The 137,298-nt window shown below is 50.1% G+C and overlaps 1 protein-coding gene and 1 long non-coding RNA gene across 4 annotated transcripts; one reads left to right on the forward strand and one right to left on the reverse strand.

Moving 5' to 3' along the window:
• The first annotated feature begins 2,430 nt into the window (after window positions 1-2,430).
• On the forward strand, window positions 2,431-99,190 carry ITPKB (inositol-trisphosphate 3-kinase B). Of its 3 annotated transcripts, none has more exons than XM_059997356.1 (8): window positions 2,431-2,633; window positions 4,010-6,132; window positions 84,396-84,495; window positions 85,842-86,055; window positions 90,386-90,590; window positions 92,707-92,808; window positions 94,468-94,539; window positions 95,921-99,190. In XM_059997356.1, exons 2-8 carry the CDS (start codon window positions 4,222-4,224, stop codon window positions 96,134-96,136), a joined length of 2,820 nt encoding a protein of 939 aa, XP_059853339.1. In that variant the 5' UTR covers window positions 2,431-2,633; window positions 4,010-4,221; the 3' UTR covers window positions 96,137-99,190. The 3 variants fall into 3 exon arrangements, with proteins under 3 accessions (XP_059853339.1, XP_059853357.1, XP_059853346.1); XM_059997363.1 differs by lacking the exon at window positions 2,431-2,633 and adding an exon at window positions 3,287-3,411; XM_059997374.1 differs by lacking the exons at window positions 84,396-84,495; window positions 85,842-86,055; window positions 90,386-90,590; ... (1 more) ...; window positions 94,468-94,539; window positions 95,921-99,190 and adding an exon at window positions 10,049-10,276.
• On the reverse strand, window positions 28,015-28,811 carry LOC132424782 (uncharacterized). Its single transcript, XR_009519268.1, has 3 exons — window positions 28,454-28,811; window positions 28,301-28,332; window positions 28,015-28,174 (listed from the first exon to the last, which is right to left on the reverse strand). It is a non-coding gene; the product is annotated as an uncharacterized lncRNA (long non-coding RNA).
• Window positions 99,191-137,298: the final 38,108 nt, after the last annotated feature.

Genomic DNA, 137,298 nt, shown 5'->3' on the forward strand with positions numbered 1-137,298 from the left:
GTTCTTACAAGAGGAGGAAACTAGAACACAGACACACAGAGAGAAGACCATGTGAAGACATAGGGGGAAGATGGCCATCTAAAAGCCAAGGAGAGAGGCCTTATAAGAAGCCAAACCGACCAACACCTTGATCTCAGACTTCTTGCCGCCAGAATTGTGAGAAAATAAATTTCTATTGTCTAAGCCACTCAGTCTATGGTACTTTGTTACAGCAGCCCTTGCAACTAATACACTTGTTAAACTCACTTATTAGTTCTAGTAGCTTCTTCGTAGACTCCATAGGATAGTCTATATAGGCAATCATATTATCAATAAATACACTTTTACTTCTTCCTGTCCAATCTGGTTGCCTTTTATTTCTTTTTCTCGTCTAGTTGCTCTGACTAGGACTTCCAGTACAATATTGAATAGATGTGGCAAATGGCTTACCACTTTGTGCTTTCATTTCTTCACCTATAAAATGGGGGTAATAACAGTATGTATCTCATACGGTCGTTATAAGGATTGAAATGTGTAAATATTTATAATGTGCTTAGAACAGTGCCTGGATAATAAGTGCTATATAACTTTTTTTCTTTGTTCATTTAAAATCATGGAAGGCTACCAGATTCTGCTTCAAGATGCAAGCCAACCATGCTGGCTTCCAGATATGGCTTTTGCTCCATCTTTTCCCTAATCCCTGCCGTCCTTGGTAGCACAGTTAGAACTTCAGACTGGTAGAACTATCATTTAGTTCTACCGCCAGCCCAAGGCAGGAATCCCTTCAGCATGCCACACCTGACCAGTTGCTGGCTGCGTTCTGAGCAAGAACTCTTCATTCAGGAAGCCTGAATTTCTCAATTCTTCGGAATGCCAATGATGTCTGAGGTGACAGTGAGAGTTCCCAGAGGCTGGAAAGCTAAGATTCTGTGTTCATTGTATGCACTGCTAGGTCCTCCAGTTGTTTCCACCATGACACCTGGCATGGGTGTTTGCATCTCCTATGATAGAAATAAGCTCCATGGAGTGGGTCTCCTGGGAACTGGCAGCTCCTGTTTCTTGTCACTGGGGAAGCGAATTAGGGGCAAGGGTAGAGCTGGCTTCTCTGCCTTAGCAACTGCCCAGATCCTGAGTCAACACCTGAATAAACTCTGGGCTCTTTTTATTTAGCCCCATTGGGGATGGGAGAGGATCCAGGCTCAGTCTTTTCAACATGGCACGTTAAAAAAACAAGTAGGACTCAAAAGTGTCTCATTCCTGGGAATTCTTAGCTAGAAGATCTCACTTTCAGATTTAACATGAGTCTTTTTTCTGATGCAGCAGCAGGCAGCTTTTCTCACAGAGTATTGTTACATAAACAAGCAAGAGATGGGTTTGCCACAAGCAAAGTCAAAATTTCCATCTAAATTTTAGCTAATAAGACTATTAGGACTGATTCAGGCTTTAGAGTTTTACATTTCCTGAGCCTGGCAGCTGTGTTTTCCCTGTTTCCACTAAATTCTGTAGTGTAGAATTTAGGGAATTATGGAAAACACACTTGCAGCACCAGAGCTTAAATGGGGTAAGATCCCTGCCCAGTAGTAATTGCTGATGTTGGGGGAAAAAGTCTCTTGAAAATCATCCAGCTGCAGGAGACTGAGCAAGGGGTCTCAGGCCTTCTCAGTTCCAGGACTATCCTTTTTCTTAAAATACCCTTGAGAACTGAGTGCAAAAATATGCCAATGTCACATTTGCTGTGTGCATTTAGTAACAGAAAACTGTGCAGTGCGAAGGCGTGTTTATACAACTAGCAATTGTACTGCAAAACCATCAACAGCTCACAGCCCAACCAGTCTTCCAAAATACAAGTGTGAAGCATTTAAAATCTGCAACTCTGCAACGAGGTGCCCACAAAGTACCTTCTTCGAATTTGCATATTTGTGTACAAGAACACAAACCGTTTATATAAGGCTTTAGCCCGTTTTAAATGTTAAAAAAGTCCCCATGATTTGCTTTGCTTAAAATGCACGCTCAAACTTTATTAAAAACATTTTTCAAAAAATGTTTCATAAAGCTAGCCGTCAGCGAGGCTCACTGGAGGGTGTGGAAAATGGATCGTATATCTTTAACCCGCAGAAGTTAAAAGGTTTTTTTTTTTTTTTTTTGGTTGTTAGCTAACAATGGAAACTTTTTTTTTTAAGTGTTTCCCTCCCTCGGTCTTGCCAAGCAATAGAAAAAAAAGAAGAAAAGAAAAACTTGTTCCGCTGAGTTCAACCCCAGACAGGCTCACAACTTCCTTCCTGCTTTCCTCCCCCAAGCCCCCGCCTTTCTCCCTCCTCCCTCCTCCACCCCAAACCCCCCCGCCCCAACTTTTTTTTTTTAATCGCACATTGAACAAACACTGAAGTAGCAGGGAGCAGACACTGACAGGGGTAGTATCTCAACAGCCCACAAGGGCGTGCAGGGCCGGCCGGCGTCGCCACCGCCCGGATCTCCCGCCCCGGCCAAGGAGCTTTCCCTCTTTTTTCCCATTCCCCCCTTTTTTTTTGTCTTCCAAAAGAAGTGAGGAAACCATTTACGAGCTTTTTTACTTTTAAAGCCATCTTTCTCCTTCGAGGTCTGCTTCCCCGGGCCATGTAGTCTGCACAGGACGCGGGAATCTTGAGCAATTGTAGGTAAGTTTGGCGGCTTTTTAATGGTTCTCGCCTCCGAACCCTCTTTCCCCTCTCTCTCTGCTCTGGAGCGAATCTGAGGGTTCCGGGTTCTGAAAAGGCGCAGAGAGGTGGGCCAGGGAGACGGGCAAGGGGGTTTGATTGGGGAGGGTGGCGTGGAGAGGAGGGAGAAGCGAGTTTTCGGCGTTTCCCGTGCTCGCCTTCCGGGCCGCTGACTCCCCGCCGCCTACCTCGGCGCGCTGCAGGCGTCCACGGGCTCCGGCCGCCGGGCAGCCGGCTTGGCGCCGGGCGAGGCTGCCCAGGATGCGGAGAAGCCCTGCACTCGGCCGCGCCGCCTCCGGGCTTAGAGCGGGGCCCCGGGAGGTTTGCAGAGCCCGGGCTTCCGCCTGGCTGCAGCCATGCACACCCTGGAGTCCTTCCGAGTGGGCAAGGGTCCCGGAGCCCGCAGAGGCAGCCGCGTCCTCCGGCACAGGGTGTGCGGAGTGCGGACTCGCTGTCCGCGCGCGTACACACACACACACACACACACACACACACACACACACACACACCCCTACGCGGGGGGCGACAGCGTGCGGGGGGGCGGCGTGTATTGGTTCCGGTACAGGGGACGAGCAGCGCCTCGGCCCCGGGCGCGCGCAGACGCACCCACACTCACAATACACACTTGTTTGGGGACTGGCGACAAAGCCAGTGCTGAAAAATGCCTAGGCTGCGGCCCCGCCGCGCGCCCAGGCCGTCGTAGGCCGAGGGACACAGCACCAAGGCCAGGGTCAGGAAGGTAAAAGGCAGGCACGCAGGGGGTCTTCCTAGATCCGGGCTCAGGCAGCGACCGGGGAAGGCAGGTCCAGCTCAGGTTCCCTCCGAGTCGGTCCCTGATGGCCAGAGAGGGTGGAGCGAGGAGATCCTGAAGCCCAAGGCGGGTGGGGGGAGCTGCCCCGTTATACCCGATGCAACCAGTGTTTGCAAAGCCGAGGGGACCCAGAGACGGTGGAGGGGGTGTCCTCACTCTCGGAGAGCTCGGAATCTGCCGCGCCCCGCACATAGCCCGCTTAGCAATCAAGTGGTTGTACAGTCCCCCGCCCGTCCGCGCGGCTCTGGAGGCAACTCTTAGAATTTGGAATTTGAAGGGACCTTCAAGCGCATCACAGTCTGGGGCGAAGGGTGGGAGCGCACTCGGAAAACGCACCCACAACCTAGCTGGCGACCGAGGGCCCCCGGGGTTTGTGTCCTCGCCGTGCCGCACAGCCCCTGTAGATAAGATGTCCAGTGGCACCGATCCCCGACAGATTGGGGAATCCCAATCCCAGTCCTAGTCCCCTAGCCGTCCCCCGCACCCGCCCTCTAGGGTCCTGACTTTTCTCCTTGTGTCTCCACAGCGGCGCTGTTGTTTACGGAACTCGGCGGGGGCTGAGCCCGCGGTCTTGCCCCCCGCCCAACGCCCAGGCCATGCCACCCCATCCGCGCGCGGAGCCGCGGCCGCCGGGCCTCTGGGGCTGAGCCGGGAGCCGAGAGCCTCGGGAGGAGGAGGCGCCGGCGGCGGAGCCGGAACAGGAGCGGCGGCGGCGGGCAGCGCGGCGGACCCAGTACTATGGCTATGTACTGCTATGCACTCAACAGCCTGGTGATCATGAATAGCGCCAACCAGGTGAAGAGCGGCGGCGGCCCTCGGCCCAGCAGCAGCGAGACGCCCCCGCCGCCGAGGAGGGCCGTGTTGAGCCCCGGCAGCGTTTTCAGCCCCGGGAGTGGCTCCTCTTTCCTCTTCCCCGCAGCCGAGTCGTCGCCGGAGGAGCCCGGGAGCCCCCTGGGCTGGCGGAGTGGCCGGCGCAGGCTGAATAGTAGCAGCGGCAGCGGCAGCAGCGTGGGCAGCCCGAGTTGGGCGGGTCGCCTAAGAGGCGACGGGCAGCAGGTGGTGACCACCGGTACCCTCTCCCCTCCGGGGCCGGAGGAGGCCAAAAGGAAGCTTCGAATCCTACAGCGCGAGCTGCAGAACGTGCAGGTGAACCAGAAAGTGGGCATGTTCGAGGCACACATCCAGGCGCAGAGCTCCGCCGCTCAAGCGCCCCGCAGCCCGCGTTTGGGCAGGGCTCGATCGCCCTCCCCGTGCCCCTTCCGCAGCATCAGTCAGCCCCGAGGAAGGGTCCTGGCTCCGAGTGAGGGGCGGAGGACAAAGTCCTGGGGGGAACAATGTCCGGAGACTTCAGAGGCCGACTCCCGGAGAAGAGGAGGGACGCCCAGCCAACGCCTCTCGAAAGACAAAGAGGGAGTAGCACCTTTCCCCGGCCCTGCTGCCCCGGCAGGATCAGCGGCTCAGGGTCCAGGCGCTTCGGTGAAAATGAGAAAGCCGGTCCCGGCCGGACGCCACTGTGGCTCACCCATTGCTATGGAAGTTGACAAGAGGGTTTCTCCTCCTTTGGGAACTCAGAATTACCAAGCTCCCCCGTTGGGGCTGGTCGGAGTGAACATAACGATGGCCGCAGAAGTGGCAGCGAGAGCCACATCCACTGGGCCACACCATCCACAGGACCCAGCCCTCACTGAGCTGTCTGAGAGGGCCCGCGAGCTTGGGGGTGTGTACCCTCGAGAGGCCCTGTCCAAGAGTCAGGGGCAGTCTTTGGGCAGTGAGACAAGTCCGGCCCCAGAGAGGGGCGGGCCCCGCAGTGGAGAGCCCCCTGGGAAGGTGGGGAGAGGAAATCTGCCCGGTGGCATGCCGGGCTCCGGGATGCCTGAAGCGGACAAAAGGCCAGAGGAGAGGACTGTGAACGCGCAGAGTCCAGCGGACTCCTCTGAGGCCCCGGGCTGGTTCAGGCAGCCCAGAGACTGGGGCTCAGTAGGCTCCGAGGGGACCCAGAGTGGGGCCCTAGTGGCCAGGGAGGCACGGCCGCGCTCCAACAGAGTGGATGAAGGGTCTGCGTCGCTGGGCTTGCTTGGGGGCAGCAGCTCAGCACAGCCAGGCCCGGGGGAGTTGGAGGCGGGGATTCCCTCTGGCGGAATGCTGGAGCCTTTGCCCTGTTGGGAAGCAAAAGATCTGAAAGAACCTCAGTGCCTTCCTGGGGACAGGGTGGGTGTGCAGCCTGGGAGCTCCAGGGTTTGGCTGGGCTCCATGGAAGAAGCGGGTCTGGCCTGGACGTGTGTCACAGGGGTACAATCCGAGGGGACTTGGGGAAGCCAGCCTCAGGGCAGAGATGCTCACCCCAGCCCAGAGCAGCTCTCCCCAGATCAGAAGGACAAGCCTTCCGGGGGAGAGGCCTGCAGCCGAAGCAATATCCCCGCCGTCATCATTACAGACATGGGTGCCCAGGAGGATGGTGCCTTGGAGGAGGTGCAGGGAAGCCCTCTGGGTGGCCTGCCGCTGAGGAAACTGTCCTCTTCCTCTGCGTCTTCCACTGGCTTCTCCTCCTCCTATGAGGACTCGGAGGAGGACATCTCCAGTGACCCCGAGCGCTGCCTGGACCCCAACTCTGCCTTCCTGCATACCCTGGACCAGCAGAAGCCCAGAGTGGTAGGTCTTGCCCTGAGATTTTTCTAGAACTTGTGCTGCTTTCATGCCCACGTGTCCCTTTTTCTTACCTTCTACTGAGTCAGAAAGACTCTGACCAGGGCCCTGGGGCAGTCACAACTTATAATCCTCTCCAGGTGTGTTTGCTGGGGAGGTACCTAGGCACTGGCCATGCACTTTGTAGCTTGGACAGTGAACCGGAGTCATTTCTGTTGTTATTTCCATGTACATCTTAAAAGACATTTTTTAAGGTATCTCTGGTAGGTCACCACTCATTTTTGGGGAAGATAATATTCATGAGTGTTACCATAAAGCTTCCTGGTGAATCTCCAAAGATAGTGAACAGAGCTGCTGAGTGTAGCTTTTGTCTGATCAGGTGAAACACTTAATTCTGTGATTCATTTAGGCAGAGGAGAACTGACAAGGATGTCATCGAATTAACTCAGACTCTACTAATAGGCTAGGAAAATGAGTGACGTGATTCTGGAACAGGGCCCTGAAACCTGCAGATGCGGCATTGGCCGGTCTTTTGGGTGAACAATCACCTAGCCTCAGGAAATTGTCAGGACATTGCAATATTTGTGGGGCCAGCAGAAGATACAGTTTGATGTATGAATTAAAATGAAAACTAGGCTTTGAGCTAATCAGATAGTTTCTTTAATAACAGGATATTACATTACATTAGGTTGAATTGCATCTGGGTGATATCCCTAGGGTAGATATGTCCTCATGGATATGCTCATTGGCTGGTACAGGTACATTTCAAGTACGTTTTCAAGTGCATCTGTTGTGATTCAGCACACTGACATCTTGTTCTGGCTATGGCGGTAGACGGGTTTATTTCTGTACACAGTTCATCTCAGTCCTAGGCTGTTTTCACTCTTAGGAGGATCAGAGCATCGTATGAAAGATGTAAGAGTTGAAGCTAGCACTTCTGAAAAGGTCTGGACTTTCTCTTAGCTTTTCCAGAGTCTGGGGAATTTCCTAGTTCGGCGTGTAAGGGGTTCTTGTGCTACCTTGGGCGAAAGTCTGCATTTTATTGTAGTAGGTAGTCTTCCGATTTAATCTTGAATATCAAGTACTATTCGCTGTACCTCAATAACTTAAACCACAGCAACTGAGAACTTTATATTTCTACTCTACATGCTGCTCTAAGTTATTCTGGACTCCAAAGCATGTGTCTGTCATACTCCCACTTCAGAAATCACAGTCTGAATCTTTGTAGACCAGGCATTTCTTTTCATGAGACTCTGCCTTCTGCTGATGATGGGGAGGCAAATATGTACGCAGAATCTGGCCCCAATCAGCCTGGCATTTTGTGGCCAGCACAGGGCATCTGGCACGGGCACACCACCTTTAGAGGAGGGATGGTCCACCTGGAAGGGGACGGATGGTGGTGAAGGGCAGGTGGAAAATGCTTCTCACTGAAGGAATGGCTCAGGTTTCTCGGCCTTCTTGCCCACAATTAAAGGTCTATGAGATGGTCCTCTGTTCCAGTCCTCCCTTTGGCTTTTTATACCCTGGAGCGTAGCCAGCATAGCCAAGTTGTTTTAACTTGTTCTCCAACTTTCCATTTGCCCTTTCTAGTGGTGGATTAGCAGCTCCTACTGGCTGGCTCTCAAAGTATTTTGTGTGTCCCGATGTTTGAAAAGGGCTCTTGTCTGGAAGTGAGTTAAAGGGGAGATAAATAATGATAGATGACAATTTTCTTTTTTTCATTTGCCAGAGGGATGCCAGCTGAGAAACCAGAGGGTTGAGAGGTGTCAAGGTAGCGAACAGGTCCAGAGGTGGCAACGAGGCCTGCCTGTGGTCCAGCCTACCTCCCTTCTTTAAACAAGGTTTCAGACACCCACAGAGAAGGGCCAGGGAAAAAGTCCCTGCCAGCCTCGCTCTCTGGTCATGTTCGGCTGATAGGGAGTGTCTGTGGGGGAAGGGTGGGTAACCAACTGGAAATTATGGGATCCTAGGGACTTTTGAGCTTTTGGTTGATTGCTTGCACGATACGCTCAGTTTTCTTTTTCACATACAGATTGTTGCGGCGGAGCCTTATCTGTGACACCAAAACATCTGCTCCTTGAGTCAAAAATCACTTGAGTACCTGAGATTGATATTTTGTCTACAGAAGGCCAGACAACTTGATTGACGGGGCCTTTTGGCTTGGCTGTTCAGTGTTTTATAGATAAAACCCCAGCCGGCGCTGTTTGAGGCTCTACAGTATCGATACTCGGTCCTCTCCTCGGACTGTGCTGCTTCTGTCTACGCTGCAGCACCGCACTCAGGGGACCCCGTCCTCACCCGTACGCACCCTCACACATACACTCCCAGCAGCCCGTTCACACACACAGGTTGGAAATTGCATGTTCAGCCTCCGGTCACACAACCAACCCCTGACCTTCAGACCCATACTGAGAACACTTTTTTAGTGTGCTGCTGTGTCTTTGAGCAGAGTTAGACCTTTCATGCCTCGTGTGCGCGGGCGGTTCTTTGCTTCTGCGGAGGCATGACTGTGTGACGAGGTGCGCGGCAGAGGTGACAGCCCCGCAAAGCCTGGAGCCTGGCTGCTGGGTTAGCTCTCCTGCTGTGTGGCCTCCCTGCCAGCTCATCACTGTGAGAAGTCCCAGCGCCAGTGTAGGGGAATTCGAAGATGTCCCTGTAGTTAAAAAACAAAGTGCAAAGCAGGTTGTTTGGAAATGCACTCTGAAACTTATTTAGCCATTTAGATTATGCAAATTCGCAGAAGCCTTTTTACTGAAAGGGAATGTGTTGAGAAGCGCCTCTGCTCATTTGCTTCCATGGGTAGGAGCTGTATGCAAAGTGCTTCAGGCCTTTCCTACAGCTCAGGCTTCAGATGTGCCTGTCTCTGAAATAGTGTTCCAGAGTTTTTGCTCCTCTGTGTCTGTTTGTAAAGGGGCAGGCGCTTGAAATTTGCTCACAAGTAGTTGTATCACGTGCTTTGTGTTCAATGGCTTAAATTCAGGCGTGTTCACATTTACGGTTTTCTGAGATCTGAACAGAAGCGAATTGCACTGAGGAAGAAGGGTGTTCTCTCCTGTTCTTTAAGACAACTAGAAATTAATCAACAGTTCTTGACCTCCCTGTGTTATGCCATTTAAAAGTAACTGGGCCATTGAAACACCAGGTTTAAAGTGCTAAATTAAAATAAGCATGCATCTTCCAAAAATAGGTTTTCTTGATTTAGTCCAAAGTTGTACTATCAATCGTGTACAAAAACCAAAACAAAACGCTGGTCTAGTTACCTGGGGGACATTTAAGGAATTATAATACAAAATCCTTGCCTTCTTGGTGCTCACTATTTTTTCAGGGCCATTGGAATTTTGTTTCCTTTAGTTTTTTGTGTGTTGACTAGTTTTGTTGCCTTTTTTAAAGTAAAAAACTAACTAATATATATGGTAAAAAAATTCGAGCAGTTTAAAATGGTTTTATGTGGTTTTTAAAAGTGTGAAATTTTTATCTGAGGGTAAACCCAATTAAAATTTAAAAGCCTTAGAGGGATACTTACTTAAAAAACAAAAAGAAGAATATGGTGGTAAGTACTTTTAAGTGGGAAATTCTTATCTGGAAGAGAATATGGAAGGTCCAGATTTATCGGGTCACGAGTTCGGGTTGCATATGCTGTTTTCTTAAGATGGGGCACCCTTCCCCCTCAGGTGTGCAGCCAGGATCTTTCTGGAAAGGCTTCAGGACTTTTCAGATCTGGGAGGACCCCTAGTCATTTATGTGAGGTTCTGGGTGTTACCCTGATCTGTTTAAGAAGGAGGAAACCAAGACTCAGAGGGGCAAAGGGACCCAAGGGCTGCAGCTCTGGCTCAGATTCCTCCTTTTAAAATATGCATTCTGCATGAGGGCGAGCTCATGGGGGCCTGTAGAGTTCTAACTCTCTGTGACTATGTAATTCCAGACATTTGATTCAAAACCTGCTGTATGTGAAGTACGTATCATGGTGTCTGGAAATGTGACAAGATTTCTTTGGTGTGGACCTTGGGCAGTCGAGGCCGAAACTGGGCACATTTAATTGTGTGCTTTTCCTTGAGATCCATTAATTATCTGCCTCTCATCTCTCTTAACTGGAAGAATGGTTCTTTGTAATTTCACATTGAAAAAGTATCATCAAAATAAATGAGTACAATACCCAAGATTCTCGTTAATGGTTAGACTGATTGATATTAGAGGCTGTGCTGGTAGGATGCCAGCACATTAACCCGACAAGTGAAAAATGCATTGTTCTCTGAGGGCTTCGGCCTCCTCAGATAGTTCAGTTTGGAAACTGAGGCTTTGCCTCTGCAGAGCCAAAACGTCACTTCAAAGACCTCGTTTTATCAAAGATAAAAGTAATTCATCCAGCTTGAATCCTTTCAAATAAAGGTGGGGCATAGAGAGAAAGAGAGATTGGTGTTGAGGCATCACAAAAACACAGCTCAAGATTTACCAGGCTTTTAGGTTTAACAAGAAAAAACATATTAAACTGGACGGCTTCTGCTTTTAGAGAAATGTATTTCAGGGGTTACAGAAAGCATTTTCAGAACTTTGCTTTTTAGCGCCAAATTGCTACCGAGCTACTTTTCTGATTTTGGTGGCACATGCCAGTTAAATGTAGTTACAGATTAGATGAGTTCTCTGTAGTTTATTTATATTCCTGGGAGCACTGATAACATTGTTTAGGCTTATTTTATTTTGTCGGGTTTCAATGTAGTTGTCTAAAGGCAGAATTTTAAAATATTTAATGGTAAGAGTTTTATATCTTGATTGAAAAAACTTGTAGACTTCAGGTCATCAGTGATTCAGGATTAACTCACGAACTCTTCTAAATTGTGTTGTGGACACACTGTCAGCATGGAAGGATCTATATATATATATTTTTTTAATTTATTTAGGTTGCACCAGGTCTTAGTTGCGGCACTCGGGATCTTCAGTTGTGGCATGACAACTCTTAGTTGCAGCATGCATGCTGGATCTAGTTCCACGACCAGGAATCGAACCTGGGGCCCCTGCATTGGGAGCGTGGAGTCTTATTCACTGGACCACCAGGGAAGTCCTGGTCTATGGGTTTTGATAAGAGACGAGATCTTGGCATTGTAAGCTATACACATTGTTCCCTCCAGTCCGTGACAAATGTGCCTTGCAATGATTTTTTCCTGACTGGGTGGAATTGACGTTGTGAATGATGTATTTTTCATGAATTGGGAGCTCATTGTTTACAAATCGCAACAAACCCAACTGTGAACTCTCTTGTAACGTGAAAAGCCAGTTAGAGTGCCAACCTCCATTGTCTCATTGGAATATTTGGGATTTTGTATGTCCGGTTCTCTTGAGACTGTGTGCCCTCCTGTGGTTGCATACTGTTATCTTAGTTAACTAAGGAGTGTGGTACTACAGGTGGCCCCAACAACATGGAAACACTCAGCATTGTAGCATTCCCTCAGACCGATGGGTCCAGTCTGCTAGACTGTGGAGGCCACCCTGGGGGTCTGGAAGAATCTGGTCCAACCTGGTCCCATGATCCTGTAGTCAGACATGACTTACTGTAGTTCTGCCATCAACTATCTCGTTGTGGTTCCCCCAAGACACCTGGTCGTTCATTTTTCCAGGGATGTATTATTATTTTAAAGACAATTCAGGTCTCCTGGGCTAAAAGACACTATAGATATAAATATGATCTCATTAGGGAATTAGGCCTCTGTTCTTAGAATTTAAAAAATAACAATTTCTTTTCTGTAACCTACATAAGTATCATAATATAAATCTGAGTCTGGGAGAGGTTTTAGAACTCATTTTCTCCAATACCCACATTTTACAGGTGAGGAAAGCGAGGCCAGAGCGTATTCAATACAGTCATGTTTACATTTTTCTTTTCCCTTAAAAAACTTCATTAGTGGATAAAGTCCTTACTCACCTGGGGCGATCCACCTTGGCTTTAAACATAGGACGTGTTTTTAAAATGTTTGTTAAAGGAATGGATGAATGAATGAATGATAGACAGTAGCTCTGCGGCATTATCTACCCATAAAAGAACTGTCGAGTCATCCGGGAGAGGAGGAACAGAAAAAGGGAAAAAAGAACAATTAAGGCAGGCTCATTGCTTATTCCTGTGACCTTCCTGCCATAGGAGTAGGGGTGCCAGACTGGGGTTTAGGAGACCTGGGTGAAATCCCAGTCTGCACGTGGCCTGCAAGCCCTCTGAAAAATGGAGAGAGGAGGCATGACCTCACGGGGTGGGGGATGAGAGTTCAGGGACGCAGTGTTCTAAACGTGCCTCGGATGGCTCCTGGCACATGGCACAGGCTCAATCAATGTTAGTGGAGGTGGAATTAGGAGACATCTTAAGTACTGGTGAGGCAGTGTCTGTCTGGAAAATTCACGGGGTCCCTGGGAAGGAATGCTTGGTAGCAACTCCAGGATTTTGTTGAGGTGCCACTTTCACCCAGTACCATCCTGGAAGATGATTCTGCCTCACCCAATAAGGCTGCAATGAAATGGATTTCTCAAAGACCGGTATTCACAGGCTACCCGTGAATTCACACGCTATTGTGGGACCACAACAGCTTCCTGAAGTGTATTTCATGGAACATTGAGAAGAAGGCTGGTCTTACCCTCTGTCTCTGTTTCCTAGTGTAGTTTCCTTTGGTTCAGTTATGGGGCTGGGGCTCAAAGACCAATACAAGCCTCAGGGAACAAGGTCAGTGACGATACCTTCTCACAGTGTGTGTGCAGGGAAGACCGCTCTGCATGGGAAGGCAGGGCCCTCCAGGCTTTCTCTGATGAGGAATGATTTATGATCATCATTTCCCTGGTAAGCCAAGACGCGCAGGCTTTTGACTAACTTGTCTGGTGTGTTTCTCAGCAGTTCCATTAAGAATTCACTCCTAGGGCTTCCCTGGTGGCGCAGTGGTTGAGAGTCCGCCTGCCGATGCAGGGGACGCGGGTTCGCGACCCGGTCTGGGAAGAGCCCACATGCCGTGGAGCGGCTGGGCCCGTGAGCCATGGCCGCTGAGCCTGTGTGTCCGGAGCCTGTGCTCCACAGCGTGAGAGGCCACAACAGCGAGAGGCCTGCGTACCGCAAAAAAAAAAAAAAAAAAAAAACGCAAAAAAAAAGAATTCACTCCTAGAGATCTGATCTTTCCCCTCCATTGAGCTTTACTTGGGCATTTTATTTACTTGATATCACTTTATGGAAACCCATTCAACAAAAGGTATCTCTTCAGGCCGCTAGTCAATACTACATGTTTTATTTCCTGAAATGTGTATTTCTATTTTGCTCCAAACCAGCTGATAAGTTTTATAAGTAACCAAAAGTAGGAGCTGCAGACAGTAAAAGTGGTGAAAGTGGCACCTCAACAAAATCCTAGAGTTGCTACCAAGAATTTCTTCCAAGGGACCCAACGAATTTTCCAGACAGTAAGCAAAAGCGGGATGAACCTCTGCAGTTCATATGTATGTATGATTTGATGGGGTGGGGGGAGCGTGGAGGGGGAGTATACTTGTTGTATACTCTAAGTATACTTGTTGTTTTTTATGTTTTTATTTTCCCATCTCAGAATGAGTAGGAAAAAACTTCTCATTCGACCTGGTGGTAACCAGTATTCAACTGAAGAGACTCCACCCTCTTGAAGGTCACTGTTATCCTGTGAATCTAGCATTTTACTTTTGTGGTAAGATTCTGGGTGGAAAGGGAAAATAAAATGATACAGCATCTCAGACAAAGGCATTGAGATCATTTCCATTGACCTGGTGACTAAGATTAGGGTTCGCCTAACCCAGAGATGATGCATGTATTGTGAGGCCCGGTAAGACTCTGTCCTTGGAGAGCTTGCCGAAAGGGTGGTCTGGTCCATTCGCTCATGTTTATAAAATTGGTCTTAATGCATCCGGAGGGCAGGAATGAGGTACTTTGGCCTTGGGCTTTGGGGGCTGTGACAGTTGTTTTCTTTCTTTACCCTTCTTAATGGGTCCTCTGCATCCTGCCCCCCCATTCCATTTAATCAGGAGAAATAAACTGATTGTTTATTGTTCTTCCAAGAAGAAGCTGTAATACATTTTATATTAGCAGTGCTTAATATTTTCATTCACTATGGGGAGTCTTCCGTGTGCCCCGGGACGGAGGGATTTGCCGTCCACCGGCTCACCTGGCAACTTCTCTTGGTATGCTGAGAGTTGGTGGGACCCCGGCAGTTACCGGGGAGGTCCCTGCACCCCCAGGCGGTTCCCAGCGAGTGTTTTTCCAATTACACTGACATTCTTTCCAGGCTCAGCTCAATTTGTTTTCTTCTTCTCTATGGTAATTGATGACTGAGTCGTAAAATGTATAATTCAGCAGGATCTTGTGTTAAGTGCTTCTTCCACAGTCGTGCAGGAGCTGGTGTTTGGCTAATCCTCTGCTATACATGGGTGTGTAAGATTTTCTTTTTGCAAGTTAGCTATCTGGAGAGTAGGTTTAATACAATACATCTCATAACTATGGGGAAAGGAGACCGGCTGGGGTATGGAGAGGAACTCAGGGAGTATCACTTCTGTAATCCTTATCTAACCTGAATCTATTAGCAGGAAACTGAAAAGGCCTGTGTATGACAATGAGATAAACAGTTTAATCTATTAACAATGTCAAGTGGAAAATCCAGCCGCAGCCAGTAACTTAAGAAATGGCTAGGAGGTTTTGTTGGAACAGCAGATCCTGAGACCCAGGTTGCTGAGCCAAGGGTAGGAAAATTGGTTGCTGTATGTTCAAACTGGGAGGTTGGGAAGACACTGGTTTGAGAAACTACTGAAAAATCCTTACGGATACAAAAATATGCTAACGTAGGGGACATTTTGAATGCGTTATAATTGATATTTTAGTCTGTATGAGGCCATTGAAACCTTTTCCTCCTCTTCACCATTGTCATCATCATTATCACAGCATTTAAGTACTCATTAGTATTCAGCATCTTGCTAATTCCAAGTAATTTAGGACATGTAAGACCGTCTCTGAGAACTTTCCTGGGCATACTCTAGGAGTGCAGTGTGCTGGAAAGACTAGGACTCTCAGATTCGGTGCTTGGCCTCTTTGGGCTTTGGTGTCCTCATCTGTAAAATGGGTGCATCGATAATCTTCCTACATCATGTGGACTTTGTGAGTCTTAAATGAGATCGTGTTTGTAGAGTCATTTTGAGAGTGTATTCTTTCCCGCTTAAATTTTTTTTTCTCGAGTACTATGATGTTGCCTTTTTCCCCCAGATTTTCTCTTGATTTCTACAGTACTCATCTGTTTATTTCTGTCATGCACACTCTAAGTATACTTGTTGTTTTTTAATAAACAGTGATCTATTTTATTTTTGTAATTGACGTGTAATATTGCCTTATAATATTATATTAGTTTCAGGTGTACAACTGTGACGTTGTTTTTAAAGCTTTCCCAGAAGAGGATGGACCAGGGCAATCACTGCACCAGTGCAAGATAGTCCCACATCTGTGTTGCTGAAAGAGAAATTGCTAAGGACTCTGTCAGAAACAACCTCTATGTCCACAGCAGAGCCAGTTCTGACGTGGGCGTGGCAGTGGGCCCGGGGAGCAGGGATGAGTAGACGTTCGGAATTACATCCTATTTCCACACGGCAGCTGCTCAGTAGCGCCGCCTCCTGCCCAAGGGACCATCGAAGCCAGCGCTGACTGTGGACAAAGCTTCATGCCCCTGTGGTTTGCTAACTGGTCCATGGAGATGCGAATGGGATGGACCTGAGGAAAGGCTGGAGGGAGCGAGGAGGGGCCACAGAGCAGGGGTCTGGTGTTCCTGGAGCAGGTCTGTCAGCTCCTGAATAATTGAGAGCAGACTCCGCTCCATCCAGAGTCCGAGGGAGCATTGATTTTTCCAATACCGAGTTGTGGTTTTCCCTTCCGTGTCCTGGAAAGTGAAAGGGAGGAATTCGGCAGTCTTGGGTTTTTTTAAAGCAGACATTACATTCAGCAGCTGTTTCCTGGGCACTTCCTAAGTATGGCCGGGCCCTGGGCTAGATCCCGAAACCCTTTCACAGGGCTGGACCTCCCTTCTGGTGGCTGCCCACGTTGAGAGGCGGACGTGGCACCCCCGTGGCTGCCAAGCAGCAGGCATTTATCCACCGCCTCTGTCTGCAGATACCTGTGCTTCGGAGAATGGCTTAATTGGTGCTATCCCTGTCCTTGGGGATGTACCCTCTAAGGCAGAGTGGATGCCAACAGACAGACTTGAGATTTGTGAAACTCAAGAACAAGTTGTCTGGCCATTAAACGAGCACATTCATTAAATATGAGTTGATAAATAATGAACAGTGTTGGCGTGGGAAATGCAGGAGGCTTCAGTGCGTGTCGTGGAACAGGGAGTAGAGGAATTGAATTTGGGCGACAGCCACTGAAGACAGTCAAGGCCTTGAGGGGTTTGCTGCCTCTGTTAGAAGTGGTCAAGCAAAGGGACTATTCTGGATCCAAAGACTCTGCGAGGTTGGAAGGGAAGAGGGCACGCCCCTCCCTCCGCAAGCCTTAACGCCCTGCGTTGAACACCACACAAAATGACGCTCAGCAGATAAAGGATGTAGTGCTTGGACGGCTAAAATGGGGCCTCGGGAGAACCCCCATCCCCACCCCAATCGACCAGAGGGACATGGTCAGGAAAACTTGGGAAGGACTTCTGCTCAGTGAGTGTCTGCTCAGTCTGAAGCTTTGGAAGAGCCCTGGGGGTGGCTGGGCTGGGGGTTGTGTAGACCCTTCCAGGGAGAGAGCCCTGGTGTGGCGTCAGGACAGTCCTGGGTTTGAGTCTAAGCTCTGCCACTTCCTGACTGTGTGACCCTAGAGAAAGGTTTTACCTTTCTGTCCCTCAGTTTCACCATCCGTGCAGTGGGGCTAATACCAGCCGTAAGGTTGTGAGCCTTAAACGAGGTCATGTGTGAAGTGCCTAGCACAGCGACTGGACATACTATAAATGCTCAATAAACAGCAACTACGAGGACTTAGAGGCAGCCGTGCTCTCGTTGCTGAGCGTATTATGCTGAACCTGCAATGTCCACCATTCTCTTTGTTTAGGTGAAAGTGACGAGGGTAACCAAGGGAGTATTGCTTGCTGGTACCCTTCTTCCCCTAGCAGAAAAAATGGGGCCTGGGGGGCTCTTTGATGCTGAGGTTAGTAGGAGGTCTGTGCTAGAGTGGGGAGGAAGTGAGAGGGTCTGCTGGAGAGGGGACTCCGGCCAGCCACACCTGAAGCCACGCCCTCACTCCGTCCCAGACCTCGGCAGGCAGGGACTTCACTTCTTTGAGCCTTGGTTTCTTCATTTCGCATGTGAGGGTGACAACCCTCTGTCATGCGCTGTTGTGAAGATGAACTGAGACCGTGCGGCCCGAGGACCTGGCACAGAACAGGCAGGGATAGAGGCAGCCCCTCTTCTGCACCTGCACCCCCCAGTTGTGACGCTAACTTGCCTTCACTGAGTGGCCTCAGCCACCTCATCCCAAAGTGCAGTTACTTGTCAAGGATGATGACAAAATAGGCAGCAGGACTTATTTTTCCAAGAAGGTTTCTCAGTTGCAGGAGAGGCCTCACTTTGTCACCAGGGCTCAGAGCTTCAAGTTTAAAAAACAATCCATTTTATTCAGTAGCTTGGCAAGAGGTGTCAGGTTACTCACCGGGGACCAGCCTCTTTTTATGCTGTTTTGGAGGTGGAAACTGGCTGAGGTCACCCAGGCCCGGGAGGCCCAGCCTTTGCAGGTGAGGAAGCCTCCATCTATTCTCTCCCCTCCCCTCACGCCTCTGCTTTCTCGGTGTGTCTTTTAGAGTCACCATTGCTCTTAAGAGAGAGAATGAAATAGACATACATGTGTATGAGAAACATCACCGCTTTGTGTAGCTGTGGCTCTTCCTGCCAGGGAGGTCTTTGAACTTGTACGTGATTTCACTGGCCTTCATTGCTTTCCTGTGCTGTGTCTGGTGGCGGGCTGGACACATGCTTATGAAGATGTTTCTTATTCTCTTAGAATAAGGAGTTGCTTTCTTCCACTGCAGACCCAGTTGAGGTCTTGAGGCTGGTGGTCTCCGCAGCACGCTTTGCACAGCCCAAAGGAGAGTGAGCAAAGGAGAGCCTGCCCAACGCTTCCTAGCCACACGGCTGCTTTTTGCCTTTGTTCTGGCTGAGCAGACCCGGCCTGCTGGCCTGTTCTCAGGGCTGGGAGGGTGGACGGTGGTACGGAGGGAGAACGCAGTCAGGCAGCCGGGCTCAGCTGGACTGACCTGGGCATACCAGCATGCTTCGGAGTTCCAGGAGGGCCTGTGGGAGTCTGTGCAGACCCTGGCGGGAGCTGGGGCTCTGTGGCCACAAGTCCCCGCCGAGCAGCACAGACTGTTCCGGGGCCAGACATCACCATAGCCTTGGGCGCCCTGCCTGCTAAACACGGGCTTCTACTTTGCTGCACACTCGATGTGTGATGTGGAAATCCCTCTTTCCTTCTTGGCTGTAATATGGGGTGGCAGCCTGTGGTGTGCACCCTTGGGGTTCGCATCCTTCCTGTCTGCCCCTGGTCCACGCTCACCTTCCCACCCCAAGACGGCCACTAGGCATCTGGGCAGAGTTTCCAGGCCCTAAACTGTTGGGTCCTTCACGTGACGTTACTGGGCCACGCACCTTTCTGGAGAGATGGGTCTCAGGGCTGGCCTGTGCTAACATCCCTCCTCCCCCGAGCCCCAGTCTCTTCCTGTCCTTTGCAGGGATGGAGGGGCTGATGTCTGGAAGGAATGAAACCACGAAAGGAACTTGTTAGTATGTGGCAGCCTTGACCTCAGAGGTGGTCTGGAGACTGAGTGCACAGGACAGTAACTCCCTATTGCCCGGACCTGGAAATATACACAGGACGGTAATTAGTTTCCATCCCAGGCTAAAGCCATATGGTATCAGACTGCACATCAAAAATCAGCCCGCTCCCTCCGGAGAGCCGCCTGCCCCCTCACTGTGGGCCGGCTGCTGGTTCACGCTGAGAAGCCGAACAGTCTTGCAGGTCAGAGGTTCTTCCTGGCATCCTTTCTTTGGCATTCTGCACTGGCCTAGATTTTCTGATCTGTCACCATTGGCCTCAAGTACCACATCCCCAGGGGAAGGCAGGAGTGTCTCACCAGGAGCTGCAGAGGAAGGGAGCTGGCCCTAAGGGTCGAGGCGGGTGAGCCTGGCGGGAAGTGCCCTGAATGTCCCAGGTGGCACACTGCTGGGGATCATTAGCTTGACCTCCGACCGTGGTTTGCAGACCTGTTACGCTGACTTTGGAAATAAGATTTCAGGAATTTCAGAAAATAGTTCAGTATGACTCCATGACCAGGTATTGTAAAAGAGGATGTAAGTCCCGAGTAGAGGTTTTGCAAAGTCAGCTGCACGAAGGATGGGATGGAGGGGATCCAGCTCAGCAACATTTCTTATGAAATTCGCCGGGAGTTATAATGTTAACAAAAATTCAGCGTGCATTAGCTGGCGGTGCAGCTGTTACAAACGCCCAGCAGTCTCAGGCCGCACAACAATAATCAAATAACAGTGGCTAGGATTTCAGAAGTATCTGTTCTGTGCCAGGCACGTTCCATAAGTTACGTCATTCAATTTCTGTAAGGTGTATATTACCTTCCTCCTTTCACAGCGAGCAGACTAGGGATCAGGCAGATGAGGTTGCCAGTCCCAGGGGCACAGCTGGGCATCGGCAGGGCTGCGATCTGAGCTCATGGGTATCTCCCAGCTCCCTGCTCCTTCCGTTGTCTGTCACCTGGAGGAGAGAGGAAGGGGATGGAGCTCTGTGCAGAGGGATGCTGAGTGTAGTTCTGGGCTCCGTGCTTTAGGAATATGGGGACTAATTGTACTGAGTGCAGAGGAAGATGCTGGGCTGACGAGCGGTCTGCACCACAGGCCTTGGAGATGGTTGAGGGAACTAGAGTTGCTTGTTGCCGCGGACATATTACATCTGGAGGGGGGCAGGAGAGTTGCCTTCACATGGTTGCCTTGGAGTAGCATTTTAGTCTGGTGCAAGATCAGTTTTCTGTTCACAGGGGTGGAACTGAGAGGGGATTCTTTTCCTTCTAAATCAATGGGCCTTTGTACGGAAACACAGATCGGCAGATGGAACCGCAGCAGAAGCGAGCTTCTGGAGCTGCCTCTCGGCCCCCGGCCTGGTGGAGTGGAAAAGTGGAGAACTCCTAACCCAAAAGGGCAGTGAAAAGTGAAAGCTCCTCACTGCTCGGACAGAGCTGGGCTGTGAGCCCCTCACCGTGGCGGGAGGGGAGGGCATCAGGCATTCGTCCTGCAGCCCCCAGGGGCCCTGGGGACTCACCTGCCCCCTCCCATAGGAGAGAGAGGGCAGTGCTGCCCGAGGACAGGGGTCCCCGCAGAGCAATGATGTATACGTGTCCCGTTTCCTCAGGCCACCCAGAGGGGCGTCACAGGTCTCTTCGTTTCATGGGTCCCTGGATTCAGTTATACGGCACAGCCCCAGGCATTCTGGCTCCTTTCAAATGGCACAGGTGAAAGCCTGTCCTGGGTTTATATTTCAGACACAGTATTAGCACCTCACTTGGAAGTGGGTGCATCAGGTTGCATCACCTGCCTACAGACTTCAGATAAATTAGGAGACACTGGATGAGCTAAGGGAGGAAGTTTATTCCAAAGGGGCAGGTAGCCGGGAGGCCCAGGCTTCCCATAGGATGGTTGCCTCGGGGCTCCTGATCTACAAGAAGAGACTTTTCTGTGCATAGCCTCAGTGGGCAGAGCTGAGACCTGAGGGTGTGAGCTCCGAGGATGCCGTGCGTCTCCTTAGAGAGGAGCACAGCACCGTCACCACGTGAAGGTGACCTCCGCTGAGCACCATGTAGGGGCCACGTGGGGCAGCGAGCAGTGCCACAGGGCAAAGGCAGGCTGGGGCGGAGGGACCGCCAGCCTCTCACGGGGTCCCTCAGCTTGTCAGTTGGGATTCTCAGCCTCGGCGTGGCCTTCTGAGACTCTGAAGAAAGTCTCACTTTTAGGAGGGGACATCTAGGTGGTTTCCAGTTTTTGGTTCTTTAGATAGAGCTGCTGCGAACCTTCACGTACAGGTGTTTGTGAGACCATAAGCTCTCATTTCTCTGAGCTGAATGTCCAGGAATGCAGGCGCTGGGCCATAGGCTGTTGCATATTTATTACGTTTTTAAAAGAAACTGCAAAGCTGTTTCCAGAGTGCCCACACCCTTGTACGTTCCCACCAGCAGTGATGCCGTTTCCCCGCATCCTCGCCAGCACGTGGTGGTGGTACTAGTTTTTATTCTAGCCACTCTGATAGCTATGCAGGGCTGTCTCTTTGTGGCCTGATGGTGTTCAACATCTTCCCATGTGCTTATTTGCCATCTGTATACCCTCTTCGGTGAAATCACCTGACTTAGAAAAATAAAAAAATTCCACAGAGCTGCTGTGAAACCATGGGCAGGGGTCAAAAGCCTTGGGCATTGGTACCCCGCCCCCGCATGAGCTTCCCCTCTCAGGGCTTCAGGTTGGGGGTGATTGGTCGTCTCTGAGGTCCCTTCATGCCCCCAAGCTTCTCTGACTCCAAAATAGCGTGGTGACCTAGAGCAGCGCCTCCTTGGCGGGACCGCGGTGTGCAGGAGGGAGGTCCCGGGCGTCCGCACCCACACACCGTCAGCTCTTGTGTCCTCAGGATCCCGCCCAGGCTGACTCATGGGTGCTATATTTAAGGAAAGGTGTCGTTGGGCCTGGAAATAAAAGGAAAAACAAAGGAAGAACTGTCGAGTGTCTCCGTGCCCCCTCTGGGCCTCCTGGAAGGCTGCGGCCCAGCAGGCCCCCGGCCCCCAGATGCTCCTTTCCTCTGCGTCTCCTCAGCGGGGCCTGTGCTGTGCGGTTTAGTTTTGCAACAGGGTCATGCTGAAGGTCCCAGCAGTGCTTCCCTTTTTATGTTAATTAAACAAAAAATGTGTCTGTGTCATTTAAAACGGCTAAGGACAGTGGTGGCTGAAGTCACTTGTCAGGGTGCACTGAAGTCACTTTTCAGGGTGCACTGACTCGCACCCTCTCAGCCTCCGCTGCTTGGCAGTGTTGTTGATTTTTCTCCTCTTGCCTCCTGTGTCAGGAGTAGGGGCAGCCGGAAGTGGTCTTGAGTGTTAATGGAATTGCTACCAGTTTGAGGGCCTGCTGGAGGGTTTGGTCTCCACTGGGAAGCAGGGTAGATGACATCTGCTTAAGAATGTATTTATTTTTGTTCTTCTGCCTAATGATGTATATGGGACTTTACAGCGCGTGAAATAAGCATCCTTGATCTTAGCGTCAGTGAGTCATAAATGAAAAGACATGGTTGTTTCTCCCTCGGTATAATGAAGTATAATATTTGCAAAATCTCCTTTGGTGAAATTGTACAAACAATCTATCATAAAGAACGACTTGTTTTCTGTGTGGGCTTAGAGGAGTTTCGGAAAAAGAGCAGAGGAGTGTCCCTTGAGCCCGGCCCGGGCGGTGGAGATAGTCTCCTGAACGTAGATGGTCACGGGCTTTTCCCCGTGGCCCGTTAGAATATTCCAACACATTGTAGTGGTCATTTGATTGGGTCCAAGACCAAAGATAGAGCTGAATCACATGATGGTTTGGTTCAGAATACTTTTCTGGTTTGGTACTTTTTGAAAATCTAGGTTTATTTCTGGTTTGAACTTGTTCAATAGAGTTAAGAAAGAAAAAAAAACTCTCTTGTTACGTTCCTCGTTCAAATTAAAATTTTATATTTGCACTTGGTTTGAGGTTGAATAAATCAAACGTATTATGGCTATTGGTGAGAAGTTCATTTTGATTCAAGTCACTTCTCCAGATAGCATCACTGTTATAAAACTCATTTCCCATGAACTTGCATTCTTCCAGGATGGTGTGTGTGTTGACCTCATTTCTTAAATATTCTGGATAATGAGAGTTACTATACTTGCATTAGTACTTTGCAATGAACTAGAAGTAATGAAATACTTAACATTAAAACCAGCAGAGGTTTTGCTAAATGCAGAGACTTGGTTTTCTTGGGACCGGGCGGAGGGTTTTATCTACTGTTTGCAACTAGCTAACTTTCAGGGAAGGGTGAACTAACTCTTTATTCCTACGGCCCACAAACATTTATTGTGTGCTGACTGCATCCAAGTTGTGCTGACAGGTAGGGATCTGTATATTAGTGAAGCTTAGTTCCTACCCTCTAGGAATTTTCAGTTCAATCGAGGAGGCAAATGACAGTACCTAACATCTGTCATGCGTTTATTTATTTCATTTTTTTGTTTTGTTTTGTCTTTTGGTTTTTATGGCCATGCCACGCAACATGTGGGAACTTAGTCCCCTGACCAGGGATCGAACCCGTGCTCCCTGCAGTGGAAGCTCGGAGTCTTAACCACTGGACCGCCAGGGAAGTCCCTATTACGCATTTATTATGTGGTGGGCATTGAATGAGGAGTTAAGTGACCTGCCTAAAATCACAGTAGTAGAAGAGTCAGAGTATGAATCCAGACATTCTTATTCTAGAATAAGTTTTCTCAACTTTGGCACTATTGACATTTTGGGCCAGATATATATATATAGTTTGGGGGACTGTTCTGTGCACTGTAGGGTGTTTAACAGTATCCCTGACCAATAGCACTCCCTCAGGTTGTGTCAACCCAAAATATCTTCAGCCATTGCCAGATGTCCCCCGAGGGGCCAATCACCTCTGGTTGAGCCACTGCTCTAGAGCTTGTCCTAGTAACCATGGCTCTATATTGCCTACCCAGGTAATAAGTGCTTAGCACAGTATCCATGTGTTTAGAACGATAAGTCCATGCAGAGTCCTGTCGGAAGCAGAGGACAGATGCCACTCTATCTGGGGGTCATTGGGAAGAGAAGTCTCCAAGATAGTGCTGTTTGAGTTCAATTTTGGAGGAATTCACTTAGGTGGAGAAAGGGGAAGGATATTCGTAGTAGAAGGACCCACAGGCACAAAAGCATGAAAGCGTGAGAAGACAAGGCGGGTTTAAGGGATGACCGTTCACTCTAGACCCTTCACTTCCCTCTCTTGATGTTGTCTTGTTTCCTTAGCATCAGGCTGTGTTCACAGCAGCCGTATAATTCTTACTTTCAATCAAAGGTGTTGTATCAGTCAGGATGAGCTAGGTTTTGTTGCATAACAACCTCGCAGTCAGCGGTGTAAAACATCAAACGTTTGTTTCTTGCTCATGCCTCCTGCCTGATCTGGGTCAGCTGTGGGCTCTACTGCTTGTCGTCTTCACTCTGTGACCCAGGCTGGTGGTGCAGCCACTGTCTGGAACACTGCTGGGCACCAGGGCAGAGGGAACGAGAATGTGGCATATCCCATCCTGGCTCGAAAAACTTCAGCCCAGAAGTAGCATCTATCACTTCTGCTCATATTTAATTGGCCGAGCGAGTCTCATGTCCTCAACTTTAAGGCGACAGGGGATTCGAGTCCTACCACGTGCCCGGGGAAAGAACCGGAAGTGTGCTGGAGACAGCACTCACGTCTACCACAGGTGTCAAAGGTCTTCACCTGGGATGCGCGACCACGGACACCTCATCCTCTCTTTGAGGGCCTCCTAGCTTGGCTTTCAGTGATGGCCTATTGCCAAAGCCAGTGTGAAATCGCTGAGCAAAAAGAGAAAATTAAACTATTAAGATTCCAAAAAATTTTAATACTCTGAATAAGCCAGAGAGGTCCTTGTGGGTTAGGACCAAGTCACAGGCCCTCATTTTAGAGTTTGGACGTTGGGGGTGGGAGTGGGAGGAAGGAGTGGAGAAAATAAGACCTGGATGCCGTAGGTTGTTTTATGGAAGTGGGTGTAGTTGTTCAGGACACTGGTAGTTATCTCAACACCCACCCAGGAGGCTTTCCCTGGCTGGTCCTGTAGTAAGTAGAACAGCTTTCAAGCCCGAGCCAAGTAGCAAGATGGTGTCCTTTGTGGACTGTAAATTTATGGGGCTGTTCTGAGACAGAAGGAAGCCCTGGACGAGAGCAGGAGCCACCGAGAGCATTTGGGATGATTTTAGAAAGTCTCAACCGTTGCCTTATAAATAACCCAGGAGCATTTTCCTTGCTGGAAACTCGCTCAGACCGCGCCTCTGTCCCAGGCCCTGGGGTGAGGAGATAGAGACAGAGGCTGGCTGCAGTGGATCTAAAATGGGAAAAAACCGGAAACCTGTGGGGAGGATGCAGTCCTTGTCACCCCTAGGCAGAGGGGGCACAGAGGTCTTAGAAAAATAGAAATAAAGATAGCAATCGTTGGCCACTTCCCTCCCCAATGAAGTGCTCTCTCCAAACCTGGTTTCCACTCTGTTTCCAAACTGTTTCTCCCCGTGGTGTGTAGGGAGACAGGGCAAGTGAGGTGGACAGAAATGGGGAGGGCGGGGGCGACACACAGGCATCGACCCACAGGGAGACAGGATGAGTCACAATCTGGGAACTTGGAGGTAGGGACTCCAGGCACCAGAAGAGCTGAGAACAGCAAGCTAGGTCCAGAGTCTCCTTACCTCTGGGGTCTTGCTGGAGCGTGTGTGAGTGTGAGCGTGAGTGTGAGTGTGTGTGCACGCGTGTGTGCAGCTGTAGGGACGCGTGGGCTGCCTGTACCCAAGGGAGGGCTGCGATGCCAGGTGTGCAGTGGGGTAGCGTTCCTGACCGTCCTGCGGTTTGCTGACAGCTGCCTAACCTGGGTTGCACGGGCTTCCTCCCTCTGCTGTCGGATACCCCAGGGTGCTCCGTGATGCACGGTGGCTCCCTTCCATTTTTCACACCCCCAGCCTGTCCTGTGCTTTCTCCCTCTGAGAGCATCAAAGCCGATGGTGCCCCTCAGCAGGTTATGCAGGACCAGACGGGAACAGACAGGTGGGCCTGTGGGGTGCAGGGCCAGGGCCAGGCCAGCTCCCCCTCCGCCCAGGCCAGGCCTCCCCAGTCAGGACCAGCGTCCCTTCAACACCTTTTTCTCGGCTGTAAAGTGGGCATGCTGCAGGTAGCCGAGCAGGAGCTGTTTGCAAGTGCACGGGCTCTGGGGACCTGTTTGGGCAGAGGAGGCCTGTAGCCCAGCTGCCTTTGCCGTCTTTCTCAGTTGCCCACTTAGTGTGGGGAAGCTGTGAACTCTTGCTAACCCTTCACTCATCCTCGGATTGGCACTGTGCCCACAGAGATCAAGAGTGCAGGGGACCCAGACTGCTGTGGCCCCCACAAGGGCCCAACCCCTCCCAGCAGGGCTCCGAGAAGGGCTGCTTCCTGGTGAGCCCTACCCACCCCTGGGGAGGTGGAAGGTGGTTAAACCTGTCCTTCCCCGCTCTGAGGTCTCCGGAAGACACAGGTGCTATATATAAAACTCAGCGATTATCTCACTCTTGCTAAGTTTCCACCCTGGCTTGGCTCACTGTAGCCACCGCAGGGAGATTTCCTGAAGCCCTCCTCCCAGTCCCAGGGGCTGGGGGACTCTCCCCGCGAGGGCATTGCAGGGTTTGCTTGGGAGGAGAGTGGAAGGGAACGAAGGGCGTCTAGAAGAATGATTAACCTCACGCTCAAGCTCCTGCTAACTGACTTGGGGCCCCACATGGCTCCAGCCTGCTGTGAAACCCCTCTTTCTCGCCCTTCACGTGGGGCCTTGGGGCCAGGGACCGGCGTGGTGTGTGAGGGATGCTAAGTACTGGCAGACACCCCAGCAGTTCAGCTCAAACCTGGAAGAGACAACGGACTCCTGAGCTATTTCTGTTGTCGCCTCCATGACAAGGGAGAGGAGGTCCGGAAGGGCAGGTTTCCACTGAAGCTTCGGTGACTCGAAATTCCCCTGCGTGGTTTTTCTTTCTGGGGCGTTGCTGGCATATGCTGGGTAGGACCCGTCTCATAGTTTGGGACTGCCAGCACACTGCTGGCCATCTAGTATTTTCCACCACTGGGCAGTATTTGCCAGTAGTAACTCCCCTGTCCACTGTGCACCCCCCCTTCCAGACACCCCCTGGGGCCAGGCCACATACTGTGTCTGGTTAGGAACCACTGCAAGGAATTAGTTACTTGGGCAGCATCTCAGAAGGACACCAGTCACAGCCAAAGGATTTTGGAGAGGTGGGGAGGAGACAGGGGTGGGATATTAGGCAAACACCTTGCTAGCTTGAGCCGGCTATGGGCCTCATATATATATTTTTTGGTTTTGGTCATTTATTTATTTTTTAACATCTTTATTGGAGTATAATTGCTTTACAATGTTGTGTTAGTTTCCGCTGTATAACAAAGTGAATCAGCTATACATATACATATATCCCCATATCCCCTCCCTCTTGCATCTCCCTCCCACCCTCCCTATCCCACCCCTCTAGGTGGTCACAAAGCACCGCGCTGATCTCCCTGTGCTATGCGGCTGCTTCCCACTAGCTATCTATTTTACATTTTCATTCCATCTTCTCTGAATCAGCACTGTTACCTCAGGGCCGGCTTCATGGGTGCGTGAGCGGTGCAGTCACACAGGGCCCCGTGGTCCCTGCAAAGTCCCCACCCTTGGGCTTAATGCTCTGCAGTCACCATCCTGAAATTCTTAATAATTCTGTCTTTGAGTTGTGTTTTGTAAATGAAGTCCTGTGAGACAATGGAGCCTGGGTCCCCTGGGCTGGGGCACCACCTGCCTCCTTTCCCCACCCCCCAGCAATTGCTGACGTCGCAGCAGGGGTCTGGGGGAGGGGTCGGGGAGGGCCAGGGTCTATGCCACTGGTGTCGCAAGGTGGGGCGTGGTGGCCATCCCCACCCCAGGCTGGCAACGCCGCAAAGCGACAACTTATTGGGTCGAGCCTCACTCTCCCTCCCCATCCAGGTACCAAGAGTGTCCCACACGGAGGTTGTGATCCTTTGGGTGCTCCCATCCTGGGGCAGGCGAGCCTGTGGGGAGAGGAGACCTCTCTGCCCCTGACCTGGCGGCTGGTGGGAGGGGACCCAGCAGCCCCCTTGAGTGGCCAGAGTCATGGGGTGAGACGCCTGGGTCCCGTGAGGGTCTGCATTAGCCCAGAGATGTTAAACAGCAGAGAATCAACACTACCTCCGGTAGAGAGAGAGACACTGTGGAAGAAAGAAAAAAAGTTTTATATTTTACTACCTTTCCTGGCCCTTTTCCCTGCATTTTGAACAACAGGTGCTACTGTTTTCACTTTGCCCTGGGCCCTGCAAATTATATAGCATTCTTACCTGCCATTTCTGTTTAGCTCTCCTTCCCGTTTCTGGAAGGAAAAAAGACAAGTAATTAAAAGGGATCACTGTGAATGTAGGAGATTCCATGTGTTTTCTCCCTCTGTCCTTCTGAAGGTCATGGTCACCAGCCTCAAGCTTTTCTAACAATACCTGTTGGCACAGCAGCTTCTACAGGAAGCAGCAAACGGGGAAGAGAAGAGAGAGGGGAGGGGAAGGGAGATCTGTCTGTCGCTGGAACGTGGCTGGAGTTTTCAATCAGTCAGTCAGATCTTCCTTAGTCGGTGAGCTGTTTCTTCACAGGCTCTTACTGTGTGCCAGTTCTGGGCCAGTACTGGCCTGGGCAGGACACTGGAGGGATACCAGACAGGAACCATAAAGCCAGGTTCCAGGAAATGAGGCTCCCCTCTCATCGGCAAGCTGTATTAAGGGATTGTTTGTGAGCAGGTGTAGATAGTGTCGCACCAAGCAAATTACACACACCTCGTGCTCGGCCTGGGGGACTGTGCTGTAAGACATGGCCTGCTGGAGAGAGACCATGCGGCCGACGTGACCACAGATGAGGTGAGTCTATAGACAGTGTACCGGCGCTGCCCAGAGGCAGGGGAGTCATATTCAGACAGGGCAGGCTCAGGGAAGTTTCTGCTTCATCAGTGAAGCTCTTCTGGGGGAAGTTGGAGGTCAGGAGCCTCTGTGTTTCTCCAGGTCCTCTACCGCCTGCTGCATAGCTGCCAGACCTCCCAGGACCATAGCAACGCCTGCCCCATCCCTGCATTTGAAGCTCAGCCGCTTCTTGTCTGTTACTATATCATGCTCATCAGACCTTCCTAGACTCATCGGAGACCTCGTGAGGCCAGACGCAGGCCATCCTCCTACCCATGGGCCAGACACACCCAGGGCAGCCCAGATGACGACCGGGGGTCAGGGGGGCCATCTCCATGTCCAGTGTGCAGACGAAGGCCTTTGTTCCTAATCTGATGCCTGGAAGAGGGGGGAGAGCTGGAGCAGAGGCATGGAAGCCTCACATATGGGATATACTTATACTAAAAAGTTACCGTTCTTTATCTGACTCAAACTTAGCTGGATGTCCTGTACTTTTCCTGGCAGCCCTACTCCAGAGGGCAGTTTTGTCCTAGGCTTTGTGAAATGTGTGAATCCAGAAATGAGCGTTGGAGGCCAGGAGGCCTCTGGAGGTCCCCTCTTAAGGGGCCAGACGTCTGGGGCTCTGCTGCCCAGTGCTGTCACCTGCTTACTGTGCCACCTGGAGTTGTCCTTAGGCCTCTTTTGTAAGATGGGGATAGAAAAGCCAGTGTCTTCTCTTCTTCCACCTCCCCTGACCTCTCTCCCGGGATGGGCTACAATGAGGCCTCCTGGCAGAATCCGCAGGGCCCGGGGCTTCGAGGGGGCTGCACAGGCTCCCTGCCTCATTAGTTAAGATGCTCTCGCTGCAAGTATCAGAAAACTGCAATTCTGCGGGCTTGAACAGTAAGGAAAATACAACGTTTCACCTTAATTAATTAGCTCCAGCATAGGCAGCTGCAGTGCTGGGTAATTCACTAGAGCAGCAGAGTCACTCATGTCCTTTGCATCGATCTGCTCCGTCCCCACAGCACGGTGATGCCCCTCTTCTCTGGGTGGCAGGACGGCTGGTGCAGGTCCAAGTGTCCTGTGTGGAGGGAAAAGGGGGATGACTCTTCCTTGTGTCTGAGGCATCTTTCTCAGAAGATGGCTGGCAGATAGCCCCGTCTCGCTGAACAGAATGTGTCACAAGCTTGTGCCCAAGTCCGCCTGTGGCCTGGAAGTGACTTAAAACCATTAGTACGTGTTTACTCCTGGAAAGCTTCACCCAGCACACGTTTTGCTGGGTTCCTTCAGGGCGGATGTAGACACCCAAACAATATCAGGTCCCTTGCTCTGTTCCCTGCCTCATCCTGCAAAGCGTTTGAGGCAGTGTTGATTATTTCCTTTGTTCTTTTTTATTTTTAACATAAACATTAGGGAGAAAGACTCTTAACGATAACCATGATCAAACGAGTGATTTCACTCATTCTGAGTGTACTTCGATAAGCTGCATGGTTTTGTTTTACATACGTGTAATCTGATTGTAGTATTGATAGTTTTATCTTTCGATTTTATCATTTTAATGTCATCTCACATTTTCATTTTCATGAATTGACATGGGGTCATCTGCTTGTCATTTTAAGTGAATATAATAGTGATAGCACCTAACTTTTATCAAGTACTTACTGTAGAGCAGGCACTGTTCTAAGTGTTTTCTATGGATTATTTTACTTAATCCTCATAGCAGCCTATTTTCAGATGAGGAAACTGAGGCACACAGTATCTAGAAAGGTACTGCAGCCTGATTCCTGAGTCTCAGCTTTGAACCGCTATGTAATTTACACGGTCATGCCTTTACTGTAGCAGCAATGAGCATTTTCGTAAAAATTACCCTCTGTCTACTCCCTTTAGTAACTAATTTGGAAAATGTTCCTCTTAGTGGTATTGTCGGTCAGAGCCCAAGAACATATGGCTGTGTCATCTTTCCACCTTACCCTCTGGAAAAACTGAACCAATTCAGGGTCATCTGCAAGGTCTAAATGCTCTGGCTTCCCTGTCACCAGTGGGTTTTCTTTCTAGTTTGGTATTGTCTAATTGTCCCTTAAAATTTTTTTTCCCCTAAAATTTTAATTTGTAATTCTTTAGTTAAAGTGAGACCCTACATGTTTCCTTGTGATGATGCCTTTAATTATGCAAACTGGCTGCTTGTCCCCATTGAGCAACCATGTAATTGAATTGCGGTATTAATGGCCCGTGTTGATAGCATTTTTCTATAGTAAGTGATCAGTATATTATTTACAAATGTCTTTCTATTCTGTGGTTTTCTCTGAAAAGCATACTTTATTTTGCAACAGTGTTTCATTCCGATTTATTCTAATCTATCTCTTTTTTTTCCCCCGTGTGAAACTGTTCTTAATTGTCCTGGTCTGGAAATAGGGACCATGTGGTACTTGAGGGCAATGATTTTTACTGATTTTTCTTATGCAACCAACCTTGGTGATGGGTCCTTGGAGGACTGAACTGTGTCTCACCCTGTTTTTTGAAAACCCCCTTTTGAACTCCCAGGAGGCATTTTGGTGGAGAGCTGGTGCCTGGGTGCTGGCTAGCTGGCGGCTGGCCATATCCAGCCATCCCCAGCCCCTGGGCCATCTGTACACTGTGGCAACCGAGTGGCGACCGACACACCCAGGCCCAGAAAGCCAGACAGAGTGGCGGCTGGAGACTTCACGGAATCCTTGTAATTAGAAAGGGAAAGAGCCTGTTAGCGCATGCGGTGTCCTCCCCTCCCACAGGCCCAACCAGCTTTAGAAGGTGGCTTGTAATTTGCTCTGTCACCTGGAGCACTCAGTTGAGTTTCTGGGTCTTTGAAGTCCAGGAGTTGGACTAAACCGGTGGTTTTTAACCCCTTTTTGCGTCTTGTGCTTTTGGAAAGTGGTTGAAAGCAGTGCACCCTTTCCCTGGAAAAATGCACATTTCAAAAACCATTTTGCATGCTCTTTCAGGACGTGTGCAGCTAGAAGCCCATCTCAACTTCATTCCACAGTCTGCAGGTTTAGAACCCAAAGACTTGTTGATCTCTGAGGTCCCTTTTTAGCTCAGAAAGTCCAAGTTCCAGAAAGTTTCCGGTCAAGGAACCTGGGATTAGAAGTGGGCAAAGGAGAGCCTCTTGTATGTACTTGGAGGAAGCAACTGTCCAGCCCGAAGTGTTTTACTATCTGGTTTGTTTGTTTGTTTGTTTTGTGTTTGTTATTTTCCAGGGTTGAGTTCAACTTTGTGATACCATGTTCTTTTATCTTATTCTTTCAAAATTTTGTAGTGCCTCTGAAACTATTGAAATCTTTTAGGGTTTTGGGGGTGGAGATGGGTTCCGAATGCTTTTTGACATTCCTGTCACAGGAAGGGGGAGGGGAACATCTGCCCAGATGTTCCTGGCAACTCCCAGCAGCTATTAGCCTTTGCCTGCTGACCCTTCGCCTTTAGCAGCTTGGGACATGAGAGAACGGGCTGGTTGCATTGATGTTTTTGTGAGCAGATGGGTCCTTGGGAGTTGGAAGAGGGGGAGGAAAATTTCTTCGGGTTCATCAGAGTGCTTTCCCAGCACCTCTGGGCCTGCTTGGTTAAGAGGCTTTGCTTCAGTTCCCAGGGACTTTTCTAATTCCTCAAATGACCTGCCTGAGAGGGAGCTGAAAGGAATGACTCGGGTCTCAGAGATCTGTTCTCAGGGGTCAGGAGAAAAGTCCTAGTGTAATTTGGTGTTAGCTGGAGGGGAGATGCCCACAGTCACCAGCTGGGCCTCCAACTGTCCAGGCCAGCCCAGCCTCCTGCAATGGGACGGAGACAGTCACAGATACAAGTCTTTCTGGTTGGAGGTTGAAGGTATGTGTGCATACGTGCGCACACAGCTGCTTCTCAACATTTGGATTCGACCCAGGAAATTGACAGGACTTGGGGCAGGAGGGAGAGAATCAGAATCTTCAACCCCGATTTTATGTTTCTGGGATCTCTTCCCTCCCACTGGCCGTCAGAATGTTTACGTAAAATGTGGGGCAAGTGATAAAGGAATCAGCCCCTAAATATTTTACAAAATTTTAGGATGATTTTGCTGTGTGGGAGAGTGGCCTGAGTGTGGGGAACCTATGGACCTGGTTCTACCATAGTTACTGGTACTTTTTTTGTTTCCTGCGTATTCTGGAACTCACCTCTGAACATTTAGCACTTTTAACCAAGCAGGAGCAATGCTGTGATTCTTCTAAAAAGCACACACACGATTTTGCCGGTAGTTCTCCCTTCCAGTTCTAAGTTTTGAGGAGTTTTTTCACAGTGCAAGAGAGCCTACAACTTTAAGAAAGTTCATTCCAGCACAAGATTTCAAATGAAGCTGAAATTGTGTGAAGTCACAGTTTTTCCCGTATCAGCTGAGGAGGCGAAAGCCTCTTACTCCTAGACTGGGCACTGCATTGTTGAACGTCCATCACTTACTGTTTAAGTAGCCAGTGATCCCTGAAAAAAGCCTTCCTGTAAAGTTGCCAAAATGATGCACTGCTTTGTTTCAAGCCACTGTAAACTCTCTTTCCCCGTGTCATTTTTATCTCCAGTGCTTTGGTCAAGGTCTTTTTCTGTTTGTTTCTGCAGAGTGAGAAAATGTTGCATTCCCCAAGAAAATCTCCCAGAAAGACAGTTTTCATTGTTGCCTGCTCAGTTCCGTTCTTCATAGTGACCCAGGAAAGAAACTAGCTGGGTTTTTCTCCAGTCTCATACATTTTCATCAGCACACACCAGTTTTATACAGGAAATTCTCACAACTTTGACCAGTTATGTTGGCTGTTGTGGGGTGGGTGTGTGGCTAGCCTGGATCATATAACAATTTTTAAAAAGATAAGTCATTTTTATTACTTTCTTAGTCATGTACAATTACATCGGGGACCTAATTTTGTAACAGTTAATAATTTGTAAATGATATTTTATGGCATGCTAAATAGATTTTTCTTAAGTGCTTGTACTGTTAATGTTTATTCTGCTCTAAACTTATTTTAGCAGCCCCCTTTTTTCACACATATTGAATTCAGCCTAAGACTGAATTATCCCAGGTTCTCTGGGCTGTGAATAAATAGTATTAGAGCCTGACCCTCTCAGTGTTTGAGGTCTAGGGAAATACAAGCTTAAGTCTGTCGGTTTCGTTTGCGGAACTGGTTAGTACCCTTCGCAACCGGTCAGTACCCTTCGCAAGCTGTCCGTGGCGTTGGGCACAGTGTTTTCTGAATAAATGAAGGGTTTTGTTTCTTTGTGGGTTTGGGGGTATCAGCCCTTACACAAAAGTTAACCAACAGTGAGACCAGAAGTTGTTGCTCCTGGGGTGTGAGAGGGATGGGGAAGACATAAGAGCCGGTAAGTTCGGTAATTCAGTGTGGGCTGAATTCAACATACTTGGCGGTATGAAAAACGGGGACTGCTCAACTAATGAGTCATATAAATAGTAACAGTACAAACACTTTAGAAAAACCTGTTTAGCGTGCCATAAAATACCAATTACAAGTTATTGCTAACTCAGTAAATTAGGTCAGCAGACCTAGATTGTCCCTTTCGGTTCTCACAAAATCCCTACAAAAGAGCTATTCTACCCATTTTACAAATGCGGAAACCGAGACTTCGATAAATCCTCCCAAGACCACGGAGCTGGCAGATAGCGGCACTGAGATTCCTTCCCAAACGGTGCAGTGGCGGACCCCAGACTTTCCCACCGCCAGGGCACCAAGCAAACGCCCAGGAGAGCCTGTTAGGTCCCCTTAACCCGGCTGCGGGCAGAAGCGCGGACCCGCCCCTGCCGTCACGTGACCGCCGCGGGCGCGCGCCCCGCCGCCGAGCATGCCGGGAGACGGTGGCCCCTTCCAGGCCGCGGGCTTCCGCGAGTGGGCGGCGGGCGGCGCGCCCCGGAGGAGCGCGCGCTCGGTGGTTGGGGCCGGGCGCGAGGAGGAGCCGCAGGGCGGCCAAGCCCCTCCGAGTGCCGGCTCTCTTCCGACCTCCCTGGCAGGGCGAACCAGAGCGGAGGGCGGAAGGCCCGGCGCTCCGTCGCTTAATTGTAAACAGCTCGAGTGGGAAATGAAGTCAGGCTTGGCCCCCTGGGTCCCTGGTGCAGGCTTCGCTGGTTTCAAGGGAAGCTCAGACCTTCACACCCAGGGGCGCTGCCCCTCGCTTTTTCTCATGCTTAGACGATAGGACTTTGTGTGCAATCTCATTTTTCTAGAGATGTCTGCACCTCTTTTCCCCTTCACCTACTCAGACATTCCCGTGTTTCTTCATAATCACTTTCTCCTACTTAAACATACACACTTAGCCCTTGGCAAGCGAAGTGGAATCTTGGGTCCTTGTCAGACCTCAATGTTTAAGCTGCTGAAACGCAGGGCATATTTGGTTTAGATATTTTACTGTTGTGAAAATAAACCACCTCCTGCAGTCTCACCAGCTCAGATTTTTCCTCGTTAGGGTCAATGTAGATTATCTACTGGAGGAAAAAATGTTTAATTAGAAAGGAATGAAATTATTCTAACTCCTGGTTCCTTGAGACTGGGGGGAGCTAAGGCAAGGAGCAGTTACACAGATGAGTACAAAACATACCAGGGACTAAAGAAACCCCTGTTGAAATGCAACGTCTGTTGGCTCCTGGTGATGGACTCGCCTTAACTTTGCTTTCTGGCTCACAGCACGTGGCCCCAGGTTCCCTGGCTCTGGGTTTCCCTGTTCTTACTCCGCTCGAGTCTTAGAGAGTTCTAGACCGATGAAGTGGGAAGGTGCCCTGTTAATGGGTCTGCATTACCACCTGCCCAGTAAAGAGACTGAGCAGTTGTTCCATGGGTTTCTTAGAGCCAAATGATGGGAATTAAATCTATGCTCTTATCTATGTGTAAGTGTAGTCGCTGCCTCAGCTCTTCTCTCTCTAGGCATAGTGCCTGTTGTTTCCTGCCTTTTTAACAGAGATACAGTGAGGCCCCAGGAAGATGACAGGCAGCACGGCAGAAGGTAACTCGTGGTACCTCACTGTCATGAGATAGAGGGGGAGTCTCAAGTTGATCTTTCTGTTAGGGAACTAGTTGCCCTGCTCAACAAATACCTGGTGCAGTTTTCTTGTCTCTTTCTGTTCTCTGGTATTTTCTCTGGCCTTAGGCAAGCATTTCCTGCTTTTTCTGATCCTCTCAGTGTGTGTGCAGGGGTGTTAGAGGAGGAAGGAGGAGGAAGATTTCTGATAAGGGAGCAGCTGGTGAGCAGGAAATGGCTATTTGGTACTGGGTGTTCTGCAGAAGTAGGGAGCGTCTATGGTGCTGATGCTGTGAGGTCAGTGAGAAGCATTCAGTTCATGACCAGGAGCCTTCTCATCACAAGCGGGTACGTTAGTGAGGGTGTCTGAAGTGTGCTCATTTCAGGCCCAGTCAGCAGTGGGCGGAATCCCCACCTCTTCTACTCCCTGCCGTGCTGACAGTTCACTGAGCAGGTCTCCCATGTTTCCGTGGCGCTTAAAAGATGAGGTCCTTAGAGGAGATGGGGAAAGTCAAGTTTTCGAAGTAGGGCTCTTGTTAGAAGACGTTAGTGTCCTCAGAGCCTTACAGGAATTCTCCTGTTGGGATTGTACTTTCTGTTCTGTAGAAATGGTACTTCCAAAAGCAGGAAGTTCCCGGCTAATATAGCAGCGAGCCTCACCTGGAGCTCACACTGACCCTGCATGGCTGGCTTCTGATCAGAGTGCCAAGAGTATCTGAAACTCTTGGAAGTGTGTTCACACGAAGAATGGAAGGCACTGCGTACTGCCGTGCAATGCCCTGTGCGATCTGAAATCCAGAGTCCAAGGGAAAGCTCAAATGATGACAAACCTAGGTCCAGAGAAAGACACAGACCTTTACGAGACAGTGAATTTCTTCTGAGGTCCACAGCATCTCTTTTTATATTCTCTTGCTAGACTTCTGTTTGGGCTTCCGTTCCCGTCTTGCTCTGTGCTGAGCAGGTGGTGGTTAGCAGTCAGGCAGTGTAGCCTGTGGGAAGAAGAAGCAGGCTCTGTAGTCAGAGGCTGAGTTTCAATCCCAGCCTGGACAGTCACTGGTTTCATCTTAGGCAAGATATTTACCTTCTGTGAAAATACTTCCTGCATTGGGCTTATGTGGGGAGTGAGTGATGTAAGTCTCCATGGTGCATACGTGGTAAATGGTACTAATTGTTTTTGTTTTACATTGATGAGGCCGTGCTACACTGGGCACTGCGGAGACTATCTGAGTGAGGACTGTTCTCAGAAAGCTGACGGTAAAGATGATAATAGTTAACTACTGTGGGTTTACTATGGGCCAGGCGTTGTTCTCGGCGTTTTCAGTCTCTTGGCTTATTTAATCCTCATGATGGCCCTGGGAGGTAAGGCTGTTAATATATCTGTTTTGCAGATGATGAAACTGAGACACAGGTTAAGTAACTTCCCAAGTCTCAGAGAAAGTTCTAGTATGTGAAAATAGGCAGCCTGGCTCTGGGGTCTGGGCTCTGAACCACTCTGCTCTCCCCTGCCTCTCAGTATAGGCTGTTAGACTAGGGAACCAGTGTGGTCAGCAGCCAGTGGGTGCCTGGTGGTGCTGAGACCCTCAGAGATCATCCTCCAGGCATCCTGCCCTTGAACCTTTCCTTACTCTGTCCCAGTGCCACTGTGACTGGGAGGCCGCCTACTCAGCTTTCCTACTAAACAAATGGCCCACTGAATGCTTCCCTTTTGGCTGAGACCTTTCCCTCTCTCTTGGCCTGATAGACCCTTATTATCAATGTGTTAGAAAGTCAAGCCTGTTCTTTATGGAAGATGGTTGGGGGGAGAGGAGGCCACGGGGGGAGAGGAGGCCACAGGGCCATGGAGAGTTCAAGAAACCCGAGGGAAACTTAAAGCATTGTTCCTTGGCCATCAGCTGCTCCCTGGGTCCTCCCCAGCAGTTTGTTGGAGTTTCCAGATGACCCTGGTTTGATATGAGTTTTCCAGCTCTTTCTTGAGCTGCCAGGCTTCAATCTTCTTCATTTTAAGCAAGTAAGTGCAGCAGGTTGGAGAGGCCTGAGCTGTGACCAGCATAGCAGAGCGAGTGGTGCCCAGGGCTCTTCCTGGAGCTCATCAGCAGATCTGTGAGTGCTGAGTCAGCAGCAGGGGAGGAGAAGCCAGGTGCAGGGCTGCACTCGAGCTCAGTGGCCTGGCGGGGAGAGGGTTGCCCCATCCAGGATGCAGCCTTCCAGAACCTCCTGCAGATGATGCCTCTCCTCTGCCTGATGCTCTGGCCTCAGTCAGCAGCTCCCGAGCTTCGGGATCAGCCACGTGCAGGAGGAGTCTGTCTTTTCTGTTTGTCTCCAGCTGCTGGAGTTATGGAGTTATGACCCATTCAAACGTGAGTGAACACTACCTGTCCCCGAGCCTCTGTCTTTCCAGGTGTGGTTTGGTTGGGCCCTGCTCTGAGCTTGGGGAGAGGCAAAATGAAGTGAAAAGACACGCACTTTCCAGCCTTATGATTCTGAAAGGCGCTCCTCCTCTAATTAGCTCAGAGCGTCCACATTCTCAGTTAAGCGAGGTTTCTCGTCACCCATGCATTCAGCATCCCGAGCCCTGCCCCTCTGCCCTGAGGCCAGCCGTGTGCAGTCCAGAAATGAGCTGTAACCGCTGCTTTAGAAGCCTTAAGGAGTCAGTGACCTTTCTCATCTTTCACATCAACAGAGATTTCCTGAACATCCACGCCATGCCAGACACCATGCTAGGTGCTGCAGAAGCAGAAAGTCAACAGATCTTCTGCCCTTAGGAAACTGTCCAGTATGAGTGATTCCTCTTGGCCCCTTGACAGTCACATCCATGACATTTAGGGAACAGAAAACAAGGTTTGAACGGGTTGGGCAGAGAAACCCAAAGCTGCCCTTCAGCCTGTGGTGCTGTCCTGCCGCGGGACAGTGCCACACCATCTGTCTGGAGGGGGCAGTGTGACACATGTGCCTCTGGGCCTGGTAGCTTTGACCAGCACTGTCCCAAGAGGCTGTTTGCTCCTCTCTGGGGCCCTTTGTGTTGCTGGCTGTCCTTGCCCACTCTGACAGGGCCCTTCCCTGGAATGATCTCTGAGGAGCTGCTTCAGCCTTCATGCACGTGGAAAGGCACTTTTGGGGGATAACGTGTAGAAGAGGACCGGCCACATCACCAAATTCTGCCCTCCTTTTAGGGTTCGGCTTTGGAAGTTACTTTTCCCTTTGAGGGCTTGGCTTGGGAAAGGAAGGCTCGAGAGCCCGTTGCCCCTCAGTCCTAACCCCTCAGGCCCTCACCCACCTCTGTGTGGTCTCCCAGGAGACACCACCAATCCTAGCTAAGGGCCCTGGCCTGGGGCGTGGCTGGGGCCCAATGTGCCAGGCGAGGCCGGAGACCCGTGGCCTCGCTGGGGCAGCCCTTGCTGGGAGAGCTCAGGGTTCTGGGCAAAGATGCTGAGAGTTCTGTCTCTCTCACTCATGCCACCCGGAGCGGGGTGCCGGCGTCTTCCCCTGTAATCACCCACCCTCCAGCCCCGGCAGTTGTGCTGAGAAGTGACTGAGCCCTGATTAGAGTGCTGGGAACCACGTGCAGCCCGTCTTCATGTGAGATGTGCTCCATTTCAGCTTCCCCCTCAGCGTGGAAGTGGCTAGATGTCAACTGCAGAGTTGGAGAACCGGAGCAAAGGGATCCCGGACCCGATGTCCGAGCAGGGAGGGTGCCAAGAAGAGGAACCGGTGCCTTCACTGGCTCGTGCCAGAGCTCTGTCTCCTGTGCTCGCTCATCTCCAAGGCGGGGATTCTGTTTCTCGTGTTCGCTGTACTGTGTGTTCGTGATCTTTTCAGATTTGCTTACTGGTGGAGAAAAGGGAAAGAAAGTTCACCTCTGTTGAATATTCGCCAAACACTGCACCGTGCCCTTAAATGCGTTAATCCTTCATCACACCCCACAGTGATTATTTCCGCCATCTCTCAGCCAAAGAAACAGATGCAGAAAGGTTAACCACCTTGCGACAGGCACGTAGCCTGAATCAGTGGATTTCCTCCTGGACCTACCAACTTGTAGTCGACGCTTGCCCATGTTTTCTGGTTCAGTGAACTATATGGTTATTATTCTCAGATGATTACCACTCCAAATTCAAGCGAACCAGTTTGTTTAGTGGTTCCTGGTATGGTTTGTTCCCAAGAAGCCTGGATGAATGAACGTCAGGGTGTGTCCTCTTTTTAATTAGGGACACTCCACCTGTCCTTATGTAGGAAGCTGGCGTCCCTGAGTGTGATCCGTGCTGGGGATGTTTCCTGGGAGTGGGGAAGGGTTGTGCCGAGCTTCCTGCAATCCCTACGGGGGACTCAAGCCTAAGGGGGAGGCTGGGACCGTGTCACCTCTGCAGTGTCTCAGCTCTGAGATTCTGTGACCTTACTAAGTGTGATGAAGCGCTTAGAAACTATTCAGAGCCCTCACTGGATGTCAAGGCGTTGCGTGTTGTTTTTCTCACTGCAAATGCCAGCAGTGACTTCTCCGGAGAAAATCGGTCATCTTAGTGGTCACTTTGTCTCTGAAGGGACCCTGAGAAACAGGAGCAGCTAATGCTCCAACTGGAAGACGATGTCCTCAGGAAACGGAGGAGAAGGTGCAGGGCCTGGCCCACCACCGTTTCCTCTCTCAGCTGTGGCCTCGTCAGAGGTGGGAGCTGGCATTTGGGGTAGTAGAATAAGGTTACTATCTACCTGCCAGGGTTGTCCATTACATCTAATTCTAGGTACCAGGAGCACTTTTTGTGGGCCAACCTAATTCTCATTTAATCCCATAGCAAAACTATGAGCAAAACTATTATCCCCATTTCACAGATAAGGCAACTGAGGCTTAGAGAGATTAAATAATTGGACCAAATCATACAGCTAGTAATTGGTAAAGCCAGGATTTTAACCAATTATATTGAATTCCAAAGACTCTCAGGTAGGGCATTAGTGAGTGGGTAGTGGGCGAAGCTGGGTGTCCTAGGTGAGGGGCAGGCAGGAGCTGGAGGGACGAGGGAAAATGAAAGTGGGAATGACAGTTGGAGGGCTGGGGAGGAGGCCTGGGGACCATGAGTCTTTTCCCCTGCTCCGCCTTTTTCTCTTTTCTTCTTGGTCCTGGGCCTAGGGCCCTTCTGCCCTCTCCCTGCCCGCATCCTCCTGCAATGCCCCCGCACTGGGGGTTCCATTGGTGGTGTGGGCCTTGCCATATTTTCTCCATTGCCCTCCTCCACTTCTAGCCATTTCCCCCACCTCCCTTCCTTCTTGCTGTCTGTCTGCCAGTTTTACGGCACGCCGGACTCCTCGGAAGGGCAGGGTGAGGATGGGGTGGAGGCAAGTTCTCCAGGGGCAGCGGGGGCTCTGCAGTGTCTCAGGGTCCTCTGCCATGGGTGGGGAGGGGAGACAGGACCACGGGGCGGTGCTGGGGCAGCGGAGCTGGACTGAAGGGCGGGAGACACCTGCACTTCACGAGCTCGGCCCCCGCCCCTGGTCTGCCGCATATAACTGCTGTTAAACCGGCATCAGCCTTACTGCACAATGGGTATTTTTAACACCAAAATACGGACTCCATTCTCTTTTATTATTGATTTTGGCCTAACATTTCACTCAAGGTAATTCTGACTCCTGTGAATTTCTGTGATTTATCCTATTCACTGTCCCGCCCAACTTTTTGCAAGGGTAGGAAGAATAAGGAGACTTGAATGCAAATACAGCCCTGGCAACTTTTTAACTCTGGACCTAGAGACATTTTTTGTCTGTCACAACTACAAGGGAGGGGGTGCTACTGGTATTTTATGGGTAGAGGTCATGAACGCTGCTCAACAACCTACACGCACAGCAGAACAAAGAATTACTCCATCTGAACTGTCAGTATGGTAGAGGTTGAGAAACCCTGATGACTGAGTCTGAGTTTCTTCAGCTGCAAAATGAGTGTCCTGATCCCAGTCTCCCTCACTTGGGAGGCTCAAATGAGATAAGATACGTGAAAGTACTTGATAAAACTGTGATATGCAATATGGGCGTCCAGTTCATCTGGTCAGTTATGATGGAAGGCATTCCAGACCAGTTAGTCCTGCTGTATTCACCAGTTATAAAAAGTCATTGATATCAGTGAAAAGGTCGTCTAGGGTTAGACTCAGGAAAGAACACTGTGGGGTCCTAACAGAAGCATCCCTGAAGGTTCTTAAAGGTCTGTTGTCAATAGTCCCCAGGATGTAGTTCAAACAGCTTCAAAACTATTCAACCACGCTCTCGTGCAGATTTTATTTCTCTGCTTCTTCATGCAACTTGGTGAGATATAAACACATTCTCTGTGGCATTCTTCCTGGTTTTGTAGCCTGCATCCAAAGAAGAAATGAGAGTGGTTTGTTGAGATTTTTTTCTTACTGAATGCATTAGACTGTTAGCAATGTCTACTTTTCTCTGTTTGTTCACAAATCACTTGTTCTATAATCCAGCCCTTTGTTTGCCAGTTGGCAGCTTCCAGAATCCAGGTTGGCAGAACATTAGGCAAATACATATTGACCTGTCTGTAGTCCTCTGAGCCTTCTCATACTCTCTGTGCTATCTTAAGGGTTACTGGTAGCGGTTCTGTGAACACGCAGTGGAGTTCTTTTGGGCTGTCCCTGAAGACAAGTATAGTAAGCAAAGTGCGCTGGGAGATCCCCTGTGGCTGGGGCCCTTGGATAACTTGAGTTCTCTTAAAAGAACCACATGAGGCTTTGTGGGGAAATTGGGGTCATCCAGGAAAGGGGAATAAGATACACATCAGCCCCCGACGTAGCCCTTCCGTCTGACCCATGGCGTCAGCACGTGATGTGAACTCAGAATGGGAGGACTGCCTGCTATGGACATAGAAAGTGGTTCTAAAGTCTAGAAATTAAGTTCTTAAAACCATGACTCTTAGACAAGCGTTTCCCTAATCTCTGTGTGTAAAGAGGTTCTCAGCATTGCTTGATGGTATTCGGTTTAGACCAGCCAGGAGAAGGCAGGAGAGGTGGAAGGGGGTGATGGAGGGCCCTGACTCCTTCCGGAAGCCCGAGGCAAACTTAGCTCAGTGTCTTCCGCGCTCTGCTTTTGGGCTCCTGGGCCTCCCATTCCACGCAGTAACTTTAATCCAGCTTCTGGAAAAGCTCTGTGCTGTCTGCTCCCAGCAGTTGACCAGAAGGTCTGTTGTAACGGTGTGGCCTTGAAGGGCTCTTTGGTCCTCGGACAAAAGCAGAACTGGACCGAAATGCCTGCTTTGTTCCCTGACCAGCGAGCTCTGTTCCAGTCGGGTCCGAAGTAGCCGGGCCAGGAGACCAAAGCCGTGGACTTAGGGCCAGATGTTGAGATTTTATTGTCTGCTGGTTGTTGGTACGTGTTAGGAAAAGAGGAGGAGGAGAAATGAGAGACAGCGTTCGCATTGGCAAAAATACTTCCACAAGGTGCTGTTGCATGGTGAGTTGGCCTGTCTCTTTCGTTCTTTCCATCTCTTAAGAAGTTGGCGTGTTCCTCAAACTTCAGTATTTATATTCTGGACATTAATAGTTATGCAGGTGGAGCTAAGTCTCTGGAACACCATATGCCCTCCAGCTCTTTCTTTGGGGTTCAGCCGGGTGGTGGTGTGATGTGACTTTTCCTTAAAGCGGTGGCTCAGAACTAGCCAGCGTGGCCCAGACCCCCAGGCTCTCTAGAGGCCAAGTTCAGCCTCAGCTCCTTTGGGGCCGGGTAGAGTGGAGATCGGCCCTGGTTTCTGTGGAGGATTTCAGGGCTGCAGAATGAGGGTGCTTTCTTTAGAAGCTTACCCCTTTAAAAATAAGTTCCAGTTTCCTATTTATTTGAAGAGGCTTTTGGACTTGGGTTTTTGAAACCTCTTCCCGCCATTTCACGTGACTTGGGACACAGCAGCTGGGAAGATGTTCTTTTAACTCAAATGGAAAGTTGGACTGGGCTGGGGCCTACAGAAAACTTGGGAAAGCTTAGAATACAGACAAGTGAGATTTAAAAAAATATATAAAAGGCATTGTGAGAGGCAGCTGAGCGTAATGGAAAGAGTGTAAACTGCGGAGTCAGATGACTTGGAGTTGAATTCTAGCCCTTCTTTTTGGGCAGATTGCTGAATTTCTTCTCCTTCATTAAACTGGACAACTATACGGTTGTGAAGGCTCATGAAAAATTAAGGTCTAGCATCGTGCTCATAGTAGGCCCTTGATAAATACTGACCCCACCCCCCCATCTCCCCACCCCAGGCCTTTTATCCTTGTTTTCCCAGAGCTGTTATGTTTCATTACTGGCCCTTCATAAGTCACCGTGTGGACTCCAGCCGGTACCTGGGAGCCCAGGACAAAGAGTAGCCGCTATGGACTCTGGGTGGGTCGTGGTTGGGCCTCCCGGGACCCACTGCAACTTGCCTTGGGGATTAGGGCTGATACAATCTAGAGCTGCTCCCAGAGCTCTTCTGTGTTTATTTTTAGTTTGGGGTCATTTAAAATTGAACTCATCACGTACAAAGACTCCATGGGGAGAGATGGAAGCAACACAGAAGAAATATTTGGAAGCAGAGTACACAGCTGTTGAGGTGACAGGACAGACTTCTGGGCATTACAACATTATTATTTATCAGGGAAAGTTGAAATTGGTCAGAGAACAAAGTTTTCCATAACACATCAGTCTTAGTACCAGAAGTCTCTTTTTATTGTTCCTGCATCAAAATTATTTGCTGTGCTCTGTATTGGGCCAACCACACGAGCCAAAATACTGTTTTGCAAATTGGGAGGGGGCATGTGTCCGTGAATTCTAGGTCCTCCGTTTCCTCCTGTTGATTCAGGCTCGAGCTAAGGCATTTATATACATTTGGGGGCTTTTTCTGGGGCTCATTCTAGAACGTCTGCTTACTGTGTGTGCAGTGGCATTCGGCCCCTGCCTGCTGCTGACACTGGAAGCCTTACGGCCTGAGGTTGGGAAGAGAATAGAAGAAACTGATCTTATGAATGTGTCTGTGGTTAATTTGAGGAAAAGAATATGCATCTTACTCCCAAGGAGAATAAACAAATTTTTTTTTAAGTGTGGAAAATTTACTTTTTAAAAAAAGAAAATTGAAGTATAGCTGATTTACAATGTTGTGTTAGATTCCGGTATACAGCACAGTGATTCAGATATATATATATCCTTTTCTTGGCTATTGTAAATAGTGCTGCTATGAACATTGGTGTGCATGTATCTTTTCGAATTAGAGTTTTCTCCGGATATATGCCCAGGAGTGGGATTGCTGGATCATATGGTAACTCTATTTTTAGTTTTTTGAGGAACTTCCATACTGTTTGCCATAGAGACTGCATCAGTTTACATTACCACCAAAAGTGTAGGAGGGTTCCCTTTTCTCCACATCCTCTCCAGCATAAAATTTACCATTTTAACCGTTTTTAAGTGTGCATTTCTGTGGCACTAAGTACATTCACATTGTTGTGTAACCAACACCAGAGCCTTCCATCTCCAGAACCTTTTCACCTTCCCGAACTGAAACTCCATACCCATTAAACACTAACTCCCCATCCCTCCCTCCCAGCCCCCGGCAGCCACCATCCCACTTTCTGTCTCTAGGAATTGGACCACTCTAGGTCCCTCATATCAGTGGAGACATGTAGTATTTGTCTTTTTGTGACTGACTTATTTCACTTAGCATAATATCTTCAAGGTTCATCCACGAGTCAGAATTTCCTTCCTGTTCAGGGCTGAATAACATTCCATTGTGAGTGTAGCGCACGTTTCGTTCATGCATTCATCCATTGATGGATACTTGGGTGGTTTCCACCTTTTGGCTATTGTGAGAAACTAGTTTTGACATGTTGGGACGAAGGCCTGCTTTCCCTGCCTCCCTGTGAGGTTGACAAGTTGCGTGGATGGTACTCTGTGTGAGTGAGTGAGGCACATCTGGATGTGCCTGAGTGTCCGTCTGTCTGTCTACGTGTACATACATTATTAGGGTATAAGAGTCCTGTTTAATATCTGGAGAAACTCTCCCTGCCCACCTGGCTTGTCACAGAGTCCTGACGAGAGGATAAACAGTAGGCGCGTGCAAGGCAAGCTCTCGACACAAGAGGAGACACGCGTGGCAAGCTCCTCCCCTGGGCCCAGGTGGAGTTTCCCTGCTCTGAGCAGCCTCTTCTGACCAGCCCCACCTCACCTCCTGTACTAGGATGGCCTGTTTACTGCCGGGTGCTGCAGTGGTGGGAGATGCAGCTGGGAGCCTGGCAGCCTGGGGCCAGCACCGGTCCTGTAAGTCCCGGGTTGTGTGACTTTGGCTAAGTCACTGAACCTCACTCAGTCTCAGTCTTTGCATTTAAGAGGACCTTTTTTTTGGTGTGCGTGTATTAAAGGCAATGTAGCAAAAGCTGTTAGCCCAGTACCTGGCTTATGGCATGCATTCCCCACAAAATCTTTGTTCCCTTTCTCCTCCCTTCTCCACCAGGTAGTGAGCACCTTGCTGGGACGGGCCTTGTTTTATTTACCTGGATGGCCTCGGGGCCTAAACAGTGCCTGGCTCACAGTAGCAGCGGCTAGTTCAGTGCTTGTAACATTATGCTGGACTATATGCAAAACAGAGGCTCTGCTACGACAGGACTTCCCAAAAGTGTTCTGAACAAACAAAGCACCAGTGCGGTGAGGGCAGGGCCCCCTAAGGAGACCCCTTTGAAGAAAATATTGTTTATTTGGTTGGGCAGATTCTGGCTTGATTGAAAAACAAAAACCTAATACTGGTCTCATTACTTTTTTGCTCATCGCCTCCTTGTCTGTGTGTAGGGTGCCTCTCAAAGATTATTGGTTGGGACTTTAAAAATAGGCCAGTTGTCAGATATCTTGGCAAGAAAACATACCCCAGTAGCTTTAGGTATTTTCGTAAAGCTAAACATCTCTCCTTGGAGAGAGCTCTTTGGATGAAGGGTCACTGAATACCCTGAGGAAGTCGGAGAACAAACTCCGTCTGTCCCAAGCTAGTGGCGTGGAATCTGGATATCAGTAAAGTGGGGAGGGCTTGTGTGTTGCCGTTGGGGGCCGAAGGATGGGTGACTGGAGGATAAAGGGTCCAAATCCGACCCCCACCCTCCCCTCCCCCCCACCAAGGGTGTGTGTCTTTGGTTTGACCAGTGAATCATACCAGCCTCCGTGGGTAGTTGGCGACTTGGGCAGAGAGGAGGATGCAGGGATTGTTGGTGGTGTTCCAGACGCCAGGTGGAAGGCAGAGGAGAAACTTCTGGCATAAAAGCTCTGTCCTGGGCTGGATGGGCTCCTCCCACACATGGGAATGTTGCACTGGCTCTGAGATCCCGTGGCTCTGAGCCTCCCCCTAATTGCCATGGGCCTCGTTAGCATCGGGCCATGGGCCCAGCAGTGTGTCTGCCGTCAGGGTTGCTTTGGTGACGAGGCCTCCCTTCCTCCTTTCTCCTCGTGACCTTCATGATTACCTAATGCCAAATATAGCGGGATGGGGGTGGCTCTTCTCTTTGTCTTACAGGAGACGCTAAACAGATGGGGCCGTCCTGGCAGAGCCGGGGGTTTACATTCTGGGTCTCCAGGAACAGCTCTGCCCAACATGGCAGCTGTCACATAGAGGGCTGCGGTGATCAAGGGAGCACTCTTCTCTTCTGAGCCCTTCAGGGCTGCAGGGATCTTCTTTACAGTAATATCACTAGTCTAGTTTGTCATTTCAGAGGGACTTGCAATCGGTGCTTAGCTCTATAAGACGGGTTAGGCCCAGGGTTTTTTTCCCTTGCCTTGGATTTGGGCCAGACTTGGTATATAAGCTTCCACTTTTCCTTATCCTAAGGAAAATTTAGGAAGATTGGGTGCTTTCTCCTGTTTCTTGTTTAAAAAAAAAAAAAACAGGGGGAAAAGGTTGTTGCAGACACCCTTGGCTGGTCCTGGTTCCCAGGGGCAGCTCTACCCTCTCCCCAGATGCCTGCAGGAGCTGGTGAGCTCCCTGAGGAGGTGTGGGATGCTGTCTTTTGACCTCAGCCTCTGTTGCCTCGCAGAGGGCCACGTGTAAGGGGCCCTTGAAGGTGCGGATCGATCACGGAGCTGCCCTGGCCCTCAGCGGCATCTGCTTGGCTGTCTCTGCTCCATGCAGGGCCGAAGGAGGGCAGGAGGCACTGCGCCTCCAGGGGAGTGGAGCTGCTAGGACCAGGATTTCAGGGAACTCCTCGGTTTCACTGGCTTCAAGTCTGCAGGCTCAGAAGCAGACTTTGTGTCAGAGCTCGCTCACGTTCCTTTATGCTGGAGGAAGCAGTTTACAGGGACAAAAGGCAGAGGCTCTTTTCCAGGCTGACCCCTGGGCTGGAGAACAGAAACCAGGGAGCTTTGGGGGACATGGAACGCAGCAGACGGCAGCTGAAACCCTCCGGTGGCCCCTAAAAAGGCCCACTTTTGGCGGCTCTGTGTGGGCAGTGGGTGAGGTTTTTGTTTCCATCCAAGGATGAGAGCCGTGGACCCATGACCCTGAAAGAGCTCTCTTCACGAATAATTTATGGTTCCGTCCCTCATGGGCTAGATATTCGGCAGCATTCCTATTTCCTATCCCTATGCTCTGTTTCTGCTTTCTCCTCTTAACCGGAGTTTACTTTGCTCCACCCTGAACTTAACTTCAGCCCACGTGTAAATGACGCTATAGAAAGATTCCTTTTTTAGGTATTCCTTTTTGCTCACCAACTACAGAACTCGAAACTCAAGGCAGCAGATGACTTGTACCACATCAGTGAGGCAGGGGTTGGTCCAGGGCCGCAGCACTCCCTGGAGGTTCGGGCCGTGCACCCAGCCAGGCGAGCCCTCTGGGGGCTTTTGTTGTCACAGTCAGATCCTCCCCAGCGGCACCTTTCCTCTCCCCACGCGTCCTCCTGCACCTCATGTTCTGCTCCAGCCCCGTCCATCGCCATAAACCAGCCCCAAGTAGCCCCCAGGCACATACGCCCAAACCCTTTGGGTGCCCTTTTCCAACACTGTGCGTAGCTAATGCTACAGAAGGGAATCCTAGGTGGGCAGGAGGCACTTTTAGCGCTGGGTTGGTCTGTGCTGGGTGGAGGGCGCTCACAGCTCAGGCTGGAGGAGGCGGGGCCTCTCAGAGGCTGGGGAGGGGCGGTGCAGGAGCTTCGTGTTTTCCCACTGGGTGTGTTTTCCCAAGGAGCCTTGCTTGAATGGTCCGATCCTTCTGAATTTATCCCATTTTCCCAAAGCCCAAGGTGGATTCCCAGCTCTGGACTGCAAAATGCTGGAGGGGACCCGAGTCCAGTAATGGTATCTGTGTGAACCCGAGGGAATTTTTCCATGGCCTTTGGTAACTAACCATGCCCTCCTTTTCAGTCAATACCAGGCATGCCCAGAAGTGGAATTAGGCTCACTGGGCGGCTAAGGGATTGGAGACGTTCTCCAGCCAATCAGAGCCTCGCTGCTGATCTAAGGGCAAATGTTTCTGTGACCTGCCCCCAGCTTACTCACCTCCACTGCTTCCTTGCAGCAGACAAAACCAGTTGGGAAGCCTGCTAGCCCACATGGCTTTCCACTGGGTTCTCCTGAAGTTCCCTGGGAGTCCTGTGGGCATGGACCTTATCTACCATGCTGGACGAGCTATTCACTTTCCTGTGGCAACTTGTCCCGTTAATCGGGGGTGGGTATCGTCATCCTCCCCCGACTCTTCACTCAGCTGCTTACACCCATCAGCAGCTCCTGTGTTGCTCCACGTTTATCTGCTCAGGGAAGGCCTCTTCCCAAAGACTGCCCATCAGTCAGTCCCCTGCCCTCCTGGCACTCAGAAGCCACTTCACTTCCCCAGATCAAGAGCTTTGTAATCAAGAAAGGGGATTTTTCTTTTTCCTTCTGCAGTGTGTTTGGACTTTTCATTAGTTCATTTTATAAACACTGAACTAAACACTTGTTACATGCTAAGCATTCCAGCTGAGCGAGACCCAGTGCCTGCCCTGGAGGAGCTGGAGGTGTAGCTGGTCACAGGGGTGCAATCAGATCCAGAGCCTGGGAGGGGCAGGGCAGGGCCGTGGGGCACACTGGGAAGCCTCCAGCCCAGAGCCATCCGTGAAGGCTTCCCGGACGCGGGGTCAGTGGAGCCACGTCTTCACTGGTGAGCTGGACATCGGTGGCTGGACAGGGAGGGAAGAGTCCATGTCAAAAGAGCCAGCAACCAAGAGACTTGAGAGAGTGTGGTGGGACCGGGAAATGGTGAGTGAGCGGCATCCCAGGACTGTGGGGCGGGGGTGGGGAAGTGCTGGAGTGTCTGTACCGAGGGTACTGAACATTGAGCTCAACGGAGGCTGAATTTTGACGGGCATCACTCTCAGCAGATTCAGATATCCTGTGAGTGACAAGAGGACATGTCGAGGTTTGAAAACGGCAACAACACATCTAGGTGTGGAGAGGCAACTCCGACGACAGGGACTTTGGGATGACTCTCCGACCATGTTGTTCCCGTTGATGGACTGTTTCCCTCCTGGTGCATGGAAGGCTACCTCCTTCATTCCCCACCTTGGTTTCTTTCGATAGACCGGTCGATCAGTCTGATCCTGAGTTCTATATTCTGCTGCCCCGGGAATGCTGAACCCTGAGCATGAGTGGCGGAGGGCAGGAGGCAGGGTGCCAGGATGGAGAGGACAGCACAGTGGCCTCTGAACCCCCCTGTGTCCCTCTGGGCGAGTCATTTAGGCCCCTGTGCCTGGGTTTTCTTATCTGTAGATGTGAATGACTGCACACTTTCTGGATTCTCCCTGAATGGCAGACGATAACCCTGCATGCGTGCATTTGTAGTTCTGTACCTGGCCCCCGCAAGGGCTTTCACTGGCTTCCTCCATTGTGGAAACGACTTTCTGCCTGAGGAGAAGGGCTCTTAGAGACCCCAGTTCTGGGTCACGTGTGATTTCGGGTTTGTAGGGACTGTACCTGTGCATGTCCCTTTTTGGTTTTAAAAAAAAAAGAGCTACCTTTCGTCCACCCCTCCCCGCTCACCGACAAAAGGGCTGCTCCGTGAATCCAAGTGTAGGCATTCCGCACAGGCTTTTGAAGGAGGTTGGTGGGGTCTAAGGGCTGGCTGCTCTGCTGCCTGGGTGGTGCTCATTTCCTACTGGAAGCCTTGTGCCAGGCGGGCCGGTTGGAGAGGGCCTGGTAACAGGTGAGCAGGAGTTTCTCCTGCCCTGAGTCCTTTGGGGATGAGTCTGTACTTCTCCCACATTCCCTTCTGGTAACGCTTGTGCGGGTTCCATCTCATTCCCCTCGGTTTTGTTCCTAATAGCGCCACATCACTACTTCACGCTAAGGGCAGGAGAGAATTCTGTTGGTGAGAATTGGGTGCTGTACAGGGGCTATTTTTCTACTGTTTCAAGTTCATTTACTGTTTGTATTGGACATTTCCCTGAGACCCATCAAGCCAGATGGTTTGTCAGTATGGAGCACGCCTTGGGGAATTAGCAGGATATCTGTGCCTTCTTTGGCTGGAACTTAACATTTCCCACTTGGGATCAGCAACTAATAAACTCTCTTTGCAAAATACCTTGCACTATCCTTATTTCCTTAATTTTTTAAAATGAAGTTTGGTAAGATTAAAGCTCTGCTCTGGGGCATAGATCTTGTAAGGGGCTTGGTGACTGGTTTTTTAGTCCTCCTATAACCTGGCCTTGGGTAGGTGGCTTGGCCATTTGTCAGCTGAAGATAGGAGACAGGCATAGAAAACAAGGAATGATGTGTTGCCCACATTTACAGTTTTGGAATTGAAAATCAAGCCTGCCACCTCTCCTTATCCCCTGCCCCCCATATTTCACAATTGACTTACACTACACAGCTAGCGGGAGGGATTTTGAAATGGGTAGGGGCAAGGGGACATAGCGTGGTGGAGAGAAATGGGTTCTCAGTACACAGACATGGACTCAAGTCCTGGTTATGCCCCCTGATGAGTTCTGTGACCTTGAGCAAATCATGGGATCTGCTGAGCTTCTGTTTTCTTATTGATGAACAAGGGTAATTTAGTCCCTGCGTTGCCTGCCTCACAGGTCTGTTTTGAGCATCAAGTGACATAGTATATGCAGAAGAGCTCCATCAACTCTGCGGATGTGGAGGAAGGAGAGGAGAGGAAAAGGAGACATCACCATGTTGGCAGCAGGGTCTTTTATGCTGGGCTGCTCAGAGCATGAATGGGGAACTGTTGTTCCGGAGTGGGATTCCCCCCTTCCTCTCTGCCTTCGGACACCTGTCACAGATTCCCAAGCTCTGTCTCTTCCACCCAGGTCTGCACACGTCTGTACAGGAGAGGTGACAGTTTGCTGTGGTGTGGCCGCCCCCCTGGGGCCTGGCTCCCCTCGGAGCGTCATGACGTCATGGCATCAAGTAGGAGGGAGGGAGCAGGCGTGGGTCCCTGGGCGGACAGACTTGTCCTGGGCAGAGCTGCCTCGGGTGACATAACCCAGGGTGACACAATCCAGTCTGATGGCCACGCACTTTGGGAGGTAGAGCTGTAGCCAGATGCATTTGGATTCTCCCCTGAGTACACACCTCCTCCTGAGGCTGAATTTGGAAGTGAAAAGGGGACTGGAGGTGGGGAACCGAAGTGGGAGGTGTCCTGGAGGCTTGGAGGGCTGCCCTGCCTGTCTCCCATGCCACTTCAGAGCTTCATGGATCTCCTCCCCAAAGAGGTATGAATCTCACTCACTCAAGGGGGCTCCGCTGAAGACTGCCGTCAGCCCACAGCATCCCTTCTCTTCATACCAAGTGCGAGTTAATCCTAGGTGGTTTGTTAACAGGGCATCACCTACCGAGGACCTAATACGTGCCAGGCAATGTCCTAGTACAGCTAGTCCTTAAAACAGCCCCGTGAGGGAAGTATTATTATTAACACCTCCACTTTACAGACCAGGAAACTAAGGCTCAGAACCATTCAGTGGCTTGGCCTGGGTCACACAGTGGGCAACATGCTGGAGCTAGGGTTCTGATTTCGGCTTGCTTGGCTCTGAAACCTATGCTCTACCTTGCCAACTCACCTTCACTGCTGGTCAACAGAAGTCCTCAGGAACCCCGAATGGCTTGCTGAATGTTACTTCTGTTTTCCCAGCTCTTTGGGGCCACTATGACCAAACACTAGCCCAATGGTTCTTCCCTAGGCTGCACACTGGAAACGTGGGAGCGTTAAGCAATCCCGATGCCAGACTGCTGTCCAAACCAAATAAGTCAGACTCTCTGGGAGTGGGACCCAGGCAACAATGGCTGTAATGCTCCCAGGTGGTGCTGTGCAGCCAGGAGTAAGGACCACTGCACTCGCCCACCAGGCCTCTAGCCGGCGGTGCTCCTCTGAGTAACGGAAGTTAGGTGGTGGCAGCTGCCTGGGATCCTTCAGGAGGCCAAGAAGTTCTTCAGCCCGCCCTTTAGGTGGCCCACCTCCACGGCTGCTACACTCTTTCCAGATAGCTCTGCCACTGACTTTTCATTTAATGGTGTCAGACAGCCTGTAAGCTTTTTTTTTTTTAATTTATTTATTTTTGGCTGCGTTGGGTCTTCGTTGCGCTGCACGCGGACGTCTCATTGCGGTGGCTTCTCTTGTTGCGGACCACAGGCTCTAGGTGCACAGGCTTCAGTGGTTGTGGCATGCGGGCTTCAGTAGTTGTGGCTCGCGGGCTCTAGAGCGCAGGCTCAGTAGTTGTGGTGCACAGGCTTAGTTGCTCCGCGGCATGTGGGATCTTCCCGGACCAGGGCTCAAACCTGTGTACCCTGCACTGGCAGGCTGATTCTTAACCACTGAGCTGCCAGGGAAGTCCCAGCCTATAAGCTTTATAAGCAGCATGAAAACTCCCAGTCTGGGTTTCTCAAGACAGATGTGGGAATGAAGGTATTTGTTTTGAAGAGGGAGGTGAGGTATTGTCAGGAGAACTGTGTCCTGCAGGGATGCCAAAAAGATGGCCAGCTAGTAGACCTGCATTCACTCCCTTTTTCAGCACTCCGGTTGAGGCATGTAAATGTTGCAGGTGGGAAACGCTAAGCACAGATCCAAATCTGTACAATGCAAAAATATGCAAATTGGGTTTTAAAATAAAATACTATATTTAATTTTTAAATCAAATCTTCTACCTTGATGTAGGTGCCCCCAGGCAATTGCAGGAAGGCAGCCTGACATCTAGCAGACCTGGGTTAGATCTGGGCTCTGGATTTATCAAAATTTCTACACTTACCCACTCTGTGCCCTTGCCAGGGTGGCGGATAAGCCTGAGAGAACGGACACAGTCTCTCTCACACAGTGCCAGGCATGGAACGCACACCCGATGCATATGAATCCTTTCCCCTTCCTTCTCTGCCCCATTTTAAAGACGGGGATATCTGCTGCTCTGCAGTAGTGAACCTGCCGGTCAACCCAATGTTAAGTGAAGTAAAACCCCTCAAGAGCCGAAGGCCTGGTCTAGGCAGGATCCACAGGCTGGGAAGAAAGGAGCTATTTGGCTTCTCCGTGGGAACTGGCAACAGCCCACCACACAGTGTTAGATCTTCTCTCAAGACCACCCGGTCTGACATGGTAGAAGAAAGCGGATGGTTAACTTTCTGACCAAGGTGCTCAGCTGAAAGGCCACCGGAGGTGGCACTAATGATTCTGCCTTCCCTGGTGAATTTTGGTTTCAGAGGACAGTACCTCTCAAAGGCACTGTCAGGCACAAGGACTTCACCTCACAGGCTGACCATTTCCGGTTTGGGGACATTTTCTCAGCATATGAAGAAACACACCCACCTAGCCATCACAAGGCGTGTGTGTGTGTGTGTGTGTGTGTGTGTGTGTGTGTGTGTGTGTGAGAGAGAGAGTGTGTGTGTGTGTGTGTGTGTGTGTGTGTTGGACTGTGGTGTGGCCTCACATTCACCCAGCATGAGGTGGAACATTCTTCCCTGTTTATCGCAGGGACAGGCTAGCGCTCTTATGTCCAGTGGGCTTCAAGGCAAGAGGGTAGCATAAATCCCTGTGATGACAGAAGGCATTTAAAATGTCTCCTGGACAACAGTTCTTGGCTTAAGTTCCCTTGATCTGACTTTTCTTTGGCTTGAGTTGCATCCCAGCTAAGCTGAAAAGCCAGGGTCCCCTTGCTTCCTCCCCAGACTGTGAGACTTTGCTTTCCTTTTTAATACAAATCGTGGCTAACTTAATACAATTAATCACGGTAAAGTCAACTGTCCAGTAAGTAACTCGTCCACCCGCTGTTCTTAGACAAGGACCCTGAAACGTTCAGCCTTATCTCTTTAGGGGAAGAGTTTCCGTTCCTCCTGTCGGTACTCAGCTGCCCTCGCGCTTTCCTGCCTTCCACCTCGCGGCCAAAAGGGATTTAGAACCTCAAATCTCAAAGGAATGCGAATTAAATTTCCAAAAGCGTGGCGCTCTTTCCGGGTCGCGCTGATTTGGGCGGCTCGTGAGCCCAGTGCGCCGGTCCCTGCGCTCCGGCCCCGCCCTCCAGCGCCGCGACTCTTCAAGGCAGGGGCGGGGCCGCGGTCACGTGGTCGGCGTGAGGCTGGGAGGCTCGGCCTTCTGACTTTTGGGTTAAGTTTCAACCCCCTGCTGGGGCCGGGGCGTCCCGGGAAATTCACTACCCGCCCAGAGATGTGTTTTAGGCTTGGAGGTGGTCTCCGTAAGCAGGTTAGAGGCGTAGACGCGGGGCCAAGGTGCCCACATCAGTAGGAAAACAACAGGTTGTCAGGGGCTTTTCGCATTTCACTTTCTCCCACGCCTGGCATCGCGTTAACTCTTGTCAGGTTTCTGCCTGGTTGGGAGCGAGGGCAGTTCACAGTGGTGAAGAGGGATATTTCTGAAGTCAGATTCTTTCTTAACCCTGTCTCAGGAAATATAATATGGAACAGGAACGTTTAAGTTTCTTGAAAACGTTATACGTCCGTTGTAGACAATTGGATAAATCCAGAAAACTATAAAGAAATGAAAATCACCTATATTTATCGTGTTAGACATTTCTAAGCATTTTTTTAAAAAATTGCTTTCATACTGTCAAAATGCAATTTTAAGTATACTCTTTTGGGTTACTCTGATAAAGTACAAATTTTCCATTCTCTTATCTGCTTTCTCTCTTAAAAATCACTTCAAAAGGGAAGCAGAATATTAATGCAGGTCAGTAACCACAATTTGGCCTTTTTTGAGATTATCCCAAGACCACGGAATTTCAGAGCCAGCTATTGTTTTTCAGTTTATGTGGTTAACCCTTCCGTTTTGTGGACTGAGACTCAGAAGTGACATGACAAGCTTGGGGTTGCCGATTTAGCTGCAGATCTCCCCAAACTCCAAGAACACAGAATATGGCAACTCATTTTCAGGTTGGAAATCTAAACTAAGAACGGCAGAGAAGGGTACAGGGGAAGTAGGCAGTCAAGTTAGAGAGAGACAATTTTCTTTGGAATTTTGATACATTCTAATTTCTTTTCACAAATGGAAATAAAATGACGTTTTCTAAAATTCTAAATAGATGCTGTCCCCATTGGAAGAAAACACCAGCAAGGAGATGGATACATAGAGAGGCAGAGGTCTCTGTCTTAGAGAGGCACCCATTTCTTTGGGATATGTGGCCGTATCTATGAAGAAGTCAGCCCCCAAATCCTCCAGCCAAAATCCTGGAGGCTGTGTGCTTTCTCCTGCTGGTCTGTCCTCTGGGCTGCCACCATTCTCCATTCGCCCATTACTAGCACCTTCTCTGGGGCCTGCCCCTTGGGGATGCTCCACTTCCTGGCATCTGCTCTGTGCCTGCCCTGTTTCTCTTCCTGGGAGAATTCATTGACACTCCTTGTCACTTCCTGGGAGGCCTCTCTCTTCACACAGGAAACCTCTTTCCTGAGAGCAGCCTAGAGTAAGCCTCTTATGAACAGGGTTGTCAAGACCATGTAAAATCCCAACCAAAGCCTTAGCGCAGCTTGGCTCTTTTTGGAATAGATAATTCACTCTTTTTCTCTCTGACTGGGACGGTAATGATAATAAAAATGGACACCTATGAGACAGGAAGGAAGGGGGCAGGGCACAATCATTAAAAGAATGACACAACCATTAAAAAGAACAGGATACCACAAAAACTGGTTAGAACCTACTAGGCCCAAAATGGCAGAAGACTTGACTTCCAGTAGACCTTGAGCCTCATTATACACTCATTGTAATACATCAGCATATGCTAAATGACACACCCACAGGTGCCTTGACAGTTCCAAGGCCGACCATAAAAGGCCAAAAAGTGGGTGGTGCCCAATTCCTAGAAATTCCCACCCCTTCTCCAGTATAGTTAGAATATTCCTCCCCCTCATTAGCCTATGAAATTACCCCACCCGTGAAAACTAACCACCCCACACCTCGGGGCCTTTTGAGATAGACCAGAATGCATTCTGTCTGTGGAATGTGTTTCTCCCAGTGCCCTTTCCAACCCCATGCCCTGGGACGGCCTGCACTCTGTCTGTGGAGTAGGTATCTCTCTAAATAAACCTGTTTTCACTTAACTATGGCTTGCTCTTGAATTCTTTCCTGCACGAAGCCAAGGACCCTCACTTGGCGGCCCATCCCGGGGACTCAGGCGATACCTGGGACATGACCATCCTCTCGCACCCCATTTTTTCCTACAACACCTAGAGAGCATTTAATGCTATCTCACTGTGTCCCATGCTCATTTCACAGATGAGGAAACGGATGGGGCACAGACAAGCTTACCGGGAGTCATAGGGCTAGTAGATGGCAGAGCCAGAATTCACACTTGGCCTGGCTCCAGAGATCATGTTTCTAACCACTAGACTAGACTAATTGGTTTCCTACAGGGGCTCAGCCCTTTGCCTGTGTGACAGCATACTATAAGAGGTCTGCAGCCAGCTACGCAGGGATTTTATTTTCTTCTCTCCTGAGCCAGAGTCTGAGGTCTTGAACACTAGGTAGAAGCCTTGGTTCCTATGCTCTGTCCTAAGTTTGCATGGCAACCAGTTTTCATTTTGTGTCATTTTCTTTTCTTTCCACCAGGCCATTTTTGTCATGTTTAATAACAAATTGTCATTTAGTAACTGGTTCTTTTGTAAAATTTTTCATAGCAATAATGTTAGAAAAATAATCTTGGTCAGCTTCCATGTCCTGGTTTGGGTTTGGACAAGTGTAGATGTGTGACCAGAGATCATATTCTGGAATTGGACAAATCTGTTTAAATATAGATCACCACTGACTGGCAACATATCTTTTAAAAAAAAATCCTTCATTTGATGTTCAAGTAATGCCTATACAAGCTTGATACAGCAAGTGAAATAATATAAGTGAAATACCCGTACAGGCGGGATAATACATTACAAGATGTATAGAAGTGAAGTTAGTCATCTCCCCCTTCAACGCTGTCCGTCTTCATCAGTGTTAGACACTTTCTTCTCCTGGGCAATTTACTTAGCCTCTCCAAGCTTGTTTTCTTGTCTATAATGTGAGCATGATGCCCCACTTTGTGAAGGACTGAGCGTGATTTATGTAGAAGGTCCTCTTTATTTATTTAAGATTTTTTTGATGTGGACCATTTTTCCAAGTCTGTATTGAATTTGTTATGATATTGCTTCTGTTTTACGTTTTGATTTTTTGGCTGTGAGGCGTGTGGGATCTTAGCTCCCCGACCAGGGATTGAACCCACACCCCTGCATTGGAAGGTGAAGTCTTAACCGCTGGACTGCCAGGGAAGTCCCTAGAAGGTTCTCTTCAAATGGTAGTTGTTTGTGGAACCCCCAAAAAAAAGATATGAAGGAATTTATTTACAAAACAGAAACAGATTCACAGGCACAGAAAACAAACTTATGGTTACCACAGGGGAAAGCGGGGGTGGGAAGGGGGATAAATTAGGAGTTTGGGATTAACAGATAGACACTACTGTATATAAAATAGGTAAACAACAAGGGCCTACTGTAGAGCACAGGGAACTATATTCACTATCTTGTAATAACCTATAATGGAAAAGAGTCTGAAAAAGAATAGATATATATATGTATAACTGAATCACTTTTCTATACACCTGAAACATTGTAAGCAACTATACTTCAATAAAAATAAATAAATAAAATGGTAGTTGTTACGCAGTGGGAACATATGTCCGTTAGGGCTGCAGTAAGTTGCGTTTTTGCCGTGGAAAGAGGGGCTCGCTAGCTTTCCCACTCGCTCTGTTTTTCCAGGCTCCTCCGTCTCGCAGCCTCTGGCACAGCCCGGAGCTCGGGGGGAGTGGGCAGCGGCGGCTGGTGACTCCCAGCGAGGCCCAGAAGGCGGGTGGGAGCTCACCTCTCCACTCCAGCCAGAGTGGGTCTGGGTCTGGGTCTGAGTTCCAGGCCTTCTGATCCTGGGCCTGGGCTTGTCTGAGGTTCAGATGAGGTTAGAGAACTGAGGAGGAAGGAGAGACAGCCTTAATGCCCCCTCCCTCCCCCTCAAACCTCAAGCAGCTCTTCATGCTACTCCCCTGCACACACACCTCTTCCTGCCTTCTCCACCTTGACACACAGGTCTCTCCCCAGCCCGGTGGCATCTTGCCTGGTGCTAATAATAGAGAGGGGTATCTTGCCAGGCAGTGTATTCAGGAGGCTGTCCCAGCTCTGCTCTGGCAAACTTGCTGGGCTGACTTGGTAAATAGCCTTTGTGAGCAGAATAAGCCTTTGTGTGTCCTGGAAACTCGTGCTGTCCCTCCCTGAGGGCAACACCCTCCTGGAAGTGTGATGGGGATGCCTTTGGCCTGGAGATCTTAGGGAAACCTAGTTTCAAATAGCCCTAGACTTCCAACCCAGCTGGGGTCTGGGAAGGGAGGGCTTGCAGGTTTGGCCAAATTGCTGCCCCAGGTGCTGGGGGAAGAAGTGGGAAGGCGGTGTGTGTGTGTGTGTGTGTGTGTGTGTGTGTGCGTGCGTGCGTGTGTGTGTGTGTGTGTGTGTGTGTAAATGTGAGGAGGCTACGCTGCATAGTTCTACCTAAAAGGCAACACAATATGCTTATGGTAGTCCTTTTCAAGGCTCTAAAGCAGAAATCAGAGTGAAAGAAGAAAAGTAAAAGATTTCCAGTTTTCCTATTAAAAAAAATCCCCGAAGCCTACTGTCCAGTTCATGTGGTGGTTTTTGTAACTTGCTTGTATGAACTCCTTTAGAAATTGTTTAAGCATCCCTCCGGGCAACTACCTTAAATTCTTGTTAAATGAATGCAGGATATATGTCCATTAATGGATTCAATAAAACACTTCCAGATTTGGGGGTTATTCTCCAGGCACTTCTGCTAGGTAATACCTCGCACTTGGATGATGTTTTGTGGTTTGCAAAGCACTTTCACATCTGTTTTCTCACTTAGTTGTCACAATAACCTTGGGAGCCAGGCAGGGCATGTCTTGTTATTATCCCTGATTCACAGATAAGGAAGCCAAGGTTTTGGAGGGTTCAGTGGCCTGCTCAAGGTCACACGGGGAGCGGAGAGGGCCCTGGAGCTCAGGCTTTCCTTAACTGGCCTGCCTCCCACTGAGATGAAACAGCAGGATGGTTCCTGGGACCCAAGATCTGGGGGTGGGGTGGGGGTGTTCTTGGATTAAATTAATTCACAGTTCTTTCAAAAATAAATTTATTTTTGGCTGCATTGGGTCTTTGTTAATGTGCGCGGGCTTTCTTTGGTTGCCGCGAGCGGGGGCTACTCTTCGTTGTGGTGCGCAGGCTTCTCACTGCGGTGGCTTCTCTTGTTGCGGAGCACGGGCTCTAGGCGCACGGGCTTCAGTAGTTGTGGCTCGCGGGCTCTAGAGCGCAGGCTCAGTAGTTGTGGTGCACGGGCTTAGTTGCTCCGCCGCATGCGGGATCTTCCCGTACCAGGGCTTGAACCCTTGTCCCCTGTATTGGCAGGCGGATTCTTAACCACTGCGCCACCAGAGAAGTCCCCACAGTTCTTTATGAGTGTGTGGACCTGCTGGTTGTGGCTTTTCTTCATTAGAATTTGCACGTAAACAAAGATGGCTGACTTCTGTGCCAGACCCAGCCTGGTTTCGCACCATGCACAGTGGTGTGGATTAGCAAGGGGGTGTCCATGATTCTTTTCTCTGCATTGCTTTACACATCAGAATTGCTCTGCAGGTAATCGTGAGTTAAAAGGCCATACACAAAGGCATCAGGCAGCAGCCAGATGTTCATTTTAATAAATGGAAAATATGACTCTGAACTGGGGCCACCCTGACCCACCAAGCAGGCAAATTAGCCATTGAGGATGAAGTCTTTGCCTTTGGATTGATTGTAGAAGATGTGGGAGCAGGGGCCCAGAGTTAGGTAGTTTTGTTTCTTTCTCCCCACTTTTTCTGTTTGGTCTTGCTTAGATCCCCTGACGAGACTCTATAGGGTATTCTACCAAAACTGTAAAGAACTGTGGGCAGAATATTAAACAAGGCTCAAAAGGATGAGTTGGGCAGGTACTCAAGTGGAAATGTAGCTGAGGGGATGGACTGGAGGAGCTGGAGCTCAGCACTCAGGAAAGCTTTGTAAAGGCTTGAATCTTGTTGATGGTAACAGCCTGCATGGGCATAGCACGTTGGAGCGTCCTTTATGCCTTCACCTTTATGCCTTATTCCATATCCATCTCACAACAGCCAAGGATGTGAGCAGAGCAGTTAATAATATCCCCGTTTTATAGAGGAAGTAGAAACCGAGAAGCAGGGAGGTTGAGTAACTTGCCGAAGGTTCCACAGCTAGTAAATGGCAGAGCTGGGACTAAACCCGGGTCTTCCGACCCTTGCTTACTTGAGTGTTCTTTCCAATCCGCTTTCCAGGCTTCTTCCCCTTCTCCTCCCCTCAGCTGCCCAGGGGGTCCTGGCCATCCCTCTGCTTAGAGGTAAGGGAAGTGATCGTGAGAATTTTTCCAGTGCTGAGATGTTTCTGGAAAAAAGTGGAGCTGTATCTGTGTCCTGATCTGTGCTTTTTAAGGTTTAGGGTAATAGGACTGAGTCTTAGACACTCAGCGCTGGAGAGTGCTGTGCAAGCGTTTCCAGGTGTGGCCGGTTTCTTGCACGCTGCTAGTGGAAAGTAGTAAGAGTTCCATTTTCCTGTTTCAAGCGAGCATTTCCCCCTTGGGGTTATAGTAACCACTTCCTCCTCAGCACCCAGTGGAACATGGTAAACACCAGTTACAGAAGAGTATTCCCTTCTGAGAGCCTCATCGGGTTCCTTTTTTTCCTTTTGTCTTTAAGTACACACACAGGGCTGTGAAGGATAGGTCCCTTTCCCCTCTGGTGTAGGGTTTTCGGAACACAGAAAACCCACACACAAGTCAGGTGCAGGTCTGCCGAGGTGCTTTGTCATCCTGCTTCATGTTGGAGGGAACTGGGTTGGAGGCAACTTAGTAGGAATACGGAGCCGTTAATTATCGGGGGTGGAGGGGGACACACTGCATCACATTGCAGACTCGATGGTCAGGTTGTTAGAGGAACAGACCCTGCAGTGGTTCTTTTGAAATTGGCAAGGGGAGCAGAGCAGGACTTGGTGGTTAGGTAATGATGAAAAGGAAGCAAATAGGGATTCTAGAGAAATTAAAAGGGTGTGGGGAATATAAGGAAAGTGTCAGTAAAGGATGAGTAAAATGTCTGAAGATACTGTTGATTTTAGATATTTTTCAAGTACTTTAATAATGAAAAAAAAATTGTAATTGCTGGTTTGGGGTTACAAGAACTTCTGAACCCACCCCAGTCTTTCTTAGAGCCTTGAAGACCGTGAAATCCCATCACCAGAAAATGCTTATGATGTAGATCACCCTGGTCACCCCTGACTTTGGAGGGTGGCCACTGAGATCGACGAGGAAGTGGAGGAGTTTGAGGCATGTATGGGCTGTAAAACCTCCTGACTCTGTCCTCCAGTTATGCGGTCACTGAGCCAAAGGAGGGGGAAAACAAGTAAAGCCACTCTTTGTGTAGTTTGTGCTTAATCTTTATGCGTTATTAAATGGAACAGTACAAGAGCAGATCTAGAGATCTCTCGACAGAACAAGAATGAGCTTCCTGCAACTCTGGCAGGGTCGCAGGGCAGTCCAGATATAGAAACTTAAATTGCACACAGGCTTGTAACGTTTCTCACTTCGCGCAGATAGATAATAAGGCTGAAAGGCCAAGAAACAAAAATATATGACGTATATCTAATGTATATGATGTATTATGTATCCATCTATAGCTACGCTATACTCTGTACTCTACAGGCTCCAGAAGACCTATCAAATATTTCCGTATGTCTAGAGAATTTAGGAGGACCCCTGATAGGTAGGAGTTGAGACTGGCTACGGGTTGGGTGTCGGCTGAACTGGTTACTAGTACCGCCCCTGGTTGCTGTGCTTGTGTTTAGACGGACCGAGACGTCTGTGTTGGCCCTCTTCACATCATCTCCGCTCCTGAGCAGAACTGAACCTGTTTCCACAATTTCTCCCATGCATCCCTTTTTTTAAAAATGGGAATATCTAGAAGAAGATTCTTGTTGTTACCCTTGGTACAGTTTAAAGCATGTTCTCCACTTGTCAGAAGCAGGATTCTGGTTAGGAAGGGCCAGTGTTCTGAACGTGGTGGGGATTTCTCATCCCTGGAATTGGGGGACAGAAACCAAGTGCAGGTTCTGTACCTGGGACCTACTTCCTGTTTGTCTGCCCAAGTTCACACCTCTCTTAGGAGCTGAAGTCTGGAGTGAGATTATTGCGCCCCTAATCAAACATGAATTCTTTCCAGGCTTCACCTCCCACCGATGCCCACCGAGGGCAGCACCCCTCACCTGCCCACAGACAGGCTCATATCTCTGGCACAGGATTCCTTCCCACTTCCCTGTTGTCAGGATCCCAAGGTCTTTGGAAGCACCTACTTTGAACAGGGATCTCGCCTCCAGGCTAGAGTGGGCATGTGAAGGAGCTGTGCTCTCACACCCAGAGACCAACAGTCATGGTCCAAAGCAGAGAGCTGTTGGTTTCCTTAAACGTCTGTCTTCCTCTCTTACCTGGACGATTACAGCAGCCTCAAAACTGATCTCTCTTCTCTGCCCTTCTTTCTATTCCCCAGGTCTGCTCTTCACAGGCTGAGTGAGCCTGATTTTTTTTTTTTTGCGGTACGCGGGCCTCTCACTGTTGCGGCCTCTCCCGTTGCGGAACACAGGCTCTGGACGCGCAGGCTCAGCGGCCATGGCTCACGGGCCCAGCCGCTCCGCGGCATGTGGGATCTTCCCGGACCGGGGCACGAACCCGCGTCCCCTGCATCGGCAGGCGGACTCTCAACCACTGCGCCACCAGGGAAGACCGTGAGCCTGATTTTGACACTCCTCTCCCAAAACCCTCCAGTGCCTTCCTGTCTCACTCACATAAAATCCAAGATCCTCAGTGCAGCCTGAAGAGCTCTGCCTGAGTGGACCTGGTTTCATTCCACACCCCCCTTTGCTCACTCCATTCGGCCACTCTGTTGCTCTTGCTGGCCTTTGAACCTGCCCAGCACGCCCTGTCCCAGGCCTCTGTACTTGGCTGTTCCCTTGGCCAGGACCAGGAGGTGTGCAGGGTTCAGCCCCTCACTTCCTGCAGGAAGGGCTTCCCTCAGCGCCCAGCCCAGATGGCACACTCTCCCCCTGCCCTCGGCCATACCCTTTCCTCCACCTCCCGTTCTCTTTCTTCAAAACACTTGCTGCCATCCAAGGTACTGTGTATGTATTTACATGATGTACTATTTATGTATTTATGCCTTTTTCTACTTGGAAGGGAGGGGCTTTGCTGTGTCCACTGCTGCGTCCCCCATGCCTAGGACCCTGCATGTGGTAGGTACTCTATAAATATTTGTCCAAAGGCCAGCAAAGAAATGCACCCACAAGCTGTAGCATTTATGGAGCTCTTGCTTGGGCGTCGTGTTTGTAGCAAGGGGCACAAGGATGAATCTCATAGCCCTGCTCGTTGCACAACCTTGATCTCTTCTCTGTGGGAGGGTTTCACACATAATTCTGTTCCCCATTCCTGTTCTTGCCTGTGCTTTTTGAATATTGGGAAGGCCACTCACCATGTGCTTCTAGCTGTTTGTTATCCTCTGCTAATGTTCCTGGGCTTCCAGAGTTCCACGGGGTCCCATTCAGGGAACCGTGTTCAGTCTCGACCTTGAGGAGCCTACCCAGAGGGGAAGGAAGGCTGCTTCTCGCTCAGATGAAGAGGCGTTTTGGAGGGGGCTGTGTTCTCAGATCAAATGCAGGGAGAAGCACTGAAGGTGCTGGAGGAGATATAGCAGCAGCGTATTCATGTCGCCTGTTTAGTGCGTGTGTGTGTGTGTGTGTGTGTGTGTGTGTGTGTGTGTGTGTGTGTATGTGTGTCTGTTTGATCTGTACACTTTTTTAAATTATAAAAGCAGACTAACCACACGCAGACATTTAAAAAATAAAGCAAAAGGGCCTATAACCATACTATCATCATAACCCTAAAATCTTAACTAAATCTATTGATTCTGTTGATTATTAATTGGTTACTTTATATTCCATCTTAATTCAAAAAGGTTTGAGGATGCTTACAAACATATGTAGTGCAATAGAATATAATAAATAGCTAAGAAATCAAAGGGTTAAATACGTTTATAGAAGTCAGTATAAATTTAATATGCAGAAATGCGTACTAATGCAACTATTCATATAAATTGGTATAGTTCTTCCTGGCCTTTTTTGTTTGTTTGTTTGGTTTTTTTGGCGCACCACACGGCTTGCGGGATCTTAGTTCCCCAACCGAGATCGAACCCGTGCCCTCAGCAGTGAGAGCGCAGAGTCCTAACCACTGGACCGCCAGGAAATTTCCCCCTCCTGGCCTTTTGAATATGCACATTCTTCACAGTCTCTTCTGCTTTCGCCCCCGCTTAACATTTTACCAAATTTTCCATGTTTCCTTCTAAGTCTTATTGTTCAGGACTGAATGATAACTCCCAAGGACAGACCCCTAATTTATTTAATCATTCCTCTATTGTTGGATCTTGGGTTATTTTCAATGCTATTGTTAAATAACAATGGCCTAATTAAGATCTTTGTGCTTGTAAGTTTTTCCATATTTTAGAGTATTTCCTTAAGGAGATTTCCAGAGGTAAAATAATTAATGCAAAGTTCAGACATTTCTATTGCCTTTGAAACATATTCGAGGGTTGCTTTCCCCGAGGGTCCTGTGCACTTGGGATGTCTCCAGCAGACTTCTATGGTGTCCTGGTCTTCACAATCACTCGTATTGATTATTTTTCTGTTTTTTTGCTCATTTCATAGGGAAATCGTATATTGTTCTTTTCATTATGTGTTTGTTGAATTTTGTGTATGTTGCCAAGTTATCTGTTGGCATCTAAGAGGGTTTTTTTCACCCATTTCTTTAAGTTCTTTATGGACAAAATGTGTTAACCCTTCCACCATAATGTATTTTGTAAAATATTTTTTCCAGTTGATTTGACTTTTATTTTGATTTGGGGGTTTCTTTGCCCTTGATACTTAGAAGTCTTACAGTTTGGATAGTCAAAGCTCTTGTTAATTTCCTCCATCGGTTCTACCTATTTCCCTAGAGACTGTCGTCCAAGTTCGTTAGCCTGGCAGTCCAGGCCTTGGTGATCTTGGCTTCGTTCTCCTTTGCCAAAGCCTCACCTTCTGCTCTCTTCTTGACACCTTCTTGTCAGGAAGCTGAATCAGTCGCATATCTAGCATATTTGGCACCTGGCGTGGATGATTTTTTTTAACACTCCTCTCTTCTGTATGACAGAGTTATTTTCAGTGATAATTAAGAGAGAAAACAAATAATGAAAATGGCTAGAAAAGAATTGCAGACAGTGAAACTTTTCTCTTACTGAATTTTGTGTATATGATCATGGCAGTAAATAAAAGCTGTGTGTTTGGTGGGGGGCTGGGGATTAGTAGTGGAGGGAGCACAGCTGGACTGTTTGCTCTCAGTAAGGATAGACCCTTCTGGAGAGGAGGGCTGACAAAGAGAGGTGACAGACATACTTGTGGAACCAGCTTTGGCCTGGGTACGGAGAGACCTGGATTCTTCTCTGCTGAGCTTGTGATCTGGGCAGGTCCCTTCCCTCTGGGCATCCTCTGCGTGATGGACCTGCACAGGGTGGCCTGAACGGTGGCTGCTTCTTGCTCCAGTGGTCAGAGCATCACACAAGGTGCCTTTGGGGGATCTGCTTTCCTTGTGTGTCCTAGTCCCCAGGCGGCCCTGCCCTAGGTCTGCGGGAGGAAGCCGACCACAGTGTGTTGTGTGCAGGCCAGGACCAGCCTCTGACAGCGGGGAGGCCTGGGGGCCCACCCAGGGATACCTGCCTGGTTCCGGGGTCTGGGGCTCTCCCTGAGGGGCTGGCCCTGGTGGCGGGACCTCATGCAGGCCTCAGAGGCTGCTGCCTCTAGTTCTTGACCTCTGCGTGAGTGTCAGGCGCCCCTTCCTGGTTTAGGAACCTCCAGCCTTCAGCCAGACTCCTTAGTGAGGGCTGGGGATTCCGGGCACATCTCCCTCCTGCCTTCCCACCCAGGCTCTGAGTCTAGGGGGCTCCCAGCAGTTTAGTGTTACAGGCACGTACTGCTTCCTGACCCTGGGAAAGTAGTGTGCTAGGGCCTAGGGGTTCAGCTGTTCGCTGCCCTCAAGGATGGCTCTCTGTAGTGGGGGTGAGAGCCGGGGTACAATCAGGTGAGTTGAATACACTCTAAGAGGAGCAGTGAATGCATGTACAAGGTACGGAGTAGCAGGTCTGCAGAGGAGGAAGCAGTGAACTTTTTCATGCGCTGGGCAAGGGGAAGTGGGGTCTGGGGAAGGGCAAGGAGCAGGTGATAAGTGAGCATGGTTTGAGAGAATGGAGGAGAACTCTCTGGGCAGGTTAGGGGAGGGCTCTCCAGCCAGAGGGAACCGCACAAAAGGCTCAGAAGCGTGAAGCAGCAGGATGTGTCTTGGAGGATCGGTCAGTTTTTCTTCAGCATAGCGGGTAAAGGGGCCTGGCTGGGCAGGAGCGCTTGAGAGTCCATCTGAAGGAGTTTGGTCTTTGTCCTGAAGGCTTTGGGGAAGCTATTGAATGAAGGTTTAAAGCAGGGACGGGTGGGCTTCCCTGGTGGCGCAGTGGTTAAGAGTCCGCCTGCCGATGCAGGGGATACGGGTTCGTGCCCCGGTCCGGGAAGATCCCACATGCCGCGGAGCGGCTGGGCCCGTGGGCCATGGCCGCTGAGCCTGCGCGTCCGGAGCCTGTGCTCCGCGGTGGGAGGGGCCACAACGGTGAAAGGCCCGCGTACTGCAAAAAAAAAACAAACAAACCAGCAGGGAGGGGTCTGCTGGAATTGGTGTGATGAGCTTTACATTTTAGAAAGATCTCCAAGGCAGAGGTGTGGAGAGGGGCCTGCAGGAGGGCACACCTGGAGAACGAACGGGAAGGCTGTCAGATCCAGGAGAGATGGGAGGAGCAAAGGGGTGGCACAGGTAGGGACGGGAGAGGTGTCAGTGTGGTAGAATCGGGGGCCTTTGGCCATCTCCTGGATGTCCTGGAAACACAGTACCAGGGTCTCCTTAGCTCCCCTGAGGGGAGATTCCAGGGTCCCCCACGTAAGTTGTGATTCTCATAGTTGCATCAGGCCTGCTGGGCGGGAGCGACAAGGCCGGGCATTGGAGCAGGAGCCCCTGGAGCCCCCAGAGCCCTTAGAGCCCCCAGTCACCAGGAAACCGGTTGGGGGTGAGGACAAGCAGTGGGGCTCCTCCCCTCTGGATGCTCTGGGAAGGAGCTGGTAATGCCAGGAGCAGTGAGCACTTGGGCCCCGCCCTCTGAGCGCCTCTGGCTTTTGGGGAGGCGCCCTGATTGGGTGGCCCATCGCCGAGTCCCCAGCCCCTAGCCACAGGCACGCAAGCCATGGGATCCCATCCCGTGCTCCCTGCTCTTCTCGTTTCACAGTCGCTCTCTCCCCAGCCTTCCCTCGTGCGTTGCCTTCGGGAGGACTAAAGGATGGAGGTGGGACCAGGGCATTTACCACTGAGAGCTCTCCTCGCCTGGGAGAAGCCCTTTGGCGGCTAGCCCTCTACCTTCGAGTCTGTCATTTCGTTCTTATTTTCGGCAGGTTTGGGGGAAGAGAGAGGATGGGGCAGGGGCTCTGGCTCTGGCGTGGCGACTGTCCTGTGAAATACTCAGAGGCCGTGGGACCCTCTGGTTTTCCCCTAGCATTTGAGTGTTAAGTTTCATAGCCAGGATGTGAGGGTTCCTCCTGACCCGCTTCAGATGCCATGGTGCGTGTCACCTCTCCAAGGCTGGGCCACAGCTGCCAATCCCAAGGGCCAGGCACCCCCAGTTCTAAATTCTGCTCTAACTGACTCGAGGCCCATCAGAGCCTGTTCTGTTCGGCCGTGACCGCGCGATGTCCCACCTCTCTGGTGAGCAGGCAGGGGTTCAGAAGCCCCCGGTTCTATTTCAGCTCCTGTAAGCGACCACTGAGTCACCTGTTGTCTCCCCCTCCCCGGCTACTAATCCATTCATAGAGGCCAACTTTCTCTGAGTGTTTTATTTTATCCTTTAGACCTAAATGGCCATCTCACCTTGCCTGTGGGGTGGGCAAGTGTTCAAAGCACTCCTTTTGTTTCCCCACGTCATCCTCCCTACGGTCTGAGAGGTGGGGGGAGGTTCTGAGCACTGTCTGCAGATGGAGAAACAGAAGCTCAGGGAAGGAGGCGACTTGTCCATGTTACATGGCAGTGAGTAGCCTGCTTACGACCAGTTGGGGTCCTAAGGCTGTCCTTGGCACTCCGTCCCCTTCATCTGTCCTCGAATGCCGTCGGGGGCCGGGCAGGTGACGCACATGAACAGGGCCTGGTGACAGGGGGCGAAAGGCATGTCTCAAGGTGTGCAGTTTAGCTCCAGCCCACAGACGGTCGCTACCGGGAATGTGGGCCCAGCATTTCAAAGAACTCTGGAGATGTGGATGTTTCTGTGAAATGTCCCGATTTTTAAGTGTTGGCAACTAATTTAGAACAACAAAAAAAAATTGTTGCCAAAGAAAATAAGTCTGCTGGCCACTGGCCGGAGACTCAGCCCTGCATCATTGGTCACTAAGTGGCTTTCCTCTGGGTCTGATTCAGGGTTGAGGGGGAACTCCACTGACTGACTTCCCTGGTGAAGGGCAGGGGAGAACTGAGCTTGGGAAATAAGGGAAGAGGAAACGGTCCCAGGAGCTGCCGGTGCCTTCGCGTCATGCTGTCCAAGCACCGTGTAAACAGCTCAGCCGCCTGCGTTCGCAGGGCAAATACTTTCCATTTTCCTCTTGGGTCACCCTGAATTCTGGGGTTCTTTGGAGGTTTATCGCCTCACTTCCTTTTCCAAAGATTGAAATGACGATGGCTTGAAAATATTTTCTTCATTTGGGTTTTTCCTTGGTGACCTCATTCAGAGACAGATGTGCCCTAATAATAGCATTGAAAGTTGAAGGGAATAAATCAGCCAGCTGGTTCTGTTCCCTAGAAGTGATCTTACAGTTCCTAAATGTGGGCCGTCCCCAGAGACCCAGGGGTGCGGGCGGAGCCTGCGACAGGGCCACGGTCATTGTGAGACTCCGGAGTGTCCCTCCTTCTGGGACAGAGTCCCTGCGGCTCTGTTCACCCAGGAGGGCAGCGCTCACGTCTCGTCCGGGCTTCCAGCTTAGCTCCCGGTCTGCCGGCACACAGCAGGTGGACATCGCAAAGGTGGTTTGCACTTGTCACAGATTGGCAGACAAAGCTCTCACTCAGCTCCTGCCTTTTCTCTGTGCCCAGAGGCCCGGAGCTTGGTGACACCTAAACCCAGTCTGTCTCGAGCAGTCCAGTCCTCCAAAGGGTCTCTCCAGTTCCTTTGGTTCAGGGCCACTGGCCGGAAGGACCCTCAGTCATTAAGCCCCTACCTCAGCCCCTCCCATTCCAGAATACATTTTCCAGACAACCCACTCGCATCTCTCAATAATGTTTCACTTCCTCTAACTCAGTAGGAAGGGCATGAAACACGTCTAAGAGAAGCAGAAGCATTCCATAAGCTGCACAGGCAAGAGGGGGACTTCTGTGGGTCAAGCTGTGAGGTAGAGGGTGGTGTGTACCTTAGATAGAAAAGGTACCACCCATACGCAGGTGCTGATGCTGGGTTGTGGGTTAGCTTCTCTTTAAATCCGAGGGAGAGGACAGGAGGGACTGCAGCGGAAGCCGGCTTTGCCCATCTCTAACACAGGAGATCCCCACCACAGTGCTGTGAAGGTCCGTCCCCCATGTAATTACCCCAGGAGCTGCTGTAGAACACCTCAATATGAATTAGATGTTAATGCATTGTAGCCTAAAGCCAAAAGGTGATGGAAACAGGGATGGGGTGTCCTTGCTTCCAGGGTGCCAGGGTGTGGGAGACCCCCTTGCAGTTGGGCATGCAGGCTGCCAGGGATAGGGGTTGGGGCGGGAGCCCCAGGTCTGTCCCCTGATTGGGACCCAAGCCTGGCTGAGCCCCTTGGCCCCTGCTGCTCAGGGAATGAGAGGTGAGTCCGCTGCCTGTTTCTCAGGGCCCCGGGAGGCTCCTGCTACACAGGAAAGTGCTAAGTAAGCACTCAGGGCCCCAGTTGACAGAAATGCACGGGGACGGGCGATGAGTCAATCTGTTTATGAAAATCACACATTTTGACACAGACGTCAGGATGACCACCCCCGCCCCCGGGGTCATCTCACAGCTGTGCTCTGAGAGCTGACAAGTCTTGCTTATACTTGGGGGTGCACTGGTGTGTCTTTTTGGCCTCCAGCAGTCTACACATGAACAGATGCATGACCGCCTCGCTGAAACAGACCTGTGCCCTGAACAGCCCTGGTCGGGAGAGGGAGGCCGGGTGACTCAGAGCCGGCATTAGAGTTGTTCCTCAGCCTCTGGTGGGCAGGGCTGCAGCAGCTGGGTTTCTGAGCCTCTGCGAGTCTGCCTTCCCATTTGCTGAGCGCCGTTTAGCCACAGGCAAATCAGTGTAATCTGTCAGAAATATGAATTGCACCAGTATGTCTTGCTGGGAAATATTTTCTAAATATAGTTAAATATTTGATACTGCACATGATTTGTTCTCATGTGGTATTCATGCTCTTCCTGAAAAGTTTCCTTGTTAGAAATTCCTTTGGTGGGAGTTCCCCCCAAATCTGACTTTGGAGTTAGTCCAGAGTAAGCCCCTTACCGAATCCCTTACCAGTGCTTTCTGGGTTCTCCGAAACTACTTAAAAGGTAGTATTTTGTCTGTGAATGTTCTTGGCCTGGAGAAGTAAACTTTCAGCAAACTGGAGATTGAGGAAATCTTGTCCCTTCTACTATGTACACAGTAGGATCCTTAGGTTCTCAAATTTACAACCAGAAGATTTTCGATCTCAGAGAATCTCGGAGAAAATACAGGAGCTGCTAACACAGGAGAAGCTTGTTTCCGTAAGCAGGGCTGTGCTTGTAAGAGCTGGGGGCAGAGAAGAGGACTTTTCTGATTCTGCCTCATTTTGCAGAAAACTTCATTTCAGATTGCTGGCTTAATTTAAATGTCATCTTCCAGCATGGGATGAAGCAGTCTGTTTCCACATGGGCCACCTGTCAGAGCCCATGAGCCCTGTTGCTGGGTTGAGCCTCCCTGGGAACAGGCAGAGTTACTTCCTTCAGACTTTGGGTCCGTGGTGGGGACTGGGGCGGTGGGAGGGAAGGGTCTGCAGGAAACAGAAGGACCGCTGGTGGCTTCCGTGCGAGGCCGCCTCCTTATGTGCCGCCTCTCACACCCATCCTAGAAGGGCTCCTGGGCATTCTGGACTTCCAGAAAGTCTCTGTTTAAGGCCAGCCCCCAGCTCCTCCAGGGTTCATTTCATGGCAAGGAATCGGCTAGTTCCTGGGGACCCACTGCCTGCCGTCTGTGGCCTTCACCCTCTGCCCTTTCCTCTTGGAAAAGCGGCCCCTGAAGAGGGCTGGGATAGAGGAGGAGGTGATCAGACCCTGCTGCTAATTCTGCTGAGCCAAGGCAGAGTCTCCTCCTGTGTGTTTCATCCCACAGACAGTCTCATGCCCTCAGGGGGCTTACAGACCAGACTGGACACATGAGAGGTTTGTAGGGTAGGTGGTATTCCCATTTTACAGATAAGGAGGAAACTGAAACTCAGAGAGGTTTGGTAACTTGCCTGATACCACCAGCCAAGAATAACAGGATCTAAACCTAGGTTTATCCGGCTATAAGTTTACATGTTACAAATGACCAATGAGGCAGCCTAGCAGAGTGATGGAGAGCTTGGACCCTGGAGCCAGACTGCCTGGGTTCAAACCTTGGCTTTGCCACTTATCATGTGTAGAACCTTGGGCAAGTTGCTTAATGTCTCTGTGCCTCAGTGTCCCCATCTGTAAAATGGGCTAATGAGATGACCTGTGTGACAGGTTGAGATATTTGTATCATGCATACATAATACTTATCAAGCACTTGGCATCGTGTCTGGCTGTAGAAAACAGTCGAGACATATCACCTATTTATTACTAGAACAGCCCACAGTGCTATTGGCTCCACCGTACTGCCCGTCTGGCCTTACGTCTTGCGAGCTGAGAAGGAGGGATTGAGCTGCAGGAGCTGTGTTGGGGCTGGGGGTGTCATGACCGGCCCCTGTGAGGAAGTCGCCCAGGAGGGGCACTGGGGGTGCTCAGCCGTCCCAGGCCTTCGGTGCCAATTGTCTGTTGACCAGTGAAGACCTTCAGTAAATTTCCACCCTCTGTAACTCGGCCTTGTTTTTTGCATTTTAACCAAAGTAAAAATAAAATCTCTGGGGAGGGGTGGACGAAGCGGAGGGAGGAAAGGGACCTGGTGTGTGTCGCAGGGGCCGCCTCCACCAGCTGGGCAGGGCTCTAGATGCCCTTTCCCAGAGGAAAGGCTGAGCCTTTCTGTCCTGTGAGCTTTGTCCGTTAGGAAGTCAGCTGCTAGAGGCTGCCATTCCCCATCCCCCAGGGCTCTTCCTCAGCCCCCTGGCCACTCCCTGTTTCCTGCAATTGTTGCCTCCCCCCCAGCCTTGGCTCCAGCGGCCCCGGCAGGCTCCTGGTGTGAGAGGTAGGCTAGGCCCCTGCGCACCAAAGCATTTCCTTTGCTTTCAGCTGCTTCCCCTCTCTGGCCTCTTTCTTCTAGCACTCCATTATTTTTAGTTCTTAAGAAGATGAAGTCCAGGAGGGAGGAGGAAGGAGAAGCCAAGCCTGTGACCTTCTAGATCAGAGATGGAGCATTTGCCGGGCCTTCCTGGTAGGGAGTATTTGGAGCATTTCCATTTTGGGTGAAGGATACCTCCATTCCTTGGTAACCAGAAAAAAAGGCTGGTTTGGCAAGACTGTGAGCCCCTTTGTTGCCAGCTCCTGTAAAGTTAGGAAGAGGGAAGGAGGGTGGATCTGGAACAGTCATTGGGAGAAGTGCTTTCTTTGCTGGGTTGACTAACCAGAGTGAACGAGTGTCCTCCAGACCCTCATGTGTGCATGTGAAAAGGCCCTGGGGCCGGGGCCCACTGTCCTGGAGGCTGGTGGTGTGTAGTGAGCCCCAGGCAGATTGGACAGGAAATCCCCCCAAGTCTTCCCCCTGGAGATGTCTCTGGAAAGCTCCAAGCTTGAGCATGCCAGCATAAAGAGGTACGAGCTGGTGGAGATTCCAGGAGATGGAATCAATTCCCAGGAGATGGCACGCAGCAGGGCCTGAGCCCCGGCCGTGTGACGGACCTGTAAAATTTTCTCGTCGGTCACGCAGCTGGTAGTATTGTGCTCCCACTATGTGTCCAGCCTGGAGGGGAGTCCAGAACAAATTCTGGACAAATTCCGGTTCTCCAGAAGCTTACCCTCTGATGGGAGACACAGCACAGGACACAGGGATCACGAAGTTCTCAAAGCCTCTCCTGCCAGCGGGGAGGGTTCTTGGAATGGCCTGTAGCTGGTCTGAGAAGCTTTATGGAGACGGTAGGGCCAGTTCACGGACTCCAGCACCATCAGCTGTGGGGACAGGTGGGGTGTGGATAAAGAAAAGGAGGGGGGAGAACACTGCAGGTAGAACACCTGCGGGAGCGGGGACCTAGAGGTGGGGTGGGCATGGGACAAGAAGGTGGCCAGCCCTGCAGGATCAGAGAGGGCGTCCGAGAGCGTGAGCGTAGGAGAGGAGGGTGGGCAGGTGTCTGGGGCGGCCCTCTGTCCCTGGTGGGGGCCTTGATCCCGCCTGTAGGTGGTCAGGGAACTCTTGGTGGCCAGTCGGGCCAGCTGGGCCTGGGTGGACTCCCCAGGCAGGGATTCTGGAGGATGGTAGGGGAGGGAGAATGGCAATGAGGGATGGACCCATGTGTGCCAATCTGGGTGCTACCCTTGTCCCAGAAACTGGGCCTCTGGTTGCGACAGGAAGAAGGCAGCTGCTCAGGGTTTTCCTGGCCCTCAGGAAGGGCCAGCCCGAGCCGAACACTTGCATCAGGAGCTCCCATTTTTCAACAGGCGCTCTGGGCCCTGCCCGGGTCCTACGCTCCAGACCCGGAGCAGAGCAGCCCTCTGATGCGACCAGCAGTGGAGAGGACAGAGCACCCACCCTGAGACCGCAGAGCTGGTCCCTGCCTCTCAGGCCCTCAGTAGCCAAGGGGTCCGGGCCTGCAGGGGCTGGTGAGGGCCCGGCCGTCCTCATCCTCCTGCCCTAGAGCAGCCGCTGATGCTGTGGGAGGTACGTCGCCCACCCCACTGCCCTCAGCGTGATCTGTGGGTGGGTTCCGTGCAGGACAGGTGAGGAAACGCTGTGCCAGCCGTAGACCCTGAACCGCTCATCTTGTGGGAGCACCGTGTGGGGCGGGGAGAGACGTAGGGATGAAATTCAACGTTACTCAGGTCTTTCTCAAAGAGTGTTTCTGCATTCGGTTTTTAGGGGAGTTTCCTTGTCTGTTAAAGGGGAAAAACGGTTAGTCTTAAAATCCAGATGCTTATTTTTAGCCAGAGCTACCTGCCCTGCCAAGTCCTTGGGCTTTGTTTCTCCTACCCTTGGTGTCTTGGTTTTGAAAGGCCTTCCCTCCTCCGCTCCAGGCTCCCAGCTCACTTTGGCAGGGGTGGGTTTGGCCCCAGCCAGGTTTCTAACCAGGCCTCCAGGACGGAGCTATTGAGCCAGGGGCCCCTACCTGCCTGGGCTTGCACCCAGCTGCCGTCACAGGAGGGCCCTGCCAGGGCGAATACAATGAACAAAGTTGTCTTGCCCTGGCTCTGCCTCCTGGGAGAAGCACAGCCTTTTCCCCAGCGAAGGAAAGAACGATCACTAGGGAAACCCAAACTGCTTTTTTAGAAAGACCAAAAGAAGAAAAGAAGGAAGAAAAAAGCATTTTTTCCAAACATGGACAACTCAGTGCCTTTTGCTCAGACTTCTGCAAGGCCAGAACAAAGGCACTGACACAGAATGAACCTTCCCGGGCACGGGCGTCTTCACCCACTTTCAGCGCTTTGTTAATGTGTCTTCCCAAAGTGGGTGTCAGTGAGGCTGTTCTGGGAACCACTTGGAAAGGAGGGCAAGGCGGGTCATTATTCAAGCCTGCCCCATCTGAAAGGTCACTCTTTTGACAAAGCACTTGCTGTTTATCTGAGGCTATTTTTTAACTGGAGGAGAGACGATGGGGGCCCAGTTACCCTGTTGGCTGAAACAAAACAAAATCCTCGGAGCAAACCAGGAAGCTGTGTGACCTTGAGCAAGTTACTTAACCTCTCTGAACATGTTTCATCATTTGCAGAATGTAGATAAGCATCAGTGCTGTGAGTGAGGATTACATGAAATATTAGCATAGTACCTAGCAACATGTTAGGCATTTAATATGTGATTTCTCTGCCTCTTTCCCTGGACAAGCCAGGTTATCACCACTAACCAGCACATATGCACAGGCATCATAGACACATGCACACATGTGCAGCAAGGCAAAGGATTCTGGCAATATTGCTTGGAAGAGTCATAGGGTCCAGAGATAATTTCCCTTTTCTGATATTTTAGAGATTTCCCTTCATCTCTTCCACTCAAAAAAAAAAAAAAAGGATACTCTTTATAATTATCTAAAAATAAAAGTTTGGCAAGTGCTCTAACTATTTACATAAAAAGGGAAGTACTGGAGGAAAGAGCAGAATATTAGGGGAACAGCTCAGATGGGAAAGGGGTTAAGAAGAGTGTGTAAACCCTCTGTATAAAATGAAATCCGTTCAGCAGTCTCACTGTTTATTATGTACTTCGCTGGTGCCTAGCAGAGTTCCACACGTGTGAAGTGGCGTTCTTTGGGGAACTCTTCTTTATCCTTTTAGCAACTTTACTGACCTTCTGAACCAGAAACTGGTGTCGAGGCACCTGGACGCCGGCCGGCTCTGCTCTCCCTGAGTCACAGAGCTCGAGGCCCCAGGAGCTGCCCTGTGTGTTCGCAGTTGCCATGAACATCCAAAGGGAAGTTTTGTAAGCAATTAACCACACAATTAGCTCATCTTCTTGCCACCAGCAATGACTGACCCTATGGAAGTGCCCAGCGGATTTTTGCCAGTCTCCTATGCCTTGGAGGAGAAAACTGTTTCAATTAAAACAAAACAAAACAAAATAGACACAGAAGTACAAACAAAGTGAACATCTAAGGTTCACCTGTCCAATGACGGTATACAGAGCACCCGTGTACATGTGTACCACCTCATCAGTTCTCTCAGAACTGATCAGGTAGAGTGTGCCTCAGGGCAAGTGTGATGTTATCGTGCCCAGTTTACAGGTGAGAACGCTGAGGTCGGAGAGGTTCAAAGGCTTGCTCACAGCTGCAGCCGGGAGGTGGCAGAGCCAGGGATCGTTCTAGCTCCAAAGCCTGGGTCGTGTGCTGTCTTCTGGAAACAAAATCCAACACTGTGGCCTGCCTCAGAGGCAGAGGATTTTAAACACACTCGAGACGGAGGGGAAGAGTGCGTCGCTTCAGCCTGAGTTTGCAGGGCGGAAACAGCGGCAAGCCTGGCAAAGCCAGCGGGAAGGGAAGCTGCAGGAAGGGCCGGCTGCCTTGGGTAAAGAGGCTTTGTCAGGAGCTGTCTTCAGGAGGCCTGCTTCTCCGGACAGGAGACAGTGCAGGCACTGCTGGGGCCGACAAGAGGGCAGCAGAGCCCGCAGGACCCTGGAAACTTCAGCTTACTTCCAGAGGCTCTGACCAGGTTCCCGCCTGCAGGCCTAGCTGACTGGCCCTGGTGGCCTCTCCTGGACCTGCGGCAGGGGGTTGCCAAGTATCTGGCGGAGCCAGCTGCTGGGGATCCTGGCTGTCGGGAGGGTACACTCGCCCAGAGGAGAGCTGGGGTGCAGGCGTGCCCCGGGCACTGTGGGAGCACCCAGGAGGGACAGCTCGAGCAGAGGAAGGGCCTCCGGTGTCTCTGAGCTGCCTGGGGGTTAGCGGAGTCCTTTGCCTCCACTCCATTGCTTGCAAAAAATTCCTGGTGGCGGAAGGTGTCACCCTTGCGGTGTCTGAGGGTGGGTGAGCAGGGGTACATGCGGCGAGCCAGGGGTCGCCTGCAGAATCTCCTGGGCCTGAGAGAACATGTGTTTCCTGAACTGCAGATACCTCCGTGTGTGGATGGGGGAGGAGAGCTAGGCCTGCAGACATCCTAGGGCATGTGAGGCAGTCCTCCAGCAAAGGAACAGCTGGCCCCCACGTCACCACCCCTTCTGGGCCGTGCATATCATGAAGCTGATCCTGATGACAGCTAAAGTGTCCTGTGAGTGGGGTGCCTAGAGGCCCCCTCAGCCCCCAGCCTTGGCTCTGGGTCCCTGCTTCCCCGCCTTCCTCTCCTCATCTCCACCAGTCCTTTTGGCCTGTTTGATGGAAGTCAAAGAAAGGCCTGCCTCTGAGGTCATCCACTTAGCCTTTTTATTTAAGGCAGTGTTCCCTGCAGCACGAGGCGGATGACTGGCTGGGCGAACCAGCCAGAGGGTGGCGTTTACCCAGGAGCCATTAGCATCCCTGGGAGGCTTGGAGTCCGGTTTAGATAAACACAGAGTCCGAGACGCTGCCCAGGCTTCCTCCCTTGGGCCCCACTGGCCAGTGGACCGTTTCCACGCTGGGCTCTCAAGGGCTCTGGGTGAGTCCAGGCCAGAGGGATGAGAAGCTGCCCTTCCTCGCCAGGGCTGCCCCGGGCGCCCTGAGGCTCTGCGTGCTGAGGGGAGAGGTCGCCACACGGGGGTATGGGCCGTTAGGGAGTAGATGCATGTCTGCTGTGAGACCAGAAGTCTTCGGGCAAAGAGGAGGAGGGAAAAGTGAGAGCCCCCGAGCCTTCCAAGGGCACCAGTGGCTGCAGAGGGCTCAGCTGGGGTTCTGAAACTCCCTTTCCAGGTGACTTCTGTCACCTCAAGCTTAAAGAGGGGTGGGGTTTTGTTGTTACTAGGCTTTTTCTCCTGCTACAAATGCCTCTCCACATTCTCTGAATATTTCAGCTCCTGTCAAGTCAGGTATGAAGGGAGGGAACTGCCCAGAGCGGCTTCAGAGCCCCAGGCAGTCTCCAGCCGCTCTGAGTCGTAAAGGACCAGCCTCCACTCCCCAGGCCTGGCTCTTTTCTGATCCTTTTGAGCTCCTCTGTGTGAATGAGGGCCCTACCTTTTCCTGTGCAGCCGAAGCAGAGAACATGACCCCACCTCTTACAGAGCGAGGTCAGGGCTGTAACAAAAAGGCCCTGCCTTCACTCAAGTAGAAAACAGCGGAACAAAACCAGTGCTTATTTCACCCAGGAGTGCAGGCGTCTAGGGATTTGTGGAGCTGGGCCATCCAAGCCCAGGAGCCCGAGGTGTCACCTGAAAAACCTCACTTCTGGTCTGCAGTTGGCTTACACCCAGCACAGAATCAAGGTGAGGGCTGTGTGTCGTCAGCCCGCCCTGTGGCTCCTTCCCTGCACAGGAGGCAATCGGCTGTGTGGGGCTTGCCTTTCCCTTGAAGTGCTGCCCGAGAACATCCCAAGTGTAACATTCCAGTCACAGTCTAGGGGCGATTAGCTGGTCTGATCTGACTCATGGGAGAGCCTTGTGTCACCTGGTAGCTAAGCTGGAAGTGGCACCTGCCCAGCCCTGGAATGAGACCTATCTGGGGTTTTGATGGCCAGCTGTGGAGCCTCTCCCGAAGGCTCTGGGCTCCTCTGCTGAAGAAGCAGCCGGAAGACCCCCTGCCCCGGAGCACTGTCCTGCCGGCCCAGCGGCCTGGCTGCCCAGGGGAACCTCCTTGAAGGAATCTCCTGGTCCTTCCTGCCCGATCTTCTGTCCCCATCCCCTTGCCCAGCGTGCTCTGGGCTGGAAGGACCCCTGCTTGTTGATAGGCACAGCAGTTGGTGAATCGCTTTGAGGCTCCCAGGGTGATGTGGCAACCTACTGGCGGGGAGGAGAATGGAATGACTTTGGGGAAGCAACTCAGCTTGTAAGATTCTTCATCTTACAGAGAAAAGAATCCTATCTACCACCAGGTTGTTTGAAGATGAGAAACGAGGCCATAAGGAGCCCGGTCCAGCTCCTGTCACACAGTGAGAGCCCATAGTGATGAGTCGTGAACGCTCACGCCAGGCCCAGTGCTGGGGGAGGCTGGCCATCCGTCCGTCCTGTTGCACATCTAGGGAAAAGAGCCCTGCCGGTGAGATGACCACTGATGCCAGCTTGCAGGGAGTTTCTAAGAGCCATTCCCTTTGCTCTGTCATGCCCAGTGGACTTAGGAAGAACACCCCAGCTTATCCATTAGGTGGGCCATCTTATCCATTAGGTGGGCCATCCACGTGTAAGGAGCGTGCCAGGGTAGAGCTTGGCGGAGTCAGCTGGCCGACTCGTCAGACTTACACAGGAGGACCCCGCCACCCAGAGAGGCCAGGGGGCCTGGCAGGCATGTGGAGCTCTGGGGGGCGTTCCAGGAAGGGTCAGCAGAGGGTGTCCAGACGACCCTGGTGATTGGGAGGTGACGGAGGGACGGGGCCAGTGAAATCATCCGGCAGCCAGCGCTGCCGCAGGGGAGGGACCAGGTGCCCTTTGCCACACCGTGTTCACGGCATTTGAGAGCTGCCTGTGTGTCTGACACAGCTCAGCTTGAGAAATTCGAGACCTGGGACTGTAGTCTGATTGCAGAGAAGTGACTGAGGCTAATTGAGACTCTCCCAGGAGAGAAAAGGGGATCAATTCCTCTGGATGGGATTCTTCCAGGTTGTTGGGCTGCCCTCCTTTCTTGCCTCGTCGGCTGTCTTTGGTGGGGAAGAGGCCTGGTATCCATTCCTGAGGACTGCGTCCTCCTCCAGCGAGGGGCTTGCAGGGAGACTGTTAGCCCAACTGACCCTCTGGGACCCACCACCTGGAAGCGGCTTCTGCCTAGAGTTGGTGGTCCTTAAATGGGTGCTGTGGTCTCCCGGGCATCGTAAGGGAATCGATTCTCTGTCATCTCCTGCCCTTCTGTTTCTCTCCACTCCCGTGGGCCGGGGGTAGGGGCGGTGGTCACCCTGCCGCCGTCTTTCCTGGGCCTTTCCTGGACCTGCGTTTCTGTTTAATGTTTGGCAGCGACTCTAGGCACTGCCTGGGTGCCGCTATTTAAAAACCACAGGAAAACCCCCTGCTTGCTGCTGCCAGCACAGTCGAGAAACCCCGCCCCAGTGGAATATTCCACCTTGGAAGCAGGGGGACTCTCTGGCCTTGGCCATGTGGGGCCCAATTTTCATGTTGAAGAAATGCTCCCTTGTGGAGGAGGTGTGGGAAAGAGGAAGCTACGCGGGAAAATGCCCCATTTACTCAGAGCTCAGCCGTGTTGGGAGGCTCTCGGGTCCCGCGAGCCATCAGAGGACCCCGCCCTGGAGCACCCCTCTCCTTTCTGGACCCCTGAAGAGCGGTCCGGGAACTAGAGTTTTCGCAGCTCAGATGCCCTTGCTGGACTCGAACCTGGCTGTTCTCGCCCAGCTCTTTTCCCTCCTGCCTCCCGGGTCCCAGGCCCACTGCCCAGTGTGTCCCCGTGGATCCGCAGAGAGCTGCATCCTGACAGGGTGGGTTTGGTCCAGCCCCAGGCTCCGTGACCTTTATTCCTGAGTAACTATGGCAACACCGCCACTTGGCTCCGGACTGACTGTTCCTGGGATGACTTCAGGGGCACCCCTCCTTGAACTCAGACCACTAAGACTCTTCCACAAACACCCCTGTGCCCATGAACTTCTAATGGCTTTACCTCTGGGGCTCGCAGACGCAGCCAGGACTCAGGCCCAGGGCAGCCTGCCTCCCCAACACCACACTCCCCAGAGTCCCAGCGTCTCGGCCCCGCGTGCAGAGCTGGCCTCGCCCTCTAACCCTTATCAGCCACTGCTTCCGGCTCCCATTCCCAGCACATCCGGCCCAACTGCTCCAAAGCCCAGTCCCGGACCTCTGTTCCCACAGGCCCCGCTGCCTGCAGTAGTCTTCTTCTGCTCCGTCGATTGTGCCCCCAGCCTGCGTCTGTGGGGTCAGCCTCTGTGATGACCTTCCTCCCCGGCAGGCATCCAACTTTGCAGACCCCCGACCCCGGCAGCGGGACACATCCTCCCCGGGTCCTCTGCTGGCATCGCATCTGCAAGTGCAGTAGGAGGTGACACGCTGCAGCTGGGTGATCGTGGCCTCTCTGGTCTTCCTCTGAGGGGCCCTTGCTCTTGGGATGCGAGAGGTCATTTTTCAGAGTCCTAGAGTGTCCACTGATCCAGAGAGCGTGGGGGGGACCAGTTGTCCATCCCTCACTAGACAGATGAGGAAGCTGAGGCCCTGAGAAGGGGGCATGGAGAAGGGCATTGTGGGTTTAGTGGTCCCCTGATGGGGGAGTGGCGTGGGATGGGGTCCGCCCGGGATGGAGAACGCTCTGCCCTCCCCCTCCTCCCACCCCACTCTGAACCCGTCGGAGCCTCGTCCCCTCTGAGCTCTGTTGCAGGGGTATGACCAGCAGGTGGTGAGAGCTGTGCGCTTCTCTTCTGGACAAACCATCACTTGGTTGGTCATCTCATGTAATTAGGTTTTCCCATTGCTGCCCTCGTGCATTGTCTGTCCTGAGTGTTTGTGCAGCCTTCTGGGTGCTTAGATAAGAAAAGCTGGCTTTCCTTAGCCTTCTTCGGAGATCTCCATCAGAAGGATCTAGGAAAAACACCCTTGTCGGTGAGGCCGGTCCTTTGTCACGTGGCCTGGCAGAGCGCTGCCCTCGCTTTAGACTAGGTCTTGGCAGTGGAGTGAGGGTTTCTGGGGTGGGGTAAACATTGCCAGGCTCGGTAGGGAAGAATTCTTCTCCTTAAACAGATTTTAACTTGAAACCTTGATGACAGAAGCAGCTGAGTCTCACCAGAGAGAAAACAACAAAGGAGACTGATTTAACCTCGGGCTCCAGCAGCTGGAGTCAGTCCAGCAACCTCAGCGTGGCTGCTAGCGGACGCTGCAGGACAGAGAATGAGGACCCGCCTCTCCTGGGGTCCACTGTCCAGGCAGGACCACTCCTCACCTCCCTCTTCTGTAGAATTCCCAGCTTCTCCTTCCCAGCGCAGAGCCTTGGGCGTTTACTGTCTGGTTTTGCTGGTCAGAGATCCGCTTCTCAGGAGCTTGAAATGCTTCACTTCTCATCACTCCCTTCAGGGGCTCATGTCTGGGGACACTTGATCTTCATGTCTACAGCCCGTTCTTATTAAAGTAACTTAGGGATATTTTTATAGAGAGAAATGTTTATAGCTGGGGATAAAAAGGATTTTCTTTAAAGTAGTCATATAGGTGAAGGTTTAAACGCGGCTTTATCACTTGCTTGTCTGAGGCTTGGGTTCTGCAAATGGAAATAATGATTACCTTGCATCCTTGCTGTGAAAATAAAATAAGAAGGTGCTCAATAAATGTTAGTTCTCCTTTCTGTCCAAGGAGCCCCTCCTACACACACACACACACACACACACACACACACACGAGTTTTTACTTAAGAAATGTCTTGAGAAGGAGAAGTGCAGTGGAGAGAGAGCCCTGCGGGCTGGCTCACCCCTGTGTGCACCAAAGCCTTGGAGGCTCTGCTGTCCCCGGGGAGTTCCCTTTAAAGTCTCCTCAAACCTCTCACAGGCAAGAGGTGCCTCTGCTGGCATCGCATCTGCAAGTGCAGTAGGAGGTGACACGCTGCAGCTGGGTGATCGTGGCCTCTCTGGTCTTCCTCTGAGGGGCCCTTGCTGTTGGGATGCAAGAGGTCATTTTCCAGAGTCCTAGAGTGTCCGCTGATCCAAAGAGCATGGGGGACCAGCTGTCCATCCCTCACTAGACAGATGAGGAAACTGAGAGGGGACACAAAGAAAGGCAGTGCGGGTTTAGCTGTCCCCTGATGGGGAAGTGGCGTGGGATGGGGTCAGCCCTGGATGGAGAACGCTCTGTCCTTCCCTTCCTCTGTTCCCAGAGCCTGTCAGATCCTTGTCCCTTTGATTCTGGGTGTTTTGCTCAGCCTGTTTGTAGCATGGGACAAAGCCCATAGATGCATGCCACGTAGTTGATGGAGGTGAAGTCCTCAGACTCACCTCTTGTCCTGTGCCACAGGCAGGGGGTTCCCTGGTTTTGAATTCATCCTAACCAGAAAGTAGTAGTTGTGTTTCTAATGGAGAGCTTTTCGTTTGCTTGTTTCTAGAGCAAATCATGGAGGAAAATAAAAAACATGGTGCATTGGTCTCCCTTTGTCATGTCCTTCAAGAAGAAGTACCCCTGGATCCAGCTGGCAGGACACGCAGGTAGCCACAGCTCTCCCGGACTTTCTGACAGGATGTCCGGCTCTCTGGGGAGGCGTCCAGCGCGTGTGGGGGACGGGCCTGGCCCTGGATGCTCCCGGGGATGAAGCATCTGAACAGGTGCTCCCCGAGAGACTTCGTGGTCTGCAGTCGCAGGCGTACTTGAGAGACGGGCCTTAACACTGCCTCAAAAATGCACGTGGACACCCGCCCTCTCCACGGTCTGTGCCACCTCTCCACAAATCACACACATTCCCCCCTCAGTCTCTCTGTCTCTTTCAATCTCTTTCTTTCAATCTCTCTTCCATTTTAACTCAATAAAACAGTTGAAGTCATCAGTCTTTATAGCGTGCCTGCCATTTGTCACCTGGGACAAAGAGACAAAGCTAAGTGCTTCCCTGAGTGCCTGTTGTATCCCCTCATCAAGGTGCTCCTCTGGGTGACAATACGTATGTAGATATAGTGTCAGCCCCGAAGGAGCTCGTAGCTGGTGGGAGAGGCAGGCAGGTCGCCCCAAGAGTGTTAAGACGTAGTGGAGTACCGGCTGCAGTGGCCGTGCCCTGGGCTAGCCGTGAGGTCTCCAGGTGGCCCCTCAGTGACAGGGGAGGATGTCTAGAGCTGTCTAGCCCACTCATGGTGGTCCTTTGGTGGGCATCGTCCCCAGGGGACAATTCAGTGGCCGCCCGTGGATTTCAGGCCAGCACAGGGTCTGACATGTTTTTTTACACCCTTAACCACGTTGGCCCAGACCCCAAGGCAGGTGGATGGACACCCTTCCTCAATACTTACCTGAGGGTGTGGCGCAGAAGGAACACCACCCAGCCCTGCAGAGCCTTGGACCGCTGCTTCTCAGCCGGTCTCCCTCTCCTGGCGCTAAATCCGGTTCTATCAAGGCTTCTCCTCCACTGAGACCGGAGACACTTTCGTGGCTGGGAAGCAAGGTCGATGGTGGGGTTGGGAGGTGGTAGTCGCACAGAGAGGGGTGAATAGGTCCTGGCACAGACCTCTCACTTCGTCTTGCTCACCCTCCAGTGGTGAGCACTGGTGTACTTCCATCTTCAGAGGAGGAGCCTGGGGTCTGGGAAGTCCGGGAGCCAGCCCAGAGTTGCCGTCAGGGCACGGGGTGTGGCCGGGGCGGGGCGGGGACTGGGACTTGCACCCACTCCGCTTAAAGGGCTCGGTCCACCGGTGGAGACCTGGGCACACCTTCAGCCCCGTGCTTGGCGAGCTCCACAGCATCCCTGAGCGGCCCGGGCCCTGTGACGGAGGGCGTGTCTGGCAGGGGCGGGGGTCGGAGCGGGGAGGGCTCAGGCTGGGGACCCAGGGCCTCCTCCCACCTTGCTGTGCAGGGAGCTTCAAGGCGGCTGCCAATGGCAGGATTCTGAAGAAGCACTGTGAGTCGGAGCAGCGCTGCCTGGACCGGCTGATGGCCGACGTGCTGAGACCCTACGTGCCTGCCTACCACGGGGACGTGGTGAAGGACGGGGAGCGCTACAACCAGATGGACGACCTGCTGGCCGACTTCGACTCGCCGTGCGTGATGGACTGCAAGATGGGCGTCAGGTGAGCCAGGCTCCTCAGATGGGGCACACCCGCCCCTCCGCCCCCAGCTGGCCGGGCGGCAGATACCAGGCACGGCATTCCAGGCTTCCAGGAGGCCGGGCTTTCCGGGCTGTCCCTGAGGCCTCATGTGGACGAGGCCGGGCCAGGGGTCTGGTTGGACCCCGCTCTGGTCATCTCACATATGTGCTGGCTTTGCTCAGGACGGCCCCTTCCCTTCTCTGGTGAGCCAGGGGCCGGCGGGGGAGGGGCCGGTAGCCGGTAGCCGGTGGGACCGGAAAGGGGACCTGGTGGATGCGGAGCCTCCCCAGGGAGAGGGCAGAGGGAGCTGCCCATCTGGTCAGGTGGGATTGCTGGGGAGAGCAGGGGGCGGCTTCCCGTTAATGTGGGCTGCGAGGGGGAGACTGGAGTAGAGGCTGTTCTCATCCCACCCTCCCCCGCCCCCCGCCCCCCAACACCGGGCCAAAGAGGCAGCCGGTTAGCAGATTGTGTTGATTTGCCAGAAGAGACTTGCGCCTGTCCTAAGGGTGCGGTGGAGGAGAGAGGAGTGCAAGAGGCCCTGACAAGTCACCAGCTTGCCGCCTTCTGGACTGGGGCTGGCGGTGACCCCAGCCCAGTGGCTGCGTGGTCCAGGGCACAGGGCCAGATGGGTATGTGGGCATGTGTGTGGAAATGGGTGTGTTCCCCGCCCCCCACCAGGCTCCGCCCAGAGAAGACCCAGGAGGGAAGGAGGCGGGAGGAGTGGGCTGGAGAAGACAGGATAGGGGGCAGAGCCAGGAGGACCCAAGCCCCGGGCGCCTGTGCTCTGGGCCCTGCTTTGGCAGCAGGGTTTTCTCATCTCCTCTCAGACTCTGACCATTCCGTCTCAGGAGTCGTGGAGTAGGTCCTCCCCGGCGGGTCAGCGGGTGGTGAAGTCCTCTGAAGCCTCAGAGAGCCGCCGACTGCAGGTGCCCAGACGGGACGGCCAGGCGCGGGCCTCCTCCATCCGGCCCGCCGCTCTCCGGGGAGACCAGGCTCCCAGACGCAGAGCTCACAGCTGGAGCCTGCGTTTACCTTGGATGGTTTAAGCGGTTTTATTTCTTATAAGAGGAGTTTGAGAAAGGGGTGTGTGTGTGTGTGTGTGTGTGTGTGTGTGTGTGTGTGTGTGTGCGCGCGCGTGCGCGCGCCCGCAGGAAAGAAGCCAAGCCAGTCAGTTTTCCTTCCTTCCTCATTCCTCCTGGGAATTGTGTCGTAAATTCAGACCCTGACCCTGCAGGCGGACCCGCTGTGTTCCCTTGGCTTGGCCCTGAGGGCAGGGACGAAGGGGTGGGGAAGTAGAGACCCCACTCTCTGCGCTGTCCCCAGCCTCTCCCTCCCTCCATCCAGGGGTCTCACCATCTCCAGCCCACAGGGAGAAGACAGAATGTCCCTCCAGCCACCCCTCGGCCACTGCTCTCCCCAGAGTCTTATTTCTGTCCCTGGAAGGCCTTCCCGTGGTGCACCAGGATGTGCCCTCTCAGGGGGAGACACATAAATATTCTGATCGGTATTCACTCAGACCAGGGCCAGAAAAAGTGCACCCTGTGGGTAGCACGTGTGGCCAGTCCTAAAAGGCTGCCGGGGTGCCCGTCTGTTCCCTGGGAGGCTGCTGGGGACAGGAGCCCCCTCTCTTACCAAGGCTGCCCCATCGCCCTGCCGCCTGGAGCTTCTGTCCCACTGCACCCAGGGCTCTCAGGAGAGACCCAGAGTGACCAGCAAGGCTGGGACGTGTTTAACCCAGTCCTGGGCAGGGCCGCCTGGAGGCTGAGGGAGGAGGTGTGTGAGGATCCCCTATGGAGGGGAGGAGGTAGGTCTCCCCAGGACCAGTCCCACTCCAGCACCCCCTTCCCTGTCTCACGGGTCCTGAGGACGGGGTGGAGGCCCTTCTGTGCTCCGAGCGCTGGGTGTTCCTTACAGCCGCCCTGGCAGATGGGCCACCATCCGGTCTGAGCAGTCCCTTTGACACCAGAGGCTAAGGGACTCCCCAGGGCCACGCAGCCACACAGCCTGCCTCTACACCAGGCCTCTGACTACCAGGTCGAGCCTGGGCTGCAGCTCGGCGCTCCCCAAGGGTTCTGTGCTTGCCAGAGGGAGGAGGCCACAGCCCAGGACCACCACCAGCCCTGAGTCCGGGGCATGAGAGGTTGAGGCTTGTCACAGACTTGTCACAGTGGTGGAAGGGCTGGCTGGTCAGCAGACCCAGCCATGGTGAGGCCTGAGGGAAAGGTGATGCAGCCACCCGTAGTGTCCTAACGAGGGGTGTCTGGGGACCCCGGTTCCACATGGACATGAGCTCACGTTGCTCTAGGGCGTTTTCTTAGGTTTGACCCCGTATCTCTTGTGTGTCACGTAGCCTGCCGTGGAGAATCAGGAGTGTCTTCCCGACCTCTGGACCAGGGCGGCAGGTGGAGACCAGAGCTGTCTGTAGCACCTGTGCCCTGGTGGGAAGCAGGTTGGAGAGAGCGTGGTGGGAGGTGGATGGCTTTGGTGTGTCACCTGTTGGCTCCCCGTGGGCTGGCCGACCTTCCTGCTGGGGTGGGCAAGGTGGGCCGGGCCAGTGTCGGGACACCAGGGTTGGGGAGGCTTTGCAGCTCACCTCCCAGTGGATCCCTGACCCCACCACCAGGCTCGTGACCCCTGTGGGCATCTCTGCCCGGCCCTCTTCCTCTCCCAGAGAGCGAGCAACTCTGCCCAGACTGCGCCGCACGGGCCCTTTCTGGAGCAAGCCCCGTGTGGAAAGGGATTTGACGGTGAGGGCTGCCTCCTGCTTACGGAACTACTGAGAAGTCTCTGCAGAAGTGCAGCACCCATCCACCCGCAGGCCCTGCAGCATGCTCAGGAGCACTGGGGATGGCAAACCCTTTGCCCACCACACAGCACACACACACAAATACACACACGGGCCAGCATGACACAAGTCCATGCGAAAGCAGCCTGCCTCGCAGCTCTGCACTGTCGCGCTATCGGCACTGACCGGGCTCTGCACGCGGTCGTGTTCGTACATGCGCGTGGGCGTGCGTGGGCGTGCCTACAGTAGTGCGTGCATGCGTGCATGTGTGTGTGTGTGTGTGTGTGCGTGTGTGCGTGTGCAGGGGCGCAACCAAGGACAGAACCTCCGTATGGTCTGCATCACCCGCTGGAAGGTCCTAAACGACCAGACCCAAGTTCACCACCAAGGATTTGCTTTTTTCTTGAAAGAGTTGCTACAGTGGTTCTGGAAACTTATCTTTTAAAGGATTTGACCAGTCTGTCCTGGGTCCCAAGCCGGCAGGTTAGAGGTATGGTGGGAAGTGGTAGAGCAAGGCCCCGGGGACAGATGGAGAGTGGAGGCTGGGCCTGCTGTCACAGGCCGCCGTGTGGGCAACGCCCACGCACACAGGCCCAGGGAGAAGACTTCCCTCCACTCAACTGACGTTGCGGATTCCTGTTTCAGGAAGGGTCACGGGCAGCCGCTGAGCCCACTGTGGGGGAGAAGGGGAGCTTCAAATAGAAGCAGGGAGGAGGGTGGGCGTCTGTGATGTGCAGCAGGGGTGACTCACCCCGTTGGCGAAGGGGGCCAGGGAGGCAGCCTGGGGCCGGGAAGCCGGTCTCGGGCTGCCCAGATCCTGTACTGTCCCCAGTCCTGTTACCTCTGCCAGTTCCTAGGGGACCCTACCAGCCCGTGTGGAGGCCAGGGCGGTGAACAGTTTACTTGGCCACGTTGTCTTGAGGCCTGGGGTCCGAGGGGCAGGAAGAGCCCAGCACGTCTCTGTGGTAGAAGAAGAGCCCCGAGGCTTTGCCTCGCATCACGGGCTTCTCCCTCCAGCACTGGGGCCCCTTCAGAGGCCGCCTTCTGGCCTGAAGGTGCCCCCTCTTCGGAGAGAGCCCTTAGGCTGCCGGGGCACCAGGGAGATGTGGACGAAACGCACTCCGCGACTCACACAGGTGCTGGCTTACGAAGCCCTCGCCTCGTGGAAGGCAGCCGGGGGGACAGCTGGATCCTGGGGGGACCCGCCCTCAGCCCCCTGCGCCACCCTCACGCCAGCAGGACGAGCCGCCAAGCTGCCCCTCTTCCTCGCTCCTCTGCTGGTCCTGTGAGGTGCCCAGAAGGAAGAGCTCCTTGGGCTTTGTCGGGCCTTCCCAGCGCCCTTGGAACGAAGCTGCTCGCGTTAGGCAAGGCTGGCCCGTGCTCGGTCGACAGCCAGGCCCAGCGCAAGCAGATGTGCGCCTGTCCGGGACGAGGCTGACTTGGCTAAGCTGACTGCAGCCCTCGGGCAAGGCACCAGTGGGCCGCGCTCCGGCCACTGGCCCTCACGTGGCTTCCCCTCCCTCCCAGGACCTACCTGGAGGAGGAACTCACCAAGGCCCGGAAGAAGCCCAGCCTCCGGAAGGACATGTACCAGAAGATGATAGAGGTGGACCCAGAGGCCCCTACCGAGGAGGAGAAAGCCCAGCGGGCTGTGACCAAGCCGCGGTACATGCAGTGGAGGGAGACCATCAGCTCCACGGCCACCCTCGGGTTCAGGATCGAGGGCATCAAGGTGAGGACAGCCTGCGGTGGCCTGAGGCTGCCTGAGCCGCCCCGCTCCTGGGTGGGGAAGCGACTGGGTCCTGGGGCTCCAGCAGCGTTCACCCAGCGGTCCTGGATGCTCTCAAGACCCTACGGAGGCTGTAAGATTCCTCCCCATATGGGCCCAGGGCATGGGCAGCCGGCCCCAGGGACAGACATCTGGGGAAACTGGCCTGCTCCTTGGTCTGGGTCCGGGTGGGATGGCCACGTAGGGGGCTGGGGCCTCGGAGCAGGGCTGGCTTCTAGCCCCACCCAGCGTTGAGCCCTCCACCGAGGGCCCTACATCTAGCCCAGACCATGCCCAGCACAGAACCCCACCCACCCAGGAGGCGGCTTGCCGCGTGCCAGTGCCGGGAGCTGGCTCCTTCTGCCCAGGGCCCGAAAATCGGGACTGGCAGTGAGATACAGCCAAGGGAGGGAGCGCGCCGGCTGCCTCTGACGTCCGAGCCATCTGCCTGGGAGGCAGAACGAGGCGCTGCTCCTCCGGTCACCAAGCCCCTCTGGGGAGGCTGTACCGAGGCCAGCCCCAGGGTCGGGGCCGCCTCAGTGTCTTTTCTTTCCTCTCACTCTCCCGGGAAGGGCCTGAGAACGCTCTCCCTAGACCCAGGCTCCCACACGCCTCCTTTGCTGCTAGATGTGAGAGCCTCTGCTCAGACACACGCTTCACCCCAAGGAGCGGGGCTGTGAGGCGCTGGCCCCTCGGTCTCGGGCAGCCGTCCCTCTCAAGCAGAGGACAGTCCGAGCATACTCGGGTTTCTGTTCTCTGCCCATTCTTGGCCCACGTTGGCCAGCCCTCGAGTCAGAGTAGGGCAGCGGGGAGCCCTGATTCACGAGCGAGAGAAGCCAGGACAGCCTCCTTGCCGATGGCATTGGCTGGAAGTTCCTGCGGGGCAGTGCCTGGCTGCCGATGGTTTCGAGTGGGGCAAAGTTTTCGCCTTCTCCTGTGACAGCTGCTTTACGACCTCCAGGCTGAGAAAGCCATCTGCCCCTCCCCTGTCTTCTGAAATCAGCTTTTGCTGTATTTTTGGATCCAGTGGGAGAGTAAATTATATGCTCATCCTCTTCCTCTTAAGGCTCCTTTCCTTTCTGTATCTGTTTGAAACAGTCTGCTTTCCCCTTGACCTCTCTCTCCGTCTCTCGCTGGATCTCCTGGTCTCTGTCCACTGTCCAGCTGCAGGAACGGCCGACAGCCCATCTTCTCGGGCTGCGGGCCACCAGCTCCGAAAGAAGCCAGCTGCCTTCACCAGCACACCCCCGCCTCCCCCGTCCCTGGTCCAGGAAAGGCCCTGCAGAGACCCCTGTGGGGAAGGCCCAGCCCTCGGCTCTCTCCCTCTGCCCAGGGTCCTGCCTGTTCTTGCAGAGGCAGCGATAGCGCGCAGCGACGGCGCTCAGCGCCACCCTGGTGGTGCACAGATGCACGTCTGGGGGCCTAGTAGAGCCAGCCTTTCTCACCCTTTGATCTTAAAGAACAGCTTTCCTCGTAGAGATGCTGAGCCCCACGTGCTGCCTGAACAGCCTGGAACAGACGTAGTACTGGGCTCAGGAAATGGAGCCATTCCGTGCGCTGGGTGGGGAAGGGAGCGGGATGGGCTGTGTTTTATCCTCGCTTTCAGGGAGCCTAAGTAAGAGACCTTCCATTACAAGGGAATCGAGCTGAGCTTGGGGCGAGGAACGCCTCTCTCCTGTGGTGAGGGAGGGTGTCCCTGGGCAGCAGGGACCTTCAGGCACCCCGGTTCCAGGGACGTGGCCCCTCGTGGAAGCAGAGGCCCATGCATCTCCCTCAGCCCCCAGTTGCTCACACTCAGGACCCCCAGGCTGGACGTGCGGGCCCCGCAGCCTCGCTCCTCCAGTCTTGCTCCAAGCGCCCCTCGGGCCTCCGGGCCTCCCTAATGCCGTTTACTCTGCCTGGGATGCTGGTGCCACCTGCTTTGTTCTCCTCAGCGAGGGCGCAGGACAGGCTCCCCCGTGCCGTGCGGTCGGATTGACCACGCGGCGCCTGCCTCCTTGTGCCCCGTGTAGGCACCTGGCTGCCCGGGGGTCAGCCTGGGGCTCGTGGCTCTGAGGCACTGTGTCATTCTCCTTCTCAGAAAGAAGATGGCTCCGTGAACCGGGACTTCAAGAAGACCAAAACGAGGGAGCAGGTGATTGAGGCCTTCAGAGAATTCACTAAAGGAAACCGGAACATCCTGGTGAGTTGGGTGCCCCCTGTGAAGGGGTCGGGCCGTGTGGTCTCCGGGCAGGGGTAGCTGCATCCCCTCTGGAGGTTCTTGCCCAGCCCGAGACGGAACCGAGGTTCCCACACAGAAAACCCTGGCCCCAAGCTTCTGCTTGGAAGGTGAAGAGGGAGGTGGTGTGGTTGTCAGCCCGTCCAGCGGGTGAACACGCGCTCACTCTTTCCCTTAGCCAGCAGCTCAGCTCCCAAAAACGTCTCCATCCCCTTCAGAGCAACCCTTTCCGATGCCCGTATTCCTCTAAGGCCAAGTATTGTGCCAAGTGCTCATCAAACCCTCGTAGCAGCCCTCTGCTGCGGGTTGGCATCCTTGTCCCCATTTTACAGATGAGGAGACTGAGAGGTCAAGGGCACACAGCTAGGAAAGGGGGAGCTGGAGCTCACACCCAGGTGGGCCGGCAGCCTGCTGGTCCCTGCGCTTCTAGGCCTGGCTGGGCCTCCGCCAGGCTGAGACTGAGTGAGGGAGGTGTGTGGGCATTGCGGGGTGAGGTGCCACGTCACCCTCCCCAGCCAGAACTGATGGGCTCTCTGAGCCTGGAGGTGTGGGTGGCAGAAGTTCACGACAAAGTGACTTCATTCGCCGCAGGCAGGCTGCTGGACAGAGGCTCTGAGCACTGAGATCAGCTGAGGTAGGGTGTATTGAGTCCCCACACCCCAAGGACAGGGCGCCCTGTGACAATCAGAGACCTGGGTACCCCAGGGACCTGAGCCCTGGAGCCCCTGTGAGAGGCACCTTCCCCTGCACAGGCTCCCGGGATGCTGAGTGGGGAGGGCTGGACCCAGACAGCCTTTCTCCAAGGAGACTCAGCACTGGCTGGAACTGGGGAGTTTCCCTACCCCCCTTTTCCAGCTGGGAGACTTCGCTTGGCCCATGGCAAGAGCTGAGGCTTCAGTCACGGGGCAGGCACCCCAACTCTTCCATAGCTGGAGCCTCTGGACGCCGGGTCAGCGGCCGGGGAGGATTCCGGCTCCTCAGCAGAGTTTGCCACAGAACGCGCGCTGCCTGCGCCCGGACGAGAGGGGTTATTCCTGGTCCTGAGCCCCAGGCTGGCGCTGCTTCAAATGGGCATCAAGGGACCCTATGAGCCTGTGTGCGACAGGCTTCCCTCGCAGCCCCTGGGGAGGGCGGGCACCCCCAGGGCCAGCGCAGCTCTGTGGAGAGGCCACTGGCAGAGATATTTGTGGCTCTGGCTCTCGTATTCTGTCCTTTTCAGGAGTTCAGGGCACTGAAGTTTGTATCAGGAAGACAAGCACCATGGCAACCGGGCTCTCTGGGTGCTGCCTCCACACTGCTGGCGTTCCAGGATAGACTTAACCCCCGTGCGAGGGGCTCCTGGAGGCCTCCGGGCTGTTCGGGAACTGTCCCCCGCTCCCCCGTCCCCAAACCGCGCCTCCTGTCACAAAGCAGTGTGTAGTGGAGGGAGTGTGGGACCAGGGCCCCAGCTGCTCCGCCTTCTTTGGGCCTCAGTTTCTTCATTTCTAGATGAGGAGGTTGGAATAAGCAGGGTGTAAGGCCCTCTCACGCTGACGCTCAGAGACTCTAATGGGCCAATTAGCACCTAAAATCCACCTCCCACGCCCACGTGTTTAAAAATCTGGTCATCTTTTCTGTTCCCAGATCGCCTACCGGGACCGGCTGAAGGACATTCGGGCCACCCTGGAAGTCTCTCCCTTCTTCATGTGCCATGAGGTAGGTGTGGGGCTTTGTCCTCGGGGACAGAGAGCCGTGTTCCGTGTGGCTGGCCACGACCCCTGGGCACGCCCGCCTGAGCTGTGCGCCTGACCCCCGTGCTAGCAGACCTGCTTGCTCCTAGACGGGCCGCCCATAAGGAAGGAGTGGGGCATACGGAGGGCCGGCTCGGCCTGGCTCTGCCCTGTGTAGCTGCACTGGGTCCGGCCATCCTGGAAATGCCCTCTTCTCCCTTTGTCCTCACTGAAGCCCAGCGTCCCTGGGTCCTTGGCTTCTCCTGGGGTCTCTCTGTCTTCTTAGCTTTGTGCTGCCGGCAGAGCTTCCTCCAGCTGGCCTGCTTTCTCTGGAGGACAGCCTGGGGCCGAGGCTGAAAGGACCTGAGGCCGAAGAGCCGCCCATGACCTCCTGCGTGGACGGAAGGACCCGCGGCTGCCCACTTGGCAGCCCCAGGCTTCGTCTCACGGCTCTGCCCCCCCTTCTTCAGCACTTTGCTGTTACTTCCTGAAAAACTGTTTTGCTGTACTCTTTCTGGAGTTTCACTTGGAAACTTCAGGTCCAGACCGAGGCCAAATGAGCTGGGGCTTCTGCTTTTTTCCATCTGGGAAGAGAAAGCCCCCTTCTCTGAGCTCAGCACGTCCAGGGGGTCTTCCCTGCCCTGGCCGGGGCCCTGGGAGCTAGAATGACACTTCAGCGCCTTGCCACACCTCCACGTCTCCTTCGGGCCTCACACAGGTGACCCAGGGGGTCGGAGGGTGTGTTCATATTTGGGAAGGCGCCTTACCCCGCGCAGGTGCTCTGACCACAGCAGGGAGGGTGCCCGCTGTCCCTGGCAGAGACCGTGAGCAAAGACCAGCCTCAGAAGCCCTGTCTGCCCAGGACTTGCAGCAGGTGTGCTCCCGGGCTGGGGGTGACCTGAGCCTGGCAGTCCGCCGTCCCCGAGGGGCTGTGAGTGCCTTGGGACAGGGTCCTTTCCGGTCTCCCCACAGACGGGCGTGTGGCATCTCCTTGGCATCTCCCCCTCGGGCAGTTGGGTAGCACTCAGAGGTGCTGAGGGATGGGTTAGCTGTGGTCTAGAAATAGAGGAAAGTGTGCAGGTTGGGACTGGGGGATGGGGACGGGGTCTGTCGTCCTGGACATTCCTCCCTGGCAGTGTGGGCCGTCATTGTTCTGGGTCCCATGTCCCCCGTCCAAGGCGTGGCCACTCGGGCAGGCTCTGCCGCTCAGGTGAGAATGGGGAACAGAGCCCATCGGCTGAGCAAAGCTCGCTCCACTTCCCTGAGGTCTCAGGCTTTTCCAAGCCCCCCTAAGGTGCCGGCTTGTTGTCTGGAGGGCAGGGCGGGGCCCCAGCCCTTCCCCGCCTCACCCGCCTACTCCCCTCCAGGTCATCGGCAGCTCCCTCCTCTTCATCCACGACAAGAAGGAACAGGCCAAGGTGTGGATGATCGACTTTGGGAAAACCACGCCCCTGCCCGAGGGCCAGACCCTGCAGCACGACATCCCGTGGCAGGAAGGGAACCGGGAGGACGGCTACCTGTCGGGTCTGAACAACCTCGTCGACATCCTGACGGAAATGTGCCCGGGCGCCCCCCTCTCCTGAGGCCACCCTCCGCCCCACCTCGTCGCCACCCTGGCGTCTTCTCCCCCTTGCTTCCCTTCTCCTTCTGAATTTTTCCTTCACTTCCACCTGGGTGCAAGCCCTAGAACTGACCCTCCCGAACGGCACTACAAGACACTTTGTAGACGAGACGAGATTTTCTAGTTACTGCCTGATTGAAGGGTTTGGAGCTAGGGCTTCCGTTTTGCTTTCTCAATAGGATCTCCTACTGGCAGAGAAACGCCCAAACCCAGGCTTGGCCGCCTGCAGGGAGGTCAGTAGGGTTTAGACCTGGAGGGAGGTTCAGGTAGCCGTGGGGTTCCTGGCTCCAGCTAACAGAAGAGCCCCCCACCCCAAGCCTCTGGGCAGGTTACCTGTGGAAGCCTGCTGCCCCCTGGTGGCCAGTGCTATTGGCACCACTGTTAGGCACAGCCGGTTCCTGCCCCATCCTCTCAGCCTGGGGATGGGCTGGTGCTGTAAAAATAGGTGCCTGGTGCCAGGCTTTCTGGTATTTGGGGCACAAAACCACTGGGAACAGAATGTTGGCCACGAATAAAGTACCCTCTGCCTAGCAGCCTGGGGACTCCGAGAGATGCCGTGGTGGCCTTTGTAGGGCCACTAAAGCAGAGACCCCATCCATCCGGTATTGAAACCCTCCAGCATTGGGACAGACCCAGGAGCCAGAAGTCCAGACCCAACTTGACTGTGCTGTCTGACACTGGCCTTCCCAGGAGGGGGCAGGCAGGAGCTGCGTTCTCCCGTCTGTGATTTTCGCCCGTGAATTCAGAGGGACATTCTGCAACCCTGAGCTTCCAGGGATGCCACCCAACCCCCAGAGCCACTTATACCTCCCACTCCCCACCTTGCTGTGACAGGGTCCTCAGGGCTGGAGGGCAGCGGGCCAGGGCCCAGGCAGCCCCAGGGGAAAAAAGACAGAGCTTGCCAAGGACATTCCTCTCCTGTCCCCTCACCTCCCAACTTCCTGGTGCCAGGTGGTCCACCTGCTGCACACCCAGGATGCTCGTGAGGCCCAGGGTCCCCAGCAGTGATGGGGCAGAGCTCCAGGCCAGCGCTAAGCAGGGAGGAGGCAGGAAGCTGGCTTACTGCCATCATTCCCCCACCCCCCCCACCCCGCCCCCGAAATAAGTCTTAACGGCCTGAAGGGCTTAGACCCGCTTCCCAGATACGGTGTGAGCAGCTTCCAGAGTATGTGGAGGGTGCCAGGCATATCTTCCTGGGGTCTCTAGGTTGCTTGAAGATTCACAAGGAACCAACTGTAAGCCTTATTTTAATTGTAAAGCAAGTAGGTCTACATTATTGAGAAGAATGTAAATTTGCGTGAGTTGTAAAGAACAAAAGTCCAGCTCTTTGGCCATTTGGAGCTGGGCCCCAGGTGTTCACCTTTGCTGTCGGAGGTTGGACCCATTGCTCTGCAGGGAGCTGGTCCAGGGACTACTTGGAGATGATGTGTCCCCAGGGGTGTGTGCCTGGAGGACCAATCCAGGGGGAAGCCTTCCTGGGCTGCCCCCTGTCACCGCAGGGTCTCTGCGGGAACTGTCAACTTGCCCACGTGACACGTTCGTTTCCCTTTTCATGCTGGGTGAGTGACGGTTGGTGGGGGCAGAAGGTGGGACACATGAGGATGCATAAGTACAGAGTTTAAAAATGGAAATCACTTTTGAACTTCCTGGCTCTTGTTCAAAACAGCAGTGAGCTCCCGTGTGGGCTGCCTTGCTAAAGGTCACACCCCCTCCCGGCTGAGCACGAGAGACCTTGTGACACCACATGACCCTAGAAGGCAGAGGCACCAAAGTCAGCCCGGGGTCTTGGGAGCTGTAGTCAGCTGGGTCAGAAGGGACCCCGGGGGTCTGGGCTGCTCCTGTCTGCAGGGAAGGGACAGCATTAATTCAGATGTAAAATTCTACGACTGTGGGCTGGCCAAGTTACCCTCATTCTATCTATGAAAAGAGTTTGCTAAAGCAAATTAATGCTATGAACAAAAATTACAGGGGACCAACTTAACCAATTTAAGAGAACAAACTTTCCAAGCACTTTAGGCAGGCACCAGTTGTTTGCAAACAATGTGCTAATATGCCAGTGACTTGTTCATTACAGGAGGCCCATAGGGCCTCTTACTGGCGATCTTTTGCTTTGAGTTACAGTATATATGTGAATGGTAGAAAGTGGCATCTTTCTAGGGTTAATGCTATTAGGGGTTTGGGGGGTTTGTAGTTCCCATGCTAGTTCTCTTGCACACCTACTCTCTCTCTCAACCCATTCTCCCCTCTGTCCCCCCACTCCCTTGACCGAGCGGGATAGATGGATCCTGGAATGTGATTTCCCAGAACCCCTGCCCAGGCGGTCTGAAAACCTTCCCCAGCCAGCCTGGTCCAGGCAGGGACTCCCTGGGTCCCGGCCGTGCAGGTGCCAGGAGGGTGGGACGTGGTGTGCACACCTGCGCACAGGTGAGTGGGCGCCCTTTCTGCCCTGTCCCCATGGGGCCCCGGGGCCCTTGGGGTTCAGCACTGCTCAGCAGTGGAGGGAGGTATCTCAACTGCTTGTCCCAGATGTGCCTTTAGTGTCATGTAAGAAGTTTTTAAGTTATATTTATTTTGTCGGGTTTTTTTAATTGCACAAAACACTAAGTCTGAGAGGCTGGATTCTGTTTCTCCTTTAAAGCTTTGCCTTCTTTCCGAACTTCCTTTCCCACCCAATGGAAAGAGCCGGATGCAGCCCTGGCCGTCCTCCCACCCTACCCCACCACCCTCCGCCATGGACTCTTTCCACGCTTCGCTGTATTTAGCTTTGAGTTTCTCTGCGTCTGGTCAACCCCCGTGTGTACATAACCCAGGCCGTTGCTTGGGAAGAAGCAGGGTGCTCACCCCCTGCCAGTGCCTTTTTCTGGAGGAGAGAACTCCCCTGAGCGTCCTCCTTCCTCCTGCACCCCTCTCCCTGCCACACCTTTGGAGAAAACGGAGCTGTTACAAACCCCCGCACAGTGCCTGGCAAACAGACTGCAGACGCTCTGTACCTTCCTGAATAAAGGCCCTGGAGACCGCGGTGCTGGGTGCTGTCTGCGTGTGGTCCTTGTCACCCCAAGCCCTCCAGGAGTGTCTGGGGGTGAGGGGGTCTTTGGTAGCTGGAGGATCCAGTGGGGGCTATGACAACCCCCAGGGGTGGGGGTCAGATTTGGGTAGTATTTTAATCTGCAAAGGATTTTAAACACTCTTCAAAACTGCTCTTTTCTGGTCTCTCCATGAAAACTTTTACATAGCAGCTCAGGGACGAAGCAACAAACTGCTCCCCACCTTCCCCACCCCGGGCTGGCCGAGCTGCCAGCAACTTTTGCTTATGGAGCTCTGTACGAGGCACTGGGTGCTTGCATCCGTAGTCCCCTTTGATGCCTGTATTAACTCCGTGACTAAGGCTGTGTAGTCTACAGATGCGGAAACTGAGGCTTAGAACAAACACCTTGACCCGGGTAATAAGTGGGAAGCAGGGATTCAGATCCAGAATGTGTCTGGTTTCAAAACCAGTTGTCTTCCTCCCTCCCTAGGGAGCATCTAGACGGCAGAGAGCTTGGCTTATCTTTACCCTGCATCCCAGGCGCTAAGCACTGGGCCTGGCACGTAGTAGCTGCCCGGCGAGGGTTTGATGGACTCATGAATGGCCGTGTGGCTGGGATGGCCAAGGAAGACAGCTGAGAACAGGAGCCCCTGCAGCACATCAAACGTTCTCCGTGCACTTGCCTTCAGGCCTCTCCAGCTCTGGATAGCTAGTGGCTTCATTTGCAGAACTCAGAATTCTGTATCTGGGGGCTGGTGCCTCCTTCCTTTACCATTCTGAAAAATTATAGGACAAAAGTACAAAAAGGCCACAGTGCCTTTGCACCTTCTGTCCCTTCTGCCTGGACTGCTCTCCCCAGGTTATCACGTGGTAACTATGCTCATTCCGGATTCTCACACCTGTATCTCATTCCTGCCCCACAGCTGGCTCAGTGGGCTCCAACCACTGTCTACACAGGTTCACGCAAACTGCTTCCTGCCCTTCCTCCCCTGTCAGCCCAGAGCCCCGGGAGGTACCCAGCCCCGTGCCCAGGTAACCCTGAAGTCTGGGGGATTTAATCCCCCTATGGTACAAACTTTTCCCCAATGGGAGATGAGAACAGGTCAGTAGGTCCCTGCCCCTTCACCACACCCCCCCCCGCCGACGGATGCATCCTGATTGGCTTCCCCGAAAGTGGTCCTATGAGATCAAGCAACCAGCTGCACTTAGTGGGGCTTGCGCTCTGACAGAGCAGCAGGAAATAAGCCTCCTCCTCAGGCTTTTCTCCCTGGGGAACCTGAACAGAGATACACCATCGTGTAGATCTTGGCTCACATGTTGCCTCCTTGGAGTGGTCTCTGAACCCCCAGCTAAAGCAAGCGTACCCCAGCCGCACTCTCAGTGCCCTGTCTCACCTCCCACACTGTTGCTCAGGGTTCAAAACCATCTACAGGACTTGGGGTCTGTCTCTTCCATTGCGACACTGCCCCTGAGCGTGGGGACTTGACCTTTTAACTGTTGTTTTCAGTGTCTCGCAGTGCCAGGTACAGGTGCTTAGGGAATGTTGATGGGGTCCCTGAGCACCTGCGTGACCATGGCAGTGGGGCACACAGACACCCCTTCTTAGGCAGGAGAACAACTCCCAGGTCGTGTGGCTTCTCTGGGCTCGGTCCTCTCCTGCGATCTTATCTGCGCCCCTTTCAGCCAGCCGTTCTCAGTGTCTCTCCAGATCTTGCTGTTGCCGGTAATTGACCAGTAAAGGCACTCAACAAGTACTTTCTGGAATGGGTGAGCGACACTCCCTCTTCTCATCCTTTCTGCTGTGGTTACCCCCCTCCCAGGGCTTTGTGATCACCCCCAACCCATGCGGAGCCCCTGTGGCCATGAAACCCCGGCCTCCTGTGCCCGCCTGGGTTTCCCTGCTCAGCCTCCTGTGTCCAGCGCACAGGCTGTTGGAGATGCTCCTTCAGCCCTTCAGGGGTGGTGCCACTGTCCCCCACTCCCGCCCGCCCTGGGACTTGGGCCACCCACCGGAGGACGGTCCTTCTCAGCTTCTGCACCCCTCATCCTGCTAACCTGGAGTGGACGCCACACATCCCCTAGAGGCTCTGGCCACAGAGAAAGGACCAGACCCCAGGCCATGGGGAGACCCTTAGAGGAGCCTGGGCACCACCAGGGCGCGGGCCCCTGGGTGGGGAAGAGCTGTTCTCTGGCTCAATTAATGGGATCTTGGGTCTTTCTGCCTGCTTCAAACTTCACTGGCCAAGGCGGCCTGTCGAGCTCTGCCTGCCCTGGGAAGGGAGAGTCAGCCTGGGAACCAGTGGAGCTCAGGGAGCCTGCTGCCTACAGGCCCCGTCCATCCTGGGTAGAGACGGGATCGGCGGGGGAGTGGGGTTCTGAGTCCTTCCAGCGCGGCCCCGCCAGCAGGGAGGTCCCAGTGGCAGGGAGGAGTGCCACCTCTTTCCCTCCATGGTTCTCAGCTGGCTGGGCGTCTGCACAAAACAGCCGGAAGCAGCTGAGTGCATGCTGCTTCATTGGGAGAATCTACCCCAGTCAAGGCGCTGAAGTGAGGTTCCATCCGCTGCAGATTAAAGCCATTTCAGTTATACCCCTGGGAACCAGGCTGGCTCTGTGTACCCACTGGACTCGCGGTGGGATGGCTAGGGGCCCAAACTCCTTCATCCCACGGACTCTATAAGCCCCTCTCTAAGCAGAGGCCCAGGGTGGCCTTTCAGGCGCCAGGCAGCTCTGTCAGCACAACCCCCGGAAGACTGACGGCTGGTGCAAAGGGAAAGCGCTGGCCCTCCCAGAATGAGGGCAGCCCACAGAGCCCGGCCACTGACTGGGGCCTGCCCTGCTCGCCTTCCACCTGCCCCTCGCTCCACTGGACCACCTGCTGACACAGCTGCCTCGCTGCCTCCAGACCGGTGGGCAGGCCGACTTCTCAACCCCACCCGGAGGTTCCGCTTTCTAGGGTGACAGACTGTGCGGGACAGTCCTGCGTCATGGGGAACCTGAAGGTCAGTCACCCTGCTGCATCCCAGGACCACTTCTGGCACCAGCCACCTCGGCTGGGTTCCCTGAAACACGGAACCCGGGGTGAAAGCTTATGAGATAACACTCACTTCATTGAGAAGAGCGGTCCCAATACTGAAGTCTGGGGAGTCACGTGCCTTAACACAGTGGTTTTTCACCTTTTGAGGATCACAGATGGCTGAGATAATCTACAGGGAGCTATGAGCCCTTTTCCCAGAAAAATGTGCATAAGCATATACATAAACAAACGTATGTACAAATTTAGGGACTCCTAGACACCCCCCAAAGTCCCTTGAAAATATCCCAGATGGTCTACGGGCCCTGGTTTAAGAACCCTTGGATTGTAATAGCTCTTCCTAATAGTACATTAGGGACACGTGCCCGCCTCCCCTCGCTGCATGGACATCTCTGTGCATCAGAGACCTGCCCGGCCTCTGCAACCCCCGTTTCCCCTCCCTTAACCACGCAGCCTTCTGTACAGGCACCACCTTTGAACTACGGCCCACCTGCTTTTAAGCAAAGCTTTATGGGAAATAACCATGTCCATTCCTTTATGTACTGCTTCTGGCTGCTTTCATATTAAACAGCAGAATTGAGTAGTTGCCAGAGACTGAACGGCTGCAAAGCCTAAAGTATTTACTATCTGACCCTTTATCGAAAGTCCTCCAACCCCTGCCTTATGGAATAACGGTGACCACTGATGAAGAACTGCTACCTGTCAGGCACCATACCAGGTAATTTAAGGCTACATAGTTTAATCCTTATAAAAACTTCATGAAATGAGATTTGTTAACCCCATTTTGTACACAAGAAAGAAGAGGCACAGAGGGGGTGAGTAACTTATCTAAGATCACACAGCCGATAAGCAACAGACCAGGTTTTGAACCAAAACTCGAGATCTTTCCATGACCCTGCATGACTGAGTTTCCTCAAGCAGCAGGACTTGTCCCTACACCTGGCTACATCACAGGATTGCTGGAATGGCCCGTTGTCAAGCCAGGAGTCCTGGTTTTGGTGACTGTAAACCTGACCAGGCCCTGGGAATGTTAATCCCAAGCATGGCCTTCTCCTGGGGCTGGGGGATGAGCTGCAGAACCCCTAAGACCAACAGGCTGGACCTGGTCTCCAGCCAGCCTGGGGGAGTCGGGGGTGGAGGGAGACCCTGGATCAGGTGCTCTCTGATGAGGCACTGTTTGTTCTAGACTCTGTGGGACCCTGCAGGGAAGTGCAGCCTGCACAGCACCGTGACACCAACACTCAGACTCACACTGCTCCCCCTACCCCACCCACAGCAGACCGTGCAGAGCCAAGTTCACTTGCCAGTTCACAGGCTGACTCACACGCCTTTCCACAGAAAAACAGAAGACGCGTCCTAGCTTTCGAAAACACCAGGAAACAGCACGTGTGTCGTTTTTCTCTCTTTACTGTGACAGCTGTGGCCTGCTCCTGGCTTTCCGTGTGCCGTGTGCAGGCCTGAGGTGACAAATTCAGCAGAGAAGTCAGGAAGGGAGTGGAAAGTGCTGAGTGAGAAGAGGGCTTTCACACTTTAGCAAGAGGTGAGGGCTTGCGGTTATTTCATTTTTTTTAAGAAGAAAATAACTAGTTTGATATAATACTGACAACAATAATAATATAAGAAAAGGAAGTGCTTCCCTGACTAGGTACCTGTCTCAAAACACAACCCAAAGTCACAGACTGGGTGGCTTAAACAACAAAAATTAATTTTCTCCCACTTCCGGAGGGTGGAAGTCCCCGATGAAGGTCTGGCAGGGCTTGGTTTCTGGTGAGGGTTTCTCTCTTCCTGGCTTGCAGATGCTGCCTTCTCACTGTGTCCTCACACAGCACAGTGGCCGGGAGTGGGAGAGTCAGCTCCTGTGTCTCTTCCTCTTCTTCTAAGGGCACCAGCTCTATATGATTAGGGCCCCACCATTATGACCTCACTTAACCTTTATCAGGCCCTCACAGACCCCATCTCCAAATACAATCACTTCTGGGGATTAGGGCTTCAACATATGAATGGGGCAGGGAGAGACACAGTCCATAACACAGCTCCTGTGCTACCTAACTTCAGGGACTGTTTCCAACTCCATCTTCCAGTCCTGTACCTTCCAAACTGGTGAATTAGTAAAGCAGTTTGGGGGTGGGTTTGGGGCGTGCAACGCTAGTTTCTGTGGTTTGCAATGTGGTTTGCAACCTGTATTTGGGTTATTTTAAAAATAGTTTCTGCAAATCATGGACAACCAGCATCTTACTGAGACAATTTGCTGTCGACAGCAGCCCTGTTTTATTTCAATGGGAAAAAATGCCCAATTTTAGTCATGCTTTCGAGAACACATGCTGGAGTGAAATCAAGACTGCAGCCTACAGAGGCTGCTGAAATAATGCGGCCACTTCAGGGGAGGGTGCCCCCTTCTGGACAGTCATGTGCATTACAAGGTACATGAAGAAAAGGAAGATGGGTGGAGAGTTCGTTGAATTTCCAGGTCTGGGAGCCCCGCTGCTCAGCGAGACTCCTTCTTCTGCTGTCCCCCAGGAATGCCCTGGGGAAGAGAAAGTTCCCTTCCTCTCATGGCTTCTCCAAGCCTAGCTACATCTTTAACTAACGGGGATGCAGTGGCCGTGGCAATGATGAAGGAATCACCAACTACCATTACAGAGGGTTCAGTGTCGGGTGGGGAGGCATGGCGGTGAGCACAGTACGTACATTACCTCATTTAATCCTTAAAACACCCAGCTGAGGGAGGTATTGTTAGTATTACTACCTGTGCTGTCTAAATCAGGGAACTGAGGCTTAAAGAGGTTAAGGAATTTGACCAAGCTTGCACTGCAAGTAAATACCAGCTGTGGACCCAGGTGCACAGGCGTGGCGTGGCGGTGGGCAGTAAGCAGGCACGTGCGATGCAGTGTGAACACGGGGCTCCATGGGGCACAGAGGAGGGTGCCTGATCCAGGAGAGGCACAAGAAGGCCACTGGGGAGAGTCTTTGCAGAGCAGGTGCCAACCAAGGTCGGTTGACAGGCTCAGTAGGAATTATCTGAAAGGGGAGGGAAGGTAGAGGGAAGAGAACCTGCAAAGCCACAGAGGCACATGGGAGGACACGGGTCAGCTGTCACTCAGGTGGCAGGAGCACAGGGTCTGTGCGGGGCTGAGGTGGCGGATGGGACTGGGGGACGGGCAGGGCCCTATCACAGGGCTGGTGAGCCCAGTGCAGTGCGTGGACGTCCCCCCTGCCCCCCGATAAGGGGCCGTTCTATAGGCTCTTACACCAGGATGTGACGAGACCGCCATTGGCACGTGGCGGATGTCTCTGGCTGCCTGTGCCTTGGGGGTGCGCTGGGGGGACGGACGAGGCGAGGGGATTCATTAGGAGGAGGTTAGGATAAGCCAGAAGAGAAATACTGGGGTCCTGAAATGAGACGAAGGCTGTGGGCTGCAGAGATGTGAGAGACGCAGTGTGGGTGCCCTTCCATGAGTGGCCGCAGGAGGGCTGGGCCTGGGGGGCCCAAGAGTGACCAGCTGGTAGATTGGGGCAGGGTGACACCACTCCCCCAGGGGAAAGGCGGGGAGGAGAAGCAGGATTGGGGTCGGGCTAGGGGGAGCTGATGATGAGTTTAGTTTGGACGTCCTGAGTTAGAGGTGCCTGGGGCACATCCACGTGGAGCCGTCCTCGGACAACTGGACACACGGGCCTGGAGTTCAAGAGCCAGGCCCAGGGGGGAAACGATGCTTCTGGAGTCGTCGGGATAGACTGTGGGCTTCCCCAGGGAGGCCGGAGCAGGGAGAATGCACAATATCACCAGAAGTAAGAAAAGCAGAATTCAGAATTGTATGTGCAATTTAGCCCGGGTTTTTGGAGTTAAAAGGAAACCATCAGATTATTAACGGTGTTTTTTTTGTGTGATGGGATCATGAGTGCTTTTAATTTCCTTCCTTACAGTTTTCTATTTAATCAAAACTTTCCCAGCAAGCATAATTTGCTTCCATAATCAGCAATTTTGTTTTAGTCACTACCTCTGTAACCAGATCATCTGGAACCCTCCCGGCAGCGGTGGGCACCACTTTCCGAGTCCCCCAGCCCTTCTGGTGCTTATCACACACTGTTGTATTTGTTGAACTGCAGGAGGGTCTGAGTCCTGGTCATCCCAATGTCCTCAGCTCCAGCCCAGGACCTGGCACGCAGAGGTGGCATGATAAATGTCGCATGAATGGAAAAATAAAACCTAAAAGGCCTACCACAAAGCATGTACCCCAGAGCTTTGACAGTGCCCTTGTCAGGGTTCACAGGCTTGGGCAGGGGACAGGAGCTTGCTTTTTACGGAGCTCTGAATCCTTGGCAAAATCTGTTTATAAAGAAAGATATATTTGTAAATGCTAATGAAATGCTAATATGAAACAAGGATCAGTAATGAATAATATATCAACTCAGAAATGAGCTCATAAAGAGCAACGCTACTCATTGACATATACACACTACAAAACGTAAAATAGATAGCTAGTGGGAAGCAGCCGCATAGCACAGGGAGATCAGCTCGGTGCTTTGTGACCACCTAGAGGGGTGGGATAGGGAGGGTGGGAGGGAGGGAGATGCAAGAGGGAGGAGATATGGGGATATATGTGTACATATAGCTGATGCACTTTGTTGTACAGCAGAAACCAACACGACATTGTAAAGCAATTATACTCCAGTAAAGATATAGTAAAAAAAAAAGATGCCATATAAACCCAGGTTCTAACCACCTCCTCCAAGGTACTCATCACCGGGTGCTCCCATATGTATGCACAATGCACACATTAATAAACTTCTGTCTGTTCTTCTCTTGTTAAAAAAAAAAAAAAAAAAAAAGCAACGCTACTTTCATAGGGGAAACTTTGGTGGTAAATAGTCCCAAGTTTTTAAAGCACATACATACCCTCTGACTGAGCAAAACTGTCCAGGTGTTTACTTATAGATACCATAGTCCATATGTCCGATGACACTGACACAAGTATATTTATTCCAGGACAGCAAAAGATTGCAAACGCCCTCCGTGTCATCGTGGGGACTGTCTACATGCATCCTTCTAACGCAGCTGTTACAAAGAACGAAACGGCTCTATCAGTACTGAGAGGCAACCCACTCCAGAGCATATAGTTAATTGGAAAAAAGCTAGGCTGATAACAGCATGTGTTCGTTATTGTGTAGACTCTTTGGCAACAATACTTGCTTCCGGGGGTGGGGAGAGCTGTGGGTGGGATCCTGTGGGAGGGGACCTCTTCTCACTGCAGTGTGTCTTTTTGTTACTTTGAGTTTTGTACCATGTTTAGGTACCCCCATATGAAAAAATTAATAAAATAAGATAAATAAATATTTAGTGAGGCACAGTACCAAGCTATAGCAAATACATATTTTATTTTATCTATTAATTTTTTTGGTTGTGCCACACGGCCTGTGGGGATCTTAGTTCCCCGACCAGGGATCGAACCCCAGCCCCCGCAGTGAAAGCATGGAGTCCTAACCACTGGACCGCCAGGGAATTCCCAGCAAACACATATTTTAAACCACAGCGTGTTGTATTTTGTTTTCCCCTTTTCAGACAAAGTTCTGCTCAGAAACACTAACCTCTCTCATTTTCAGGCAGTGCAACTCTCCTACCTATGTATCTTAACAGATTCTCTTGAAAAAAGTTTAGATGAAGGACCGGTTTGGTTGTTTCTTTAGAAAATGAGATTGAGGGGCTTCCCTGGTGGCACAATGGTTAAGAATCCACCTGCCAATGCAGGGGACAAGGGTTCGAGCCCTGGTCTGGGAAGATCCCACATGCCACGGAGCAACTAAGCCCGTGAACCACAACTACTGAGCCCGCGCTCTAGACCTCGCAAGCCACAACTACTGAGCCCGCGTGCCACAACTACTGAAGCCCGCATGCCTAGAGCCCGTGCTCCACAACAAGAGAAGCCACCGCAATGAGAAGCCCACGCACCACAACAGAGAGTAGCCCCCTCTCGCCACAACTAGAGAAAGCCCGTGTGCAGCAACAAAGACCCAATGCAGCCGAAAATAAATAAATAAATAATTTTAAAATGAGATTGAATGTGCCATATCTGACTTTTCTGCCCTTTTCTTGCTTCCAGTCCCATGAAGGGTCATTCAAGGAGCTACCAGCTGCTACGTGGAGCAGATTAGGTTGCAGGTGGCCTGTGAGGATGGTGGTGGGCTACTGGGAAGGTGCGGGTGGGTTGGAGGAGCCATACGTGGAAAAGCCCCTGACCCTCATCTGCCTGAGGTTGTTGGCCCTCTCATTTGCTAACTGGTGTGAGAAGAACCTTGCAGGGTCCAGAGGTGGGAACTACTGCTCGGAGCTGTGTGGGCTTGAGCTTCAGTTTCCTTCCCTATGACATAGGCATCACCTCAGGCTCAAAGGATCACAAAGGAGGGAAACCCCCGCACCTTCCAAGCAGGATACAAGCTCTGGATCCAGCCCCAGAGCATCATTCCCTTGGATCTCCTGTGAATGGTGCTCCCTGGAACCCACAACCTGGGCCTTTGGGCTTTATTCCAACTGGAGAACCCCAGGAACCACCCCTGAGTGTCTGTGGTGGACATTGGCCAGGTGGTGGCTTGGGGTGTGATCAGCGGGAACAAGTGTGTCCTAGGTCCCCAGGGGAGTGGGAGGTCAGTATCCAGGAAACTGACCAAAGAGTGAGTAGGACTTTAAACAGTGTGGGGTCAAGAAGCAAAGGAGCACAAGAGCGTGAGAGGAGGGGTCCAGGGCAAGGTGCTGAGGGCCTGGTTTTGCTGGATGCTGGGTGAGGGCTGGACAGGCTGCCCCTTAAAAGTGAAGGGCCAGGCTCACAGGTGGGAATTTTGTTGGACTCCACAAAACAGAAGGAGAGATGGTCCTCAACATTCTTCCCCTAAATGCACCAACATACATGTATGTAGACTACCAGAAGGAGAGGAGAGAGAGAAAGAAGCAGGGGGAAAAAAATCATTAGAAGATATGTATGAAAGACAGACTTTTAATATTTGATGAAAATCACTAATCTACACATCCAAGAAGCTCAACAGACTCTTAGTATAAACACAAACACTTCATAGAATAAATCCTGGAAGACAAAGATAAAGAGAAAATATTGAAAGCAGCAAGAGAAAAATGACTTGTCACATATAAGGGAACCCCAATAAGATTATAGCTAACTTCTCATTAGAAACAATGAAGGCCAGAAGGCACTGGCATAACATTTCAAAGTGATGGAAGAAAAAAAAAAACAGAGTCTTATATCCAGCAAAACTATCTTTGAAAAATGAAGGTGAAATAAAGACATCCTCAGTTATAAAGACAATAAAATATGTTGCTAGCTGAACTATCTCACAAAAAAATACAGAGAGAAGGGAGAAGCAGAACTATTTCATTTCACAAGCAGCATGATCTTGCATATGGAAGATCCTAAGTATCTACTAAACAAACTATTTGAACTAATATACAAGTTCAGCAGGGTTGAAGGATACAGGATCAATATAGAAAACTCAACTGTATTTCTATATACTTGCAATGAATAATCTGAAAATGCATTTAAGATCTATTTAAAATAGCATCAAAAAGAATTAAATAGGAATAAATATAACAAAAGAAGCGAAAAACTTAACCTCTGAAAACTACACAACATTACTGACAGAAATTAAAGAAGACATAAATAAATGGAAAAGCATCCCATGTTCATAGATTGGAAGACTTAATATTGTTAAGATGTCATACATCCTAAATTGATCTACAAATCCAATACAATCCCTATCAAAATCCAAGCTGGTTGGATTTTGCAGAAATTGACATATTGATCCTCAGATTTATGTGGAAATAAAGGGATCCAGAATGGCCAAGACAATCTTAAAAAAAAAAAAAAAAAAAAAAGAACAAAGATGGAGGACTCATACTTTCTGATTTCAAAATTTTCTAAAAAATTAGAACAACCAACAGAAGTGTGACCAAGATGGTGGAGTAAGAAGACCCTGAGCTCAACTCCTCCTGGCACATCAAAATTCAACTATTTACAGAGCAACTATCTATGAGAATGACCTGAAAACTAGTAGAAGAGATTTTCCACAACTAAACTAAAGGTATAAAGAAGGAACCATAATGAAATGAGTAGAAGGGGTGGAGATATGATATAGTCAAGACCCATATCCCTGGGTAGGTGAGCCACAAATGGGAAGATAATCACAACTGCAGAGGTTCTCCCCAAGGAGTGAGGGGTCTCCCCAAGAGCCTGGGGGTCCTTCACCAGGAAGATGAGTCCCCAGAATGTATGACTTTGAAGGCCAGCAGGGCTTGCATATAGGAGAGATGGAGGGCTGTAGGAAACAGAGACTACAATCTTAAAAGGCTCATGTAAAATCTCACATGCTCTGAGACCCAGTGCAGAGGTAGTAATTCAAAAGGAACCTGGATCAGACCCACTTGTTGATCTTGGAGACCCTCCCAGAGAGGCAGGAGGCAACTGAGACTGCCTCTGGGGCCATAAATGTTGGCAGCAGCCATCTGGGGGAGCTCATTCTACCACAAGGACATTGGTGCTGGAAAGCACTATTTTGGAGTCCTCCCTCTAGCCTATTAGTGCCAGAGGCTTACCTGCCACCAGTAGGCCAGCACCAGCCTCAGGTGTCCCCAGGTCCCACAGCCAGCCACCCTGGAACCCAGACCTGCCCACCATCAGGCTGGCAACCCATTCACAAGGCAGGGCCTAGCAGCCAAAAAGAACATGACCCAGCCCTGCTGACCAGTGCACTCACAGTAGTCAGCCCTGCCACAATAGAAAGACCCATGTAGCCCAGAACATATAGTTCTGGTGACAAGAGGGGAGTAGGCTGCTGGACCCCATTGAACTTCTCCTATATAAGGCCACTTCTCCAAGATCAGGAAAGGTAACCAACCTATCTAATACCTAGAAATAAACACAGAGAACTAGACAAAATGAGGAGACAGAGGAATATGTTCCAAATGAAGGAGAGATAAAAGAAGAACTAAGTGAAGTGGAGATGAGAAATCTACCTGATAAAGAGTTCAAGGTAATGATCATAAAGATGGTCAACAAACTCAGGGGAAGAAAGGATGAACCCAGTGAGAAACTTAACAAAGAGTTAGAAAATATAAAGAAGAACCAAGTGGAGATGATGAATATAATAACTGAAATGAAAAATATACTAAAAAGAATCAACCAAAGATTAGTAGATTAGTAAAGGAATGGATCAGTGAACTGGAAGACAGAGTAGTGAAAATCACTCAAGCTGAACAGAAAAAAGAATTTTTAAAAAATGAGGATAGTTTAAGAGACCTCTGGGGCAACATCAACCATACTAACATTTGCATTATATGGCTCCCAGAAGGAGAAGAGGAGTGAAAGGGGCAGAGGACTTATTTGAGGAAATAATAGCTGAAAACTTCCCTAACCTGGGAAAGGAAACAAGTATCCAAGTCCAGAAATCACAGAGAGTCCCAAATAAGATGAACCCATAAAGTTTTATACCAAGATGCATTATAACTAAAATGGCAGAAATTAAAGTTAGAGAGAGAATCTTAAAAGCAGGAAGAGAAAAGCAACTAGTTACTTACAAGGGAACGCACATAAAGCTATCAATTAACTTTCAGCAGAAACACTGCAGGGCAGAAAGAAGTGGCATGATATATTCAAAATGATGTAAGGAATAAACCTACTACCAAGAACACTCTACCTAGTAAGTCCATCAGTCAGATTTGAAGGAGAGATGAAGAGTTTTACAGACAAGCAAAAGTTAAAAGATGTCAGCATGACTAAACTGGCTTTAAAAGAAACGTTAAAGGGGGCTTCCCTGGTGGCGCAGTGGTTGAGAGTCCACCTGCTGATGCAGGGGACATGGGTTCGTGCCCCGGTCCGGGAAGATCCCACATGCCGCAGAGCGGCTAGGCCTGTGAGCCATGGCCACTGAGCCTGCGCATCCGGAGCCTGTGCTCCGCAATGGGAGAGGCCACAACAGTGAGAGGCCCGTGTACCGCAAAAAAAAAGAAATGTTAAAGGAATTTCTTTAAGCAAAGAAGAAAAGACCATAAATAGAAATATGATAATTATGAAAGGAAAAAATTTCGTTGGTAAAGGCAAACATACAGTTAATGTAGTAGATCAAGCACTTATAAAGCTAGTAGGAACATTAAAAAACAAAAGTAGTAAAATCATCTATATCAACAATAAGTAGTTAAGGGATACACAAACAAAAAAATGTAAAATATTATATCTAAAACATTAAACATGAAGGAAGGAGTAAAAATTAGGGGTTGTTAAAATGCCTTCAAACTTAAGAGATAATCAACTTAATCATGTGTGTATATGAAATAATAATAGTGTTATATATGAACCTCATGGTAACCACAAACCAAAAATCTATAATAGATACATACACAAAAAAGAGAAAGTAGTCTAAATATAACACTAAAGATAGTCATCAAATCATAAGGGAAGAGAGTAAAAGAAGAAGAAAGGTACAAAAAAGAACTATCAAAACAACCAGAAAACAATTAACAAAATGGCAATTAGTACATACATATGAATAATTAGTTTAAATGTAATGGACTAAATGTTCCAGCCAAAAAACATAGAGTGGCTGAATATATTTTTAAAAAGTTTTTTAAAAGACCCATATATATGCTGCCTACGCGTGACTCGCTTCAGATATAAGGGCACACACAGACTGAAAGTGAAGGGATGGAAAAAGGTATTCCATGCAAACAGAAACAAAGAGAAAGTTGGGTAGCAATACTTATATCAGATGAAATAGACTGTAAAACAAAACCTGTAAAAAGAGACAAGGACATTTCATAACGATAAAGGGATGAATCCAGTAAGAATATGTATAACAATTGTAAGTGAATAAGGGCCCAATATATGAGCACCTAAATACATAAAGCAAATATTAACAGACATAAAGGGAAAAATTGACAGTAGCACAATAATAGTAGGGAATTTTAACACCCCACTTACAACAATGGACACATCACACAGACAGAAAGTCAATAAGGAAACACTGGCCTTAAATGATACATTAGGCCAGATGGAATTAATAGATATGAAGAGAAAATTTAATCCAACACCAGCAGAATACGCATTCTTTTCAATTACACATGGAGCTTTCTTCAAGATAGATCACATACTAGGCCACAAAACAAGTCTCAATAACTTGAAGAAGATTGAAATCATATCAAACATCTTTTCCTGCCACAATTATATGAGACTAGAAATCAAATACAAGAAAAAAAATTAAAAATCACAAACATGTGGAGGCTAAACAATACACTACTAAACAACCAATGGGTCACTGAAGAAATCAAAGAGGAAATCAAAAAATATCCAGAGAGAAATGAAAATAGAAACACAATGATCCAAAATCTGTGGGATACAGTAAAAGCAGATTTAAGAGGGAATTTTGTAGTAATACAAGCCTAACCTAGGAAACAAGACAAATCTCAAATAAATAATCTATCCTTATACCTAAGGAACCTAGAAAAAGTTTGCGAATATAACCCAAAAGTAGTGGAAGGAAAGAAAAAATAAAGATCAGAGCATAGGGCTTCCCTGGTGGCACAGTGGTTAAGAATCCGCCTGCCAATGCAGGGGACATTGGTTTGAGCCCTGGTCTGGAAATATCCAACATGCTGTAGAGCAACTAAGCCTGCACACCACAACTACTGAGCCTGCATGCCACAACTACTGGAGCCTGCGTGCCTAGAACCCATGCTCCACAATAAGAGAAGCCACTGCAATGAGAAGCCCATGCACCGCAACGAAGAGTAGCGCCCGCTCATCACAACTAGAGAAAGCCTGTGCATGGCAGTGAAGACCCAACACAGCCAAAAATAAACAAATAAAATAAAGAAATTCATTTAAAAAAAAGATCAGAGCATAAATAAATAAAATGGAGACTGAAAAAACAATAGAAAAGATCAATGAAGCTAAGAGCTGTTTCTTTGAAAAGATAAATAAAATTGATAAACCTTTAACCAGACTCCTCAAAAAAAAAAAAAAAGGGCTCAAATAAATACAATCAGAAAGGAAAATAGAGAAGTTGCAACCAGCACCACAGCCATACAAAGGATCATATAAAGATTACGGTGAACAATTATGTGCCAATACAATGGACAACCTAGAAGAAATGGATAAATTCCTAGAATCTTACAATCTCCAAGACTGAATCAGGAAGAAATAGAAAATATGAATAGACTACCAGTAATTAATTTGAATCAGTAATAATAATAATATTTTAAAAACTCCTAACAAACAAAAGTCCAGGACCAGATAGCTTCACAGGTGAATTCTACCAAACATTTAAAGAAGAGTTAACACCTATCCTTCTCAAACTATTTAAAAAAATTGAAGAAGGAATGCTTCCAAACTCATTGTACAGGCCAGCATCAACTTGATATGGAAACCAGACAAAGATATCACAAAAAAATAAAATTACAAGCCAATATCAATGATGAATATAGATGAAAAAAGTCCTCAACAAATATTAGCAAACCAATTCAATCATACATTAAAGATATACACCTTGATCAAGTGGGATTTATCCCAGGGATGCAAGGATGGTTTGATATCTGGAAGTCAGTCAATGCAATACTACACATTAAAAAACTGAAGAATAAAAATCATGTGATTATCTAAATAAATGCAGAAAAAGCTTTTGACAAAATCCAACATCCATTTATTATAAAAACACTCAACAAAGTGGGTAGGGAATATACCTCAACATAGTAAAGGCCATACAAGACAAACCCACAGCCAACATCATACTCTGCAATGAAAACATCTCCTCAAAGATCAGGAACCAGGCAAGGAGCCCACCCTAACCACTTTTATTCAGCATATTATTGGAAGGCCTATCCACAGCAATGAGACAAGAAAAAGATATAAAAAGAATCCAAATTGAAAAGGAAGAAATAAAACTGTCACTGTTTGCAGATGACAAGATACTATATATAGAAAACCCTAAGGACACCACCAAAAAATATTAGAACTAAGAAATGAATTCTGTAATGTTACAGGATACAAAATTAATATATGGAAATCTGCTGTATTTCTATACACTAAAAATGAACTATAAGAAGAGAGATTAAGAAAATAATTCTATTTATAATGGCATCAAAAAGAATAAAATACCTAGGAATAAATCTAACCAAGGAGGTAATAGACCTGTACTCAAAAGACTATAAGACATTGATGAAAAAAATTGAAGATGACAAAAACAAATGGAAAGATACCGTCCTCATAGATTGGAAGTATTAATATTGTTAAACTGACCATACTCTCCAAGGCATTGTACAGATTTAATGCAATCCTTATCAAAATACTAAAGGTATTTTTCACAGGACTAGGACAAATAATTCTAAAATCTGTATGGAAACACAAAATACCCCCAAATAGCCAAAACAATTTTGAGAAAGAAGAACAAAGGTAGAGGTATCGCACATCCTGATTTCAAATTACACTACAAAGCTACAGTAATCATAACAGTAGGTATAGACACATAGATCAATGGAACAGAATAGAAAGCCCGGAAATAAATCCACACTTATAGGTCAGTTAATCTATGACAAGGGAGTCAAGAATATATAAAGGGTAAAAGAGAGACTCTTCAATAAATGGTGTTGGGAAAACTGGACAGATACTTGCAAAATAATCAAAATGAACTACTTTCTCACACCATACACAAAAATAAATGGTTGGTGGGAATGAAAAATGTGCACTTTGGAAAACAGTCTCACAGTTCCTCAACAGGTTAAATATGGAATTACCATATGATCTAGAAATTCCACTATAGGTTCATACCCAAGAGAAATAAAAACATATGTCCACACAAAAACTTGTACACAAATGTTCACAACACCATTATTTATAATTGTCATAAGTGGAAACAATACAAATGTCCATCAACTAGTGAATGGATAAATAAAATTAGTATATCCATACAATAGAATATTATTTGAGAATAAAAAAGAATGAAGTACTGATACATGCTACAACATGGACAAACCCTGAACACATTATGCTAAGTGAAAGAAGCCAGACGACATATCAAATGGTTCCATTTGGATAAGACATCCAGAAAAGGCAAATTTGTAGAGACAGGAAGTAAATAAGTGGTTGTCTTAGAGCTAGGGAGATTGGGATGAAAGGGAGAGTGACTGCTAACAGTTATTGAGTTTCCTTTTGGAGTGATGAATATGTTCTAAAATTGGTGATGGTAACTATCCTTATAAGGGATAACAGTGCATCATTTAGAAGGATAAGAAATAAATACTATGAATAACTTTTTTTAAAATAAATAACTTTAAATTTAACAACTCAGATAGAATGGACAAGCTACCAATGCTCACTAAAGAAGAAATAAATAAATTGAATAGTCCTATATCTCTTAAAGAAAATTAATTTGTAGTTAAAAATCTTTCCACATCGGGCTTCCCTGGTGGCGCAGTGGTTGAGAGTCCACCTGCTGATGCAGGGGACACAGGTTCGTGCCCCAGTCCAGGAAGATCCCACATGCCGTGGAGCGGCTAAGCCTGTGAGCCATGGCCGCTGAGCCTGCATGTCCGGAGCCTGTGCTCCACAACGGGAGAGGCCACAACAGTGAGAGGCCTGTGTACCGCAAAATAAATAAATAAATAAATAAATAAATAATATTTCCCCATCGATTGGTTCAAGATGGTGGAGTAGAAGGACATGTGCTCACTCCCTCTTGGGAGAGCACTGCAATCACAACTAACTGCTGAACAATCATCAACAGGAAGACACTGGAATTCACCAAAAAAGATCCCCCACATCCAAGAACAAAGGAAAAGCTGCAGTGAGACAGTAGGAGGGGCACAATCACAATAAAATCAAATCCCATAACTGCTGGGTGGGTGACTCACAAACTGGAGAACACTTATACCACATAAGTCCACCCAGTGGAGTGAAGGTTCTGAGCCCCATGTCAGGCTTCTGAACCTGGGGGTCCAGCAACAGGAGGAGGAATTCCCAGAGAATCAGACTTTGAAGATTAGCGGAATTTGATTGCAGAACTTTGACAGGACTGGGGGAAACAGAGACTCCACCCTGGGGGGGAACACACAAAGTAGTGTGCACATCAGGACCCAGGGGAAGAAACAGTGTGACCCCATAGGAGACTGAACCAGACCTACCTGCTAGTGTTGGAGAGTCTCCTGCAGAGGCGGCAGCTTTTGCTCACTGCGGGGACAAGGACACTGGCAGCAGAAGTTCTGGGGAGTACTCCTTGGCGTAAGCCGTCCTGTCCCGGAGTCTGCCATTAGCCCCACCAAAGAGCCTGTAGGCTCCAGTGCTGTATCACCTCAGGCCAAACAACCAACAGGGAGGGAACTCAGCCCCACTCATCAGCAGACAAGCGGATTAAAGTTTTACTGAGCTCTGCCGACCAGAGCAACATGCAGCTCTACCCACCTCCAGTCCCTTTCATCAGGAAGCTTGCACAAGCCTCTTAGATAGCCTCAGCCACCAGAGGGCGAACAGCAGAAGCAAGAAGAACTACAGTCCTGCAGCCTGTGGAAGGAAAAGCACATTCACAGAAAGATAGACAAAATGAAAAGGCAGAGGGCTATGTACCAGGTGAAGGAACAAGATAAAACCCCAGAAAAACAACTAAATGAAGTGGAGATAGGCAAACTTCCAGAAAAAGAATTCAGAATAATGATAGTGAAGATGATCCAGGACCTCACCTCAGAAAAATAATGGAGGTAAAGATTGAGAGGATGCAAGAAATATTTAACAAAGACCTAGAAGAATTAAAGAACAAACAGAGATGAACAGTACAATAACTGAAATGAAAAATACACCAGAAGGAATCAATAGCAGAATAACTGAGGTAGAAGAATGGATAAGTGACCTGGAAAACAGAATGGTGGAATTTACTGCCATGGAACAGAATAAAGAAAAAAGAATGAAAAGAAATGAAAACAGCATAAGAGACCTATGGGACAACATTGAATGCACCAACATTCACATTATAGGGGTCCCAGAAGGAGAAGAGAGAGAGAAAGGACCTGAGAAAATATTTGAAGAGATTATCATTGAAAACTTCCCTAACATGAGAAAGGAAATAGCCACCCAAGTCTAGGAAGCACGGAGAGCCCCAGGCAGGATAAACCCAAGGAGAAACACACCAAGATGCATAGTAATCAAAGTGACACAAACTAAAGACAAAGAAAAATGATTAAAAGCAACAAGGGTAAAATGACAAATGACATACAAGGGAACTCCCATAAAGTTAATAGCTGATTTCTCAGCAGAAACTCTACAAGCCGGAAGGGGGTGGAACGATATATTTAAAGTGATGAAAGGGAAGAAACTACAACCAAGATTACTCTACCCAGCAAGAATCTCATTCAGATTTGATGGAGAAATCAAAAGCTAAGAGAATTCAGCATTGCCAAACCAGCTCTACAACAAATGCTAAAGGAACTTCTCTAAGTGGAAAACACAAGAGGAGAAAAGGACCTACAAAAACAAACCCCAAACAATTAAGAAAATGGTAACAGGAACATACATATTGATAATTACCTTAAATGGATTAAATGCTCCAAACAAAAGACACAGGCTCACTGAATGGATATAAAAGCAAGACCCATGGAGAGACCTTCAAGATGGCAGAAGAGTAAGAAGTGGAGATCACCTTCTTCCCCACAAATACATCAGAAATACATCTACATGTGGAACAACTCCTACAGAACAACTACTGAACGCTGGTAGAAGACATCAGACTTCTCAGAAGGCAAGAAACTCCCCACGTGCCCGGGTAGGGCAAAAGAAAAAAGAATAAACAGAGACAAAAGAATAGGGACGGGACTGCACCAGTGGGAGGGAGCTGTGAAGGGGGAAAGGTTTCCACACACTAGGAAGCCCCTTCACTGGTGGAGATTGGGGGTGGGGGGTGGGAGGGAAGTTTCGGAGCCACAGAGGAGAGCACAGCAACAGGGGTGCGGAGGGCAAAGCAGAGAGATTCCCACACAGAAGATTGGTGCCGACCAGCACTCACCAGCCTGAGAGACTTGTCTGCTCACCTGCCGGGGAGGGTGGGGGCTGGGAGCTGAGGCTCGGGCTTCCGAGGTCAGAACCCAGGAAGAGGACTGGGGTTGGCTGCGTGAACACAGCCTGAGGGGGTTAGTGCACCACAGCTAGCTGGGAGGGACTCCAGGGAAAAGTCTGGACCTGCCTAAGAGGCAAGAGACCATTGTTTTGGGGTGTGCGAGGAGAGGGGATTCAGACCACCACCTAAACAAGCTCCAGAGATGGGTGCAAGCCACAGCTACCAGTGCGGACACCAGAGATGGGCATGAGATGATAAGGCTGCTGCTGCAGCCACCAAGAAGCCTGTGTGCAAGCACAGGTCACTATCCACAATGCCTGTCCCGGGAGCCTGTGCAGCCCGCCACTGCCAGCGTCCCATGATCCAGGGACAACTTCCCCGGGAGAGCACACTGTGCACCTTAGGCTGTTGCAATGTCATGCTGGCCTCTGCCACCGCAGGCTCGCCCCACATTCGGAACCCCTTCCTCCCCCCGGCCTGAGTGAGCCAGAGCCCCCGAATCAGCTGCTACTTTAACCCCCTCCTGTCTGGGTGGGGAAGAGATGCACTCAGGTGACCTACATGCAGAGGCGGGGCCAAATCCAAAGCTGAACCCCAGGAGCTGTGCAAACAAAGAAGAGAAAGGGAAATCTCTCCCAGCAGCATCAGGAGCAGCAGATTAAATCTCCACAATCACCTTGATGTACCCTGCATCTGTGGAATACATGAATAGACAACAAATCATCCCTAAATTGAGGTGGTGGACTTTGGGAGCAACGATATGTATATATTTTTCCCTTTTCTCTTTTTATGATTGTGTATGTGTATGCTTCTGTGTGTGATTTTGTCTGTATAGCTTTGCTTTTACCATTTGTCTTAGGGTTCTGTCTGTCTGTTTTCTTTTTTTTTTTTTAGTATAGTTTTCAGCACTTGTTATCATTGGTGGATTTGTTTTTTGGTTTCGTTGTTCTCTTCTTTCTTTCTTTCTTTTTCTTTCTTTATTACTTTTTAATTCTTTTTTATTTTTAATAATTTTTTATTTTAATAACTTTCTTTTCCTTTCTCTTTCTTCCTTCCTTCCTTCCTTTCTTTCTTTCTCTCCCTCTCTCTCTCTCTCTCTTTCTTTCCTTCTCTGTATTCTTCTGAGCCATGTGGCTGACAGGGTCTTGGTGCTCTGCCCAGCTTTCAGGCCTGTGCCTCTGAGGTGGGAGAACCAAGGTCAGGACAATGGTCCACCAGAGATCTCCCAGATCCATGTAATATCAAATGGTGAAAGCTCTCCCAGAGATCTCCATCTCAACGCTAAGACCCAGCTCCCCTCAATGACCAGCAAGCTACAGTGTTGGACACCCTATGCCAAACAACTAGCAAGACAGGAACACAGCCCCATCCATTAGTGGAGAGGCTGCCTAAAATCATAATAAGGTCACAGACACCCAAAAACACACCACCAGACACAGGCCTGCCCACCAGAAAGACAAGATTCAGCCTCATCCACCAGAAAACAGGCACTACTCCCCTCCACCAGGAAGCCTACACAACCCACTGAACCAACCTTAGCCACTGGGGGCAGACACCAAAAACAACGGGAACTACGAACATGCAGCCTGCAAAAAGGAGACCCCAAATGCAGTAAGTTAAACAAAATGAGAAGACAGAGGAACACACAGCAGATGAAGGAGCAAGGTAAAAACCCACCAGACCAAACAAATGAAGAGGAAATAGGCAGTCTACCTGAAAAAAATACAGAATAATGATAGTAAAGATGATCCAAAATCTTGGAAACAGAATGGAGAAAATACAAGAAACGTTTAACAAGGACCTAGAAGAACTAAAGAGCAAAAAAACAGTGATGAACAACACAATAAGTGAAATTAAAAATTCTCTAGAAGGAATCAATAGCAGAATAACTGAGGCGGAAGAATGTAAGTGACCTGGAAGATAAAATAGTGGAAAGAACTACTGCAGGGCAGAATAAACAAAAAAGAATGAAAAGATTTTAGGACAGTCTCAGAGACCTCTGGTACAACATTGAACACACCAACATTTGAATTATAGGGGTCCCAGAAGAAGAAGAGAGAAAGAAAGGGACTGAGAAAATATTTGAAGAGATTATAGTTGAAAACTTCCCTAATATGGGAAAGGAAATAGTTAATCAAGTCCAGGAAGCACAGAGAATCCCATACAGGATAAATCCAAGGAGAAACATGCCAAGACACATATTAATCAAACTATCAAAAATTAAATACAAAGGAAAAATATTAAAAGCAGCAAGGGAAAAACAACAAATAACACACAAGGGAATCCCCATAAGGTTAACAGCTGATCTTTCAGCAGAAACTCTGTAAGCAAGAAGGGAGTGGCAGGACATATTTAAAGTGATGAAAGGGGAAAACCTACAACCAAGATTAGTCTACCCAGCAAGGATCTCATATAGCTTCGACGGAGAAATTAAAACCTTTATGGAGAAGCAAAAGCTAAGAGAAATAAGCACCACCAAAACATCTATACAACAAGTACTAAAGGAACTTCTCTACTCAGGAAACACAAGAGAAGGAAAAGACCTACAATAAGAAACCCAAAACAATTAAGAAAATGGTAATAGGTACATACATATCGATAATTACCTTAAATGTAAATGGATTAATGCTCCAACCAAAAGACATAGACTGACTGAATGGATACAAAAACAAGACCCGTATAAATGCCGTCTACAAGAGACCCACTTCAGACCTGGGGACACATACAGACTGAAAGTGAGGGGATGGAAAAAGATGTTCCATGCAAATGGAAATCAGAAGAAAGCTGGAGTAGCAATTCTTATATCAGACAAAATAGACTTTAAAATAAAGACTATTACAAGAGACAAAGAAGGACACTACACAATGATCAAGGGGTCAACCCAAGGAGAAGATATAACGATTGTAAATATTTAGGCACTCAACACGGGAGCACCACAATACATAAGGCAAATGCCAACAGCCATAAAAGGGGAAATCAACAGCAACACAGTAATACTAGGGGACTTTAACACCTCACTTTCACCAATGGACAGATCATCCAAAATGAAAATAAATAAGGAAACACAAGCTTTAAATGATACATTAAACAAGATGGACTTAATTGATGTTTATAGGACATTCCATCCAAAAACAACAGAATACACTTTCTTCTCAAGTGCTCATGGAACATTCTCCAGGATAGATCATATCTTGGGTCACAAATCAAGCCTTAGGAAATTTAAGAAAATTGAAATCATATCAAGTATCTTTTCCAACCACAACGCTATGAGCCTAGATATCAATTACAGGAAAAAAATCTGTAAAAAATACAAACACATGGAAGCTAAATAATACACTACTTAATAACCAAGAGATCACTAAAGAAATAAAAGAGGAAATCAAAAAATTCCTAGAAACAAATGACAATGAAAACATGACAACCCAAAACCCATGGGATGCAGCAAAAGCAGTTCTAACAGGGAAGTTTATAGCAATACAATCCTACCTCAAGAAACAAGAAACATCTCAAATAAATAACCTAACCTTACACCTAAAGCAGTTAGAGAAAGAACAATAAAGCCCCCCAAAGTTAGCAGAATGAAAGAAATCATAAAGATCAGATCAGAAATAAATGAAAAAGAAATGAAGGGAACAATAGCAAAGATCAATAAAACTAAAAGTTGGTTCTTGGAGAAAATAAACAAAATTGATAAACCATTAGCCAGACTCAACAAGAAAAAAAGGGAGAAGACTCAACTAAATAGAGTTAGAAATGAAAAAGGAGAAGGAACAACTGACACTGCAGAAATACAAAGGATCATGGGAGATTACTATAAGAAACTCTATGCCAATAAAATGGACAACCTGGAAGAAATGGACAAATTCTTAGAAAAGCACAACGTTTGGAGACTGAACCAGGAAGAAATAGAAAATATAAACAGACGAATCACAAGTAATGAAATTGAAACTGTGATTAAAAGTCTTCCAACAAACAAAAGCCTAGGACCAGATGGCTTCACAAGCAAATTCTATCAAACATTTAGAGAAGAGCTAACACCTACCCTTCTCAAACTCTTCCAAAATACAGCAGAGGGAGGAACACTTCCAAACTCATTCTACAAGGCCACCATCACCCTGATACCAAAACCAGACAAAGATGTCACCAAGAAAGAAAACTACAGGCCAATATCACTGATGAACATAGTTGTAAAAATCCTCAACACAATACTAGCAAACAGAATCCAGCAGCACACTAAAAGGATAATACACCATGATCAAGTGGGGTTTATCCCAGGAATGCAAGGATTCTTCAATATACACAAATCAATCAATGTGATACACCATATTAACAAATTGAAGGAGAAAAACAATATGATCAATATGATCCTCTCAATAGATGCAGTAAAAGCTTTCAACAAAATTCAACACCCATTTATGATAAAAACTCTCCAGAAAATGGGCATAGAGGGAACTTACCTCAACATAATAAAGCCCATATATGACAAACCCAGAACGAACATCGTTCTCAATGGTGAAAAACTGAAAGCATTTCCTCTAAGATCAGGAACAAGACAAGGATGTCCACTCTCACCACTGTTATTCAACATAGCTTTGGAAGTCCTAGCCATGGCATTCAGAGAAGAAAAAGATATATAAGGAATACACATTGAAAGAGAAGAAGTAAAACTGTCACTGTTTTACAGTGACATGATACTATACATAGAGAATCCTAAGGACGCTACCAGAAAACTACTAGAGCTAATCAATGAATTTGGTAAAGTTGCAGGATACAAAATTAATGCACAGAAATCTCTTGCATTCCTATACCCTAATGACGAAAAATCTGAAAGAGAAATTAAGGAAACACTCCCATTTACAATTGTAATAGAAAGAATAAAATACCTAGGAATAAACCTACCTAAGGAGACAAAAGACCTGTATGCAGAAAACTATAAGACACTCATGAAAGAAATTAAAGATGATACCAACAGATGGAGAGATATGTCATGTTCTTGGATTGGAAGAATCAACACTGTGAAAATGACTCTACTACCCAAAGCAATCTACAGATTGAATGCAATCCCTATCAAACTACCAATGGCATTTTTCACAAAACTAGAACAAAAAATTTCACAATTTGTATGGAAACACAAAAGACCCCGAATAGCCAAAGCAATCTTGAGAAAGAAAAATGGAGCTGGAGGAATCAGGCTCCCTGATTTCAGACTATACTTCAAAGCTACAGTAATCAAGATAGTATGGTACTGGCACAAAAACAGACATATAGATCAATGGAACAGGATAGAAAGCCCAGAGATAAACCCAAGCACATATGGTCACCTTATTTTTGATAAAGGAGGCAAGAAGATACAATGGAGAAAAGACAGCCTCTTCAATAAGTGGTGCTGGGAAAAATGGACAGCTACATGTAAAAGAATGAAATTAGAACACTCCCTAACACCATGCACAAAAATAAACTCAAAATGGATTAGAGACCTAAATGTAAGGCCACGCACTATCAAACTCTTAGAGAAAACATAGGGAGGACACTCTATGACATAAATCACAGCAAGATCCTTTTTGAACCACCTCCTAGAGAAATGGAAATAAAAACAAAAATTAAAAAATGGGACCTAGTGAAACTTAAAAGCTTTTGCACAGCAAAGGAAACCATAAACAAGATGAAAAGACAACCCTCAGAATGGGAGAAAATATTTGCAAATGAAGCAACTGACAAAGGATTAATCTCCAAAATTTACAATCAGCTCATGCAGCTCAACACCAAAAAAATAAACAACCCAATCCAAAAATGGACAGAAGACCTAAATAGACATTTCTCCAAAGAAGACATACAGATTGCCAACAAACACATGAAAGAATGCTCAACATCACTAATCATTAGAGAAATGCAAATCAAAAGTACAATGAGGTATCATCACACACCAGTCAGAATGGGCATCATCAGAAAATCTACAAGCAACAAATGCTGGCGAGGGTGTGGAGAAAAGGGAACCCTCTTGCACTGTTGGTGGGAAGGTAAATTGATATAGATAGTATGGAGAACAGTATGGACATTCCTTAAAAAACTAAAAATAGTATTACCATATGACCCAGCAATCCCACTACTGGGCATATACCCAGAGAAAACCATCATTCAAAAAGACAAATGCACTCCAATGTTCATTGCAGCACTATTTACAATAGCCAGGTCATGGAAGCAACCTAAATGCCCATTGACAGACGAATGGATAAAGAAGATGTGGTACATATATACAATGGAATATGACTCAGCCATAAAAAGGGACAAAATTGGGTCATTTGTAGAGATGTGGATGAACCTAGAGACTGTCATACAGACTGAAGTAAGTCAGAAAGAGAAAAACAAGTATCGTATATTAACGCATATATGTGGAACCTAGAAAAATGGTACTGGTGAACTGGTTTGCAAGGCAGAAATAGAGACACAGATGTAGAGAACAAATGTATGGACACCAAGGGGGTAGGGGTGGTGGTGGTTTGGGCATGAATTGGGAGATTGACATATATACACTAATATGTATAAAATAGGTAACTAATAAAAAATTGCTGTATAAATAAATAAATAAAATACGTATATGCAAAGAAAAGAAAAAATCTTTCCACAGAGAATAATTCAGGCCATGATGGCTTCATTAGCAAAATCTACTAATTGTTGAAAGAAACAAAAATACAAATTCTACACTAACTTTTCCAGAATGTAGAAGAGAAGGGAACACTTTCCAACTCATTTTGTGAGGTCAGCAGTACCCTATTATCAAAACCAGACAAACCATTACAAGAAAATGACAGATCGATTACTTTCAGGAACATAGACACAAATATTTTCAACAAAATGTTAGCAAATCATGTCTAGCAATATGCAAAAAGAATAATACATCATGACCATATGGGGATTATCCTGGGGATGTGACACTAGCTCAGATTTGAAAGTTAATCAATGCAATTCATCATATCAATAGACTAAATAAGAAAAGATATATGATCATATTAACAGATGCCAAGAAATTATTTAACAAAATTCATCGTCCATTCAACATTCAATTCCAGGTACATAGGAATCAAAAAAACTCCTTAACATAATAAGGGCTTCTACAAGAAAAACTGCAACTAACATCATACTTAATGGTGAAAGACTAAGTGTTTTTCTCCTAAGAATGGGAACAAGGCAAAGATATGTTCTCTCACCACTCCTATTCAACATTGTACTGAAGGTCCTATCCACTGAAATAAGGCCAGAAAAAGAAATTAAAAACATGCAGATTGCAAAGAAAAAAAATAAAATTGTTTCTATTTGCAGATGACATTTTTGTCTACTCAGAAAATCCAAAAGAACCTTACAAAAAAGCAACTAAAACTAACAGGTGAGTTTATCAATGTCTCAGGATACAAGGTAAATACACAGAAATCAAATATTTTTTCTATATACTAGTGATGAACAAATAGATATTGAGATTTTAAGAACAGTACCATTTACCATAAATCATGCCAAAAATGATGAAATACTTAGGTATAAATCTAACAAAATATGTGCAGGATCTATATGCTGAAAACTGTAAAATGCTGATGAAAGAAATCAAAGAAGCACTAAATACATGGATTGATATAACATATTCATGAATGGGAAGACTCAATCTTGTTAAGATGTCAAGTCTCAAAATTCATGTAATCAAAACCCTAGAAGGATTTTTTTGGGGTAAAAACTGATAAGTTTATCCTAAAATATACATGGTAAGACAAAGTAATTAGAACAGCCAAAACAATTTTGAAAAAGAACATAGTTGGAGGACTCAAACTACCTGATTTCATTACTTACTATAAAGCTAGAGTAATTGAGACAATGTGGCACCAACGCAAGAATAGACACAGAGGTACATATATATAGTGGAATACTACTCAGCCATAAAAAAGAACGAAATAATACCATTTTCAGTAACGTGGATGCAACTAGAGATTAAGTGAAGTCAGAAAGAGAAAGACAAATACCATATGATATCACTTATATATGGAATCTAAAATATGACCCAAATGAACCTATCTGTGAAACAGAAACAGACTCACAGTCATAGAGAACAGACTTGTGGTTGCCAAGGGGGAGGGGAGGTGGGGGAGGGATAGATCAGGAGTTTGGGATCAGCAGATGCAAACCATTTTAGATAGAATGGATAAACAGCAAGGCCCTACTGTATAGCACAGGGAACTATATTCAATATCCTGAGATAAACCATAATGGAAAAGCATTTTTAAAAGAATGTACCTATATGTATAACTGAATCACTTTGTTGTACAGCAGAAATTAACACAACATCGTAAATCAACTATACTTCAATTTAAAAAAATAAATTAAAAAGAATAAACACATAAATCAGTGGGACATGAGAGAGAGTTCATAAAGAGATCTATACACAGATTATGAATTCATTTTCAACAAAAATGCAAAAGTAACTCAATGAAGAAGGGATAGTTCTTTCAACAAATAGTGATGGAACAATTGGACATCCATACACAAAATAAACAACCTTGACTCAAACTTTGCATCACATGCAAAAGTGAACTCATGTAAACTGAACTCATGTAAACTCATGTAAAACCTAAAACTATAAAACTTCCAGAAGAAAATATGGGATAGCATCTTTGTGATTTGGAGTTAGGCAGAGAAACTTCTGTTCTTTTTTTAAATTAATTAATTAATGTATTTATTTTTGGCTGCGTTGGGTCTTCGTTGCTGCGTGCAGGCTTTGTCTAGTTGCAGCGAGCAGGGGCTACTCTTCGTTGCATTGCATGGGCTTCTCATTGTGGTGGCTTCTCTTGTTGTGGAGCACAGGCTCTAGGCATGCAGGCTTCAGTAGCTGTGGCATGCGGACTCAGTAGTTGTGGTGCACTGGCTTAGCTGCTCTGCGGCATGTGGGATCTTCCCGGACCAGGGCTTGAATCCACGTCCCCTGCATTGGCAGGCATACTCTTAACCACTGTGCCACCAGGGAAGTCCCCAAAACTTCGGTTCTTTTAACAATATTGTTAAGAAAATGAAAAGACAAGCCACAGGCTGAGAAAAAATATTTGCAAAACACGTATCTGACAAAGGATGCAAACATTGTATCCAGAATATATTAAAAAAATTTTTTTGTGGTACAAAACACATAACATGAAATCTACCTTCTTAACAAAATTTTAAATGTACATTATGCTACTGTTAACTCTATGCACACTGTTGTACACTAAATCTCTAGAATTTTTTCATTTTGCATGACTGAAACTCTGTACTCATTAAACAGCAATTCTCCGTTTCCTTCTCCATCCAGCCCCTGACAACCACCATTGTACTCTCTGCTTCTGTGAGTTCAACTACTTTAAATACCTTGTGTAAGTGGAATCATACAGTATTTGTCATTCCGTGACTGTCTTATTTGACTTAGCAGAACGTACTCAAGTTTCATCCATGTTATAGCACATGACAGGATTTCCTTCTTTTTAAAGCTAAATACTATTCCATTGTATATCTATTCTATGTTTTCTTTGTCCATTCATCCATTGATAGGCATCAGAAACTCAGCAATACGAAAACGAATAACCTTCCGCCAAATGGGCAAAACATCTGAACAGACATCTCACCAAATAAGATAGGAAATAAGCACATAAAAAGATACTCAACATCATTAGTCATACGGAAAATGTAAATTAAAACCATAATGAACTGCTACTGCGTACCTATTAGAATGGCTTCAAAAAACAAACTGTGATTGCAAGTGCTGGTGAGGATACAGAGCAAGTGGGACTCTGACTCACTGCTGAAGGGGATACTGAAGGGAATGGTGCAGTCACTTTAGAAAATAGTTTGGCAACTTTATATAAAATAAACATACACTTGTCATACAATCCAACAATCCCATGATCTCTCGTATTTACCCAAAAGAAATGAATATTTTATGTTCGCACAAGAACATTCCCAAATGTGTGTAACTTTATTCACGATCATGAAAAACGGAAAACTCTGCTTATCTCCGTCAACTTGTGAATACATAAAAACTGTGGTTATCCTTACAGTGAAATACTACTCAGCAATGAACAGGAACAAACTATTGGTACAGGCAATGACCTGGATGAATCAGAAACGCATTATGCTAAGTGAAAGGAACAATTATTCTAGTTATAATTATATATGATTCTCATGATACGACATCCTGGAAATGTAAAAGCTACAGTGACAGAAAACAGCAGTGGTTGCGAAAAGCTGAGGTTCGGGGCAGGGCTTGAACACAGGAAACTCTTTGGTGGGAAGGAGCTCTTCTATACCTTCATGGTGGTCATGGTTATACAGCTGTATGTGATTGACAAATTGTACATAGGACTGTATATAGAACTATTCCCTATAAAGGGTGAATTATGTAAATTATTTCTCAAAAAACCTGACTGAAAAATTAATTGTTCTCTGTTATGAATAAAAAAGGCTGGAACATAAAGAAAATAAGTCACCCAGCATCACTGTTAGTGTCTTGGACTAATTCCTTCTACATTTCTTTTTTGTGCACCATCACCCTTTACCCTTTGCCTGCTCTATGTCAGCTCTGTTCTAGGCATTGTGCAAGTGTTATTTCATTTATCCTTAAACATGGTTATTATTTACAGAAACCAAGTGTGATGGTCAGTTCTGTGTGTCAACCTCATGTTGCTGTGAAGGTATTTTATAGATGTGTTTAAAGTCCATAATCAGTTGACTTTCAGTAAGGAAGATTAGCCCAGATAACCTGGATGGCTGGATTCAATCAGTTGAAAGACTAACAGCAGAACTGAGACTTCCCAGGAGAAGCAACTTCACCTGTGCATGGTAGCGTCTGCTCACGTCCAAGCATTCCAGCACGCCCTTCCTGGTGGTCTGCCCTGCAGGTTTTGGACTTGCCACAATTGCCTAAACCATTTCTTTGCTCTCTATGTCTCCTACTGGCTCTGCTTCTCTGGTTGATATGCCTGAAAGATACACCAGAACTCAGAGGCGTCGTGGATAGGCATCAACTTACTCAGCTAGTTAGTAGCTCAGTGGGTTCTGTCCTTTCCCACTGTGTTACTCCACTCAGAGGCGAGACCCTCAGGGACAGAAGAAAGAAACATTTTGACTTGCCTCTCAGTTTAAAAAGAAAGGAATGGCATCCTGAGCTTTCCCTCCCTCCCTCCCTCCTCCCCTATTTCTTCTGTAGAATCCCAGTCAGTGAATTCTCTCTCTGCGGCCCCTTATTTATTTTAAGCTTCTCCCTTCCTCTCTCCTTCCTCCCTACTCAGTTTCCGGCTTCCCCTGCACTAGGTTGACAAGAGCCCCTTCCCCGGTGAAAGAGCCACAGGCTTTCCTGCAGCAGGGCCTTCCAGAGAGGAGCTGGAGTCCTCCCAGCCAGCATCCACTCTCCTCCACCTGTCTCTGGCAGGCGACAGTGGCTATGGAAGAGGCTCCTTCCCTTGGCCTGTTCGTTCGGGAGAGAACAGAGTGGATGCGCCAGCAGTGACAGGGCTGAAAGTTCTAGCATTTGCAGGGAAGGGTGCGAGTTGGCTCAGGCTCTCTCAGGTGTGAGGAGTGTGGGGAGTCTTAAGCCTGGGGTTGCAATCACTCAGGAAGGGAGGCCGAGGTGGGTGCCGAGGACTCATTTATTTCATGGCTATGTCTAAACCTGTGTTGGGCAGTGAGGTGACCATTGCAAGGACAGAGCTGTGGTGACCCCAGCTCTTTTCTAATCTCAAGATCCTGGATGGTGGGGCACTGGGACTTGCGATCTAGTTGGTGAGACACCCACTCTCTACACCTACACACACATATACTTATCAGCAATCAAAACGCATGGACGGGCTTCCCTGGTGGCGCAGTGGTTGGGAGTCCACCTGCCGATGCAGGGGACACGGGTTCGTGCCCCAGTCCGGGAAGATCCCACATGCCGCGGAGCAGCTGGGCCCGTGAGCCATGGCCGCTGAGCCTGCGTGTCCAGAGCCTGTGCTCCGCAACGGGAGAGGCCACAACAGTGAGAGGCCCGCGTACCGCAAAAAAACAAACAAACAAATAAAACACAAGGACTAGGATTCCTTGTTCAGAACATGGGCATGTCTGGAATCCAGATCACATGGGTGACGGTTAAAAGGACCAAAGGTATTTACCCTGCAGAAGAGAAGGGGAGATGGAGACAAGAGAGACACCTTCAGATAATCGAGGGGCTGGCTATCTAGTAGAAGAGGGAGAGGACCTCCTGTATTCCCATCTTATCCTCATTCTTTAGCTCTGGAAAGAACCACTGGGACTGATGGGGAGAAGTTACAGGAAAGTAGGTTATGACTCACCCAACAGGCTCTCACAATTCTCTTTCCATCCCACAGAGGAATAAGGTAGTGAGTCCCTGGTCATTGGAGGAATTTACACAGAAGCTTCATGACCACTCATCTGGCCGACGGTAGGGAGGATTCACAGAAAAGGTAGGGGATGCGGCACCGTGACCTCCAAGCTCCCTCCCAACTCTGAGATTTTATGAAGAGCCACTTGACATGCAGAAAAGTAATTTTCAACCAACAAATAAGCTTTTATTTTAACTGCCTTTTTATATTTTCCAAAAAGTTTTCATGAACATGCATTGCTATTATAGTGAAAAAGATACATTTAAAGGCTCAATTTTTTTGCATCAAATCCTGCAAAAACAGATGGTCTGCCTGTGTCCTGAAGAGGATGTAATAATGGCATGATTGACAGGAAATGAATGTGGAAAGCAATCTGGGGAGGTGAGTTTTGAACGGGACGGTCTCGACCTTCACCACTCAAACCAAACTACTGTCAGTAGAGAATCTGATCTCTCCAGCTGGGCACTCAGGGCAGGCCACCTCCACGGGGACGGCCAGACCAATTCCCAGGCTGGGACCTTGAGGCCAAGGCAGCAGTTGAGGCCAGTGACCTGCAGTGACTTCTTTCCTTACACCGTGGTCCTTGGCACACGCAGTGTTCCCCACCTCTGCAAAGTGCGGCTCCCTCAGATGTTTCCAGGCATGCTCCCAAATGACCTGGGGCCTCAGGACTCTGGGCTGCCATACGGCCACAGCAAACAGTGCCTCTTGGGTCTCACAGCAAAGAGAGAACAGAGCCTGTAGGTTAATGCTTTCGCTGAAATTGAGAGACGTTTTGGAAATCCTGGTCAGTCCCGAGTGTCACCATCGCTTCAAGAGGCTTGGCTGTCCACCTTCTTCCATCTGTTTGTTCTCTTTCTGTCTAGCTTCTTTCTGGTCCAAATGAAATTCTTTGACTTGTGCTTACTTTCATGACTAGTAACCAGCATTTCAGACAGGCAGGAAGCCAACGGACACAAACTTTGCTCCTATCCTAGGTTCCGAGATGGTCCTTTGCACAGTATTTCCCATTCTAGGTAGAAGGTGGGAGGTGGAATAGGGGGCCAATATGCAGGTGTGCTTCGTGTCAATTAGCAACTTGCTGCTTCTAACTCTTCCTTCCCCGTGCAATGAAATTTCTTTGGAACAGGGCCAGAGATGGCACAAGGGAAATAAAAAAATTATCAGAGCTGGTGCTATTTGGGGGAGAGTTTCATGTCTGAGAAACCAAGTTCCCTCTGTGAAGCGACTTGGGCCACTGGCCTTGCTTTGTGGAGAATTTAGTGGGGCTGGACGGCAGGACACTGGCTGAGGGTCCAGAATCATAGAGAATTCCCAGGGACTTTGGAACACTAACCTCTGGCTGCAGTTCTCGCAACGGCTAGAAAGGAGAAACTTAGACCGAAGTCGTGAGCCTTCAGCCTTAGTTTCTTATTCTTTAATTGGCTCCTTATTCACCAGCTAACAACTCCCAGCATGCTTTTGGTGCCTCGCCACGTGCTCAAAGGCCCTGCACCCACCTGGAGGGTCCATACTTACAATCTTTTATTGGTGGGAAAAGAAAGGGGTTTTGTATGTATGTTAACCTTTTCTGGAACTTCTTATTTGTTTATTTATTTTATTATTATTATTATTTTTTGGCCATGCCATGAGGCTTGTGGGATCTTAGTTCCCCAATCAGGGATCGATCCCAGGCAGTGAAAGCGCGGAGCCCTAACCACTGGACCACCAGGGAATTCCCAGGAACTTTTTTTTTTTTTTTTTGAGGTATGCGGGCCTCTCACCGTTGTAGCCTCTCCCGCTGTGGAGCACAGGCTCCAGACGCTCAGGCTCAGCGGGCATGGCTCACGGGCCCAGCCGCTCCGCGGCATGTGGGGTCCTCCCAGACCGGGGCACGAACCCGTGTCCCCTGCATCGGCGGGCAGACTCTCAACCACTGAGAGGGAAGCCACCAGGGAAGCCCTCCAGGAACTTTTTAATGTAAAAAAATTTTTTTTCATTGAAATCACTGTGCCTATATACACCTACGTTTTTTCTTCTAAATAGTGTTCTCCACTACTGTCAGGTGAGACAGGAGGGGTCAGGTGGAGTGGGAAGCTGGGAGGACGGGGCTGGAAGAGCTGAAAACCTGAAACACGTAGGAGCCAGACCCATCACTTGTCACAGGTGGAAAACAATCACACGTGTGCCCAGGCCTGGCGAATGCACACGTGTGCGTGAGTGTGTGTATATATGTATGTGTATGTGTACATGTCATGTACGTAAGGATCGAGTCTGTGTCTGACACATTGTAGAAGCTCGGTAGATGGTGGCTATTGTTCATAGGTGCGAAGAATAGTGAAGATAGGATGAGTCAGAGGAGGCTTTGGGAGCAAATATTTACTTAGGATTTTTTCGTGTGAGTGAAAGAATCTCAACTTGAACAAGTTTATGAAAAGGAAGAAAGAAAAAAAGGCAGGGAGAGGGGGAGGGAGAGAGGGCAGAGGCGCCCAGATGGCTCGTGCATTTAAACTGTGGGATGGGCAGGGCTGGTACTGCCTTGGGGGTGATGGGTGGCATTCTCCCTCCCTCTTTCACCTCTACTCTTCCCCGTGTGCTGATGTCTTGCTCCATCCTCCTGTCTCCACAAGTGGGGGGACCTTGGCCATTGGCAGGTTTGGGCTGACGGACCACCGCCTCAGGACCAAGGAGGAAAAATTGCTTTCCCGTACTCCTGTTAGAAAGATCTCAGGAAGGAGCCGGATCTTTGCAGGTTAGCCCAGCAAGAGGGACATGCTATGGGCCTGTCTGGGGTGGGGAGAGGTCTGGGAGTGGCTTCCTCCCCCAGAATCCCATGCGCTGAGCAGGGGAGGAGCTGGCCCCTGGGAAATGCAGGTGGAGAGCAGAGCAAAGAAGATTCCAGTCTTGTCTCGCCCCGGTGGGTGCGGTTCCTGAGCTGGGCCTGGGAGCCAGCGAGGATCTGAGTGGAGAGGGGAGGCGGGCTGCCTCCGCTCAGGGAGAGGGAACAGGCGGCCGACTCTGGGGGCACCCCCATGCTGGGGGGACAGGATGCTCAAAGCCACCACTCTGACCTCTTTGTAATAAAAATCTATACATCACCACCTCGGCTTTTTCAGAAGATTCTGGATGTGTTTCAAGTTTCCCCAGAAACTTAAAAGCAACAGCGGAGGTGAATCCTCTGTCCCCTGACTGCTGGGTTCCCCTCCTGGCCCGGAACCTCAGGAGATGGGGACAGCTTCTAAGTGTTTGGAAAGTGCTTATTTCTTTCACTGAAGACATTCCTAGTTTTAAAAGTTTCTTTGCTTTCTAGAGCTTTTTTCTTTCTTTTTTTTTTAAAACATAGCTATTTTTGACAAAAATATAAATAATCACCGCCCTGACTGGAGAGACAGCTGCAGGCTCCTGCTCTGAGCCCCTCCTCTGATTACCCTCCACAGAGCCAGAGCCCGTCGCGGGGCCTGGACTCAGCATCGCGGGTGGAGGGGGCACTAACCCAGGGGCCATTCAGGTCTCCAGGTTTTCCACAAGGACACTCAGGACCAAGGCCACAGGAGTGGCTGCACAGCTGCGCCCCACAGAAACTGGCAAGTGGGTGGGCACCGGAAGTACCCGAGGCACCCTGGGCCCAGGACATGGGGCTGCCCCCGGAGCCATGAAAGTGTACCCCACTCACGTGGCCAGACATTGCTCTGTCTCCTCTTTTTCTGTGGGGGGGTCCCCCTTTGCCCTCTGCTACCCGCCAAGTGACCATCTCAGTAATTCCTAATTTATGTCGCTGTGTGAGGAGGTCTCAGTGACCTAGCTGGCGGCCATCCTCCAGCACTTTGGGCCACTGGCCAGCTGGGGGCTGAGGACAGGTCATGGGGCTGGGGGAGAGGAGCCATGCGTACAGGACTCAGCTTCCTGCTCAAGGAGCTGCCCGGGCCCGCTGCTTCCTCAGCACCTCTGCCCTCCCTCCCTCCATTCCATTCCTCCTTTCCATAAACTGATTCAAGTTGAGTCCCTCTCACTAGTGACAACAAATCCTAGTTAAGTCCTTGCTCCCAGCATGCTCTCTGCCCCAGCTCTCTTTCTGCTCCGGAGGCCATGCATCTTCAGAATAGATCCACAGCCCAACCACGGCCCCCCCGCCTCCTGCCCCCCATGTATCCTCCCGCCTCCCCTCCTGTGACTGACTACAGGCGACCACAAATCTCCCTCAGAGCCTGGGCTCTGGGAGTGCAGGGATTTCTGGACAGCAGATGGCTCTGTGTTTTTCACAGCCCCTTCCCTCTGGGTCTGAGAACTCTCTGTCTCTTTGGGGGACACTGTTCCTCACCCTCCAGGAGAGGCACTAGAAGGTTCAACCACGTCACCTTCCTCAGGATGAGCAGGTGGCGGCAGGGAGGGGAGAGGAGATGTCGGTGCCCCCCAGGGTTCTTTTCTGTCACGTAGCAGGGCTGGAGAATGCTGCTAACTTCATTTCCCACTGTGCCTTCCCACCAGCCCCCTGAAGCCGGAACCCTCTGCAGGAAGAAGTCTCTAGCCAAAAGCATTCCTGGAATAACCTGAGCACAGTAAGTACTTGGAAGATGCACACCGTCAAGAAATGCTCCCCGGGGTGTCTGGGCAACCGTGATGTGTCTTCGGTCATTATGCTGCCTCGAGCTTTGCGTCCTGGTTTTAGCAGTGACTAAAGTGAACCCTTAGGCACAGATGGCATTTCTGGGGCCTCGAAGCAGTCCCTGAGGTTGAGCATGAAGTTTCCCTGGAAGGTGTACCTTGCAGCAGATTCATTCTTTGGGGCCACAGCAGCATCAAGGTCCCGAGACGGCAGCATCTCTCAGTAGACACCCCAAAACGCCCCCGACAAGTGGACGAGGATGGCGGGCCCCAGGGGTCCCAGGCTGACCTGAGGAAACAGCGAGCGGCAAGGCCTTTCCATTGGGGTGTGAGTATTGGGGTGACACGTGGGGATTCACCTCCCACAGCCCCCGGTGTTGAATGCAGCACTGCAGATGCGGCCTCTTTCTGGACCCCAGGTTGCTGCTCCTAAGGCATCGGAAATCAGACGTTCTGTTGTGTCACCTACACCGCACTGCTGCTGAGTGCCAAGCCGCCTGTCAGATGCTCCCCTGGCACGAGGGAGAGCCTGGAGCCTTCCTAATTCCAAGCACGACTTGTTCATTTCACGCTATTAGATTTCATCTTGTTAGATGGCCTCTGCCTCTCGAGAGCTCTTTGAATTCTGATTGGTCTAATATATTTAGTTCCCTTCAGCAGCACATTGGATAAGCTCTCTAGGTCTTCAATCAGTTATTAAAGAGAACACCGACTGGGCCACGGGCCATGCCCTGAAATTCCCTCCAAGGTAACATCCGTTCAACCAGTCCCTTGTTACAACTGACCCGCTAGTTATAAGTTCTCCTAACCACCCTTACCCAGCTTCTCATTTACACCGGAGACTTGGACAAATAAGGACTCTATACACACGTCCCTCATCAACGCGTCTGGCAATCAGGAGAAGAAAATGAGTTTCATCTGTACACTTATTTTTGGAAAACCCAGTCTGGGCCCAGCACTCGATTTAGCCCGCAAACTCCAGGTTGAGAAGGCATCAGATTACCAAACATGTGGGCCTTTGAGGA

This window comes from Delphinus delphis, chromosome 1, assembly GCF_949987515.2.
Source record: "Delphinus delphis chromosome 1, mDelDel1.2, whole genome shotgun sequence".
In the NCBI taxonomy this organism is placed as follows: domain Eukaryota; kingdom Metazoa; phylum Chordata; class Mammalia; order Artiodactyla; family Delphinidae; genus Delphinus; species Delphinus delphis.

Excerpts from the sequence above, each read along its gene's own strand:
- ITPKB (XM_059997356.1), top strand. The coding sequence starts at position 4,222 with ATGGCTATGTACTGCTATGCACTCAACAGCCTGGTGATCATGAATAGC. Across the intron at positions 92,809-94,467 it reads AAGGAAACCGGAACATCCTG|ATCGCCTACCGGGACCGGCT; the intron begins GTGAGTTGGGTG and ends TTCTGTTCCCAG. Across the intron at positions 94,540-95,920 it reads CCTTCTTCATGTGCCATGAG|GTCATCGGCAGCTCCCTCCT; the intron begins GTAGGTGTGGGG and ends ACTCCCCTCCAG.